The sequence below is a fragment of the Pecten maximus genome, chromosome 11, assembly GCF_902652985.1.
Source record: "Pecten maximus chromosome 11, xPecMax1.1, whole genome shotgun sequence".
NCBI classification, from domain to species: domain Eukaryota; kingdom Metazoa; phylum Mollusca; class Bivalvia; order Pectinida; family Pectinidae; genus Pecten; species Pecten maximus.
Window position 1 is genome coordinate 27,336,001 of NC_047025.1, and position 101,058 is coordinate 27,437,058.

The 101,058-nt window shown below is 35.5% G+C and overlaps 11 protein-coding genes across 15 annotated transcripts; 5 read left to right on the forward strand and 6 right to left on the reverse strand.

The window, feature by feature from the left end:
• Positions 1-796: 796 nt before the first annotated feature.
• LOC117338115 lies at positions 797-16,407 on the forward strand. 3 transcript variants are annotated; one of them, XM_033899318.1, is made up of 13 exons: positions 797-876; positions 4,156-4,470; positions 4,686-4,817; positions 5,423-5,527; positions 5,719-5,826; positions 6,160-6,377; positions 10,347-10,602; positions 11,002-11,082; positions 12,406-12,489; positions 13,348-13,413; positions 13,647-13,689; positions 14,801-14,904; positions 15,232-16,407. In XM_033899318.1, the coding sequence occupies exons 1-12, from the start codon at positions 819-821 to the stop codon at positions 14,874-14,876; spliced, it is 1,542 nt and encodes a 513-aa protein (XP_033755209.1). In that variant the 5' UTR covers positions 797-818; the 3' UTR covers positions 14,877-14,904; positions 15,232-16,407. The 3 variants fall into 3 exon arrangements, with proteins under 3 accessions (XP_033755209.1, XP_033755207.1, XP_033755208.1); XM_033899316.1 differs by having other exon boundaries at positions 13,647-13,685; XM_033899317.1 differs by having other exon boundaries at positions 12,409-12,489; positions 13,647-13,685.
• LOC117338116 (apolipoprotein D-like) lies at positions 16,408-18,359 on the reverse strand. The gene is made up of 4 exons (XM_033899319.1): positions 18,072-18,359; positions 17,393-17,517; positions 16,939-17,030; positions 16,408-16,767 (listed from the first exon to the last, which is right to left on the reverse strand). The coding sequence occupies exons 1-4, from the start codon at positions 18,183-18,185 to the stop codon at positions 16,544-16,546; spliced, it is 555 nt and encodes a 184-aa protein (XP_033755210.1). The 5' UTR covers positions 18,186-18,359; the 3' UTR covers positions 16,408-16,543.
• Positions 18,360-21,203: 2,844 nt separating this feature from the next.
• On the forward strand, positions 21,204-23,935 carry LOC117338376 (apolipoprotein D-like). Its single transcript, XM_033899712.1, has 4 exons — positions 21,204-21,498; positions 22,544-22,668; positions 23,059-23,153; positions 23,467-23,935. Exons 1-4 carry the CDS (start codon positions 21,385-21,387, stop codon positions 23,688-23,690), a joined length of 558 nt encoding a protein of 185 aa, XP_033755603.1. The 5' UTR covers positions 21,204-21,384; the 3' UTR covers positions 23,691-23,935.
• A 3,549-nt stretch (positions 23,936-27,484) lies between these two features.
• LOC117338252 (enoyl-CoA delta isomerase 2, peroxisomal-like) lies at positions 27,485-30,251 on the forward strand. Its single transcript, XM_033899523.1, has 5 exons — positions 27,485-27,654; positions 27,690-27,826; positions 28,515-28,693; positions 28,979-29,114; positions 29,679-30,251. The coding sequence occupies exons 2-5, from the start codon at positions 27,693-27,695 to the stop codon at positions 29,929-29,931; spliced, it is 702 nt and encodes a 233-aa protein (XP_033755414.1). The 5' UTR covers positions 27,485-27,654; positions 27,690-27,692; the 3' UTR covers positions 29,932-30,251.
• Positions 30,252-34,961: 4,710 nt separating this feature from the next.
• On the reverse strand, positions 34,962-44,140 carry LOC117338234 (mucin-19-like). The gene is made up of 8 exons (XM_033899497.1): positions 44,010-44,140; positions 42,841-42,948; positions 41,730-41,941; positions 40,884-41,163; positions 40,003-40,188; positions 39,392-39,601; positions 37,742-37,872; positions 34,962-35,988 (listed from the first exon to the last, which is right to left on the reverse strand). The coding sequence occupies exons 2-8, from the start codon at positions 42,938-42,940 to the stop codon at positions 35,644-35,646; spliced, it is 1,464 nt and encodes a 487-aa protein (XP_033755388.1). The 5' UTR covers positions 42,941-42,948; positions 44,010-44,140; the 3' UTR covers positions 34,962-35,643.
• An 8-nt stretch (positions 44,141-44,148) lies between these two features.
• Positions 44,149-46,720, reverse strand: LOC117338529. The gene is made up of 4 exons (XM_033899886.1): positions 46,613-46,720; positions 45,173-45,493; positions 44,412-44,587; positions 44,149-44,178 (listed from the first exon to the last, which is right to left on the reverse strand). The coding sequence occupies exons 1-4, from the start codon at positions 46,662-46,664 to the stop codon at positions 44,149-44,151; spliced, it is 579 nt and encodes a 192-aa protein (XP_033755777.1). The 5' UTR covers positions 46,665-46,720.
• Positions 46,721-51,679: 4,959 nt separating this feature from the next.
• On the reverse strand, positions 51,680-61,406 carry LOC117337980. The gene is made up of 10 exons (XM_033899140.1): positions 58,936-61,406; positions 58,252-58,364; positions 57,103-57,232; positions 56,814-56,925; positions 56,434-56,667; positions 55,441-55,553; positions 55,142-55,265; positions 54,469-54,610; positions 53,351-53,800; positions 51,680-52,893 (listed from the first exon to the last, which is right to left on the reverse strand). Exons 1-10 carry the CDS (start codon positions 59,097-59,099, stop codon positions 52,733-52,735), a joined length of 1,743 nt encoding a protein of 580 aa, XP_033755031.1. The 5' UTR covers positions 59,100-61,406; the 3' UTR covers positions 51,680-52,732.
• A 179-nt stretch (positions 61,407-61,585) lies between these two features.
• Positions 61,586-65,591, forward strand: LOC117337981 (tyrosinase-like protein 1). The gene is made up of 4 exons (XM_033899142.1): positions 61,586-62,152; positions 62,942-63,326; positions 64,178-64,293; positions 64,694-65,591. The coding sequence occupies exons 1-4, from the start codon at positions 62,139-62,141 to the stop codon at positions 65,541-65,543; spliced, it is 1,365 nt and encodes a 454-aa protein (XP_033755033.1). The 5' UTR covers positions 61,586-62,138; the 3' UTR covers positions 65,544-65,591.
• A 5,371-nt stretch (positions 65,592-70,962) lies between these two features.
• Positions 70,963-77,226, forward strand: LOC117337729. Its single transcript, XM_033898827.1, has 4 exons — positions 70,963-71,762; positions 74,207-74,587; positions 74,996-75,105; positions 75,433-77,226. The coding sequence occupies exons 2-4, from the start codon at positions 74,207-74,209 to the stop codon at positions 77,162-77,164; spliced, it is 2,223 nt and encodes a 740-aa protein (XP_033754718.1). The 5' UTR covers positions 70,963-71,762; the 3' UTR covers positions 77,165-77,226.
• Positions 77,227-80,005: 2,779 nt separating this feature from the next.
• On the reverse strand, positions 80,006-84,353 carry LOC117337730 (bifunctional peptidase and arginyl-hydroxylase JMJD5-like). 2 transcript variants are annotated; one of them, XM_033898828.1, is made up of 2 exons: positions 84,189-84,353; positions 80,006-81,436 (listed from the first exon to the last, which is right to left on the reverse strand). In XM_033898828.1, the coding sequence occupies exon 2, from the start codon at positions 81,425-81,427 to the stop codon at positions 80,021-80,023; it is 1,407 nt and encodes a 468-aa protein (XP_033754719.1). In that variant the 5' UTR covers positions 81,428-81,436; positions 84,189-84,353; the 3' UTR covers positions 80,006-80,020. The 2 variants fall into 2 exon arrangements, with proteins under 2 accessions (XP_033754719.1, XP_033754720.1); XM_033898829.1 differs by lacking the exon at positions 84,189-84,353 and adding an exon at positions 82,779-82,947.
• Positions 84,354-87,086: 2,733 nt separating this feature from the next.
• Positions 87,087-100,678, reverse strand: LOC117338218 (vacuolar protein sorting-associated protein 4B-like). 2 transcript variants are annotated; one of them, XM_033899476.1, is made up of 10 exons: positions 100,587-100,678; positions 98,025-98,116; positions 97,677-97,796; positions 95,001-95,038; positions 92,765-92,883; positions 92,288-92,518; positions 91,421-91,552; positions 91,025-91,112; positions 89,473-89,613; positions 87,087-89,101 (listed from the first exon to the last, which is right to left on the reverse strand). In XM_033899476.1, exons 1-10 carry the CDS (start codon positions 100,619-100,621, stop codon positions 89,003-89,005), a joined length of 1,095 nt encoding a protein of 364 aa, XP_033755367.1. In that variant the 5' UTR covers positions 100,622-100,678; the 3' UTR covers positions 87,087-89,002. The 2 variants fall into 2 exon arrangements, with proteins under 2 accessions (XP_033755367.1, XP_033755368.1); XM_033899477.1 differs by lacking the exons at positions 87,087-89,101; positions 89,473-89,613 and adding an exon at positions 89,644-90,309.
• Positions 100,679-101,058: the final 380 nt, after the last annotated feature.

Below are 101,058 nucleotides of genomic sequence, written 5' to 3' on the forward strand. Positions count from 1 at the left end.
ATAAATCTAATCAACAGTAAATAGTAGTTATGGTACAGGAATAAATCTAACCAACACCAGTAAATAGTAGTTACGGTACAGGAATAAATCTAATCAACACCAGTAAATACTAGTTATGGTACAGGAATAAATCTAATCAACACCAGTAAATTTTAGTTATGGTACAGGAATAAATCTAATCAACACCAGTAAATTTTTAGCTACGTTACAGGAATAAATCTAATCAACACCAGTAAATAGTAGTTACGGTACAGGAATAAATCTAATCAACAGTAAATAGTAGATATGATACAGGAATAAATCTAATCAACAGTAAATAGTAGTTACGGTACAGGAATAAATCTAATCAACACCATTATAGAAGTAGTTATGTTACAGGAATAAATCTAATCAACACCAGTAACTACTAGTTATTGTACAGGAATAAATCTAATCAACACCAGTAAATGAAATAAAGTTGCATACCTAATGATGAGGTGAAAAAACGAAAGAATATTAAAATGCAATTAATTTTTATTCACTCTTTTTAAATATAATAATATATTTTCAAATTTTTGGAGGTTGGTAATAGCGACAAATATGTCACTTTTGATATTATATTAAACATTAACACATTCCCTTAATGTCGGAGATGTAGCACATTAAAGACCAGGTCGTTAGTGATAAAAAAAGTAATATACCATCAAAGATATCCTTTTCCTTATGTTAAAGGCCCTGTAAATACCCCTTATCTTGGTAGATAGCGACACAAAGAGGACACCGGTCGCTTTAGTGGCAAAGTGACATCAGAGGGGATAAGTCGGAAGTGCGGAAACACTATGGACATGAGGATACTTATTTTTATCTTAATTTCTTTTTCACTGGAATATTTGACAGGTAAGAACTAGGTATTCATTTATTTGTCAATATAATTTCTTGAATTAAGCTGTTTAGAAAAGAGAAAAACAAAGCCAGATTTGTTATTTTTGTTATTTTCGCACTCGCCTAACGAGTTACCAAAACAGAAAACGCTGACTTGCTATTTTCCTGCATTGGTAACTGGTCAGTAAACATAGCGTGGGTTAAAGACTTTGAAAATACTTTTTATCTAACATGAACGGTCGTTTTCTAAAAGTTATTTCATTGAATTGAAAATTGCTAAATTGAAAACTTGTTTTATTTTTTAGTAATTATATTCTTAACTTTACTTTTATAACTGAAGTAAATACTTTGAGAAATAGTTTACTCCGATCGAAGTTTTTGATCGTAATCTGATTTTTGCAATGTGTTACATATTTGTTAGTTTAATAGCAGGAAATGTCGGTCTTTTCTAAACCCCAAACATACATATGATATAAGCCGCATAACCATGATGGAGGAATTCCATTACATTTTTCGAATAATGTTTAACTTCCAATAACCTTCTACAAAACATGAAATGGTCGAACCCATACTTCAAAAGGGTAGTAGACTATAATGCTTACGTATATATCATACAAACACATGATGATTTTATAATTAAGACTCATAGTTGAACACTTGAAAAATAAGACAAACATGGCATTACGTCCTTGACCCGACTTCTTTATATAATTCAACCTGTTTCTCTATGTTTACGACTAACAAAAGTTGACGGGAGTATTATGGTATGGCAATGTCCGTCCAACGTAAAGTTTTGTTTGTCAGGAAACCTCTTATACATATTTCAGCTGTTCTCTTTGAAACTTAATATGCTTTATAAACATGACATGTAGTTGTGTTTGTTTTAATGGCATTTTCATTTGGCTGTTTTTACAAAAGTTATCGCTCTTTGTTTATTTCAGGATTTTATTTAATCGGAGATCACCTACAGTTTTCAACCGATCTCTTTGAAACTTATTATGCTTTATTATCATGACACATTATTTTGCTTCCCTGAATAGCATTTTTACAAAAGTTTTTGCCCTTTGATTATTTCATTATTTATTTTTTGGCCGGGAATCTCCTATATTTTAAAATTTTACAACCTTCATATATAGTTTTCTGAGTGGCATTTTGATTGGACAATTTTTACAAAAGTTAATGTCCTTTCATTTTATCTCCTTAGACCTCTTAAACTTTATAGCCTTTGATATAGCATAAAAGTTTTCATCTACATTTTAATCAGACAATTGATTTTACATTTCATTGCTAGAATTTGAATTCACTTGATGCAATAATGAGTTTCTGCTAGAAATGGGATGGGCGTGTATTGTTCTGCCCTATGGGATTCATGTTTGAATTTAGTAAGCGATCTGAAAGGCAATATTAGAAAAAGTCTACAGTGTTTTGAAAATAATAACAAATATTGTGTTAAAAAATGAATTTTAAAGATACTAGTACTAGCCAATACATTTCTTACATTAAAAGAGGTACAATTGTAACCCATTCGTTTGGTATACTCAAAGAATGATTTCAAAATATCAAGTATGATTTACAACAAAAACTCTATATTGTGATATCGAAAACCACCATCATGCACTATTTTAACCATTCGAAGGTATTGTGTTATATGAATGGTGTTATTTTTTTATTATTATTATAGACTTACCGACTGGATCCTGGTATTATGATTCTCTAGTTGAAGAATAATACATGTTCCATATTCGTTTGATGTCCTAATGGCCGTAGAAAGTATTCAAAATGAAAGGAGGAGGGATAAAATTACTATTCAAAGTGTACTACAGACATGGAAATTATTTCAATATTACAAACTATTCGAAAAATCCGTTTAAGTAAATTATTAAAAGGTCTATTATTACTATTATTATCATTTAGCAAACACGCAGTTAATATAAGACGACAAATCCCCTCACTGGCAATCACTTAAAATATGTAAACGTGCGAGTAAATCCCGGGCTTATTAAACATTTACTGTTATAAAGCACATCACTGTATATAATGGAACATGGTGTGTATTAAGATATGATAAATTACCCTTGTTTTCCTTACGACTGCGGAACGCCAGGCGCTATATATCCCAGACGAGGTATGCTTATGTATAATCATTGCATATTCAACACCGAGGTAAACACGAGGCGCCCTTTGATAGAATTATTGACAACCGCGTCAATGCTCTAATATCTACTTAGAAGCTTAGTATTTGATTTTTACTGGACAAATGAATCTTTGGACTTTGAGTTCTATGCGGGTCTTAAAAGTAATTTGTTGGTTGAATTTCGAAACTGTTAGCAGACAGATGTTTAGAATTAGTTGGGGGGGGGGGGGGGGGGGGGGGGGGGGGGGGGGGGACTTTAATTATATCTATAACGTTATTTGTGTATTTGCTCGCAAATTATCCTAAAGAAATGTCATTAAGAACTTTTATACTCGAAGACATTCCGAAACTCTAGGTACGCAGTCTAAATAGTCTGGATAAATTAGAAATAGAGTGTTTTCTGCTGAAAATGCCAAATCCCACGCTGATGACTTCTTTTGATCGCTATATCAGTCCCCGATTTCATCTCCATGTCTAAGTTCAAAGAACCTTAACCTTGTGATTATAAACCTACTTTCCCTTTTATAAACATCTCTTTATATGGCTGATAAAGAATTTTTACTCTTTGTTTTAGTTTCTATTGTTCGAATTTGGTTTATGGGTGTTCCCTCTGTGAATCTGTGTGTATTTTATTCGTTTGTATTCATCTCGTAGCATACTAAGCATTTCCCTTCACGCTTCGTATAGTTACGCTTTGATGTCCTTGTGTTGGTGACGTTTTGGTAATTTTTTCCCTTTTGTTGTTTGTTGTTGGCACTTTGGTAAATTTTTCCTTATTTTTTTTACCTCAATTTTTATTCAGAAAGATGTCTTTTATATCTATCGAGTAAACGCAATTCATCAGGTTTTTAACGCGTTTGAAGTTGCTCGATGCAGTTTCTTCTATCATTTTGCATACACTGATTAGTAAATCCATGTTTGACATTAAGGAAAGGTAATGGTGCCAACCCTTGAAACCTGTAAATAGGAATTCGTTATTGATTTGTTACACATTGTAATGATACATGTTTTTTCTCTGTATTTAACATCTATGCTTACCATCATTGAAATATTCTGATATCAAATATTGTTGTCTCGACAATTGATAGTAAACGATATTCCCTTGCATCAATGATATCTTGTTTCAACATTGTAATAATGCTTACTTATAAACACTACAGAAGCAAGTGGTGATTGTGGAGGATGCTTTAAACCTCCCGATTTCACAAGTCCGTACATCCTAATGGAAGCACAAACCGACCAATCCAAAGAAATTGTAGAACACGGATTAAATGAAGTTCCTATAAAAGTCGACGTGCAGGTGCGTGCTATAAATACAACAGATCCCGTGTTTCCGGGACTTGGCTCCTCCCAGCGGGATGACGACGAGCCGGCTCCATACGGAGGCGTGGTTTATAAGTATAACGACATTTCAGTTGTATTGTATGCCCCAAATCGAAACGACGGTAGCTCTTCCGGAACTATCATTTATACAGGTAAAACATTGTCATTTGCTTCATTTTTTTGCAATGAAATAAAGATGTTTTAATCAAGACTGAAGACAACGTGAAATCGTCTCTCACTAGACTTGGACTTATATATACATATGATTTATAATTGAAATCATTGTCAGTACAAACCTGGACATATTTATATAACACAAATTGTTCATTGCCTTACACCAATGGGTAATATCTAAATTAAAATACAGGAAATGACACATGGAACGGTCCCCACCACCAGACAGAGGATAGGGCAGAAGTAAGAGCCAAAGTGTGGACGAATTGTAGTTTCCCTAAGCCTCAGTTCGATTCTGACTGGTTTCCAATGGCAGTCAATAATGGTAATTCTTTTTACAGAAAAGATTTTCATTTCAATATTAATTTACATTGTAGTTTGATTTCGCTGTTATATCATATTGGTTTGAATCACAATCGTAAAAAAGCGACAGCAATACCAACGACAGATCAATAACTGGGACGGTATAAAGTGAATCTAAAAAAAATCATTATAAATGGTAATGAATTCAGATAGCCATGGTACTTCTAAAGTTACTTAAAGATATTTCATATATCTAAAAACACAATCTAAAATGGTCTTTATCTTCAATTCTTAAATACGAATGAAATAGTTTTATATCCCTGGAATTAGTTAATTTCCTGATAACACTTTATTAGTATACAATGCATTCCCCCCGTCAAAACGTAAAAATTGACGAAGGCTTGATATTAACCAACATATTTTCAGAATATAATGAATTTGGTCTAAAGTTACACATAAAATCATTAACTTCCTGAAACAAGATGTTAGTGTCAATATACCCCCGTTTGTGTGCACATTGACAGTTGGCAATTTGTCAAATAGATCTCATTTATGATCAGATACTCAGACTATATCATTCGGAAATGCTTATTACTTACTAATTATTACCATATTCGGTTGTTTCAGGAAGCCAATCTTTTAAAGAAATCGCACACGGGCTTGGAACTTATCCTGAGTATGTGTCAGTACAGATAAAGGACAAGAACTCTAACTGGTATTCAGATGGCATTGGTATGTTTATACAGTGGTGTTTTTCCAAAAAACCAGTACATATATGATAAAAGAAATGGTACACATTTGTATGTATAAAAGAGGTGAAAATAGAAGCTCTAAGTAAGTTACTTATAATTATATATAGTACAATGGAGTTATTTTAAAATGAAAATAATCAAATGATTTATAAATTATTCTTTAATCAACAGGATCTGCAATGACAGTTCAAAATCTTACCCCACAATCTGCGTGGGGAGGTGTCATCTATGGATTCAACGAAAGTCATGTCAGAATATGGGTTCCAGGATTTGACTCTGGTGAGCACTACTGTTTTATCATTGTCGATCGACTTTTATATACTAGTCGAGTAAATCATGTTGATATTAACGATCTCTTACGAAAGCATTTAAAACTGTATGTTACAAGAGCGCCAAGAATATATTTGCAACGAACTCGTAACTTGTATTTAGATCCATTATTTTGTGGTTAATTGTTCTAATAATTCCTAGCTATGGTGATATGACAGAACGTATTCCACCTTTTCCCTCCACGACTTGAATCCTTTCTGTGACGCAGGGATCCATCATTAGAAAGCTCCAAGCTTTGCTAATCAATTTGATGATACATATGTACATTATTTTAAATTTTAGGAAGCATGTACAGCACTGCTGATGGATGGGGTCGTGGGTCAAAGGAGTTTTGGAATGAGGGATCAGTAAGGGTTAGGGTGTGGAGTCATTTTAAAGCTGATTTGATATACTCCGCAGTGTCTTTATTGGGAAATACTACAAGGAAACGGCATTCCCATCACCTATCCACGCGTAAAGGAGGCTCAATGGACATTGACAATGGAATGATTTACGTAACGGTAAATATCTTGCTTTCATTACCGTTAACTGTTTTTATTTAGTATTTGAAAAAAACAACTTCTGTTATAAAGACAGATGATTATGTTTCATTTCGTTTTGTGTAATTGACGAGTAAGGAGTAAGATATATATTGTTTTAAGATTCTTTAGATGGGATTTTCAGCTCAAAAGACTCGACTTTGTTTAGTATGAAAAGGGTAGGTTCCTAAAACCATTTTTTTGTAAAAGCATACCTGAATATGTCATTTCTTTTACAGTTATGAAATGCAAAAGGTCTATAGGACCCGTAATTTACTTTTTACACTACTGAACTGGGTAGGGAAGTGGTGGTAGAGTGAAGTTACAAAAGTTATGTTTAAACATTCTTAGAGATATTTATGGAAAAATAGACCTTCGGACATACACTTTCTTGATAATAATAAGTTAATATCACATAATACAATATACATAGGACCTGAAAAGGTTAGCGGTAACCTGCCCGACCACGCGAGTTTTCCCTGGGTAATCCGGTTTCCTCCTACATTAAGATCACTCGCACGCTTACATCCGGGCTAACAAGCGTGATTAGTATAAGTTAGTATCTAGCTACCAAAACACCCTAAGAGGACTGGCTGTGCAATTCATTAACTATGTAATTTATTAGCTTTCTCTTTATAACTGTCTACAACAGTAAAAGCTTAATAACATATATGGTTTTAGTACCAGTTTATATTTAATGGAATTTTGTAATTTTCTGGATGCAATTAAATATAATTACCTTCTTGTGACTATATCACTGTTAGTGATTATCTCCCTTCTCACAGTTCATTATATCACAGATCTCTGATTAAATATACAATAGATATATAAATTCTGTTATCTATGTAGCGTAAGCAAACATAATTTTTTATTTACTTATTTTTATTTAATACTTGAAATTTGTTTGGTACAATGTACACATGGAGGAGACCGGTAATACCATCTATACCTATCCTTTGTTTTTGTATTACATGTAACTTCTGTTTTTCTATTGTTTTGAATGAATGTGTGAGTGAATACTTGTTGATTATTTTATTACATACAAATCATCATTTATAGGCCTTACAGAAAGATGCTGTGCTTTTACTTCACTAAAGATTAATGCTACTTTTATGAATCTTAGCAATGCCATTGGACTATTTAGTAAATTATACCTTATATTTATGTATTGGAATGAAGTATGTGGTTCCTCTCGCCGTCTTACTCTTGTATAAATATATTTTTATACCTTCAATACTTTTCAATTATACTTGAGCATCAAAAGAGGGAGTGTAACATCTTTCTGTCAGGTCTAACCTGAAGTTTTTCTGGAAGAAGGCTTATATAGGCTTAGCCTGTTGTCTGATTCTTTTAACAATGCTGTATTTGCATGCATAAATATTTGTATGTATTATATATGTATTGTTAATAAAATATTTTGAAATTAGTATAAGTTGATATAACTTGTTTCGCAATAGTTGTAAAATAGATAAAGTTTATATTATATATATAATAGTTGGAGCAAATTAGTATTAATTAATGTTTTATATGATAATTCAAAAGATATACCTGGTGATAGCCTTCAATGCAACATGGTTAGAAGTAGTCACTTAAATGTTTATGTTCTCCGTTAACGTAAATGATAATATTTTGTAAATGTAATAAGCAAAATTGCCGATATTTTTGTGTGATTAACTAGTTGTATGGTCTCTATTCACTAACCTACCTAACCTACCTAAAATGAAACTGTAATACACGGAAAGGTGACCAAGTAGTATAGGATACTTGCTGTATGACAACACAAACCTACTCTGCGTTTTCCTGCTGGACACTGGCAATACTGATCTGTGATAGGGTCATCCTTGTTGTATGTATTGGATACTATCCAAAGATTGTATTTGTTCTGGGATTTGTGGCGAGAACGTAATTTTGTATTTTTGTCACTTGATTAGGCAGTAAGGATATCTGAAGGTCACCATTATCGGTTAGGTGTATCCCGAGTCTGGCTGATTTGATGAGCGCTATATCTGGCGGTTTCCGTATCAAGCTCTGGAAAAAAATGTTTGTACTTGTCTTCCACTAAGAATTATTCTTCAAGTCCAAAGAGAGCCTAGCTCTTCTTGCTAGTTTATAGTCTTTTGCTGCACGGGCAATAGACGGATTGTGTATAGGACCACGGATAGCATTCAGGCAGGCAGTAGTAACTCCAACAAGCTGTTCTATAACGTATTTCAATAAAACAATAAAAAGATAACTGCTCTTTAACAATTTCCGCAGTTTAAATCCTCCGTAGTAACTTTCTACGTCTCAGCATGCTTTTGTACAATGTCTGTTTGATATTTCTGTGTCATGCTGTTGCTAACCTGACCGCAAGAATGAAGGCATGTGTGATTCAAAATCAGATGACTTGATGAGGTCAGAAACATCACCGATCTCTCTGTCAATAACAATGTTATCACTATTATGTAGCCATACTTTCAGGTTTGCCACAGACTAAAAATAAAAAAAGAATGAAATCTTGGCGTCCTTTCATTGCCATAAAAGAGCCCTATTGTGTCCAGAACATAACCACCTGGAAGCACAAAACTCACCAACTGTAGATAATACCGCGTTTGTTTGCCGCAATAGGAAGACATTTGCATTTCTTGATCTATAGTTTTCCGGACTATATACCGGTAAACATGCCATCCAAGACAACTGAATTCTTTTTTTACGTTCAAGGCTTTTTTGAAAGAGGTTTTGTGAGAATAATTGCATACAATCGTCTTGTTCAATGCTGAAGTAACCATATGGAATGTTAAAAAAAAAACGTCAGACATCCAAATACAATACAGTGCACCGAGTCGTGACCAAGATACGTTTGTTTTAAGTTTAACCCAAAACAAGATTAATGCATTGAATGGTGAACTACATTTTGTATTAGTGATGTTACTGACACATAGCTCATTAACCTTCATTTTGTTAAGTGACTCATGTCTCACAGTCCTCATTGGAGAGAGACTCAAAGTCTAACCTGGGTTTGTCAATCCAACAATCACTGTGCTTGAATCATCTAGCAGATCATTAACGATAGCTTCTGTTTTGTTACGGAGGTACTCCTTGAGATTTTGAGCATACGTATTAGGCAGCAGGATACCATAGTTTGAAGTTCAGTAAGAGAGTCAGACGTGCAGAGGTTCATCCGATTCCACTGTATCTGGATGGTTCGGACAGTTTGAGGCCCCTCTGAGACCTCTGCGATACCAATTGGTCTTCGTTTCCTCTCACAGCGTTTCAAACGTTTGTAATTATAATTATAATGTGATTATTGATGGGTCTATACCTTCTTATGAAAGAAGTGTTCTGTGCCTCTCATGTTTAGCAACCTTTCGGAAGATTATTATTATTTGGAAGCATGTCCTGATCCAACATGCGATGTTTGTGCCATAAAATAATAGTACTGAAGAAACGTTTTTGTATAAATTACATCTACATAACTCGATAAGCCTTTTGTTTACAACTATACCCTAAAGAATATTGCGTTTCAATATTTAGGTTTTCAAAAATTTAGTACCAGCCTTATTATACATACGTGTATATAATGTGAAGTGCAGGCATTGGCATAGGTGCCCTTTGACCTTTATTCATTTGATGATATCATGATATATGAACAAGCACAATCAGGACGGACACTGGGTTTATTGCCAACAAAGATGTTAAATCTTAGTCCCTATTACACAACTATTGATAACGCATTTGACTATTGAATGACAAAATAAAGATAAATAGACTTATTAAGGGTTTTTACTATACTTGTTGCTGTGACGGCTTCCTTTATCTTATGCTTAATGAAATAATCTTTGCAATCAAATATTATTTAACACGGGTCTGTTCCGTGAACAGGGATATATCAACCTGAATGTAAGAGTTTGGTCAGTCAGCACGAGGGTTGCTTATTTATTTTAGTTATATACTTATCTGTTACATTTTCAGGTTAAGGCTGTTGGAGGTAAAAATGCCGGATTTTCCTTCCCGGGAATGGGAGCAGTACAAAATGCTGATCCCAATGAATCTTTTGGTGGGTTAGTGTACGCCTATGGCCCTCGTTCAATAGCTGTATGGCAACACGTACAACATGATCATGGATATCTTGTTTACATCAACCAAAACTGGGGCGGTGGTCTGATGTCTCAGAAATCCAAAAACGGCAGCATGATAGTTCGGTTTTGGGAGCCTTACACTAGTAGATGTACGTATACAAAGCATGAACTTTCAACAATGTATTCTATATTAAAATATTAACGAGGCCATTTCTTGTTTTTACATGGAAGCTTATATTTGATACAAGGAATGAATCGATAACATGTTACCAAATGCAGCTTGTTTTAACTAATGATAATTTGAAAAATAAATTTCAAATTGTAATTACTAATAACACTATTTTATCAAATTGATTGTTTTTTCCCAATTTTATTGTATTCAGTTTGATGCCATTAAGTTTTAATGTGTGTATGATGTTTTTATTCTATTTGTATTATGTTAAAAAAAAAAAACTTTCCGAAACATTTTCATGGATATAAATAACAATATGAACACAATGGGAATTTGTTTTTGTATGAATATATGAGAGAAACATTTCGTGTCATAGGTCCAACCTCTCCAATCAACCATCCAGTTACCGTTCATCTAGACAATGGGAATCCTACGACGTTATCCTCCGTACAGTCAGGTAACGTTTGTCATTTAGTATTTCATCTTCATTTATATCAACAATACAACCGCATTGTATAACAGCACGTTAGGTGTTGGATCCTTGATTTTGATCCCATTATTAATTCATATCCATAAATCAGCATTATAAACTAATTTACATCATTAATTATTCCAATAAGATATTCATTTTTGAGTACATATTTGCTTTATTGGTTGATATATATAAATGGTATCAATTTAACATGAAGAGGAAATTGAAAAACATGTTTGTTGTACTTACTTACTCTTGGCAGACTGTTGGCATTTTGTTTGACTTTAGATTCTAATGCATCAGTGATGAGATTCCATATATAATTCATCAAGACTAAGGCGAAACATGCAACGTTCGGATTTATTGCAGGGGATGTTGATATCGTATTTTTGTGTGTGGAGTTCTGATAATTGTATAATTGATATTGAATACTGATCATTTCCTTCTTACCAAGTAGATTTAATGGTGTATCTGCATACTTATATTCTGCATGTGAATTTGAGAAGATATCAATACTCTTAAGCTACGTTTTATATCATTCTATTTATTTAGTCCAATATTAACTACTCAATTAAATGGAAGATTAAGGAAAAGAACTACATATCTCTTATTTTGTTTTAAAGAAAATAAAACATTTCAATATTGTACTAGTGCTGCTTTACAGAGCTGGTTTTAACAGGCGAAATAAATTAATAATTTTATCAGGTAATAACATTCAGATACATGAAATTATGTGATTGCGCAAAACATTTTACATGAGTTCCCGTAATTCAAAAAATATATATATATAGAAAATTAAATTGAAAAGTAAGATACGATAGATGTAAAGGAATACCCAATATACACACAAGATGTTAATACCATTCAAAACAAATTGGGAATTAAATACTGTATAGATAAATAAAACTAAAAAAGGAATCAAACTGCATCATACATTCTAGGAATCATCAGCTGAGCTAAGGTCCGAATGTGTTGATACCTATAAGGAACTGTAATCTAACAAAGAAATCATGAAATTGTAAAATAGTACAATGATCGCTTTAGTATTAAATTTGCATGTTCCTTTAAGTCTTTAGGTTCATGAAACGTTTCATAAATGGACGACGTAATTCACATTCACAACAGCAAGAACCCAGGACTGAGTGAAAAGCGGATGGTTTCTCTTAATTTTACATGTATGATGCAGTATTCATATGAATAGGTTCCTTTTTTAATTAAGCCTTTATTTTAGCGATTTTAACTATAAATCCTTACTTGTGATGTTTTAAGATTCGTTCAATATTAAGTTTTTGTTATTATTGATTTCAGCAGCAATGACCAACACTGTACACCTACATACGACAGCGGCACCTAACACCGTAAACACAAATACGACAGCGTCACAAACATCGGGTAAGACTAATAGAATCGTTCACCCCCTTGGGGGTGAGACAGGGGAATCTCAACCCGAGGGGAAGATTATTAAGTTGCCAAACACGAGGCTTGCCGAGTGTTTGGCAGCTTAATTATCTTACCCTGAGGGTTGAGATTCCCCTGTCTCACTGCCATGGGGGTGAATGATTATTTTTCTCTTACCCTGTTTAACCTCTTATGTATCTAATATTGACGTTAAAGTAATGCAAGGAAATGTTGACGTGACGAGATTGAATTGTCAACGTGCCGTCATTATACTGTTGCCGTGACGTCATGGTATTGTTGACGTGACGAAATACAATTGTTGACTGCGGATATCCCTGCCCAGGGTAAGAGAATATTTTTCTCTTACCCTGTTTACCCCCTTATGTATCTGATATTTACGTTACATCAATGGAAGGAAATGTTGACGTGACGTGATTGAATTGTCGTCGTGACGTCATTGTATTGTCGACGTGATAAATGCAATTGTTGAGAACGTGAAAAGAGCACGTGTAGCTTGTCTTGAAATAAGAAAATCTCACCCTGGTAAAACTACGGATATCCCTGTCCAGGGATAAGAGAACATGTGATCTCGTATATCATAAAACATACCTGATTGTTCCAGAAACTCGAACAAGTCCTTTATATTACATTTGTTTAAGAACATTTCATGATATATATTTCCTTGTAGATTCTTTCTTGCAATAAACTGCTTTAAAGTGCAGCTCATAGACAGTATGAATGTCACTTTATTATAAGCAAAGGACATGAAAGGCATCAATTTTATATCTTTTATATACGTGAATGGTACTTCTGTGTGGAATTGACCTTCAAAACTCGAATTTGTTTGTCCAGCTATGCAAGCTTCAACACATCAACAATCCACAATCGGAAGTAGTTCAGCGTCATTTCTTTCCCCAGGTAAATATATGATTCTTATCATTGAAATAATACTAAGATAACAGATTAAACATTAATTAGAAAAATAGACAATCAAGATTTTGTCTTCGTCTTTCAATTACCATTTAACACGTTTGTCCACGAGGAGCCTTAAATGAAAAAAAACTACCATTTTAATCATATGATTTTTTTTCGTATATTGAATCCATTTACATTCATCTAATTATCCTATCTGAATAATAATCTCATTTAAGCGGCCACATCAGAAGAATCTCAAGGAATGAGTGGTGCAGGTAGGTAATTATTTCTTATGATACCTGATTGTCTCTTTTGTTTTGTAATAACGATGTTACGAGGGATGATTTATATGTATGGAGCCTCGTATTGAAGGAGGTGCTCAATGAGGTTTTTTTTAAGTCCTATTATTCTCCGACAATATAGGGCCGTGTACCCAAGGACTGGTCTCATTTTGTTACTTTATATCGACGAGGTAGCACTCTAAAATGAACAAGACAAGCGGCTTTTGTAAAATGGACAAAATCGGTTAGGGTTAGGGTTTGGGTGAAAGAATATGTCATTGCCATGACTGCCATTCACGATTTTGGCATTAAATTGATTGAACATCCGCCTTATTCACCTGATCTCGCTCCATCAGACTTTCATCTATTTCCCAAACTGAAAACAGCTATTTCAGGCACCCTAACCCTAACCCTTACATGCAGTGGATGACTTTCCTGAACAGCAGTATGTCCGACAAAATTCAAATCCTTCAATATGAGGCTCACAACTTATCAATCAGCCCTCGTAATTTTTAGATACAAGCACATTTTGTTCAAAGTATATTTTTTTCACTGTCTTAGTGCTGTTTTATCAGGCCCAGTAGCTGTATGAGCCATTTGGCAATAAAATACGATTTAGCTTATAATTTTTTGCATTGGTGATGTGAATATTTTCTGATTTGTCAAAATTTCGTTTTAATAAACTTTAGAGAAACAATTAAAAAATCGAATTTAAATCAAAATTTAAAAGAAGGATAGAATTATAATAATAACAATACATTGTAGTACCTTAGCATCGGGATTATAGCACATTTGGATTACAGACTTATATATTACCACTACGCCAATATTCCTATTCGTATTAAATTCAATCAATTTAACAAAACTATACATCTCGTACGAGAATTGAAGATAAATGATAATCATTCTTCCTAATTTCAGTTCGGATTCTGTCCTAGACTGTTGATAATACGTATTCGTGTTTTATTCTTGTATAAAAATTCATATGAAATACAGTTGTATTTTGTTCCTTATGTAGAACTTGTATACATATTGAATGAATGTTTTGTTTCTGGTAAATTTTCATTTAATCACCTCTGCTGGATAATTACTCAATGTTCTGTTTCTAGTGTTAGGAATCATCATTGGAGCATGTCTGTTAGTAGTATGTGGTGTAGTTACGGGTGTCATATGTGCCTTTTATAAGAAGAAAAAGATGCAAATCGAAGACAAGGTAACAACAATTTATATATTTTGAGCTCCTTAATTCTAAAATGAAAAACAAATTTGATTTCAATTATTCAAACATTTATAAGCGGAATATTTATATTATTAAACTATCGGGTGACGACTTATATTACATCAATCATTTAACCCCTGAATGAAGGAAATAGTATATAACAAATAATGTATAATCATTGACATAATAATCTCGAAAGCAAAATTAGCATAAAATGGCAATCCACTGATTGGTTATTTATTTAAGTTATTTATATTTTAGATCCTGATTATAATGTCATGAATCTAAGATACCTACGAGTGATTTGGTTATTTTTTTCAGAATGTAGTCAATGAATAGTTTATTTCACTGGATATATTGACGGACAAGCCATGTGGTAGACAGGATATCTTCACAGCTTCAGTCGTAATCCATCAGTATGGACACAACCTAGTTGTCATTTTCACCAAGAACACATGAGATATATTGATGATTGCTTAATAACAGTATATCCCGTTTAAAGATGTCGGATGGTAATTATCTCATTGTTGCAAAGATATTTATAAACAATGTGGATTCTTGTTCAAAACTAAAACATTACTATCATAATCTTTTCCTGACAATAAAACAAAAGACAATGCAATCAATTGTATTTTGTAAATTATACTTTTCAATGTTGATATCAATATAAATGTCTAATTTAATTCTGAATCAGTAATGTTTGAATATTTGTATGTTTAATCCTTACACGACAAATGGTAATTCGTATTAAACCATTTAAATGGTTTTAAACTGTTCTTATTTTTTCACTTATTAAAACAGTTTTGAAATGTTTCCCTCCGATAATCGATGACAATTTTCGAGATTATATGGGCGTTATTGAAACCATATACCTACATGCATAATTGATACTTAACTTTTTTTAATGATATGATTAAAGTTACATAAAACGTAATATGAATTAAATTTCAACGAAAATGAGATGAACCACTGATAAAAATACCCATGTTAAGACTACTCGGACATTCGTGTGATCAATACAGGAAATCGGAATTCCGATCTGTTCAATATTTCTGTCAGGAGTTTATCTTATCATATAACGAGTTACCTATGTCTATATAAGGTGACGTAATACAGTACATATACTGAACACTACTAGTGCTGCTTGTTTCACCTAGGTTTTAGTGACTGCATGTGATGAACGCTATTTCTCAATCTATATTAAAATCTTGAATAGGAATTCCCTGACTAATTAATCCAACAAATCATGGATGTGAAAAAAATATTAAAGTCGCAACGTCAAACGCATTTTTGGATGATTAGACGAGGAATAAGACAGAGCTAAGATCGTACTCTCTGTTACTTGTATAAAATGATTTCTATAAATAAACCGGAAGGCGAACTGTAGTTTTCCACAGTCTATACCTATTCATACAATAACATATCTGTGACAACAAATGGCATATTGCTATACTGTACATTAATTAAGCTATTGTTAATCAAATGATGCCGACACAATTGTAGTATTATTTTTTATTCAAAACATATCATTTGACTTACAATACATATTTACAACAAAGTGAAACAACGAAGAGATCAAAGTAAATAAGTTTAAAATGAGAGAGCATCATATTTGTCAAATCTAATTATTTGTTCAGCATCCTGTTTGATCACACTTGATAAAGTGCCCGGTATCGATTCTAAAACCTTTGAAAACATTAAAGAGTTCATCAATTTTGGCTTGTGGTAGCGACCTCTGTCGGGAAAGAATCCAAGCAAATTCAAGATGGCTGATTCCAAGGATGTCAGTACATGAGTAAATAAGTGTATATGAGGTGTAGTCTGTTTTAAGTACCCAGTAATTACCGTACGGCGTGTCTGTAACAGATAAAGAAATATATATAAGAGCGTCTTATTCACAGTGTTATCTATCATGTTTATTTCTGGAAATTTTGATACCATTATATCTCGGCACATATAAAGGTCTTTACTTATGAACTTACATGGAGAAAATTTTAAAAAGAGAAAAAGTGTAATGTGATTACTTACTTGCGGCGAATCTGATTTTAAGCTTAGCAGGTGAATTGAGGTCAGATTGGAAGGCATCACCGAAGGCAATAGAGCGATTTCTTGTCTTAGGACTGTAGGCGAGAAAATATACATTAGCAAATTACTTTGTACAATACCATATTTAGCAAATGTTGACAAAAAAATCAAACTTTATAGATTTTACTTATTGACACTTTCACTAGTATGTATGATAGTATACAACGGTCAGGGTAGGCCTAATTTTCAAGTAACATTAAAGACAAAACATAAAATGAATAACAATGCCATACATATTTGATGAACCAACTGTTACATAAAAGCCAGATATACCAAACAGCGTTCTGGTTAGAAAAGCATTTGTCTGACCATGATCTCATGTATACCTCTGTTAATATTATATATGTATAATTCCCGTTATAAACCACCGCTTCACTCATAAACAGTATATACTCACTCAATACCGACGTTCTTCACCCGGATATGGTTGTCAGGTAAAAGGGTATAGTTTGCGACGATACATTTCTCTCCTGATTCGAAGCTGGCTGGAAATTTGTAAAGTTCATACCAATCGCCGATATACTGCAAAACAAATTGAACGAAACATTTAATTACTTGTAATTGGTTAATATTATAGTACTTTTTCATAACCAAGATTGATATTAATGCCGTGATAATAAATCTATAAGAAGGCAGCTATATATTTTGGTTCATGCAACATAGAAATAAGAAAGGTTTAAACCTTACCTATGATTTTAGTTGAGTATGACTTTAATTATGGTCAAGTAAGTATAATAAAATGGCATTTAAAGAGTCAAGGCATGGTTACTCACAGTATACGCCAAGAGGACATTTGTGATTTTATATTTTTCTTTTAATTAAAATATTAAAGACATATCACAGAGTATATTGATAAGAAAAATAACAAAAAAAAATGAAAAATGACATATTTAGTTAATTCATCTTATTGACCATGGTATTGCATAGATCATAGGGACTGCGTTTCATTTTAATTCCTTCTTTATATACCAACATATGCCCCTTTTTAGGTATGGGTTTAGGATTAAACCAATGGTTTCCAACAAAAGTTATGACTATTTTCTTTAAGCTTTTCTAATATGTGAATTCAAACTTACCTTGTTGAGATCGAAGTTTTCCATTGTATGTGTAGTTGGGCAATGCCCGAAACTGAACGTCTGGGCCGAAGCGAAAACAACAACGGCCGCTAGAATTAAACCTTGTCGAAGCATGGTGGCAGTCGTGATTTGTACGTTTTCAGCTGTAAGATGGATATGCAGGATTTTACTAAAACATGAGTCTTTATATAAGCAATGAACTAGACAAAGCTCACGTGTTGGGGAGTGTGAATTCCTTCAGTCTTATACAAGTCCTACTGTTATGAAATGTTTCTCACTGATAAGAGTCGGTGAAATTCCAGAGTAGCGAGTGTTGACTGTGTAAAGATATTGCCCAGTCACTACTGGTCAAAGGAATACAGCTGACCAGGATATACATCAAATGCAGACAAAAAGGAAACAGGCATATAACAGTATCGTAAAAGAAGAGAAAATATAACTATAATGTATGTACATTTATTGATGACAGGTATTCTATTAATTTTATTCGAAAGTTTGTTTTACAAATTTAATTATTATAAAAGTCCATGTTACAACAACACCTGGCAATATACTTTTTTATATAAAGACACAATATTTCAATTGCCACTTATCAAGGTTTACATCTCCCCATCCAGATTTTTCTTTCGACCGATTTCGAGCTTCCTCTATGGCCTGTTATTTATCAACACTTTTGACCATTAGCATCACTACCGAGTCCTAAAAAGGACGACAGCAGTAATTCCTTTTTGACTCTATTGTATCTTACACTCAATGGGAATTGGATAGTGCTAATATCTAGTGCGTCATTCGTAAAATCCATCTAGAACTATGTAAAGGATATTGCTGATAGTTTTGTTCAAATCCTAGCAAAAAGAAAGACACTCCATGCTTCAACAGTTATCATCGATTCTAATCCCCATGATAAACAATAATTTGGAGAACTATTTTGGTTCTTCAGACGTTAAACAATTAGTTAATATTTGAGTAAATAATTAACATAACTGAACATCATAATTTAAGTTAACTGATTCTCTGTATAATTAACGAAATAAATTCTATAATTTGAACATATATCCTCATTACCGCAAATATCCATGTAAAGTATTCTTGGAAATGATATACAATGGATACTTATGCACATGCAAACGGTAGACAAATACTGTGACTTTGTTGACTACATTATTAATTTAAAGGTACTTTAGAGATGAAACCAAAGCAAATATTTTACATACATAATATATACCTTCTAATAGGTCTGTATCGGACTATAGATTCGGTTTGAATTAAACGGTATATTACTTTCTTCACCTTAAATATCAATCTGACGTAAATAGTTCATAGAACTCTGCAGAATAACTGTTCAGAAGTTTGTTTACGATTCCGATATTACTTTATATGTAAGCCTTCCCCAACTCACGTGTACGGACACGGAGTTAGGGAATCACTGACTCTGGTATGTACAGACGAGTGCTGGCCCTCTCATTCTGTCACAGATAAAGGACAGTTCATCTTCTAGGCTAGAGTTACGAAAGCTCTCGAGATGATTCATCGGGCATAGTAATAACGTATATATGATTTTGCCCTCTTTTTCAAACTATGTGGATTACAAATGTGATTTCAGAAACAATGACGTGTCCATGAACACACAAATGCATTGATCTTTCCGATTAAGTTTTTACAGTGCTTTAATTAAAATAATCCCTGAAATAAGCGGTAGTTCGGTAAAATGTTAATGTCTGTAGATTGTGTGTTCATATCTAATAATGAAATGCATATTATAAATACACTGGACTCCTCCGGGACTACATAATTTGGTCAGATTGTAGAGAGCATGATGTGTCATTACATCTACAATTGATCAATAATAGTTGTGTTATGTATTGAATAATATATACAAGAAAATCTTGAAACCGCGTTTTATTTTATCTATATACAAACAGTGTTTATTTCATATATGATCATTTTCCTGAAGAGCTACGTATTGGTACGGTATAGTATTGGTACGGTATAGTATCGGTACGGTATAGTATCGGTACGGTATAGTAATGGTACGGTATAGTATCGGTACGGTATAGTATCGGTACGGTATAGTAATGGTACGGTATAGTATCGGTACGGTATAGTATCGGTACGGTATAGTATCGGTACGGTATAGTAATGGTACGGTATAGTATTGGTACGGTATAGTATTTACGGTATAGTATCGGTACGGTATAGTATCGGTAAGGTATAGTATCGGTACGGTATAGTATCGGTACGGTATAGTATCGGTAAGGTATAGTATCGGTACGGTATAGTATCGGGGTACGGTATAGTATCGGTACGGTATAGTAATGGTACGGTATAGTATCGGTACGGTATAGTATTGGTACGGTATAGTATTTACGGTATAGTATCGGTACGGTATAGTATCGGTAAGGTATAGTATCGGTACGGTATAGTATCGGTAAGGTATAGTATCGGTACGGTATAGTATCGGGGTACGGTATAGTATCGGGGTACGGTATAGTATCGGTACGGTATAGTATCGGTACGGTATAAACAACCACCGGGAGCCAAGAAAGCCAACGATGCACACAAGATCAAAACGAAGTCGACGCCGGTTTACACACTGTAGATTTACTAGTGTAAAGAAGGAATGGGACCCTGAAATAAGGCCGGATTACAGAATACTTCAGTAGACCGAATTCGGCAGATTCAAAACCACTACAGATACATAAAGAAATATTCTGTACATTACTCGACTAGTTGAGACAAAGATCCAGATTGAACAGAGTCCGGTTTAGACAGTTTTCACTGTATATAAAATGTCGATATAATAGAATAAACAAGATACTACTGATGACGGTAATATCATACATAATTGTTTTTGCTTTGAAAAACTGCCAAAGTATTAAAAATGCATATTACACTGAAAGGCAAAATCCAACCAAATGTCCTCTGTCGGAAGCTATTAAAGCTTAAATATAAGAAAAAAGTTGTGAGATATGTATTGGAGAAATCAATAACGTTAAGGAACAGTCCGTGAGCCCAGTGCAAGCGTACGTAAAGGTAGAAGTAAGATTGGACATTCCTGAGAATATAATCTCGACTTTATCTGACCATGTCCAGTAGTGTTTCTTGTCGACCAACACAATTCAGGAATGTGGACATGGACGCTTGTTGACAGGTCTCGGTTGAAAATGTTTCATAAGCAACTTATATAATCTAAATTTCGAAAACACGCGTGAAAACATGTGAGCACATCCTGGCCAGTGCCTATAAAAGGTGGACAATAATTTGTATAAACTGTGCAGACTTTTCTAGGGCTTGACACAACACTAAATCGACAATGCTCAGACAAGCTTTACTTTTTGCCGTGGCCGTGGCCCTTTCTTCGGCGCAATCTTTCAGCTTTGGTGGATGCCCCTCCGTGACCACCCAGCAAAGCTTTGATCTCAACCAGGTAAGTCATTTTTACGATTCAGCATCACAGAACACCTTAAAAAGCGACGACAGAAATAGAAATAAAGGTTTGTCTCCGTACTGAAGGTATCCTTTATTTTGTTTTTTGTATCTGAGAGGAGTACATACATTTTTCTAATAATTAATACTTTTAATTGTTCCGGATTGTACAATATATCTAAAAATTCCAATTAATTCAATGAACAGTATTCAATTTTACGCAAGCATATCATTTATTTTCAAATTAATCATTGTTTAAGCTACAGTAATACATATCACGTCTCTTTGCGACTAATTAATTCCGAAGTGATTGTTCTTCGTTTCGAAATATGACACAGGTACTTAGAAATCAATCAATATTTTATATAGCATTTTTTCTTGTCCGAACACTGATCTAGAAAATATTGCACATAGTGTATTTCAATCAGGAAACCTATTTTCCTGAACATATTTTCATCACGTTAAACTTTAACATGTTATTGTAATATAACTACATTGTTTCATTCAAGATATACTCTAGAATTGATTTACATCAAGATAAGAAAATAATATATATCTTCCATTTTATTGTTGCATCGAATGTAGACAATTGTCAGTTTGCTAAAGATTAATATGAAAATCTAAATCATAAAATTGTTTAAAGTACTTTTTTAAAATTCACCCTGTTTCTGCTTATCAATAGGTATAACCTATCTTTTAAAAACAATCCACGATCTGTGTGACCTTCTTTATCGATTGTGAGTTAGGATTTGTAGAACCTGCTATCAAACTATTGGCATCATCCTGATATTTCAATGACTTCTAGCAATTTTGGTGTGTGTGTGTGTGTTCGTCACCTAATAACCTCAGTTCTAGCCAACAGTTATAGACCTTTCTTCGTAAAACGCTCAAACATTGATTTCAATGTTATAACGTCCTGCTATCAAAACAACATTGCACTAACAATGACTTTGAGATTACAATGACTGTATGCTTAAATGACCATTTGTTTACCATATTTCTAGTTTAATCGAAACCTGTACTAACTCTGACCGTATTACTTGTAGTACCTTGGGATATGGTATGAGTTGTACCGATTCCCTACCAGCTACGAGTCCGGTCAAAAGTGCATCACTGCTAACTACACCCTACAGGCCAACAACCACGTATACGTACACAATGAGGGATTCGAGTGAGTATACAAGAGCAATGATCCATTTCTTCAGGAATCATATAAGTATATACTTCCGTACATGTTGAAATATATTATTTGCTGTCAACTTTTAGAATCATACTAAAATAAAATTACAAAACAAAAATAGGTGGAAATACACCCATTATAACGGCAAGGGAAGTGGACAGTAAAGACCTTAATTCTTTGTAACCAGATAGCTTTTCCTCTTTTGCCATTTAGCAGACACCCACTCAAACAGAGGACTGCCTTTTGGCATACGTTAATGGGTTAAGAACCGAGCAAAACTTTCATTTGGTCCCATATCCGCCACTTGGCAAAACAAATAAAACAGCAAAATATTTTTTCATCCGATGTATTCATTACAATTAATGTGTACTCCTGTTACAGACCAAAGACAGGCAAACCTTCAATAGCCATCGGTGATGCGTATCAGAATGATGTCCAGAACTCCCCCTCCAAACTGAAGATCAGATTCGCAGCCCGTAAGTAAACTACTGAAGCATCAGCTTCTCGGTTATTCATTTTACATCATAACTGACTTGCGGCTTTTAGTATCTTAAGTTTTTCAGTTTTTGTAATATTTGCATACGAAATAAGTTACTGATGAATGCTGGACTTTTACTGCTTAAGAAGATGTTGAGTGAATCTTTAATGCAATTATCAACGTCCCTGATCGCAATGTGGACACGGTGTTTATAGATAAAGATATCAAGTGAAACGTATATGTTTTTTGTAAAATTTTCCTTTTGACTTGACATGTCATTATTAAAAATTTTAAATACTGTTTATTTCCAGATACACCTTACGGAAACTACTGGGTTCTGAAGACAGACTACACCTCATACACACTGATATACTCCTGTATCGATATTGTCGGAATCAGTCATCTGGAACAGGCGTGGATCATGTCACGTGAAAGATCTCTTCCACAAGATAAGATTGACGAGTTAATGGCCGTCTACAAAAGTTTCAACATTGATACAAACCACTTCGTGAAAGCTGACCAAGATAACTGCTAACCGCAACTTGAATATTCTACTTTCATTTTCCATTGTGATATCGTTAAACGTTTCAACATACATGCAAACCATTTCAAAATTTCAAAGCATTTTTGTGATATATAATGAAATATTGGCGATTGAGCCGTTTAAAGTGTTCATCATAACTGTACATTTGTTATGTTGTTTAAATATTCTGTAAATACCTAAATGCTGTGCTTATATGATTATGTTTTCTTTAATAAAAATGTGATATAAAAATAAAATGATTCTTTGTTACATTTACGTACGTTGAATACAGAACTAATCAGCTTTGTAACATACAGTGATTGGCAAATATTAGTCTTCCATTAAGTCGAATTCAAGCTTTTTTTTATTTTTATCTTTGTCAAATTGACTCCATAGTCGCTTAATACTAATCAATATCTGGAGACTGAACAAGTTACCTGCAGTTCAATTACCTCGGCTACTTCTGACTTTATCGCGGAAAATATTCTCAAAATGTAAAATATATTTTGGTTTTATTCAAACTATGGCTGTGATGTCATCTTTTGTTGTCGTATGATGTTTAGCCGAGACAAATATACTATTATTACCTACAGCTGTGGAATAGTTTCCTTTTCCTGTGGAATAGTTACAAACTATTCAACAATAATTTTAGCAACTGTTCCACAGTTCCAGGTGAAAGCAATATACATGTATATAAGACAACCCGTTAACAGGCAATTGTTTTAATTGAAAACATATATTGAATGGGGAAAATAACACTTGATATATAAGAGAATACACATTTAATAAATCCAGAAAGGGGAGATAATTATATCATCAATACAGCCCTAATTAATCCAGTCATCATCATGGAAGGAAACATTTGATGTCACATCAGAATTTCACAGAAATTTTCAAATCTCCAGCCTGGATATTTATTTCTTTGTCCGAATTCATTACAGAATCCTTAACATTTGTGCAGCTTTCATCCACTTTCTTTGTTTTTTCCCCACCAGACTGCAACAGATAACTGACTTTCTCTAACTGATTTTGACTGGTACGTTTATATCCTCTCAGAGCAGTGGACCTGTGGCGAGTTCTTCACTAATAAATTGCTCATCTATACCTGCTTTAAACGATCATGTCGCAGCAGTTGCTCTTAGACTATGATTGGTGTAAAAGTCCTTGGAAACCTTCTTCTTTACGCATCCTACTCGCTGTATTGCTGTATGGGACTGGATAAGTTAGCATATAAAAAAAATCAAATTACTTGTAGTAGTATTTACCTTAGGTTCAGGTACTTTTCATAGATCCTTACTGGACATCTGTCTGGATGTTCTGGGTTTTCACAAGCACATATCTGATTGGGTGTCAGTTTACGATGATTGAGACCACAGGGATTTGTTTTAGATACATCCTGTGTGTACTGAATGTATCTTCGGCCATTTCCTTGAAGAAGTCTCAGCTTATCCGGCTCTTAGGGCAAAGCTAAGTCCTAAAGTATAGAGCAGGGTGTCTGATAGTTTTTGTGGTGTGTCTGTACCCAGACTTTCAAGGGACCACAACTTAGTATTTTCTTCTATCTTAATTACAGAGCTTGGCGTTTCTGTATTCCAATGCCCTGTCTGGCTAAAATTTTCATCTTAGCATCCAGCAGTCTTCGTAACCCTTGAAAGTTTTTTCCACCAAAAAAGAATTACATTTTACGTTCGATATATCCGAAAAAATATCACTTTTGAGGTCAAAATTTGTGCTAGTTTTTGTTAAAGTGATGAGAATGTCATTATCACTAGTACCTCAGTCCCTTATTTGTTTAACAGTGAAAGCTTAACTAAATAAATGTTTCAATAGTAGCACCATAGTACCTGTGAAACATTCACAAATTTCATGCAAAGTATGATGCATGTTTTTTAGTGAAGTAAAACAGTGAATATCAGAGTGTAACAGGTAAAGGTTAACCTGGAACAGTGGAATATTTAAACAATAAACCTGTGTAATAGTCAAGTCTAATGACGCCATGTTTTAAGTATGAGAAACACCTCAAACTGTGGAATAGTCAAGATAATGGATAGTTCAAGGCCCCACAGTTTGAGGTGTTTCTCTAATACATAAAGTTATCTAAATTCAAGAGAACCGGTAGAATAGGTACACCATATAGTATTGAGGATGTCAGTTACGCTACTGATTATAATAAAAAAAAAGTTCAATACACGTGTTTAACATGACATTGCATGCTACATAACGAGTAATATGTATTGATACCGCGCGATGATGCACAAGCTGCAGCAACAAATGTCATGTTTGGTAGTTATGATCGTTGACATGAATTTAATCACATATGTTACCTGACACACTACTGACTTAAATCCACATTCTACAGTAAACCTAGCCCGAGTTTCCTCTGGCCCTGACACCATGTCTAGACATGGTGTCCCGAGTTTCCTCTGGCCCTGACACCATGTCTAGACATGGTGTCGGGGCCAGAGGAAACTCGGGCTACAGTAAAGCCTGTGTCTTACTGTATTTACCACTTCCACACCACGTGCAATCGGAAAAGCAATGTTATTATTAAATATCAAGACCAACCTTTTGTCGTCAGTTGTTTCCTAGCATTATCATTAGATCGGTAATGTGTTCGTTTTCTTTATTTTGTGTTGTCTAAAAAGTTGCCCCGAGTGTAAGAAAGACCCTTGTCATGCCACTTCCGCGTTTATTGACAGTACTTTGTCATCATTTTACACGGGATTATCACTTCTTTCCACCTCCTCCTCTATATTTAGACGTTTACCGAGGAATGTGTGTGTTTTAAACAAGTCGTGCCACTCTGAAGCAGAATGGCATTTTAATTTTTGATCAAAATAGATGAACATAATCACATTAATTTTAATAAAATCTTAACTTTCGCGCATTTATTTGGGAGTAGAATATATTATGCGTCTAAACTGGCAAAGTGTATTCATGTCTATTCGGGACATTTCATGTGAAAATTTCCTGGTCAAATTTACCTTAAAGAGCAAAATAGTAAATTCATTTAATGTGTAAATTGACCTGAATTTGACATTAAAAAAATCTTGTGAAATTCCTGTCCATTTCATGTCAAATTCAGGTCACTTTCAGGTCAATTTCTTGACATCAATTTGAAATGATTTTCCCCGTGTGCAATTCAGAAAGAATTCAGGTCAATTTCAGGTTAATTTCAGAACAATTTTTTTAGGTCATGCTATTTTGCATGCATATGACGCTACATGTTAGTATAAACATTTATGAACATTTTTGAACATTTTGAACAGTATATTATTTAAAAGCTAGGTAAAATAAAACGAAAGCAATCAATTCAATCAAGGTCAACAATACCGACATTTTTATTTAAAAAAATAACTATGTGATTAAGTATATGGTCTTTGGGTCAAAGTTACATTCAGAATTTCTAAATGAATTTATTCAGAATCGGCGTTTTCAAGGATAACAATATACTAGTAGTTCATAGCAGTACATATCATTGTCCCGGTCACATTGATTATTACTATAATCATAATTACAAGTATAAATGTATTTAAAATGATATGTAGCTTGTATTGATTTACTTTTTTTTTGCAGTGCATTAAAAAATGTCCTGAGCGGCATAAAAGCTGCGATTTTATACGTCCGTCAAATTTGGCTCAAAGTACGATGATATGGACTCGTCCGTCCGTCGGGCGTAAACTTTTGTTTGTCAATCACTTGTATTCCTCAAACTGAATGATTAAACATTGACTTTGTACAGGTATAGAAAGGTGGGGTTATAGAACATGTCATATGTCATATAACCACTGTTTTGCTTAAAAAAATATATGCAGAAGCACTGGACACAAATTCTGTTAACTTATATACATTTCGTGTACAGAGCTGCGTTGATAAATACGGACTGGTGCCGACTTACATTTTATATACAGTTGTCACATGATACGATCAAAGTCTGTTACTAAATTTAGACACCGGCGGTAGACTTTCGCTGATTGATTTAGGTAAGCAGATACAACACATGCTATTTTATCTATGATGTCGTCGGAAAAAGTTTCCGTTGAATTCACAGATGATGGATTTGCAATCCTAACTATGAGGAACGGAGAGAATCGCTTAAATGCCGAGTTTGTACAGCTTCTCAACGATAGCCTGGATAAAGTTCTCAGGTGAGTGGCTTGTGGACAAAGGGAGGTAACTCTAAGATCTTATTCAGCTTGGCTTCGTAAGGTCATTTAAAGACGACGAAATGAAAATAAAAGAATGCAACCCAGATTTTTTCCCCATTTAATTGTTATTATAATAATTTCATGCTGTTTTAATTTAGTGTTTTATGAATGTTTTAAAGTACCGTTTTGAAACAGGAATGATGAAAAAACATCTCGCCCATGCTGAGCGATCTCGCTCTCAAGGCAAACTTCCATCACTTCTGTTCCCACTCGAGATGGAAGTTAATTCGAAGGTCTCCGCTTGCTTTTATTCCAAGTACAGCTGCGCATGCTCAGAGAGCAAACCAACATACAAGTGTACAGATGCAGCAATTATGAATTAGCTTTTATAAGGATAAATACAGGCTGAAGGGAAATTCCCACCAGCCTGAGCTAATAATGTGACCTATTCCCCCACTTTTACACTACTCCCTCCTTCACAAAGTATTCGCCCCGAAGACAGCCACAACTTAGGTTCCTAGGCTCCATGGAAGCCTTTCAGTCACGGAAGTCGTGATATTGGTAACAAGTCCTTGAATATCGAATCAATCGGGACATGTAAACACCGTAAAGTTTATTTGTTATGCTTTCACCGCTGGTTACGTTATAATTCTGTGGGAAATAAGATAGATTCTATTCAACTTTCCAGAAATAAGAACTGCAAGGCTTTGATAACAACCGGTGAAGGTAAATTCTACAGCAATGGCGTAGATTTAAAATGGGCAATGAAACAGTCAAAAGAAGTGAATTTGAAGTTCCGGACCGATGTCCAGGGTTTATTCTGGCGAATCCTTCACTTTCCACTTCCGACAGTTGCCGTCATAAACGGTATGTATGACGCCAACAGTTACCGGAGCCTCTATGAACCAAAGCTTAATAGTACGAAATTATTCTGATTCATGAATATCAGATATTTGATATCCAACATGTATCCTGTTAACAAATTTCCAGTTTAGAGAATTCATAAAATTTCTGATCAGAATACACAAATTCTATATTCTTCTTTTATTTTGATATTTTGCTGTCATTGGACAACCGTTCTGAGCAAAGGTGAGACTATTTTGATTCTTGATCGGAATGTTGATGTCTTTTGGTCATAAATCATCTTTTCAGGACACGCTTTTGCTGGCGGTGCCTTTGTTGCGATTGCGCATGACTACCTTGTGATGAATTCACAACGAGGCTGGTTTTCTATGAACGAGGTTAGAGTTGGAATGCGAATTCCACCTACTTCCTGCGAGGTGCTCAAGTATGTTTTTATATTCAATCATTTATAAATAATGTATTTTCGATATGGATCAGTTGAGGTAACTTTTATGTCTGACACATGCAAGGAACAAAACAATTATTCAATTATGTTATTTGAATTTAAATTGGACAGACCTAGTGATCGTTACTTAAAATTGAATTCAAAGCCTAGGGTTCCTGTAACAATTGCAATGATTATTGTGTACATGATACCAAACATCACACTCTGAGATGTATTTTTATATTACTATTCTCTTTGCAAAATTTTGTATTAAGGACACGTGCTCCATTTCTCATTATCAGGCTTGGATATATGAAAAGTTATCTCACTTCAAAAATTGGCCTGTCCATTGATTTTGCTGTATCTTATTGATATAAGGTTGTTACACATTCTGTTTAAATTACTACATTTTGAAGGAAGGGGAAAGAAAATATGGAATACATAGATTTCTCACATTAAAGAACAATGGAAATATGTACATGTGGTTCGTAAAATCCGGTACATGTATATAAATCTATGACCACTTTTAATTTATTTCAATTTAATTGTTTTCATCTATAACAGGGCGAAAATGAAGAACAAAAAAGCATTACGAGAGGCAGTCGTGTTTGCTCGATCAATTCCAGCCACAGAAGCCAAGAGCCTGGGGCTAATAGACGAGGTGGGGGAGTTATCTTCCCTTATGGATGCTGCTAAGCGACTGGCACTTGGAGCGTTAGGCCATACAGGTATCGACCGTGATATGCTCCAGATAATGAAGAAAGATTTATACCCCAGAACTGTGATGGACGATGACAGCATGAAATCAAAGTTATGATGTTTAACAGTATTTGGAATTGCGTAATTATAACGAATGTGTATATATGAATGTTGAGAGACAACAATCCAGAAAGTCGCTTTCAGATGACTATGTCGGAGAGTGACGTGTTGAACTGGAGAATATAGATAAGAACTTGGCTTCTTCCGTTAGGTGGAGTACACTTATGAGTTAAATGGTGCTGTTTACTTTCGTCCAATATTAATCAGGTCTATAACAAGTTCAAGAGAATATTCACATTTCATTAATTTCATAAAGCTTGTTTGTCACTTTTCATCTTAATATATAATGATAAAACAATAAAATAGAAAGTATTTTTATATTGTTTGAAGATTATTTTCTTCTGAAAAAATATGTTTTATATATCTAAAACGTAAGGTTCAGTGCAGTTTAAACTTGATATCTTTCCTCTATACAGAACAGCGCATTAAGATATACAAAGAAAAGAGATATAAACGTGTCTTCTTAACTGAGTATACATGACAGCACAGTAAGAAAGGTTAATATTTTATGAAGTAAGTTCATACATGAAAAAACGGACGGAGGGAGGGTATTATATTGACAGTACAAGGTAGAGAAAGAGAAAAATGGGAGACTAAGGGAAGGGCATGTTCTACCAACTAGGGGCGCCGATAGACTACAGATAACAATAGAAGGAAAAGCATTGTCGGATACTTAAGCATTGTACTGCTTTAATTTGGCAGTTATGGGCTGATGAGCCCATAACACCAACTGAAAGCAGTGCAATGGTTATATTTATCATCGCGGTTTAAAAAAAACAACAACACTATAATTAATAGAATTCAAGTTTCCCCGCCATTCTCGACTGTGAGCCTGTGTAACTGCTCTCCTATGCTGTTCCGCATAAAAAATAGAGCGTAAGATAATAGAAAACCAGAAATGAACAATCAATGTCCATAAAGTTTTTCAGAAAGAAAATGTCTATAAAGCGTCGAACAATGCATCTTAGATCTGAGCCTGAGATAATGCGGCCGGCGCTCTAACCGACTGAGATATCGACTTTTTTTAGAGTAGCGATCAATTATAAATTTAATTGTCTGCAATATTTTTAGCGAAGTTTCAATACATATATTTTCTATTTGGACAGCCCAGTCTCCGATTGTTTCTGTTTACTCAGATTTTAAATTGACCACTTATGGTTATGAATTGAGAGATCGACTATTATATAAAGAATGGCATCGTCGACAGAACCTTTTATTGATGCATCAAATATATCGACGATGTCATTGATAAAAACAAGAAAATAAGGGGGCCTAAATGTATCCTTGGGATACACTTGCTTTAAGGGGCATCTAAACAGCAAATCCAGCCAAAACAGTTGATATTTTACAAGGCTATACATCCCTACTAGGGTGTTATCTAATAGAAATAACTTGATAAAATTTTGATATGTATCATGTCAAACTGTGGGCCTTGCTGTTGACATTCAATTTGTTCAGTAGTTCGTAAATTTCAACAAAACATGAGAAAAATGCATGTTTCAGGGGGACATAATTAACTCATTTGTATCTCATTTATTGTGCAAAACAGTCATGTCGTTTTGCTCACAAGGGTCTAAAGCACAAAATAGGAGCATTGGTTTGACTAGATTGGACTTTATGATATGTATTAACACTGATTTTATTTAGACCTTGAAATGCAAATGGCGGTTGTGAATAAGATCAGACAATTATGGCATATAAGAAGGTATTTCAAACGTCAAAAATGCTCATATTAGATACTATAGAGAACTCTAGACATGGCAGGAAGACTGTTTTTAGGAAAAAATGTTCATCCGTTGAGTTTGGGGTAAAAGATATATATTTCTGAAAAAGGCCCAAAACTCACCAGTTTGAAAATTTGTCTTAAAATGGTCATTCTTACTATAATCAGATGTCTTAAATGTATTATATAGGAGCATTTTTAATGGCTGAAATGCCTCCCTTTATGCCATATATGTGTAATATCATCCACAGCCGCCATTTGCATTTCAAGGTCAAAACTAAATATGTGTTTATACCTACATAAAGTCAAATCCGGTCAAACAAATGCTCCTACCCTGTGCTATAGACACCTGTGAGCATGACATCTGGGCTATTTTTCAGGTTTGGTTATTTTTGTGGCTTAGAATTATTCCATGCTACAACTTACCACAAAGTAACTCTATGGAAGAAATTGTTAGCATCTACATCAAATTATTTGTGATTTTAAGACACTACATGTCCAAACAAACATTTTGGTATATTACATGACTATTTTTGTGCAATTTTTAAGCTATTTATTCGTGTTTGAAATTCAACATTATTCTGCTATATAGATGACCCTTAACGTACATATGCCAAGTCAGAAGATTTGCAATTTAAAGAGACTTGCTAATTTTCAAGATAACTTTTGAACCAGGATGAACAGTTCCCCGCTAATACCGAAACTGGATAATTTAATTAGAATATTTCTTAACCAGAATCTAGACATTAGCGTGAGGACAGAAGCGAATGGTCAAGAAAGTAGTTATGCACACATCGATACTATTCCCGAAGACGAGTACTTTAAGAAAAAATGTGCCTTTTTTCAAATATGAATAAATTTGTTTGTTCAGGACTGTATTCTCTAATTTCAGCATTGAGACAATTTGCCATCTAATAATCGGGTATAGTGCTCACTAACTAGCACCTTTTATAATTCCAGTACTTCAGGGGACTTAACAAAAGTAATACCTTAAACAAACAAAGGTAAAACCGTTAACAAACAAAGGTAAAACCGTTAACAAACAAAGGTAAAATAATAAACAATCCATTGTAAAACCATAAACAAAGGTAAAACCATAAACAATCAAAGGTAAAACCATAAACAAACAAAGGTAAAACCATAAACAAACAAAGGTAAAACTATAAACAATCAAAGGTAAAAACATAAAAAATCAAAGGTAAAACCATAAAAAAAACAAAGGTAAATCCATAAACAATAAAGGTTAAACCGTAAACAAACAAAGGTAAAACTCTGAGAAAAAAAGGTAAAACCCTAAATAAACAAAGATAAAACCCTAAACAAACAAAGGTAAAACCATAAACAAACAAAGGTAAAACCGTTAACAAACAAAGGTAAAATAATAAACAATCCATTGTAAATTCATAAATTAAGGTAAAACCATAAACAATCAAAGGTAAAACCATAAACAAACAAAGGTAAAACCATAAACAAACAAAGGTAAAACCATAAACAAACAAAGGTAAAACTATAAACAATCAAAGGTAAAAACATAAAAAATCAAAGGTAAAACAATAAAAAAAATCAAAGGTAAAACCATAAACAATCAACGGTAAAACCATAAAAAATCAAAGGTAAAACCATAAACAAACAAAGGTAAAACCATAAACAATCAAAGATAAAACCCTAAACAAACAAAGGTAAAACTCTAAGAAAAACAAAGGTAAAACCCTAAACAAACAAAGGTAAAACCATAAACAATCAAAGGTAAAACAATAAAAAAAATCAAAGGTGAAACCCTAAACAAATAAAGGTAAAACCCTAAATAAACAAAGGTAAAACCCTAAACAAACAAAGGTAAAACTATAAACAATCAAAGGTAAAACCATTAAAAATCAAAGGTAAAACCATAAACAAACAAAGGTAAAACCATAAACAAACAAGGGTAAAACCATAAACAAACAACGGTAAAACTCTAAGAAAACAAAGGTAAAACTCTAAGAAAACAAAGGTAAAACCATAAACAATCAAAGGTAAAACCATAAAAAATTAAAGGTAAACCTAAACAAACAAAGGTAAAACTAAACAATCAAAGGTAAAACCCTAAACAAACAAAGGTTAAAACCTTAAACAAACAAAGGTAAAACCATAAACAAACAAAGGTAAAACCATAAACAATCAAAGGTAAAACCATAAACAAACAAAGGTAAAACCATAAACAAAGGTTAAACCATAAACAAACAAAGGTAAAACCATAAACAATCAAAGGTAAAACCATAAAAAATCAAAGGTAAAACCATAAAAAATCAAAGGTAAATCCCTAAACAAACAAAGGTAAAACCATAAACAAACAAAGGTAAAACCATAAACAAACAAAGGTTAAACTCTCAGAAAACAAAGGTAAAACCATAAAAAAATTGAAGGTAAAACAATAAACAAACAAAGGTAAATCCCTAAACAAACAAAGGTAAAACCGTAAACAAACAAAGGTAAAACAATAAACAAACAAAGGTAAAACAATAAACAAACAAAGGTAAAACCATAAAAAATCAAAGGTAAATCCCTAAACAAACAAAGGTAAAACCGTAAACATACAAAGGTAAAACTCTAAGAAAACAAAGGTAAAACCCTAAACAAACAAAGGTAAAACCATAAACGATCAAAGGTAAAACCTTTAACAAACAAAGGTAACATCATGAACAATCAAAGGTAAAACCCTAAACAAACAAAGGTAAAACCATAAACAAACAAAGGTCAAACCTTTAACAAACAAAGGTAAAACCCTAAGAAAACGAAGGTAAAACCATAAAAAAATCAAAGGTAAAACCATAAACAACAAAAACAACATTTATCGGATACATTTGTAAAACTTGCCAGTACTATTGGCTGTCTTTATCTTTAATATTACCAGAAATGGATTTTTTCGCTGTGGATCAAAGTTGGAATTGCCGGTTTTCCACTGAATGACATACATTTACACTGTGAGAATAACAAGGTCAACAACGAGATCTGCAAACCCACACATTTCGTTATCGTCTGCTTGTAAACATGGCGATCCAGAGAGTGGAATCACGATACGTATCGGTGAAATTATACTCAACCTCTCTGACATAAATATCATACATAACAGTAACGATACGGAGCGGAGCGCACAGAAAACAAAAACTGAACCTTTCAGATAAAGCAGTGTTTTATCTTTAAATGCAAAAATCACGTGCCTCTGTTCTGTCTATCTGCACCTTGATGCATACGAAAGGTATGATGAAGTCCTACATGTTGAAAATTACATCGCTGTATGCTTCAGTTTACAAAAGATAAACTAGTCGTGATTTTGTCCCGTTTTTATTCCAGTAACATACATTAATGGTTGTAGAATAGATAGAATGCATCGTTACTGACTTGTACAATGCAAGATTTGTTTTTGGCCTCATTATATGGAAAAGACAAAGCATTTGATACTGAATAGTAGTCCATTCGGAAACTGTGAATTAATTAGTTCATGCATAATTGATTCAAGCGACAGTATTTACAGTTGCACACAATAATCTGGTATATAGACTGATTACGTGATTACCAATTTCAAATTCTGTGAGATAACATTCGTAGGTGTTCAATATATAATGTCTAGGTGACCGCGTATCAGGTGGACGCCATAGACACCATCAACATTCAGTTCGATATCTCGACAGGGCGCGAGTAAAGTTGTCTTGCTTTGTCGTTTTTATTTTATGATTTCTATAGCTGATCACATACACACACTCGGATTCACATTCCAAGATATATACACCGCGATCCAGGTGCCCATATCATCAACATGAACTAGATGATCTGTCACTTTGAAGAATCTGCGGCACTAACTGTAATTGTAAATTAACGTAGTTATTAGTGCCTATTACAATGATTTATCAGGTCTGTTCATTTGAACAATTAAAGGTTTGATTGTCCTAACATACTCTAATCGGGAGTGTTGTAGTTCTATAAAAACTGACCATTGTTCCCACTAAATGTCTATTCCGGACGCGCAGTCTGTGGCCGATCTGTTGCTGCTGGTGGAGTTCCGTTATCTGCAGGAGGACTTCCGTTATCTATTGGAGGACTTCCGTTATCTATTGGAGGACTTCCGTTATCTATTGGAGGACTTCCGTTATCTATTGGAGGACTTCCGTTATCTATTGGAGGACTTCCGTTATCTATTGGAGGACTTCCGTTATCTATTGGAGAAGTTTCGTTTTCTATTGGAGGAGATACCTCATCTGGTTGATGATGTCCGTCGTTGTTTGGAGGAGTTCCGTCATTTGATGGAGGTTTTCCGTTGTCGTCTACGACTTTTTGACTTCCAAATGCATCGTTTTCCTGTTCAAATACATTTAATCGTTAAAATAGGTGTAATTTACATTTGTATGTACACAATAATATTGATTTTATTCATTAATTCCATGAATTTTGTCATTTACTTCATTGACTAGATAGGTTTCCCTGAAAGGAAAGGCGCGCCCCAGCCCAGAAATGATTTGGTGTCCGATATTCTGATTGATTTCGTTTTGAATGTGTCGCGATTTACTTTTTAATCTGTTTATACTTTTTTGAGACCCGATCTTGTCTTGACTTTGTGCACTGATTGTGTTTTTAATTGTCTCTGAGACCCGAGCTTATCTTGTTTTTGTCCTGATTTTGTTTTGACTTTGAGACCTAATCTTGTCTTGATTTTGTGTCTTGATTGGGTTTTAAATTGACTCTAAGACCGGAGCTTATATTGTTTTTGTCTTGATTTTGTTTTGACTCTGTGTCTTGATTGTGTTTTGACCTTGAGACATAATCTTGTGATTACGTTGTGTCCTGGTTTTGACACAACATACCAAGACCAATATCAAATCTTTTTCGTGTATAACAGATCGGTTGGACGCCGAACGTGCAAAATACATGTTTTAATGCTTATAAAGGAGTCGCTATTCAATATAATAAAAAATGTAAATATCAGAAAAATATGTATTATAGCTAGTGTATATGTACTATATTTTGTATTTGTTTCATTGTATGTAAAGAGGAGGCGTTTCATAAGTACAAATAGCTTGTGCACGATCCCTACGTCTCTTTCTTTGAAAATAGAATAGTTTGAACTAAACACAGCTAGAGGTATGACTAGTTAAATACAACAGTTTTCATAAGAAATAGGATATAGAATTGTCATGTATCAATCAAGAAAGTATTCGTGAATACTGGCTGAATGTCTTACCTCAAGCTCTGTGTCTAACTTTGGAATACGGATTGAATGTTTTACCTCTGGGTCTACCTTTGGAATACTGACGAAATGTCTTACCTCTACCTCTTTGTCTACCTTTGGAATACTGACTGAATGTCTTACCTCTGGGTCTACCTTTGGAATACTGACTGAATGTTTTACCTCTAGCTCTGGGTCTACCTTTGGAATACTGACTGAATGTCTTACCTCTGGGTCTACCTTTGGAATACTGACTAAATGTTTTACCTCTAGGTCTGGGTCTACCTTTGGAATACTGACTAAATGTTTTACCTCCAGGTCTGGGTCTACCTTTGAAATACTGACTAAATGTTTTACCTCTGGGTCTACCTTTGGAATACTGACTAGATGTCTTACCTCTGGGTCTACCTTTGGAATACTGACTAGATGTCTTACCTCTGGGTCTACCTTTGGAATACTGAATGAATATTTTACCTCTAGCTCTGGGTCTACCTTTGGAATACTGACTGTATGTCTTACCTCTTTGTCTACCTTTGGAATACTGACTGAATGCTTTACCTCTGTGTCTAACTTTGGAATACTGACTGAATGTTTTACCTCTAGGTCTGGGTCTACCTTTGGAATACTGACTGTATGTCTTACCTCTGGGTCTACCTTTGGAATACTGACTGTATGTCTTACCTCTGGGTCTACCTTTGGAATACTGACTGAATGCTTTACCTCTAGCTCTGGGTCTACCTTTGGAATACTGACTGAATGTCGTACCTCTGGGTCTACCTTTGGAATACTCACTGAATGTCTTACCTCTGGGTCTGGGCCTACCTTTGGAATACTGACTGAATGTCTTACCTCTTTGTCTACCTTTGGAATACTGACTGAATGTCTTACCTCTAGCTCTGGGTCTACCTTTCGCTTCTTTTTCGCCTTCTTCTTTAGTAAGCCAAATATCAATCCACCTAGACAGCCGGCTGCGGATAGGATACTGGCAGTGGCAACCAATCCAGTAGCTACTGGTGACACTGAAAACAGCGGACATTTACCCTTAATTGAATGAAGTCTAAGAAATATATACATGTATATATACAGTGTTTATAATACTGTCATAAGTACTTCAAACCATAGCAGCGATAACAATATACCGAATTGGGCATAGAAGTAACGTAATGAAAAATACAGTTTGTCAAAAATAGGGTAAGAGAAACGTCTAAGTCTTACGTCTAAGCCTAACGTCTAAGTCAAACGTCTAAGCCTAACGTCTAAGTCAAACGTCTAAGTCAAACGTCTAAGTCAAACATCTAAGTCAAACGTCTAAGTCAAACGTCTAAGCCTAACGTCTAAGTCAAACGTCTAAGTCAAACGTCTAAGTCAAACATCTAAGCCTAACGTCAAAATCAAACGTCTAAGTCAAACGTCTAAGCCTAACGTTTAAGCCTAACGTCTAATCCTAACGTCTCAGCCAAATATCTAAGCCTTAAGCCTAACGTCTAAGCCTAACGTCTCAGCCAAACTTCTAAGCCTAACTTCTAAGCCTAACGTCTAAGTCAAACGTCTCAACCTAACGTCTAAGCCTAACATCTAAGAGTCTAAGCCTAACGTCTAATCCTAACGTCTCAGCCTAACGTCTAAGCCTAACATCTAAGAGTCTAAGCCTAACGTCTAATCCTAACGTCTAATCCTAACGTCTCAGCCTAACGTCTAAGCCTAACATCTAAGAGTCTAAGCCTAACGTCTAATCCTAACGTCTAATCCTAACGTCTCAGCCTAACGTCTAAGCCTAACGTCTAATCCTAACGTCTAAGCCTAACATCTAAGAGTCTAAGCCTAACGTCTAATCCTAACGTCTCAGCCAAATATCTAAGCCTTAAGCCTAACGCATAAGCCTAACGTCTAAGTCAAACGTCTCAGCCTAACGTCTAAGTCAAACGTCTAAGCCTAACGTCTAAGCCTAACGTCTCAGCCTAACGTCTAAGTCAAACGTCTCAGCCAGACGTTTAAGTTAAACGTCTCAGCCAAATGTCTAAGCATTGAGGGTAAGCTACCGATAAGTCACAGTTATGCCATTGTCGAGCCTGGCCACTAATCTTTTATCGTCATTATATTCTAAATACAATCCTGATAATGACCGATGCCTGCCCTATTCTTGTTGTCTGACATGTACATGTCATATCTTATCTTTCCAAAACCAAAAGTCTTTCTCGTTGGTCCAATCATAAGTCAGTATTTTAAATAATCTGTTTTCAATTCTCTTTTTCATTTTCCTGATTTCCATTAAGAATTACCACAATTTTGTCTCCTTCCATCTCTGAAGAGTCCTAGGACAAAACGCTATATGGTCCAGTTCTATAATATATACACTATTGATAGTATAGACTCTATTCACTGTTGTCTTTTGTATCGCCAGTATAAGAGATCGGGACATATGTCGTGCAAATGCGTCAGTGAAATGGCACTTTTAAATCAGGCCCTTAATTGGCCTAATTCAAGACGGTGCCGTTTTTAGATTCAACGTTGACCAATTCTGTGAAATGTCAGACTTACGGCCTTCGTCGCCCTGTTCCTCCTGGTTGCCAGCTGTCAGAGAATTTTTTGTAGTTGCTGAAGCCGGACCTCCGGTTCGACCTGTTACTCTACTCCCAGAAGTTGTCCTTGTTCCCGTGGATCTAGTTGTCTTTCCATTACTTCCGGCAGAAGGGCCACCTGTACTAGCTCCGGCGAAGGTCGTTACAGTGCTTGCCTGTCTGGTACCACCTGTTGATGTTTTATGTAAGACAAGTAAGTATGCACAAAATTTACGAGGGAAAAACTACTGAATACTGTAAAGTTCAAATAGGCCTGGTACTGCATGAACATAATGTACATAAAACGTAATATCTATAATTATTATTAGTATGATTATGCAGGTGTTCCGTCCCTTTAGGACTGGTCAGCGATGACACCAAAATGGGTCGGAACAGATAGTAAGGGGAAGCATTTCGGTTCTAGTTTCGTTCTTTGTTTTGATTTTTAAAATTGAATTAAATTTCATTAATTTAATATTTAGTTTTTTCATTTTTGTTTTTGTTTTGTTTGTTTGTTTGATCTTTTAATTAACTACATTCCTATCTAGAGTATTGTCATAACACAAAGTATTACAAACTTGGAACTTCTACCTGTTGATGCCACTGTGACTGTTGTCAATATTGATGAAGTAGAAGTTAACAAGGGTACCGAAGTCACTGGTCGGGATGACGTAGTCGAACCACCTGTCGGGCCTGATGTGTGAGAGCCAGAACTCTTAGTTATAGTACCGGTAAAAGGTGATGTGCTGGCCTTGGCTGGAGTGGTGGGTGGGGGACCTGTTATAATATACCAGAACACATTTTCACATTATCGACTTTGTAGTGCAGTGAATGATGTAATAAAAGAAATTTTCATATTGAAGAAAAAAAACACTCTCAATATTGACATCCTGCATTAGTTGGAGTTCATTTTAGACATTTATTCTGTCGACTTTCCTTCTTTGAGAACATGTAACAACATTTCTTTGACGTAGGTTTACACTACAGATATTATATTGGACAATGAACAGTGAAAGATGTAATGAAATATGTTGAAATTAGATAAAATATCCAATATTTAGTCTGACATCCTTACTTTGAGGATATTGCCCTATATTACAATACATATATTGGCGGGAAACAGAAATACAATCATATTCATTGATGATTTTCTGAGGGACTCCACCTGAAAATCTTGTTAATATTTTCATCGATTTTGAGTTTGAATTACGGTTTTGATAACGCTTGTATATTGTTTCCTTATTCATTTCCTTATTTTTAAACAAAGGAGACTGAATGTGTAGCTCAAATATAACATTATGAATAATTTTAAGGATGCATAATATTTTAAGCAAAGGTGGTAAACAATCATCACAATACATAATATCAAATGTATCACTACAAAAGTAAAACAAATACACCAATCATGTTCCTAAAGTATGCAGTACTGATCATTTTTGTCAAATGTATAAATGACTTCAGGAGATACACACATTTTCCAGTGTAGGAGTTCCAAAACTGAACTTCAATTAATCCAAACTTGGAGTCTTGGGAGTGAGCACCACCTCCCCAATATGGAGATACGTAGATAAGTGTCCCTTTACTGTACAATGACGTATTTCCGCCGCCAGGAATGATGGGATGCCAGACCCGGATTCCGTTTGATGAGTAGGAATACACCACTCCTCCAAACTTGTCATGAGGATCTGTGTTCTGAACGGCACCCAGGGCAGGAAAGAAAAATCCTTTGTTGTCGCCGCTCAGGGCTTTGACCTGCACAAATCAATATTCCAAGTTCTGGTGTATTCGATTTTAGCGCATCATAAAATTTTGACAAATGGCGTAAATATGAACTGGCACACTCGTTATTAGATGCTATGAAAATAATATAGATGTTGTACAGTATAGTTAGCGCTATGCCTCCGCCGCGAAAAATGCGAAAATAAGGCTACCGCTGAAATATGCTTATTTACAGTTAGTGATCATTTAAAAAAAAAACTATTGGATTGCTCTGTTTTTAATTCGATATTATCTTTACAATATGGGTCGCGTTGTTACCAAAAGTTTTGAAAGAGAAACATTTCAATTCAATTTCATTTCAGTTTTATTCCGAAAGTCTTACAACATATAGGACTATAGTATATATACATGAAAGGACACACCCTCGTTCCATCGCTACAATATCATTTTTGATACAGGAAACTTACAGAACAATATCAATTTTCTACAGAGATTATGAAACCATTATTTCTGTATTGATGTAATTACACTTAATTTGTAGCAATTCTTCGCATTTTAATTTATATCCCCGAAAAGAAGATCTACATTAACATTTTTACCATTACAGACACCAGTCCGGTATCTATGTTCAGTCTCCCACCAACACTCCCCAGTTGAGAGGAATGCATTCCAGGACTTTGTCCAATGGTTGCGTTAGATTTATAAACAGAATCTCCAGGCATATGTCCCCACACTCTGACCTTGACCAAGCCCTCTGACCAAGTCTCTTGTGATCCTATGCCCCAACCATCCGCCACACTAAATATTTTTCCTGAAACAAGAAAAAAATCATAACAGACATGTCACTTTTATTGCGAGAGTTTATGTGCCAGAAAGTTTATGCTTGGTGACGTAAATGAAAGTGATAAGAAGAAAAAATTAGCTATAATCGTTTTGTTTTCATAACAATTTGTGCTTTATACATTGAAAAAAAATAGCAATAGCAAAACCACATCATCAGGTTTAGTTATTAACACTTATTACATAATACACAATATACATTAAACGTGTACAGTGCATTTAAAAATAAATTGATGCATGAAAGAAATAGTTTAAATGTTTGATTCGGAATGATTAAAATAAAAACAGAATACAACGAGAAATGCATGAACTGTGAACAGAATTTGAGAATTATCAAAGTCTATTTATTTCTATTTATACAGTGTACAGATACAGATACAAATAGTTTATTAAAGTTTTACCTTTCGTAAATACATTAAAACATTGCTATACATGCATATGAATAATCACATAAAATTTAATCACGAAAGTCACTCTAAAAGAGTTATGAGAGACTACAGATATTTGTTTTAAATGTAACATCAATAAAAACTTTACATCGGGTTAAAATAAGATCAGTCTCCAGAAAAGAAAATAATTCATTGGTAGTACATTAGATTTCTTCGGCGATTTAAAATATCACACAGGGTTAGGCACAGAACTAAACACAGTGTCTGTCTGAAAAACCTATTGCAGCTTCTGAACGTTACTAAGCTGATTAGAATAAGCGTCAATATTTTCCGCTTTAATAAAAAGAGTTTCGCGTATATCCTCGTAAATGGGACATGTACCTCATCCCCGTGTCCTCGTTTATTTGGGTCAGCCCCAGCGAGGATATTAAAACAAGAGCAGCTAGCCAATGACATGAATCTTGTAGATGTAAATGTTTACCTGTGTCGAATCCAGGTACCCATATCCGTACGTATGTGTCATTGAACCCGTAGACAACCCCACCCCAGGATGTCTCTTTCTTGAGATTATTGGGTGTCATTCCTGATGCTGAACAGAATAAAATGGAAAACATAATTTAACAGCAACAGCATACAGGCAATCCCAACCGGTAGATGACCGGAACTTAATAAGATACTAAAGATTAAAACATATCTTTTGTGTTATGGAGCGAACGGATTGGGCAAAAGTTATTTCAAAATACACAGTAATAAAGGTCCTCTACTACCAATTAAGAAATAGCATAATCTGATCGCAATGAATACCATTTCCATACAATAAAATATAATAGTACAGTTGATACAAGGTGGTTTATGAAAATTTAAGATCACATAACTAAACATTTTGCACATTTATAAAAATTGTAAAGTTTAGACATTTTCTTGATTGAGCAATGTATTGATCGCTATTTTCTGTTTTCCTTGATATTTCCCCCTCTCTCTTAACCTCTGTTGTAAGGTCATAATGTGTATGAAACGACATATCATTGCAATCCAATAATTTTTGTAGCAATAACTGGTATATTTTACAAAATTGCGTTATAATGTGTTCCAAAACTGCGAAAGTATATTTAGCATCATATACATCATATCTAAATATATATTTATATATACATAATGCATAACGAAAACAAAATAATTTTTTTTTAAAAACGCGCTAAACGTAAGAAATGTTCTTTGCCAACTGCGGCCAAACTATCGTATACGCAGTCAGAGGTACAATCCTAAATTATATACGTCATATTTAAATATTTATATATACATAATGCATAGCGAAAAAAAATAAAAAAAATAAATAGAAATAGAAGTTTATATAAGTGTGAATTATGAAACTCAAGGTAGGTAAGTATGTTTTTTTTTCCAGAAATTATACCGAGTTTACGCGGATGTTATACTTCAAGAGAAAGACAGGAATATCTTACCATTTTGAAGGTACGTCTGGGGTTGTGGAACATTAGAGTACTTATAATCATATACTCAAATCCACACAAGATCTGAATACAATTGTAAGTGATAGTATTTCTATCACTACCCTTATTTTGATTTAAGCTTCCTAATATTATTGATAATAATACGACAATACTTCGATCAATAATACATCACCAAACATACCTATTCCATCTGCGTACCAGTCGGTATCATTGTTCCACACTTGTACCGTTACATACTCGGGAACGTAACCTAAATTGTGACGTACTTCTTGGAAAGAGTCAGTACCTAAAAGTGAAAATGTAAACAGTGCATATTCAAATCATTTGTAATCAGCAAAATGTTTTTTCAGCTTTCACAAACAATGACAAAAAACAAAAATAAAAAACAACCTTTTGTTTCAATTTTCAATGAACGAATAGAATTGTAAATTATTCTACATCGTACATAAAAGTAATGTAAACAGCATGGTCCGTTACGTAATATCCGTGAAAACATTTCATTTTTCGTTACCGCGAATACTTGAGCCATCGAAAACCTTTACAGTATAAATATGAGAAAAGCACACAAACAAACAAAAAAAACCATCCAAGTTGACAGTAGATAACGCCAATATATATACTTGCCATTTTTTACTTTCATGTGGATCCAGTTTGACTCGTAATCCGGAGTGGGGAAATTACAGGAGGTCCACACCCTGACTCGTGTCTCAGCTTCCTCCTCCTTCTGTACCTTAGGCCCAAACCAAGTATTGTTATAGCCTGTCAATGGGAGTACAATAACATATACATATCATATCTATGTATATGCTGCACGGTAATTACATTCATTGTGGAATTTATTTTCGGGGTTTGTGTATTTTAGCATACCCCACGGTGATTTTGTTCTGTGTAATATTCATTTTCGTGATTTGTATACCCTTTTATGCTACCGACACAATATTTTATCACAGTGTATAGTGTTCATAATCTTTGTAAATATTTATTTTATAGGTTTAGGTTTCCTGTAATATATTTCTCGATCATCCATATTTTAAACTAACTCTTTTACAGAAGGTCTGAATTTTCAACAAAATAATCCATAGATAAAGCGTGTAGAGTAAAATCAAAACAAAGGTAAGATTTACCGTCATATTTTACCATAATATAGGGGAATGTCATCGTGCACAAATTCTCATTAAGTTGATTGTATTTTGCGTGTGATAATTTTATTTACTGACCTTTGCAGTATTTGTCATATATGTAATACATTTTTTTTTTTTTTTTTTTTTTTTTTTGTAATACATCAACTGTCAGTTAACCTGGTCACGTGGCAGCGAAATCTATAACAAGCCTTTATTATCTTACCTGTAAATATTACCGTACCATCACCAGAATTATCGTGCCTATTGGGAACATACAGTTTGACTGACGTTTCATTATACTTGTAAACAACGCCTCCATACACTCCTGATTTGTCATCATCACGTTGAGAGGATCCAAGTCCGGGGAATACGAAGTTTGTGTCACTACCGCTGATTGGCCTAACTTGGATATCAACCTTGATGGGAACTTGTGTGATGTTGAGTTGTATGATGGCCTCTGAGTGGACAGATTGTGCTTTAAGTTTGACGTAACTGCTGACGTAATTTGGCGGTTGGAGACACGTCCCACATTTTATAGTTGCGTCTGATGATCAAAACGAAAACAGTATGGCATCATAGCGACAACACATGTAAACATCTATCGGTATCATAGCAACAATACATGTACATATATATCGGTAACATAGCAACAGAAAATGTATACATCTATCGGTATCATAGCAACGACACATGCACACATATCTCAGCATCATAGCCACACAAAATCGGTATCATAGCAACGACATATGTACGCGTCTATCGGTATCATAGCGACAATACATGTACACATCTATCGGTATCATCTTAGCAACACATGTACACATCTATCGGTATCATCTTAGCAACACATGTACACATCTATCGGTATCATAGCAACGACATATGTACGCGTCTATCGGTATCATAGCGACAATACATGTACACATCTATCGGTATCATCTTAGCAACACATGTACACATCTATCGGTATCATCTTAGCAATACATGTACACATCTATCGGTAGCATAGCAACGACACATGTACACATCTATCGGTATTATAGCAACAACTCGTGTACACATCTTTTGGTATCATAGCAACAACACATTGACACATCTATTGGTATCATAGCAACAAGATATGTACACAACCATTAGTATCAAAACAACAACGCATGTACACATCTATTAGTATCATATCGACAACACATGTACACATCTATCGGTATCATAGCAACAACACATGTCGCATCTATCAGTATCATAGCAACAGTAAATATACACGTTAACCATCATATCAACAATGAATACTACAGAAAATATACATGTTAAGACAGCCATGATGTATGTAAAATGTATTTTAAGTTAGGAGAAGGCTAACTAAGTTGTAAGAACTTGTGCCTAATCCTTTTTTTTGTCATTTTAAGGCAATGCAATATATCTAAACCAATACTACATAATCTTGATATACTATACATATTTATTTCATTTTAGATAAGTTTCAGTGTTGTCTTACTGTCTTTTCAGTCCTCTACTTACGGCCTTTGGCGTATAGGGCAACACACATTATTACGTAATTAAAAGTGTCAAAATTAAAGAAATGGCATAGAGATGTTGCTGATCGAAAATTAGAGAAAAAAAAAGTGCAGTTATTAATATTAGATAAATAATGGTAGTTGTTTACCTGTATGATAAATAGAGGCTATAAAGACACTGTAGAAGGCCACTTTGTCCATAATCCGAGAGCTCCTGTTGGAACAATCTGTTTCCTTGAGTTGACTAGCTTTATATCTCCTATATTGATAAACTTTCGTCCATCTACTCACCTTATGTGATAAACCCCGTCCAAATTGTCACTGTGTCTCTGTAATCTACTTCTGACTCGAGTACTGGCGATTGGTGATAACATTGTCATCAGAAATGTCATTCTACTTTAACCCCGTTTTTATTGGAAGTCGTGAGCCATCTACTGTATAGTAGTTATATGTGATATTTAATATTGCTGATTTATCTAGGAGATTACTGGCCTGATTTATTGAAAATATTTCATCTCATTTTCAATTTTTTAACACATGTTAAACTCACTCAGTCTATAAAACATGGTAATATCATAATACATTGCCTACTGGAAGTTTAGACATAATGCTGAGGATTAAGTTAGTCCGACGGCATGCATAGTTTTTGTATGACATGTAGTTTCGCAAAAGAAATGGGGATATGAATCAAAAAGAGGAAGCAAACGACAAACACCTGACTTTTAGTTCAAAACCTCCCCAGTACCTTACTAGAACTACAATCGTGAAAATGATATTAAGTAATCGTAAAAATAAAGATTATGTCAGAAAACATGCATTATGGCGTTTCAGTAATATCCCATTGCCTTAATTCACATTAGAATGTATCAATTTCAAAGCCGTTACACTCAATCAATTTATTTTCACACGATTTCGTTTAATTATCCATACATGTACGTGAGTTTAAGTTAACACCCCAGAGTTAAGAGGAAACCCTCTGAAATAACATCATCAATGTGTGTTTCAGCATTGAATGTCGAGATAACTACTGTAGTTTAAAACCTACCAAAATAGAAACTAAACAGGAAGGATGTATCCTTACAGAGAGTCCTACATGTCATTGGAACGTAAATTACATTAATTAATTCGACGTTCATACTATAGCAGTTTGTTTAAAGGGTATTTAAGGCGAGCATTATTTATAACTTAGTTACATTTTTGTTTTTTATATGATTAGCATTTAGCCTAATTAACCCAGCTGTACAACTGGGACTTGTCACTACGCTCGTAAGTAGTCCTCTCTTTACTTACAGTCATCGTAAGGACTGTCTGTCTAACTAATTGTATATGGAGTCTCACTATGAAATTCTCATGAAAACTTTTGATAGGAAACAAAATATCCCAATTCATTTTAAAGATATATGTTTTTGCAAAGTCGCGACGGCAAAATCGAGAAAGTAATTTCGTGTGTTCGCCATCGCGTATACGACATAAACGTCTGGCTAAAGGAGCCTCTGTCAGTCGGCATGGGAAATATACGGTAGGGAAATAGTCGATTCCGAGAGTAAGTAGTAATATTATGATTGAAATGATCGTGCTTTTATTTTATTTTTTAAATCAAATCCTTTCCTGAATAGATGACCCACGTTAATGATAGAGATCCCTTTATAGAAGGTCACCTGGTACGTTATGATGGTAGAGAGCAAGAGTATGATATCGATATCTCTGAGGTGGCCATTTTCCTGCCATATATTTTCCCGCCTGCTATGCTTGCGCGAGTGTAGGACAAAAGCCCCCCCGGACATTAGCCCCCCCGGACATTAGCCCCTAGGACAAAAGCCCCTCCGGACGAAAGCCCCCCCGGACATTAGCCCCCCCGGACAAAAGCCCCTTCATTATAAATTTAGCTGGTATACTTTATATAAATCTGTACTTTTGAAAAACAAAAACTGTATATATACTGCTGTTTTTATCTCTGAAATTTGTAATATACTGCAAATATTGATAATCAAAGAAATGCCTACAAAACATGTTGCTCTGTGTTGTAATTTTAATTTTAGGAATGATTAAAATCAAAGAAACAATATAAAAACAATTTATACCTGTGCAAACATAGAAATTTCACTGTTGATACACATGAAGCCATTAATGATATATTTCCTTCGAGGAGAATACAACATCAATGAAAAACCTACCAAACACCTGTGTAACAGCTTATTGTTTATGTAACAGTAAAATCAATGAAAAACCTACCAAACACCTGTGTAACAGCTTATTGTTTATGTAACAGTTCAAGTAGTTGTTTACATTGCAGAAGCCACTGGTGACTGAAGTCACTTACATATATATGTAGCACTTAATATAACCACTGCTAAAACATATATTGTAATTTAAAAAAAAAATGAATAAATAAAAACATAAAAAAATAAAAAAAATAAATATAATTTTTTTTATGAAGGGGCTTTTGTCCACTTTTTGATTAGTGTGAAGGGGCTAATGTCCGGGGGGGCTTTTGTCCTAGGGGCTAATGTCCGGGGGGGCTAATGTCCGGGGGGGCTTTTGTCCGTACCTCGCTTGCGCATGGTCCTTAGTTCGAAAAGGCAAAATCGCTAAATAATTTCGAGATTTTGTTGTCGGGTTTTCGCGATTTCGACCTTAAGTTGAAATAGCGAGATTGCGAGATGGTCCTAACCAGTCACCATATCTTTAAAATGAATTTTATAAAAATATTTCATTCAAAGTCGATTTTTTGCTGTGTATATAATTTTACATCTAAAAATAAATTTAATAGTGCAAAAAGCATTGATTAATTGAGAAATTGTCATTCGTTGATATTTTAGCCATAGTAAATCACAAATTTTTCGTCAGTTTTTATTTTCACAGGGGTGGCGTACATAGATTTGGCGAGTATCTACGTTCACGTAAGATCAATACCATGTGTTAGGAGATTAACAGTTTACAAACGGATGACCTGTCTATTTGACCGATTTCTCTACTTCGTGTGGCCTTATAGAAGATAGGTTACATTACTATAGCATTGCTTTAATATGAATTTAGAATTTGAGGGAAAATGAAAATTAATTGTTCACCAAATAGATTAATCTGAATACTAAATGTTAAATCATTTTTCTTTCTTCATGAAAAAAACCCCATTTACATTATATTAATATGAATTTAATTTGTTTCGTGATCAACAAGTTGTGTTCCTGACCTGGTTGGACGTCGCCCATCATGAAGTGCCCGCTGGGTTTAAAGCCGTAGTTCGTGTCACCAGAAACACCTAAACCGCTAACAAATACTACATATCGTATAGCAAATCTATAGGCTTGTGTAACTAGTGTGCATTCCTTGGTCATCTCGGTGCCCATAGTTATGGTGCTATTGTCTTGTTTATAAATCAAATGAACTCCTATCATTATTCCAAGTAATGAATTGCTTGAAAAGGAACTTAACTGTGTGGGGGGACCGACAGGTACACGTATCATCTGTCGAATTCAGAGCGACATGAAAACTTACCCGATGTCAAGTTAAATAACGTGTATGGAGTACTTGTTATTGATCTTATAACCACATTTTATTTGATACCTGTCCATATATGGTGTACCCAAAGTATATAAATCTTGATTATCAATTTCAGAATAAAAAAACCCATCCTTGATATTCTATCCTTCTACATAACGAGAATGATTTGGTATACTTTCTTATAATTAACCTGTTTCAATAGAATTTTATAAATGTAGGATGTGTTTAACTGAGTGGTTGTTTTGCTTTTTCTGGCTGGCTCAGATGTATCTGCACAATCTCAATGTCAACCCGATATTATTGTCTTCTAGAAGCCCATGTGATGAAGAATCTAAAACTTATGACAATTTGTTCACAGGTTATGGAAATAAACAAATTTCTTTCGTAAGGTCGATTTTAGATATTGTAAATTTTCAGGTCTCGAGCATATCACTGACGAGTCCTAGAAGGCCAAACAGCTGTGTGATGTCCCTCACATCACTGTCGAATCCTAGAGGGTCAAAAAGCTGTGTGATGTCCCTAACATCATGACGAGTCCTAGAGGGTCAAACAGCTGTGTGATGTCCCTCACATCACTGTCGAATCCTAGAGGGTCAAACAGCTGTGTGATGTCCCTAACATCATGACGAGTCCTAGAGGGTCAAAAAGCTGTATGGTGTCCCTGTCATCACTGGCGAGACCTAGGACAAACAGCTGTATGATGTACTTATCTTCACTGACGAGTTATAAAATGACTTTACATAAGAGCCCAAACAGATGTATGATGTCCCTAACATTACTGACGACTCCTAGAAGGCACAACAGCTGTACGATATCCTTAACATCACTGTCGAATCCTAGAGGGTCAAACAGCTGTGTGATGTCCCTAACATCATGACGAGTCCTAGAGGGTCAAAAAGCTGTATGGTGTCCCTGTCATCACTGGCGAGACCTAGGACAAACAGCTGTATGGTGCCCCTGTCATCACTGGCGAGACCTAGGACAAACAGCTGTTTGTGTCCCTGTCATCACTGGCGAGACCTAGGACAAACAGCTGTATGGTGCCCCTGTCATCACTGGCGAGACCTAGGACAAACAGCTGTTTGTGCCCCAAGCATCACCAAGAGACCTTGGACAAACAGCTGTATGGTGCCCCAAGCATCACCAAGAGACCTAGGACAAACAGCTGTATGGTGCCCCTGTCATCACTGGCGAGACCTAGGACAAACAGCTGTTTGTGCCCCAAGCATCACCAAGAGACCTAGGACAAACAGCTGTTTGTGCCCCAAGCATCACCAAGAGTCCTAGGACAAAAGAGCTCTATGATGTTCTTGTCATCACTGACGAGTCGTAAAAGGACTTAACAACTGTATGATGCAGTTTGATTCATTATTCGGCATCTACTGTATTCCTACATCAAAAATATTTTTTGATGAGTAACGAAAAAGGAAAACTTAAATTTCGATCTTTTCCTGAAGTTTAAAATTTCATTACAGGGGCATCAGATTTTACTCAGTACATGCACCTCCTAAGGTTTAATCTAAGGCTGTGATACTTCTTACTGTTTAAGCGTATTTGTGTCTTTGATTTCATTGTAGACAAGACAATGGTATGAATAGCACATTTAGCTATGCATTTAGCAATACAATATATAACGAAATATGAATTACACTGCATCATAGTTAAAAATATTAAGTTTTTTTTTTTATTACTAAATCATAAGTTGACAAATATAAAAGAGTTAACTAACGATTTTATTGTTAAAACATGTGTAAATAAATTCATCATGACATGATCAAATCTAAATACAAAATATCAATGAGACAGTGAATATTATAATTGACTACAAATTGAGATAGAACTTTTTCTATAAAACTTACCCAAAACAAAAACAAACAAAAAATTGTTTGATTATTTTCAATATACCTGTAAATGCTTTAAAAAAACCCCACATATTTAACCTTATCACAGAAAAAAGGCATTTCTAAAAACGATAGGCATTATGCTTATTAGTGACTTGTACCACAAGAGCCCATCTATAATGCATAAATGTGTATATGTCAAATGTATATCAAATACAAGTATATCACAGAAATCTTGGTTAAAAAATAAAAGTGCAAAAGTCAGAACAATACTGAAAACGTTTTGAATATCTATCAGCAAATTAATCCAAATGTTTCCTGTGACAAAATATTCCTAAGACCGTACATTGTTGTTTCAACATTGGATTGCTTTACAATCATGTCTTTGGAATGCCTTGTCCCACAGAACATTTCATGGAGATTTAATAAGAAAAAATGATATATGTATACATGGCACTTTTTTTCTTCAGAAATAGAAGGAATATGATTTTTTTGATATTCTGAAACTCATTTTTGAACATTTCTCCAAGATTTCTGTTGCTGACCAAACAAGTTTTAAAAACAACTGGCTTCAAAGTAAAAAAAATCGTTCTTGGAACAATGCATCTCATTTCATCTGTCACATCCCCGATTTGTTTCTCAGCTATTATCAACAAACAAGATGGTTAATTGTACAAATTGAAATCCTGATTTCCTCCAAGTCGTGCCAAATTTCACCTTAGATTCAATACTTTTATATTCATGATTTTTGTACTTGCTCTTTCATTTTTTTGCTCTAAGATGCAAATGTTGCCCACAGAAATAAATGACTACTAATTACAGAGTTTTTGAGAATCTTTTTTTCCTGTTGAAGATTTCCAAACTGCCATATTCAGCACACAGGAAATGTGAAGCCAGAGTTTGCTCTAATGATATAAAGTTACATATTTAAAATAAATCCTTCAGAATATTCTTTGCTGTAGGTTTCCATGTTTTCATCTGTCTGATGCTGAAATATCCATATTTGATACTCCCGTAGCTATGTTTGCGGGTGTGGCCATAGGCAATGCCTTCCTCATTTGCCTTATGGGTCTGTACCAGTTTTTGCCCTGCAAATGATTATTGAAAGTAAACATCAAAGACATTAAACATAGGAAAAATACAATAAATTACCATCAATTAAAGTGTATTGTGTTCTAAAGCTGTATTAACTTTGTTTTTGTTTTTTTCCAGTTTGAAGTAATAAAACCCTTGTTACTATGTTTCTGTCAATTACTATAAGTATGCATTTTGCAAGTAGTGTCCAACATAAACTTTATTTACAAAAGTTCTTGGTATCTTGAATCAGGATTTTGTTTACTCAACATATATGCTGGTAGCTTCCTCAGGTCTTCCCATTGCAATTCAAAATAAAATGCACCATGCCCATGGAAAGCATTTTTATTAAATATAATTCTTTCCCATCTCACCCACAAATAATGAACAGAAATACATGTGAATGAGCAAAATAAAGTGCAAGCAGAACCATTCATTCTACACATTCAGTTTACCGATGTTGAAAGTTACCTTTTTTAAAGCGGAGGTAGTCATTATCTGAAGAAGAGTGTGCCACAAGAGCTTTCAGTGGTCGAGACTGTTCCAGGGGTACACCATGGTTTGTGTATTGACCTGCGTCTATCTGGGGTCTGTCCTGTTCCATCATGTTCACAGACACTTGCTCTTCAGCATTATTCACCCATCCTTGCCGAGTTACACAGGGTGGTGGTGCATCACCTTCATCTGAATCTTGGGGTGGTCTAGGGAGTTTCCGTTTCCGTTTTCCCTCATGCTCAACAGGTTCTGGTGAAGTTTTTCTGTTTAGTTCCTGCACAGTAGTAATTTCATCCTGTTTTACAGCTTTCCTTATTTTCTTGGTCTGTCTTGGCTTTCCCACCTCTTGTTTGGAATTTTGGTTGCCAATGTTTCCTCCTACAGTTCTTGCAGGTTTCTTGGCATCCTCATCGGAACAGTTGTCATCTGTTGTTAAACAGGATAAGAGAAAGAATAAAATCACCATAAGAAACTACCCTTAGAATTTAGTTACTTCAATAGACATATTACAGGTTTATGTATAGAGTATCACTGCTTGTTAAGCATTTATTTAATTTTGTTTTATCTTAACTTGTTTAGAAATAAGAATACTAAAATCCAATGACACTGACTCAATAATTAATTGAAATGCAAACAATTATTTACATATATAATTGTTTTCATGTGATATATTTATATACTGTATTATTACATGGTCCACAACTAAAAAACATCACACCATCTTGGATCTACCCTAACATGCAGAAGAGAACATACATGTTGTCTAAATTGAACAGATCCAACACAAGACATCCAAGCAATTGTCATTGGAAAAAGAGAGGACAGCAAGCCTTAACAGCTATCTGATCATAAATGTTTATAGAGGGAGAATGATGACTTTGATATTCACACCTCTTTCAGCAAAATTAAATGAAGAATCTGTCAATTAGGGTTAAGATTTGGTCAGTAGTGGGTAAATTATACAGTTTTGTACAGTCATCAAAAAGCATTGAAAGTCACATTTGAACTAACTTCTCCTATTGGGAACTCTCATCTTTGTGCCTAGAGGTCAGATGGCCTAAAAAAGGCTTCTTATTTTTTTTACCAATAGTTACCATTTGAATCATAGGATGAGGAAGGTGTTGAGCAATTCTCTGTATCCTGTACATCTACAGTTTCTTGAGATTCCAAAATGGGCTTGTAAACTGGTTCTGGAGCTAAAGTTGTCTCTGAAAATCCCAAATTTTTAAGCTGCTCCTGAAAACCATAGAAAATATTCATGTGCAATGTTGCCAAGAGATCATTAAACAGACATACCTTAATTTTAACCTTACAGTATACAAATATATATAAATCCTGAGATTTCAACCCAAAGCTCTCTCTGGGTATGTTACTTGTCAAGCCTCTCTGACAGGGGCTTTAAACATTCCTATGACCCAGAATGAAAAATTAACCCCAGGGTCTTTCCCCTATATCACTAATTAATTTCATAGGAACATACATGTATCATTATCAATCCCCTTTGCCTCTCCATCCCAATATTTAACAGATCCTTTAAATCATAGGATCAGCTGCTAACCTCCAACCTTTCTATTCCAATAAATATCAAGAATCATACATCTTAATATCTCACTTTGTTTTGTGTGTTTTTTCTTTTTTAATTTGACATACATCAATTATGGTGGAAAGGAATTATCACAAAAAATCCTTAAAAATTAACTTTTTTAAAATGTTACACTTGGGTAAATATTGGTTAACATTACATGTATATGGTTTCTGTGAACTTACTGCAATGTCTGGAAATTTGTAGACAATGACATTATCTTTGCTCTTCAGTGACACCTTCTGGACCTCAATGAATGTTGGAGATAGGGAAGACATCAGGTCATATGTTGACTGTTCTTTTTCATTTCTAAACCAAAACATTAAAAACCAATTAAAAATTTAAAACACATGAATAATTGAATTTTTAGTGCAGACTGTAATTATATAGATGAATATGAGCTGTTGTAAGGTTGTAAACTTATAAAATAAGCATGTATTAAGATTGAAAAGTGTGCAGTGGGAAAATGAAAATGAAATCATACCTATTAATCTCCTGTTGGTTCAAGATTCCAACAAATTTGGTCATAGCAGCATTGCTAACTTTTACTCGTTCCTCGTCAAAGCTCTCTATTTCAGCTGCTATCTTTGTCATACCCTGTCATTAAATATACAAAAAACTATAATAAAAGTGTTTACAGCTTTACATTCTCTCTATTAAACAAGAAAATACCATGATATACTCCTTAACAAGTTTCTCATCATTCACTAATATATGTTAGTGTGAATGGGAAGGGACAATATGTTGATGTGATCATATCGGTGAGGAATAGGGGATGGACAAATAAAGTGCTAGTGAGGTCAGTGGGTCATATCAGAAAGGGTAAAAAATTGATGTCAGTGGGTTCAGATGAGAAAGGGGTGATAAACTGATGTCAGTGGGGTCAGATGAGAAAGGGATAATATGATGTCAATTGGATTAGATGATAAAGGGATGCTAAATTTATGTCAGATGAAAAGGCACCAGTATATAGATGTCAGATGAGAAGGGGACAATGTAAATATCAGATTTGGGAAGGGGCTAGTGTATTAATGTCAGATGAGAAGAGAACAGTATATTAATGTCAGATGAGAAGGGGACAGTGTAGATGTCAGATGAAAAGGGGGTCAGTATATTCATGTCAGATGGGAATGGACTGGTGTATTCCTGTCAGATGAGAAGGGGCCTGCTTTATTGATATCTGATGAAAGCTGTCTTTAAGTAACCTTAGCTGTTGACAAGACATTAAACAATAATAAACCAAAATCTGATGAGAATTAAGGTTCTAATATATTGGTGTCTGTGGGTAATCATATACAGGGACCTTCATTGTACTGTTAAATCCTCCTCATATCATACAATATCAGTGAGGATGTTAAGAGGTCTATGTTATTTCATTGAAAATGACAGTGATATATTGAAGCCAAAAGACATTTAAGTGATAGAAGTGATCATATTCTTTAACCATGGCATTAATATATTAAGGATAGAATTTTACCTTTTGAAGGCTTTTTCTACTTTCAGCTTCTTCTATAATAAGTGCCTGGCATTGTTGGAAGGATTTGTTAAGACGATTGATCAAGTCCTTTTCCAGCTCTCTGAGAGTTCTCTGCTCTTTGATGTCACGAGCTGATACTTCTACATCCATACTTATAGTAATCTGCAGTGTGGCTTGAACATTTCTCAGCTTCTTCTGGCAAGTTTCCAGCTGTCCACGTATCTTTGTCAGTGTCTATTTTATAAATAGAACAAATTCTTACCACGTTTATTCACAATCTTTGTTATAATCAATATTATATTCAATAACAAACAAATCTGAAGTAACCACATTTGTTAATTGTAAAAAACAGTAATGGAAATACATTTTTTTTAACTTACCTTTTTCTCCTTTTTTAGAAGTGTGAGTTTACTGGCATGGTCATCACGAAAGTTGGAATACTGCTTCTTCAATTCTTCTGGCTTGGTTTTGGTTGTGGGGGCATCCAACCACCTTAAAAAAAAGAGATACTAGAGAGTACAAAAACCTCATCCAAATAAGGAAAATTCAAACCGACACACTGTACTAAAAAATATTGTCAATGCTCCCAGTTCCTTTGACACTGAAAAAACCAAGTTAAATTTTTCATCAGACCATTTATGACAAGAAAGAAATTTCCCTTAATCTTACCTTTTCATCATTTCATATGGTCCGTCAACTTCACGTAATTTGGTAACCATGTTCTGTTGGAGCAGGACAGAGCTTTTCATGTAAGCCTGGTACTTCTCCGTGAAATTCTCAAACATGGGGTAATTTGATGCTGCGAATAATACAAAACTATGCTCAGAGTGGAACTTAATTTCAATAGTTTTATTTAATACTGTTTTCTCCTTATTTTGCTGAAATTTTAGAAGCTGAATCTCTAATCTTATGTCACTGTTTCTTCAGGACATTACAATCACATCAGACCTGAAAAAATATACATGCATTTCTCATAGCCCTACAGATCCTTGGCTATAGTTTTGTGCCTACCCTAAAGCACTTTGGTCATTTTCAAGGAAGAACTTAAAGTCAAAGTCAAGAATCCTGGTCTATATAACCTTTAAAAAGAAATCCTCACCTTCCCATGGTATTTTTTTTCCTGCCATAATACACATGACATCTATTATTTGTTTAGGCATTGATCAGAGTTTTTTTAGGAAAAAATCTTCAAGTTCACTTCACTGAGACTTAAACAGAAAATTAAATTATAAATTATTTTAAGTGAGACCCTCAAAAAAAGAGTTATCTAAAATACGTATATGTAAAATATTTGAACATAGACTGCATAAATAACAGTTTATAAAAAAAATCACTTGGTGTGTGTAGGATATATCTTTAAGGGAAGCAACTCTGTATGATTTGAAGGATAGTGAGGCTTTTGGATTTTAGACTACAGCTATAGCGCAGTTAGTGACTAATGGCTAGTATATTTTGATATCAAAATATTTCCATTCCTTGGATAGTGGCGAATGCTTGGTTGTTTATTCAAAAGTTTCAAAATATTGAGAAAATGTTGATATAAATTAATGCTATTCTTAAACTGTTACTTTATATCAGACTTTAATAAGTGTATGTAAAATAACTCTTCATGTACAAGGAAATAACATTATTTGGTATTGTCAATATAACTCGAAATCATAAGTTGAAATAAAATGAAACATTAATAAAAGAGAAAGATTTTGTTTCAAGTATGACTTTGATTGAAAATATGTGAAAAAGTCACGACTTCAAGAGTTAAAGAGGGCCTAGATCTATCACTTTTTTTTTTAAAACTTTTGCAATACACAAAGTACTTACCACTTTCATTCAATGATTTCAAAGTAGCATTATTTTGCTTTTCCATAAGTTGCAGTTGGGATGATTCACATCCCAGTCGGTCTTTGACAATGTGCTTAATCTGCACCGCTATGCTGAAATAGTTAAACAATAAATATCCTAGTTATTGAATTTATCAATCCGTTTCCTAATGAGTCATACGTTTTATATTCATGGCCTTCTATTACTTCACGAAGCTATTTGAGAAGTTCGCTTCTCAGAAGTAATAACAATTTTCTGACACAATTTTCTGAGTGGTCAGAGTTTTGCAAATAAAGTAAGAAATCCTAAGTTGAACTCTTTATAAAGGAACCATAGGCCTGGTTAGTCTGGTAGGCCTAATGCTACTGAAATACTGTTGAAAAAATGATGAATTTATCATCTTGTTCAATGATAAGTTTAAATGGGCTAAATTAAAAAAAAAATATATCAATCCACTGAAACGCGATTAAAATATACCACAATGTAGATATGCTTACATAGATCGATCAATCGATAAGGTGTTCAAGACGATGGTGTACACAAATGAAGCAAGTTTTGTAGATAGATAACGTTACTGTACGTAGGATTGATATCTACATTTAGAATCTAAGCTGATTAAGATATTTCTTGTGTCATAGTGAATATCACCTTCAAAAAGTAAACTTAAAGTAACATATTACGTACTCGCGTCCCTTGACGATACTGTCAATTGTTTCTTTTTTCAAAATACGCATTTTACAGTTCATTTTCTTGGGAAGACTTTCAGTCGTCGGCTCCATGGTTGATTCACAAATGGAATATGGCGCCTTAGCAACCCTCCAAAAGTCACGTGGCAATTGCTGCGACATCTATTAACGATATCCACGTAAAAGGGGAGGTAACTCTAAATGACGTCGGGCCTTTGAGACCATGCTACTAAATGGAACTTTTATTTTTGTAAAATGTATATTGTATATACAATACATCAGCTAGAAAGAAATGTGTTTAATTAATTTCTTTAATTATTTCGCGTGCGCATATATACATTTTCGATTTTAAGTATGTAAAACTGGTGGACAACGCCTAGGGTCAATAATCATCTCAAATTTTGTTTTGTTCCCCCACAAAACATTAAGTAATTAAATAACACGGTAATATATTATCTATACAAAATGGAGGCAATCCTAAGTTCAAATATTATCACGACAACATCTAACCATACATATGTGACATTTATCTAATATAGAGATCTATATTTCCTTTCCAATTAATTACATATATTTGTGTGTGGGAATTTAAAAGAAAAAAGTGATACCTATAAATACAGATATCTTTACTAAAAATATAGCCCCGTTTGAGTTTTCCCCCATTTAAACTAAGATATTTTGTATTTTACAAACCGATATTTGTGTTTCTGACATTGTTACAGATCACTGTAAATGAAAAATGAATGCTTTTAATTAAGATACAGATATCTGAAGGGCATGCCATGGACATAATCAGCCACTTTGCGCATGCATTGAATTTTGTTCGCTGTTAAAATGTAGCATAGCATGCAAAATACAAGCAGGAATGTACCTAGAGATGTAATATGTTAGTATGCAAGTATAGTGTACATATTTTCAATGTTTTTGTATATATATATATACATGACATGTATATGTAAATCAAATGTTTCAGACATATCTAGTTTTTGTTTGTAGTTATCTGAATCTGGTAAAATTGCCATGCAGAATACAGGCGATTGGATCTTGATCAAATCTGGCATCCACATCAAGTCTTATATAAGGTCTAACAGAAATTATCTCAACTGGTGCTCACATTACCTGTAGTATAAGAGTCTACGTAGAACATCCACAGCCTAGGTGAGTGCGGACATGTACTTAAGTGACATTTTCGTGCTGCACAGCATGCTTAGGGTGATTGGATTTTGACCAAATTTAGTATGGGGCATTAAGTCATCTAAGAAATTATCTCAATTCGGTGCTCAAATGACCCATAGCATAAAAGTCTCAGTAGATTCAATTGAATTTTGATCAACTAGTGACTTTATTTGAGTCAAAGAAAATGTTTTTACATTGTGCATATGAACATCTTACTAAATAGACGTCATACACCTATTGAACCATTGTAAAGCCATGTGTACCTTAAGATGCACCATAAAAATGTCAATACTAGATATATCTTATTATGCGTGTATATAGGTATTTTATATGCTTATAATGGACGCAGCTCGCGCGCGTCCTTCCTCTAACTGACCACTGAATGACATTTTATGTTAATCAATGTTACGGCGATCACGCAACATGCACGATACTTAAATCCTCATCCAATAGAAAGCGATGAGCTAATAAAACAGTGATAACAAAAATTACAAAACAACAATAAAAAGGGGGAGTTTTTAGATAGTATATAACAACACATGGAAACGTGGAGGAGGGAGATAAAACGAACATATTATTTCGAGTTTATGCTTAAAAGTGACATTGCTTATTTTGTGATCCTGGTACCTATACAGTGTTCATTAGGTCAGGAAAATTGCCATCTGACAATACTTTCGTGACCACCTCGACGGAATCGAAATTTGAGTACGTTTGAAGACAGTGACCTGATGGTTTTCGCCTGTGATAAGTGTAATTTGTGCACATTGTTGCACCAGGACCTGGTAATTTTCACCTGTGACAGTGTGGTTTATGTATGTTATTTCACAGGGACCTGTGGATCTTCACTTTTTATGGTGATCTGTGTAACTTTTGTAAGTTGTCACACAGGGACCTGAACATTCTCGCATTTGATCAGCGCAGTTTGTGTAAGAGGGATCTTGCAATATACAACTGGTAAGTGCAGTTCAGGTACATTGTAGCACAGGGTTCTGAGGAGTCTTGCTTGTGATAAGTATATTTTGTATAAAATGTATCACAGAGACACGAGAACTAAAACCTTTTGATTCTGCCCTGTGAAGAATTCCGTTTGTGTAGTTCATCTATAAAGTTTGATAAAGTTTTACTTTCGTATGACCTCTTTCGATTGTTCATGGTTGCCACACAGGGACATGAGAAGCTTCGCCTGGACATGAAATGTCTGTGCTGTGTTGTAACCAGGCAAATTAGAGTTTCTACACTTTTCGCATAATTAGTCATGGCAACCAGACTAAAATCTCTATTTCCATGAGATTTCATATAATTATATCATAATCTATCAACTTGGCTTTGTTTATGACACACAAATACGATACTCTAATTGTATTAATTAATTTTTATGAAATAGTTTGTCATTAAGATGTAATGCTTACGATGTAATTTATTTCATCGATAGCATAGTTAAAGTTAAAATGAATCCGAGAACAAAACATTTCAAGGGAGACAAAAAAAATAAGATCATATTAATGTGACAACACAGATACACGTAGAAAGCTGACTTAGCTCATTATCGTTAGAGAGAAAAAATCGCATTATATCGCAAATGTATATCGTCATAACTCGAACCTGTCGTTACAAAGTTAAACTTTCATGTGACAACGCGAAACCAACATGTTTTAATGCGACATTTTCGAGGTATAACGTATATACGTTGACCATCTGCAATGGCGAACCTACTTCAAACGCTCAAAGTGCTAAGTGACCGCAGTGACCATCTTATAGGTTATATGTTAACGATGTACTGGTCTTTTTTTTTCTCTCTTTTGCTTCAGCCATACAGACATACCTTCCTCGTCCATTAACATAATGGTCATCCATTACGATTGAACAAGGCATGTAGTCAGTTGTTTTCCCCGCACACAATAAAAAATATCAAACACATAGAAACAAAACTACTGTACGGTTCCTAATAGATAGGTCGAGTTCCGGCCGTCGTTAAGCAGTGTCCATTCGACCGGACAAAAGGCTGAAGCAGCGGTCAGAAGGAGCATGAGGACTGGAAGGTAAGCCGCTGTTCTAAAAATCAAATAATTTTGATAACATTCCTTTTAAAATTGAATCTTTAAATTTAATGAAAAAATGCACCAGAAAAAGTTGGGCATAAAAATATTGTTTTTTTTCTTCCATATTTGATCTAAATTTTAGTACCTTAGTCTAATTGCTAAATGCATTAACCTTTATGACTACTTTAACAAAACATTGGCTTTCAACACGAAGAAGGCTTAAAATCCATTATCTAAGCCCTTTGGTTGCCTATTACATCTGACTTAAACTCAATATGACGTCGTCAGTTGTTTGCAAATGTATACAACTCAGCAGTGGGAGGCATTTTAGATCAATTTAGAAATAGATAGACTACAGCAAAATTAATGCCGAAGGACCATTAACAGTAGTTCTGACTTGCGATTTTAAAAATTACGTTTTGTGATTCGTTTTGTCATTCGGTATAATTTAAATTTATAATTAATATACAAAGTAGTCAGAATCATTCAGACTAAGTATAATTTTGCTTAGATATAGCTAAGCAAACTAGCATTTAAAAATTGGAACAGTAAAATCATAAGAGAAATAAATAAATGTAAACAGTGTTATTTCTAAAGTAGTTAAGTACAAAAAAGCAACATTTTTCATTAAGATATATCTAGAATCTATTTCCTTGTTAATTACATTTATATTTATAAAAAATATTACACCATAATTTAACACATTTAAGTGATGTTTAGGCTGGTGTTCGTTGTTGTTTCTTATATTATTGTGGTTGTTGTTTTAATTTTGATTTATATTTGTATCAGTATGCAGTGGCTTCTGGTTATCACCGTGGCAGTGTGTGCATGTACAGCTATTGTCAAGGCAACTGTGAATACGCATTCATCGACTCTGTATGACAAATGCTTATACAACCAATCAGTTGTCAGTTTAGATTTACCGCCGCTTGCACTTCGACGTGAATGCATAGAACTGTTTTCATTGGACATTACAAATAATTTGTCAACGTACAACATAACATCAGATGAATCTTTATACATCGAGTCATTACTACGGAAAGTCATATCAGACATATCGCCTGGACATCGTGGAAAGCGCCAAATAAATCGATGGAACAGACGAGAAGTGCGAACTTTGTCACCAAGAGAATGGCGAAGGTTCACAACACGTCTAAATGTTCTAAAACGTCAGGTTTGTTTCTACCTTTGATACATATATATTAATGTAGTAATACTTTGGCAAAGTGAATCTCGACTACGTGTAAGTTACATGTACTTTATACACAGTGAAATAGGGGTTTGCAGAATGGTACAATATTTAAAATATTGGGCCGGCGACTTCTCTGTGTTCATATCAGTACGATAGCTGCTGTTTGGTTTCTGCATTATCGTAAATTCACTTTGCATGGCCGACGAACATCTTGTTTAATAGCCCGAGTTTCCTCTGGCCCTGACACCATGTCTGGTGTAGGGCCACCAGACATGGTGTCAGGGCAAGAGGAAACTCGGGCTACTTGTTTAATTAAACAAGAATGATATTGCCCATGAAAACTGTATCGACAGAAGAGACCAAAGCTGCGTTTATCAGGTGTCAGTTCTCTGACCTTCCAAGGGGAAGGGGAGAGGGAGCAGGTATGGTAGTTAATATTCATAACTGTTTTCTTTCATCTGTAGCATGCTTAGTTGAGGGAAAGAATGTACGTATTTCAATGCCGTAGACAACAGACCCATTAATCTCCCCGAACAACACGAAGAAGACTTCAAAATCCATTCTCTAATCCCCCTTTTTTTTGCTAATTGCATTTGAATTAAAATTAGTCTAATGTTGCCAGTTGTACATGCATAAACAAATATAAGGCTACTATGACTACTTCAACAATACGCTGGCTTTCAACACGAATACGGCTTCAAACTTCATTCTCACTTATTCACCGAAATTGTTGCTGTCGGTTGTATGATTTGTTCTCCGTTTTGTTTCTCGTTACAACATGTATATACTTTTCCTTGTTTGTTATAATCCAAGTTTCGACATTCTGGTTACAGAGACTTGGCAATAGTAACCGGTATGATGCCATAGCGAACGTCCACAGAGGAGCCGTGCTGAACTCAGCACACGGCGGGCCTAATTTCCTCGGCTGGCACAGGGTCTACCTTCTAATGTAAGTCCAGCCATCTAATGAACTGTGATGCGGTTTGTTAGCGAGAAGGGTTTTATAGCAATGGAGTGTAAAGTGGTGGGTATTAGGACCAATCGTAGAAGTAAATAGGCCATCGACAGCTTAATTGATAGGTATTCGTACACGTTCCTCTTTTGATATTAGGTATGTATAATGAGGTTTACCTATCCGACCACGTGGGTTTTCTTTGGATATTATGGTTGGCTTTAAATAATCTACCACAACAAGAGCGATCAGTTGATATAACTCGTTGCACACATATTGGGATACAATAAAGTTTATTTTTTGTCACTGTGTCGTCATTTCCCCCCTTGACGTTGTTACTCGTCATGAACTCTATATGAACAGCGTTGTCCATTACTAAGCAGGTTTCCGTTTTCAGACTCGAAGCGGCTACTCAATATCCGACGCCATATTGGGACTCCTCACTGGATTTCCACATGTCCGATCCGACTCAGTCTGTGCTATGGTCTGGCGAATTCTTTGGAACAGGATTTGGAACAGTAGACGATGGACCATTTGCAAGTTGGATCACGCCGAGCGGAATTTCGTTAGTCCGAAATATAGGCAACGCCGGGAGTCTGATATCACAAGATGGCGTCCGTAACGTGCTCAGTCGCACGCGCCATCGAGAGATCGTCGAGCCAAGTCCTAACCCATTGTTTAGTTTGGAGGCGTACCACAACGGACCACACGTATGGGTAGACGGCCAGTTGTCGTCACCCATGACGGCCGCACAAGACCCGATCTTCTTTCTGCATCATGCGTTTATCGATTACATATGGGAGTTGTTCCGGACTCGCCAAAGAAGGATCGGGATTATGTCGGCCTTCGATTACCCAAGAGTTCAGAACCCGCTTCACCGGCCGGGACGGATAATGGATGGATGGCCGTTTATCCGAGGACTAAGGAACATCGATGGCTTCAATGAACGCTTTGCTAGAATGACGTCATACTCTCGTTCACCAACTTGTGCAAGATGTTATAATCCAACATGGCCGTTTCCGGTTTTACAGTGTGACGTTGGGAATCGACGATGTATTTCTGCACCAGTTCCGCCCCAGGATACGGTAGCATTTGCTAGCGCCATGAATAGAGGGAACCAAGTAGCCCGAGCTAGGTCGAGCGTGGAAAGAATAGGCCCCTTGCCAATAGGAGGGAAGTTTGAGTCAGTGTTTACCGACGCCAGGGTTAGGGGTGATACTCTACCATACGGTCCTGTGAATAACTAACTCTATGTATATTGTACTTGTTCGCATTAAAAAATATCATAAAAAGTGTGAAGCTGATTTGTCGTAATCATAAGAGGGGTGTAAGGCTTTAAGGATGTATGAGGTTTAAAGGTGGGAAGGGGGCGTCGGGCTAATGCAACTTCAGCTGAAGATTCGATGTTCGTGGTTCGATACCTACTCGGGGCAGTTTGTGTTTCTTAAGAAGCTGAGATCACGGACTGCCTTGTGCTGTTGTGGTTATGTCTTTGGGCAATTTGACTTCCAGCATGTTGTTCAATGATGTTAACACACGTTCCCAAAAGGAGTAAAATAACCATCTAGTAGCAAGCAATACATCTTTGCACCGTGGAATGCATTCGCTTCAAGAATAACTCAATACAGTAGGGTTATCATTAGGGCCATCATTAGGTCATCGGTAGGGCATAACAGAAGGGCATATCAATACGGTCATTAGTAAGCTTAACAAAAGGGGCAACCTTATGGCACACTGGCGTGGTTATCTGTACGGGATAACAGAAGGGCATAACAATAGAATTATCAGGCCTGGCGGTACGGTCGTTAGTAGGCAATAATGGTACGGCCACCAGTAGGCTATAACGGTACGGTCACCAGTAGGCCGTAACGGTGTGGTCATGAGTAGGTCGTTACGTTACGGTCACCAGTAGGCCATAATGGTGCGGTCACCAGTAGTAGGCCATGCCGGTACGGTCATCAGTAGGCCATGCCGGTACGGTCATCAGTAGGCATTGACGGTACGGTCACCAGTAGGCTATAACGGTACGGTCATCAGTAGGCCATGCCGGTACGGTCACCAGTAGGCTATAATGGTACGGCCACCAGTAGGCTATAACGGTACGGTCAACAGTAGGCCATGACGGTACGGTCACCAGTAGGCCATAACGGTACGGTCACCAGTAGGCCATAATGGTACGGTCACCAGTAGGCCATAACGATACGGTCACCAGTAGGCCATAACGATACGGTCATCATTAGGCTATAACGATACGGTCATCATTAGGCTATAACGGTACGGTCATCAGTAGGCCATGCCGGTACGGTCATCAGTAGGCCTTGACGGACCGGTCATCAGTAGGTCTTGACGGTATGGTCATCAGTAGGCCATAAGGGCAGGGTTATCAATATGATAAAACAGTCGGGTTATCGGTAGGCTATAACGGTACGGTCATCAGTAGGCTATAACGGTACGGTCACCAGTAGGCTATAACTGTGCGGTCATCAGTAGGCCATGACGGTACGGTCACCAGTAGGCCATAATGGTACGGTCACCAGTAGGCTATAACGGTGCGGTCATCAGTAGGCCGTAACGGTACGGTCATCAGTAGGCCGTAACGGTGTGGTCATGAGTAGGTCGTAACGTTACGGTCGGTAGTAGGGCTTAACAATAAGGGCATGGGTACATGTATGGCACAATAGCATGCTAATAAGTACGGGATAATAGCGGGCATAAGGGTATGGTTATAAGTAGGACATAACAGTAAGGTTACCAGTAGGCTATAACGGTAGGGTTATCAATAGGGCTTATCAGTAATATCACCATTGGATAACGGTAGGGTTATCAGTAGTGTTGTCATTGGATAACGATAGGGTTACCAATAGGGCTTATAAGTAGTGTTACCATTGGATAACGGTAGGGTTATCAATAGGGCTTATCAGTAATATCACCATTGGATAACGGTAGGGTTATCAGTAGTGTTGTCATTGGATAACGGTAGGGTTATCAATAGGGCTTATCAGTAATATCACCATTGGATAACGGTAGGGTTATCAGTAGTGTTGTCATTAGATAACGGTAGGGTTATCAATAGGGCTTATAAGTAGTGTTGTCATTAGATAACGGTAGGGTTATCAATAGGGCTTATCAGTATAGTGTTGTCATTAGATAACGGTAGGGTTATCAATAGGGCTTATAAGTAGTGTTACCATTGGATAACGGTAGGGTTATCAAAAGGGCTTATCAGTAATGTTACCATTGGATAACGGTAGGGTTATAAGTAGTGTTGTCATTAGATAACGGTAGGGTTATCAATAGGGCTTATCAGTATAGTGTTGTCATTGGATAACGGTAGGGTTATCAATAGGGCTTATAAGTAGTGTTACCATTGGATAACGGTAGGGTTATCAAAAGGGCTTATCAGTAATGTTACCATTGGATAACGGTAGGGTTATAAGTAGTGTTGCCATTGGATAACGGTAGGGTTATCAATAGGGGTTATCAGTAGTGTTGTCATTGGATAACGGTAGGGTTATCAATAGGGCTTATCAGTAGTGTTACCATTGGATATAACTGTAGGGTTATCCATAGGGCTTATCAGTAGTGTTGCCATTGGATAACGGTAGGGTTATCGATAGGGCTTATTAGTATAGTGTTGCCATTGGATAACGGTAGGGTTATCAATAGGGCTTATTAGTATAGTGTTGCCATTGGATAACGGTAGGGTTATCAATAGCGCTTATCAGTAGTGTTACCATTGGATAACGGTAGGGTTATCAATAGGGCTTATCAGTAGTGTTACCATTGGATAACGGTATATCAGTAGTGGATACAGTAGGGTTATCAGTAGTGGATAACAGTTGGGATATCAGTACGGGTCGTAGTAGGGTTATCAGTAGAGGATAACAGTAGGGTTATCAGTAGAGGATAACAGTAGAATTATCAGTAGTGGATAACAGTAGGGTCCTCAATAGAGGATAACAGTTGGATAATCAATAGAGGATAACAGTAGGGTTATCAGTAGTGGATAACAGTAGGGTTATCAGTAGTGGATAACAGTAGGGTTATCAGTAGAGGATAACAGTTGGATTATCAGTAGTGGATAACAGTTGGATTATCAGTAGTGGATAACAGTAGGGTTATCAGTAGTGGATAACAGTAGGGTTATCAGTAGTGGATAACAGTTGGATTATCAGTAGTGGATAACAGTAGGGTTATCAGTAGTGGATAACAGTTGGATTATCAGTAGTGGATAACAGTAGGGGTATCAGTAGTGGATAACAGTAGGGGTATCAGTAGTGGATAACAGTAGGGGTATCAGTAGTGGATAACAGTTGGATTATCAGTAGTGGATAACAGTAGGGTCATCAGTAGTGGATAACAGTAGGGTCATCAGTAGAGGATAACAGTAGGGTTATCAGTAGAGGATGACAGTAGGGTTATCAGTAGTGGATAACAGTTGGATTATCAATAGAAGATAACATTAGGGGTATCAGTAGTGGATAACAGTAGGGGTATCAGTAGAGGATGACAGTAGGGGTATCAGTAGAGGATGACAGTATGGGTATCAGTAGAGGATGACAGTAGGGGTATCAGTAGAGGATGACAGTAGGGGTATCAGTAGAGGATAACAGTATGGGTATCAGTAGAGGATGACAGTAGGGGTATCAGTAGAGGATGACAGTAGGGGTATCAGTAGTGGATAACAGTATGGGTATCAGTAGTGGATAACAGTAGGGTTATCAGTAGTGGATAACAGTAGGGGTATCAGTAGTGGATAACAGTAGGGGTATCAGTAGTGGATAACAGTAGGGGTATCAGTAGTGGATAACAGTAGGGGTATCAGTAGGGTTATACCCGAGTGCTATACATATAGACTTAGCAGTGATTGACCTCAACAAACAGCTACATGACTATATATGGGTAGGGTGGAAGACTACTCGGTCAGTCTGAAGCTCGTTTAGACAGACACTCATGGTGTCTTTTTAACAAGCGAGAGTATTGGTCAATTTTCTTCATACATATACACGTGTGTAGTTGTTTAGATGTGGTCGTCATCTTAATTACATTTAATTATGCAGTTCATCTGTTTAAAAATACACAACTGTAATATATGTATTTCTAATTAAATTGTTGGACACCGGTTTCATCTTTACTCACACGTAGAAGGAAATATATTTGATAAGTAATCATATTTTGCCTATACATCATGTAAATGATGATAATAAATCGCCTGACACTGCCAGTATGACATTTACTTACATGTGTGCCCTACGTCGATACATATGGTTCAAAGCCCTGTGGTTACCGCGGTACTGACAGAAATTTTAAAAAATCTGAAATGCTCGTTATATTGATGGATGAGTCGACAAGATGACGTCATCATTTTTTAAAATGTTTCAACCGATCTAACCAATCGACTAAGTTTTTATTTGATTCCGTGTCTACTATATTTAGTATCGATTGTCACCGTTACTTAGTATGGTTTCCTGAAAAGATTATCAGTATTATTATGTACATGACAACACAGGTGTCTGCATCTAGTTAGTATTTATTGGGGGGAAAAAATATAGACCCTTACTCATATCAGATATATGACAATACATACATGTTTCTGTTCATATAGTAGGAGTAGGGTCTAATGTTTTATTCCTATAAATGCCTGTGGAGCCACTAATACACTTTTAGTATTTTGCCTTCATTTTAGTGGTCCTCAAGTGCGAAAATTTGCGTAAGTAGCACCATATCACATTCATTAAGAAATGATTAATTTTCGATTGTTTGTACGCAAAATGCGGCTTTCTGATTGGTTGAGATTTTGTTCATACCTCTATATTTACCATTGTATGGCACTGCCACTATATAACCCTACCAATTCAGTTGCGAGTTCACCAGCTTATGAACTGCCAACTGAAATTTGAATTTGAAAATTTCAAAAAAAAAATCGCACGACAAATAAAAAATCGCAGATGGTAAATATAAGTATTGAACGGCTTTCAGTTGGCATTCATAGTCAATATGAATGCCAACTGAAAGCCGTTCAATGCTTAAATGAAAAAAAAATCCGAAAATGGCGCGAAAAATTGTACAGAAACATGTTTTAATTTTGAAATTCAATTTCAAAAATTAATTATAAGCGTTGATGTCAATTATTTTTTTAGTTTCATAGGGGTATGAAAAAAATTGGTTTGCAAACTTTTGTAAAAATCCGCTACAAAACGCGAAAATATATACACTGTACATGTATTAAGCTCGCCTTCATCTCGGTTAACATACCTCTCCTGGGTTATTGTAAACGGAAACCCACCTCAACAAAAATTCATAATTACAAGGTTAAGAAAGAAAGACAAAGAGGGTCCAACGCTACGATTTTTTTTAGAATACCCATCTCTATAACTATATCCTCGGTTATAGACAAACAAATTGTGTGACTGTTTTAAAATGTTTTAAACTATCATTTGCATCGAAATGACATAATATGTTTTCTTTGGCAATTTTCGTAATGCTTGCTGTAAAATAATTTGTCAACTGAAAAAACAACAAAAAATCGAACAGTTATTGTTTTCAATGCAAGGGAAGCTCCATGTTTGATATTGAAATCCTTTGTTTATTTTTTTTATAAACATTCATTAGCATAAGATCAATAAAAGTATTTAAAATAAACTGCAGCCTACGCCTTCCTCCCTAATCTATAAACTAAGTCCATTAATTATATTTGTAAGCTGCGAAAGTAAAATATTCAAATCCAATTTCTGATGTGTATAAACAAAGACATTAATATATTTATATCATCTACAGTTGGCCATTTTGAACCCCACGACAATATATATACATATATATAAATATACACTGCACACACACATATATTTTTGTAGAGTCTTAATTACCAATTAATAAAAATAACATGAATCAAAATGTTACCTTCATGCTTCATATTAAAAAAGGACTAAATAAAAACAGTGTAGGCTATAAGGGGACATAAGGTTAGGTAACGCGTCCGTTTTTGGTTCATTTCAAAGTTGACAATTTATTTTCTAATTTCCTCAATAACGACATATATGCACTGTTGGCTGGTATGTGCTGCTCTTTGACCTTTGAACCAATTTGACCTTGTCTACTAAATATTTAAATCATAAACTAAATATGACTTTGTGTGTCTACTTTGGGAAAGGTCTCTCCTGAATACTGATCGTCACTGACCTTTTAAGATCTTGGGAATTATATATTATGTCGTATTCAGAAGTTTTTACGTCAGTTTTCAAATGGTGGTGGTATGATACAATGTGAAATACACTAAGGTCTAAAATATTGAGTAAGGTGACAAACTGCGCATGTCAGAATGACATTACATGTATTTGAGGAGTAACAATTGTTTTTTGCTAGAGTCAATTGCGAGTGATTGATATAGAAAACACAGCAAACCATCAATTCCCGGCGAGGTTATGAGTGAGGCGTCCTAACTGAGATCCCGCTGATTAAAAGCCAAGGTATGTATGAAGGAATGTTCTTACAATGAAAAATGACAGGCATTGTTAAGACTTTGTAACTTTCTGTCATGTTAATATTTGAGAAATGTTACCTACAATGCAAATCAACGAGGAATTATACTTAGTATACTGAGAATACACGCTATCAAATCTCAATACGAACATCATTGTATTACTGTTGGTGCTTCCACATTGTGACATTGTCAAAAAATCATCGAAGATTTTGAAGTTAGGAAACAGGACAAGATATCGTTAACAGAACTTCTTTTAAGTCATCTAAAAAAACTGAAATAGACTTAAAATAAATCTTTTTCTGATTTAAGAATTTTACATTAATATATTTATATTTTCAATACTTTTGTTAGAATTTTGTGGGTTGCCTAATATTCATCAATTAATAAACTCAGACTTAAACTAAAACAAATATTCTGAAACTTGTTTTAGATACAATAGACCTTCGATACTGAAGATATAACTAATCTTGACCCTCGTTAATCCAGCTACGAACTTCATTAATCCAGACCCTCAATAAAGTTATCATTATTAATCAGGACTCTCGTTAATCCAGCTACGAACCTCATTTATCCAAATCTTCAATAAAGTTATCATTATTAATCAGGGCCCTCGTTAATCCAGTTACGAACCTCATTAATCCAGATATTCAATAATGTTATCATTAATAAGGACTCTCGTTAATCCAGCTACCTCTATAATTCGGACTTTCGTTAAGCCACTGCCAATTATATTACTGGTGTTGTGTCCTCCGCCATCTTGTCATTCAATTTGCAATATGTATACATATACATGTATATGAATATTTTGTTATCCTATATGCTGTGTTTCATTCGGAAATAAATTGAAGTGAATTTTTATAAGTGGACTTAAATCTATTACTCAATGCAAAAACTTGTTCATAAAATCCGGACCCTTGTTAATCCAGTCACCAATAATCACGACCCTTGTTTAAGTTATTGGGATTTTTTTTACTGTCCATATATTACAAGACATTGCATCGACATTTTTAGAGTCATGTAACAGAATATGGTGTTTTCTAACTTTACATTCTCTCTATCATTCTTTCTATTCATTCACTAATTTATTCATTCTTTTATTAATCGTTCTATACCGGTGTCTTTTTATTTATTCATTCATTCCCTCAAACACGCCCTGGTCTATTTATTGTTTTGAACGTATTTTATTGTTTGTATTTTAATAACTTGTAAAAGCCCTCTCCACAAATATATATTACAAAGATTGTGATAGCGACACAGTATACTTATATTGATTATAAAGAAAGAAAAGCAAATAAGAATGACGGTAAGAGCATACATGTTCGATTTTAATTAATTAAATCTCGTTTCTTCACTTATACTTTCATAATGATAATTACTTCTATAGACATTTATCTTTGTTCTTCAGTTAATTTTATAACTAGTGTATTAATCTGATACCATCACCACACAAAATATACACACTAATTTACAATTACATCTCCGGCGTTATTTTAAAATTTCTATGGACTAAGAATAAGTCTATAAAAGCAAATCATGATACGTATAACGCTTTGTACATAGATAATTAAAACATGAGCTATAATTACAGAAAGGTCGCCTCTCATTATCTAATGTTTTAATTAAAGTCACCAGAGATTAAATATTCTGATAACACGCTAATTAACTTATCATTAAATCATCAAGTTAATTACATCAAAGATATATCTTATGTCGTGAATGGATTGTTTATCACTGGCCGTGATTGAAAGAAACGAAATGCCATGACCTCATCATCACTTGGCGTGAAACACAATAGGTCAAGTATATAAATATACTGTGATGATATTCACGAGAGCGTTGAATATCAATTACAATAATGCGTCGTTTTTTTTACTCATACCTCATCCTATCAACGTATGCGTTATGTTTGTTTTCGCTGATTTGATTTAAATAAACATGTATTGTCAATCAACAATGAACAACTAATCTATGCCTTCTCACAATATACATCTTTAGGGAGTTAAAATTTTGGATGAGAGTATAATTTTTTACTTACAAAAATACGATATTCTAAAAAGGAGCGAAAGACATTTCCACGCGGGCTACCGCAAAAACATGCTGCATGGTTTACAAGATTTGTCCTAAAATTCCTAATTTTGGGAACTACATTGGCGTCAAGGCCTAGGCATGCAGATTATCTCACTTATAATCAGTGACCCCATGAAATATATTTTCTAAAGACAAATAGAATACTCTACATAGCTTATGGAAATATTCAATAGTATTTCATTAAAGAGTATCTTTATGACATTGCGTGTAGACTAGTCGATTTATGTTAATAATCATATATTCATTTTCACTTAACACGTGTATGTAAATTATCAAGTTGATACTAAGACATATTCTTAATTATGTTGTCATGAAATTAAGCGTGTATTCGGTCGTTTTCAGATGCAGTGGTTTGCCGTATCGTTCTTTGGCCTAGCCGCCATGATCCACATTATATCCGCCAGATTCCGCGCCATCTATCCACCAGAAGAAATCTTACAATGCTTTGAAGAAAAGCGTTTCCATAGCAATGCCACCGATCCACGTTGGGACTGTAGCCACAGTTGGTGTGTACAAAAGTTCCGATGGCACATGGCTAAAAGATTGTGGCATAACATTTCTAGTGAAACTAATCAGTGGGTAGAAGAGCTTCTGCGCATGACGGAAGGAGAAAGGCGGAAGCGACAGGTTGAACCATTGAGAGTTCGACAGGAGTACCGTCGTCTGACGGACACACAACGACGGAATTACCATAGAGCAATACAAATGCTGAAAGCAGATTCGGTAAGTAATCTTCTCCAACACAAACACCAAATCTTTTAAATTTCATTTTTACATTTTCATTCGTCGTTGCGGCTTCAGTTGTATGTCACCAGTATGAAACACACACAGAGAAATACTCCCTTTGATCATTTGAGGATAACATAAACTTGTACAAGAGAATAATTTGCGAAATAAAGTTCCCATCGGTATTCGACATCAATTATTTTAATGTTAACACTCCCCCACATTCTGTTGCTGGCTGTGATATCAGGTCAACACTTTTTTCTGCTTTACATCAAAGTAAGATTTCCTTATGCTTAAAGGTTTAAAATGAGCGTTGCCTAAGAAACACAATCTGACACAGAGTTAAAAACCATCGACGAGTTAATTTTCCCCAAGTTCTATACATGTACATGTGTTTCTTTTCAGTCTATACAACCAAATCGGTATGACGCATTAGCCAATCTTCATCAGAAACTCGGAGACGATATCCATCATGGCGCTGCCTTTCTAGGTTGGCACAGGGTCATGCTTATCATGTAAGTAGGAAATAGAAGACTTTACTTGTACAGGTTAAATTTTGCTTGGTGTACTGTATGTTTAGTTGTTATCAATATTCTGTTTACGGTTGTTATATAACATATAACAACAAAACAAGCTAAGTTATCAAACCGTTTATAAATGCCGGATAAAGAACTATTTTGTTGTATTCACGTGTACCATTTTGTTTGATCTGAGTCAATGAAAAGCAGTTTATCCATCTTTTTGTGTCAAATCTTACATATTTTTTAATACATGTACATGTATGTCGTATTTTTTTTAACTTTATCGGCCATATTTTTAATTTTCATTTTTTTACTCACCAGATACGAGAATGCCCTTCGCCAGAAAGTTCCCTCTGTGATTTTGCCGTACTGGGATTCACGGATGGATGAACGTCTTACCAATCCGAGCCTTTCTGTGATGTGGACAGGGGAATTCATCGGTAACGGCTTTGGGAGAGTCGTTAACGGACCATTTGCTTACTGGCAAACCCCTTCGGGTCCTCTAGTCCGAAACTTGGGTCAGGAGGGCCAACTGCTGTCGAACAGACAGACACAAGCTATACTATCGCGAGTCAGAATGTCAGACATTACAGAGCCGCATGCGCAGCCTCCATTTGACTTTGAAATCCGACACGGTGAGGTTCATAAGTGGATTGGCGGTATAATGGCGCCAGCCGAACATTCCGCGTTTGATCCAGTATTTTTCCTGCATCACGCCTTTGTGGATTATTTGTGGGAACTATTTCGTGTGAACCAGCGTAGAGCCGGGGTAAATCCTACCACAGACTATCCCCGGAGATTTGGTCCGGCGTCACAGTCCCCGACATCTAAAATGGGTTTCGGAAAACTCAACATGATTCACGGTCTGAGTGATATATACACGTCACAGATTTACACGTACGAGAACTCTCCCACATGCACATACCGGCAGACAACTTGTGGAACTAAGTACCTCCGGTGTGAGGTACGATTCGGGTCGCCTAACTGCGTAAGTGTCACTGCAGCCGAGTCTCAAGCCTTTGGCAACGGAAGTCCGTCCAGAATGGGCACAGCTAGAGCAAGACCAACTTCCCGTTCCGGCAACAACCAACGTCCGAGACCGATGTCCCGCAACGGAAGTGCGTCACGAACACGAGGAGGGACAAGGAACACAAACTTAGCTCAGTCGCGTGGACGGCAATTACCTCCTGTTGGAGCCCAATCACGAGGGAGACAAATGCCCCCTGGTGGACCCCAGTCACGTGGTAGGCCCAACATGTGGTCACAACAAACCCCGATAGCACCACAGCCACAACAAAATTCAAATAGACAAATGCCGCCATTTCCGCCAAATTTCTTCGGTACCAGAGCAAAAAGGAGTTTAGGAAAAGGAAACGGGGCCGATGAACAGTTACAAACTTTTAGAAGTATGGGCGAAATATGTCCGGTCAAAGAGCCACCGCATGCCATACAAAACCTATTTGAAATGAACGGAATAACAGACACAAGAGTTTGGGTTTATGTTCCCGTTCAGATTGTGTTAAAGCGAAATCCCCAACTTCAAAAGTTTAACGTTTTTCCAATTCATAGCTCAAAAATGGTTGACACTGTAGACTTATATGATCCTACACAATATTCTAGTTTAAAGGATCAATTTATACCTAAACCCGAGCGCGGAGACCAACAGTGTAAAGAAGACAGACATGATTCTGTTTTCATGAAAATGATGGTCCACAGCAATGGTCTGAACTACCACGGTACCTATCGAGAATTTGCACTACTTAACGCGATGCAACCGTTTTCTTCCTCGATTGCTTATATAGCGGTAAAAAGTCCAGAAAAACATTTGACGGAAGTACTTTTCACCACATACGATGAGTGCGGAAGGGTATGTCAACCATATTGTCGAAAATCAGGACGATTTGTTCCTTGTTCTGGAGCAATGCAAATAACTTCATATCCTCCTAAAATGTACGGAACAGACTATGGGGACGCCGTCCGGTTAGTTTGGGACTTTTCAGGGGGTTTACCAATTTTGAATCATGACAGAATTGCTGTGAGATTTTTATGTTAAATAATTTATTTCCTTTCTGTTTTTTGTCTCGTCTCTTTGTTATTACAATGTCACTGAACAAATTGTGTTGTATTGTTTATTTCTTAATATAAGTATAGACTTTGATTCTTAGAAGTCTATAACACTGCCAGCCGAAAATACATGATTTAGGTCACCGTATTCAAACCATTAAAAAAACACCCTTTTCAACATTTTGAATGTTGTTTTCTTAATTTCTGAAAAATCTTAAATATGTTTATTAATTACAGCAGTTGATATCAGTTATTCCATCTGCAGGTTTCTCATCAACAGTTACACATATTCAGACAGTTTTACACATTGTCCAAGATTCTTTTTGGCAACTTCCACGTAAATTCACAGTTAATAGATAACCATTTAGTTGCATATTAGTTATATTGATTATATTTTTTATTTTTTATTTTAACATAATGATTAAAATAAAATTTATTTTTTTATTTATATACGAAAAAATATATACAGTTGTATACAGTATATGTACATATACAAAAAAGAGAGATACTTTAAAAACATTCATGTGAATGTCCGTTAACTTCAGAACTTATATGAAATGATTATGACAATGCAAATATACGTCACCAAACGACCAGTATGTAACAAAAAATGGCCATAACAATATGATTAATACGGGATACAAGCAAACTTTGTCACGTGTCACGAATCAAGTCCTAACATCTACCAGCTGCGAAGCTGTTACATTCGACTACGCGCCTACTTAAGGCTATATGCTACAATTTTCGATTCTATCACATAAGTAGGGCTAAATACATGTATTTGTGTATTTTATGTTTATTCGTGCCTACCTTAGATCATATTGTTACAAGTGTACCTTATTCGATTATGTCCCTATTTAAGGCTATATGCCACCTTATTCGATTATTTCTCTACTTAGGATATATGCTACCTTATTCGAATATTTCGCTACTTAATTATGACTTTATATTACCTTATTCGATTTTTTTCTCTATTTAAGGCTATATCCCACCTTATCCGATTACTTATCTACTTAGGATATATGCTACCTTATTAGATAGTGTCCCTATTTAAGGCTACATGCCACCTTATCCGAATGTTCCGCTACTTCATTAAGACTTTATGCTAGCTTATCCGAGTATGTCCCTATTTAAGGCTATATGTGCCACCTTATACGATAATGTCTATTTAAGCCTATATGCCACCCTTTTCAATGACTTCTCTACTTGAGGGTATATGCTACCTTATTCGAATATTTCCTAATTAAAACTGCATGCTTTCTTATTCGATTATGTCCTTTATCAAGGCTATTTATGCCACTTTATTCGATTATATCCCGATTTAAGGCTGAGTGCTACCTTATTCGACTGTGTTCCTAATTAAAGTTATACGCTACAATATTGGTCAATGCGTCTGTTTAAGATGTTATATTGCTTCCTTATTAAATTAATTGAACGAAATTAAAGCTTTCTATTACATGTACATTTGTACGCTAAGAAACCTTACGTGATATGCGTAGATATGTTGCCACTTTTTAAAAGTAAATCATACCAGAATGAGAAATGCGTTAAATCTAAGAAATTTGCAAGAATCACAAATAATTACAATAAATAATAGCATCACTTATTTTAGAGGGAGTTTATACTGATTTATTGTGAAGGTTATTTATTTAAAGTAAGCTAGTATGTAGAGATGTCCGTGTTAACTTTTCTTTGTGACCTAGCCTTGCTCAAGTTCACATGCATGTGGACAGCAAATCCACAATGACTTGGAATTTCTAACCCACCCTCCATAATTTTATACATACGTATATTACAGGTATATGGCTCGTAAGTAGGGAAATAAGACCAGTAGGTTGGGGATTTATATTAAGCATTGCCGGGCTTGTTTTCTCTCTCAACTGAGGACACGTGGCATAGTGACAAGCAACATCATTGACCTATTGTTACTTAGATAGAAACACGACACAGGGACTGGGCAGATAGATCGGTTAGCTTAACAGAGGTCAGGAGGTCACCAGAACAAGGATATGGTCTCCTTCATTATGACCACAACAGAAAAGGAAGTGACTGGTAGGAACAAAAGCACTGTACGGAGACCAGACTATCAATGTACACGTTTTTGTTAACATATACAATATGTGTTAGCTGTCGTGTTCTAGCTAACGGAAATTATTGAGACTGACATTCCCGATTTGTAACGATGGATATGATTGGATAAGACTTATAACGTCTCCCCTTAACCTACAGTATATATGTAACGAAATATGAGCTCTGCTCGTTATGCACCGTGTATCAAGGTGAAAATCTCCGGTAGTTATAGTGAGTCAATGAAGTAGTCGATAATTGTACCGATTCTACTCACAGGGACTTAAATTCTTAACTTCACGATTCGTTTAGTACGATACAGATATACGGACCGTGAAGTTGAAAATTCGTGCCAAGTCCCTGTGATTCACTCTTCCATATTATCGTTTGAACAAGAAATATCTTTTAAAAAGATACACGGCATAGTTTTAATGCTGGTGGTTATAATGTAAAACTGCTGGTGAAATAAATTAACGAACTAATGCGTATTAGCACGGTCCATGGATAACAAAATGATATCAGTTTGAATCATTTTTGGTAATAATAAGACTGCATTTGAATCAGGAATATAGATACATCTGCTTATTAAGCTTGCATTCAATCTTAACTTTGTTTCGTTTTTAACTGCATATCTGCATTTTGCATTTACCGCTACATTGACCAATCACAAACTTCATCTTGACCAGTAACGCCACCTGTCGCGTCATATCCGGGGCCAAAAGAATATCATACGGCTATACGAAAAAGAAACTACTATGCAACGTTCGATACAATAGATTTACTTCCACCAGAAACTGACAGAAAAACTAACTGACAGAGATTTCACAAAATGCCAGCACTTCCGTGGGATGAAGAGCATTTCTCCTTCGTTCAGAACACAATCCTGGTAGGTGGCGTTCTTAAAGCGCGGGAAAGTCACGTAATCAGGATTTTCCACATCAACCCGACTAGTGTTGTCCATGAAACCATCATGTGGGTATAAATAAGGAGTCATGGCCTCAGAATACAGTCGAATGTACTTACGACCAACAACCTGAGCAAGGAAGTTCTCTTTTGGGTCGTGGTGAAGAGGAGATATCGTTCCCTTTGGTCCGAACCAAGCATTGATATCAACATCCTCAACGTCCTCATCGCTTGTATTAGAATACTCACTTCCGGTTCCGCCCAGGAGACAATAATCGGGTATCACAATGTCGTCCTGTAGTTCTGGTATTTGATTAAAAAGTTGATGTTGAGCTAAATATCCGATGGGTTCGTCCTGTTTCAACCTTGAACCTTTGTCAGTCTTCACATTTGACGTTTCTATTGTGAGAAATTGGTCTATGAATTCACTAACTGTCATTAATTTCTGGGTCCATTTGTCATCTGTATACTTCGAGCCTATTTCTATCGGAACCGTTCTATAGCCGGCTATTTTCCGGAGGTAATTAAGAGACCATCTCCTATTGTTCATAGCCGGCCAATGGCTCATTGCATTTGTTATAATCACCGGTTGCTTTGTATACAAATACTCTTTTCGAAAGAGCTCCATGGAAGGGCAGCTAACTCGCTTAATTCCGTTCTTCGTATCTATTTCAATGTTAGGTTCCATCTTTTGTCTCTTTGGACTTTCATTGCCTTCAGAGTAATGATAATCAGATTCAAACAATCGACTTGATTCAGAATCACTTTCATTTGTCAAATACTTACCGGTTTGAAATGACCAATCCAAAGATGACCCTTCCGAAATCATATTTGCACCCAACCAATCATGAACATGTAGCGACATCTTAGAAAGAATGTTCCCAAAAATAGGTGCCCCCATTAAAAGACCCATATCAAAAGTTTTAATACAGCTTGCCAGATTGTCCTTGTGTTCGTCACTTCCGGTATAGTCTATACAACTGGTTGCTATGGCTACCTGACTCACGCCCTTCAGCAGTGATATGAGCGAGTATGTGTGTCGCCAGCAAAGATGGACGTCCTTCCAGTGCCCAGTGTTTAGTTTCTCCCATGTTATGTCCAGTAAAGGGTCACACAACTTGATACAAAGCTCGTACTCTTTACCGAGGAACGTATCAATCATGCGACACAGAAGATTGACGATAGATGGCGCCATTTCGTTCGGGGTCGTCACACAACCGATGAGAGTTGTACTCGATTCCGGGACGTCTTCCATTACCTTTCTAACAATGCTCGTCGCCATTTTGAATACCTGTAAAAGGAAGTGAAAAGTTGAATGCATTTCTTAACATTTTATTTAATCCTGTAGGCAAATCGCACTTTCTTAATCCAAGAAAAAGAAGCAGAACATAACAGGTATATTTAACATTTACTATTTACAACCAAATGTGTGTCTAGGATAGTATTTGTATTTCAGAATAAATGTATTCATGTCACCTTCTTACAATACGAAAAATCTTCTTGTCAAGTCTCCTTTTTTTTTTACTTTCAACCAATCAGAACATCGTCTGTTTGGATGACCGGATAACAACCTACCCGCAAAAGCTATAATAAACAGCCCGAAATGTTATACATTGTACTTGGTTCCGTACTTGTTTTAATGTTTCGACAGGTTGATCCTGATGGGATGATGACGTTTTAGGATTTAACAATATACGACGGTCATATATGTACCATGTGTCGAACTAAGGACATGTATCCAAGTCCGTGGTCGAACTGAGAACCTATTGATGTTATTCAATAGACCGGATCATATACAACTACAAGCAGCTATCTTCCGTCAAAATGAGAAAATTGAGCATGCATGTACACCATCATTCGTTGAAATATTTAATCGGACACCAAATACATCAGGATTGGAGCAGTATATAAAGACCAGTCCGAGATTCGAACCAGACTCCTCCGAGCCCCAAACCCCTCAACTTTAGTATAATATCTAACCTCGGTTTCACCAACATTCCTTACTTAAAATTTTACATATGAACAAAATTGAGGGGAAAATCTTAGTTAGGGAACATTCCTTAAATTCTGTAATGCTTCCTTATGGAAACTTTTCAGTTCATGAATTTCCTTAAGTTAAGAAATATTGATGAAACTGGCCCAGGATTGTGGAACACCAGAGGAATCTTTGATGCGCAGTTTTATAAAGATATAACTTGGCTAATTAATCTATGAAGTATATAAATGGAGATTTGTATAAGTAAAACCTGAGGCAATTTTAGACTAGTTAAACTTCAAAAGGGAAAGATCAAAAGTTTTAACGACGTAAAATCTTTTATTGGAAAGGTCAGACATCTTCCTAATGACAATGACTAGACTTATCAGCATTCTAACGTATTGGTATTCATGTATGGATGTGCCTTGTCTCAAAATACATGTACATTGATAGCATGTTGTCACGGACATGAAATATTTTGAAACAATTATGAATAATCACGTTAATTAGTAATTACATCACGACATCTCAACAGCCATACATGCACCAATTGCCACGGCCCATTGTCGAATTATTACATCAGTTTTCAATGAATAACTGCCTTACCATGGCCAATAGACGAGTCGCTACAATAGTTATCATTGGATAACAGCCTTACCGCGGCCCATAGTTGTTACATCAGTTATCACCATCGTCATCATCATGCATAACCAGAGTACGTGGGTTTTCCCCGGATACTCCGGTTTCCTCCCACATTAAGTCCCCCTCGCGTGCTTTCGTCTGGGCCAACAAGCGTGACTACAGATTAACAATAGTTGATGTAACTTGTTTCGCAATTGTTGTAAAATAATGAAGTTTACATTTACAATTGCCTTATCAAGGTCTTATGGATGAGTTGGATGTAAGCAAAAACACAGGGAACTGAGAATTTGCTAGTCTATGAGTATTTGGACCTTCCCTAAAATGTGCTAAACGCAGGCTAAGGACGTACAAATTTGTGTGTTAACGTAATAATAGTCATATTCTGTTCTAGAAGCCACGCTGAGTCGATCATTGACAGCACTACTTTTAACATGTAATTGTATTGGATAAGATGATACATTAAAATCTGCACAATAAAGTACTCAACTTTAACCAGTCTTGTATGTATGCATCTCATTTACGTCTCTGGGAAATACATGTATTATGACAGATATATCAAGTTACCTGAAGGGTTCCAATGAAAATTATATGCGCTGGTGACGATAAAGGGAAAGGTGGACCCTCACCAATGTAAACATACTAAACAAGCCTCCACTGTAAAATAAGACATCCCGAACTGGAGAAGGGAGTCGTACATTATTTGGTACCACAGGGAACCTGACAATTTGTTTCAGTCTATGTGTATTTGGATATTCCATGTTATGTATAGCAGGTTCAGAGTTGTTTTGTTTTTTGTTATTTTTTTTACATATATTATTCTTTTTTCCCACTCTCTCTCTCTCTCTCTTTTAGAAGGGGGGGGGGGGGGGGGGGGGCTATTAAAATTTTAAATTCATAATGGCCTCTCTGCTTATTACGTTTTCATGCGCTCTAAAAGCCTGAAACTGTGCATGAAATGGAAAGTTCTCAGGTCCTTGTGTATGGCATTATTTATACGATTGACGTACTAGCAGTAGGGATGTGTAAACAACCAAAAGGAAAATAACAAAACTGAAAGCTGCAACACATTAGATCGCGACTATAGACAGATATAGGTACGACAGGGTTCTATTTTATGCCAATGAAAAATGAATGTTTAAAGGATGTACGTGCTGAGCAAGAGGTGATGCCTACCACAAGGATACAGATAAAATAATGGGTTGTTCTAAACTTTATAAACTGAAACAGCCAAGCTAACAGTCATTTTACGTACATGCTCAGGTCCCTGTAGCCTTTTGGGTTCAGTGGAAACACGTGTCGCCATGTAAACGTGACATATGGATTCATTCATGCGTTTATGCATACACGTGGACAGCATTAAATGTATCTGAGTACTATGGTGATTATGACACCGTGATTGTTCCACTTAAAACAGTTAAAACCTTACCTGTGCGTTCCTTCCCTTTTCCTTCCTCGATTTCCTGTTCAGGGGAGGCAACTCGTATTGTAAAGTTGATCTACTTATTAAGGCAGCACTACACAAAATCACAGAGGATTAGCTTCGCGATACCCAATCCCTAGCGGTCTGACTCTGAGGTTACTTTTTCATTCTCTGGGATACGAACGTGTCAAGACCCTTTGAAATATACCTTATTTCTAACCGAGGGACGTCTAGGCATATTTATGGTGAAGTTTAACAAGAGGTCCGGGTCTGAAAGGCCGACATAGATAGTAAGGATTAATGATGAAATAGTGTGTTGACCTCGTGTAACATTTCAGTTGTGAATTGTAACTGAAGTCATCTGACATAATATCAGGACTGTGGATCTTGAGAAGAAAAGCGAACGTTTTAAAATATTTGAATATTTTGACATTGTAAAAAGGTCAAGGTTATTCATATTGGGACATTTTATTGTACACCCCCCCAAACATCAGATAGCTCCTGACCAAAAACCAGTACCTATCTGCTTAGAGAAGAAGTTATAAGCTGACTGATGGACGACAGATCATTCACCATAATATACGCTCATTGGAATTTCGTACCTTATGAGCTAAACTATGGAGTATTTTTGTTAATCAAAGAATCACTGAAGTATATACACTGTACTTCCATCTTGAAAATGAAAAAAAGTCACACCAATAGCAGACTCCGGAGTTCTATGCATTCCACACCCGGATGGTATTCAGGAAGACCGATGATACTAGTTTTTATATACTATTTTTTATCTTAAACCTCCCGCAACAACACAGGGACTTGAAACAAATTTCCATGTTGGTAACGTCAGACGATGGATGTCATGTCACCATATCGGTAAAGGAACGAAACACAATAAATCATACCTCAGAGTCTGGGAAGATGCACGGAACTCATAAGACACGACACCATACCAAATCACTTAGCAAGAATGTGCAGTATTACGATTCAAATAAGTTAGAGAGGAATTAATGGAAAGTTGGGGTATTTGTATAACATTGTAAAATGTTGTGTTACGTATAATGGCTCGTAATTTCTTTTTTTCAATTCAGAAAACGGGTTGTTTCAAGGGGAAATTTTATCTCCATTATTGTTCTCATTATAAAATGACTGCTAAATACTATTTTAATTGACAACTAATCGATAGAAATTCAAACTTTAAATCTGTTCCTGCTGATGTACGCAGATGACATGGTGATTTTTTTTTCAGAAACACCAGAGGGCTCAGAAGACATTCAACTTCTTTAGAAGTATACAACGAAATGGTGGGATATAACAGTCAATACGAATAAAACAAAAGTGCTTGCATTTCTGAATATTGATATTTTCAGGAACATTGAAAATTGGACATGTAACGGATGTCATTTGGAAATCGCAGATGAATTCAATTTATCTAGGTATGTTGCCTAATCGAAAAAAAAAAAAAATAAAAATAAAAACCAAATAACAAAAGCATCAGACCTAGTGAGACTAATAGAATCTAACATGGGTGTGTTCCGTGGACAGGGATATCTCAACGCGAGTGTAAGAGTTTGGCCAGTCAGCACGAGGCTTGCCGAGTGCAAGCCAGCCAAACTCTTACACGAGGGTTGAGTATTTTTCTCACATACTTGCATCCAAACATAAGTTTTTATGAAAGTTTTTCATCGCGCCATCTTCGATGCTCCTTTGAATGTGCGTCAAATTTTATGACGTCATCATTTACGACTTGGTTACTCAATGTAAAATGATGACGTTACGTTGTGAGCAGCGTCATATAGATGATTGATGTTTTCTGAAAGAGATTCAAAGTAAAAATTGGTCTCGGTAATCCTGAAGCACGAACCACCGGTGTCCTATCAAGAAATCCTTGAGCAAACTTTGTACCTTTACTATGATACCATAACATGGACTGGAGGGGACTGAACTGAGGTTCACTTTTTGTCAGTTGCGAGTTGCAAAATACGAGTTGCGAGTTACAAAGTGCTAGTTGTGAGTTGCAAAATGCGAGTTACAAAGTGCGAGTTGCGAGTTACATTTTGCAACTCACAACTCGCATTTTGTAACTCCCACTTTGTAACTCGCAACTCGCAACTCATATTATGGTCCTGCTAGTTTAAACTTTACACATGTAATGACATCAATTCTTTTGTAAACTGTTGCATGGATTTTATTAAATAAACATAGAAATTAAACAGATATATTTACTAATAATAAAAAAACCTTTTTTTACCAAAAAGTAAAACTTGTTTCACAACGCTAATCTTCCATTATGCATAAATGTAGAGTCATCTGTAAGTAAAATGGGTTAGTTAATGGTACATGTATCAAAGTAAAAATGCATATAAATTCATTATCACAGTTATTAGCATTACAGATCTGTAAAAGAGGTCAAATGGGCCTGCATTGCCCACCTGTTATTCACTCATTTGATGATTCTCTCCCCTTCAATTAATCAAAAGAACTGTATTCTAGGTCTTTCATTAAGAACTCATCATTTTAGTGTTTTAACAACCCGTGACATTGAATACGGTTTAAGGTCATTTTTTCAAACTTTATGGACTCGTTCCCATGAACCTAAAACCCTAATATCATCATTCTATGCCTTTTGGTTTGTTAGAAAAAGTTGTTTGAATGCTTTTTCATGTTTGACCACTGTCACCTTGAATATGGGTTAAGAAATTTTCTTTCCCCAAACGTTGTCAGACTTTATCCCAGGATCCTGCCAGCCACAAATCATGATAGGCCTTTTTCTGAAAAAGCCATTTAAAGGGAAAATGTGACTACAGTTGTCAATGGATGCAGCACCATGGCATAAGCTCACTTGGCCCTGGGGACAACGTGCGCTAGAAATGGTTCCACTTACTTAACATTTTTAACTACATGTATGTATATGATATGGTCACATATTTTAATCACAATAAAATTATCACAGAAGAAAAGATATAAATTTGTACAACTCCAATTCTTAACCAATATGGTCAGTTAAAAAAACCAATATGTACTGTTACAGAAACCAATAAATTGAACACATGGTAATGTAGCGTAAATAGTGCAATCCAAAATACATATTAAGAAGTTTCAATAACAAAGGTAACAAGCAAGGTTGTAGAATTTATATCCCCCGCATTCCTGACATATTACACCATTGCAAGACTTTTCTTCTCATCTGCCATTACCAAACCCTATCATGAATTTGGTTGAGCCTTTAATACATTGAATCCTGTTCCTACTGTAATTTTAAAGACTTTCAGGGAAAAAAATATTTGGGAGAGTTATTTTATACTCTGTTACTAAGCTTGATGATAATCAGATACTTGCGAGCCCTTAAGGCATTTCATCTTGTTATCAAATTTGAGGAAAATCTGTGAACATTTGTTGAAGGTACACTATGGAAACTATGCATGACTTTCAGTGAAAGCAGGGAATAAGAACTAAATTAATCCTTAAGATGCTTTCAATCAAATTTTGTTTTTAATTTGGTAGAGATCAGGCTGGAAGTCTTAGATCAACAGGTGAATTATTCCAGATTTGGCTCCCTTCCTCTAAAGGATATTGCACAACAGACACACAAGATGTGAGCACCTTTCAATACAAACTATGGGTTACATACTTGTATAAAGTTTTTGGAAGCAGATCCTGTACAGGTGTCGTTACATGTAGAAAATTTTCAAACTGATTACCAAGGTATTTAGGTAAAAGATCATTAATACATTTGTACAGTATGACACCTCTATTGAATCTCAAAAAGGCATAGATAGGCAAACATCCTAATAAAGGCAAGAGACCCTGTGGGCTTGTATCTACCCCTTCATTCCAATTTGAGAGTAAGCTTTAACATTCATTTGAATAAAACATTGTAGCCCTTCATCCAACCATGCTACTGGCTCCATGTCAAGGCCTTGCACTTTTTGGTTATGAGAAGCCATTTTAAAATTTTAACATACATAGCTTTGAAAGTACATTTGTTTTCAAGGTCGCTCCTTTGAACAAACTTAATACCCATTTATCCTATCATGCCACCATTCTCACTCCTATCAGCTGTCAAACTATCGAAATACCATCACTGACAAAGTGTAATGAAGGGAGGTAACTCTGATATCAGAATGTAATGCCACCGACCCTATGCCTCTTGGTTAATGAGAAGTCGTTTAATATATGATCACTCTGTATGATATAAATTTTTGTCACAGACATTATTTATTTAACATTGTCCAAATAAGTTGCCAGAGGATCCAGATGCCCACCTCACTAAAATTTTCACACCTCCTTCTGTTACATAATCAATTCAGTGCCAAGGCATCTTCAAGTTTGAAAGGCAAGACATGTTCATGATTAGCAATATTATGCACTGGAGGTAAAATGATATATCATGATATTGGGGGAGAATATTTTCAAACACAGATATACCCACTTCCCTCATCAATAAAATAATCTGTCCAGGGGTTCATGCGATATCTTGTACGGAGCTTTTTATTTTGAAATGGTAAAGTGCAGCCTTTGGCATTAACCTTGACAGAAGACCACCAAAATCTAATCCCTTGCAAAGAAATCTGTCCAGGGTTTCAATATATGTATTGTACACAAGTTTATAATGGACAGATGCCTGTACGCATGGACACAGAAAAATGGGTTATTATATATCCTCTTTACTAATTAATGGGGGGTATAATATGGTGAGTCTGTCTCGTTTTGCATGGAAGGATCTTCGAAGGAGGAAACATGAAATAATATGTCAGGAGTTTCCCTCCAATAACATAAAGATGGCACTGTTAATGTTCACAACAAAAACAATGGACGAAGCATCGTCATCCTGGGCCAAAATTATCTGAAAATTCTTGTTGAAGCATCAAATTCTCTGCGCTGACAGTTGGTTTTGAGGTACTCAATGACATAAAGATGTCACTCTGGAAAAATGAATTCAGAAAAAATAAATGATCTAAATGAACTACTATCTGTATCGACAGAAAAAAAGGACAGATAGAAGAGATCAAATTACAAAAATGATATGAATTTGTTTATCATTAATTCAGAAAATCAACACTAGTACAGATATGTACACTATACCGGTAAGTAATAATAGTAGTCAAATTAGGTCACCTAACAGAAAATCACAATCAAATACAAACAACAATAGCTATTGACTCCAACAGTTTAAATACAAATTATATATTTATAAATATTTCCATTAAATGTCTATATATTCATAAATCTATCCAATCAAGGACATAGTATGACAAATCAGATGTTGTAAATTGTTCTAAAACATCATACTTACCAAACTAACAATAGGTTCAAGTAGTTTTTCTCCGGGAACATCCATCCAGCTCATTTCCACGGCACCAGCAGCACCCGGAGAGCAAGGTGTCAGCAAATCATCGACTATCACATTAGGGTCACCTCTGGAGGGACCTCGTGCCTAGGGAACACAATGAACAGAGAATAACATTAGGGTCACTTCTGGAGGGACCTCGTACCTAGGGAACAAAATGAACAGAGAATAACATTAGGGTCACTTCTGGATAGACCTCGTACCTAGGGAACACAATGAACAGAGAATAACATAAGGGTCACCTCTGGAGGGACCTCGTACCTAGGGAACACAATGAACAGAGAATAACATTAGGGTCACTTCTGGAGGGACCTCGTACCTAGGGAACTCAATGAACAGAGAATAACATTAGGGTCACTTCTGGATAGACCTCGTACCTAGGGAACTCAATGAACAGAGAATAACATTAGGGTCACTTCTGGAGGGACCTCGTACCTAGGGAACACAATGAACAGAGAATAACATTAGGGTCACTTCTGGAGGGACCTCGTACCTAGGGAACAAAATGAACAGAGAATAACATTAGGGTCACTTCTGGAGGGACCTCGTACCTAGGGAACAAAATGAACAGAGAATAACATTAGGGTCACTTCTGGATAGACCTCGTACCTAGGGAACACAATGAACAGATGATAACATTAGGGACACTTCTGGAGGGACCTCGTACCTAGGGAACACAATGAACAGAGAATAACATAAGGGTCACCTCTGGAGGGACCTCGTACCTAGGGAACACAATGAACAGAGAATAACATTAGGGACACTTCTGGAGGGACCTCGTACCTATAATGCACATCAATTGAAATCATGTTGGGAAAGTCAGGCAGCAACTTTACTGAATTCAATTTCTATTTAGAACATGGTATTGCTGAACAATATTAATCTACCAATCGTTTCAATGTCCAGCGACAGTTTTGCCATTTTCAGGAATGGTGAAATTGACATCTGACCTTCAATCTTTAGATTTGAAAAACAATTGCAAGCATTTACAATAAGCAGTGTGTGGTGAAAGTTTGAGTTTAAATGGTCCCTTTGACTTGTGTAGTTGTGCAAATATGATGATCCTGATGGATCCTATTAAAAGTAACAGTGATCTTCACCTTAAACCTTTCAACACAAAAAGCAATCCAAAGCTAGCCATGTCATTGAGAAAGCACTGTGTGAAGTTTGAGTTTATTCGGTGCAAAGAGACAATTGAAGTTCCTTGACAGAAACCAATTCTCTATCTATATATAGTAACAAAGATCTTGGCATGGAACCTTTTTGAACCAGAAAGACATTCCAAGCAAGAACTTCAAATAAGCAGTGTGGGAGGTTTGAGTTTGATCTGTATACTTGAACATGTGTGCAGATATGTTGATCTTGACCTAATTTTCTATTAGTTGTAACAGTGACCTTAAAACATTGTTTCTTTCGTATAAGTTATAATGTGAGAAGCATAAATTTTCTAGGCATGTCATCCATGCCATCCCGCCTTGCTGTAAACTTAAACACTTACTGTCTTGAAGTGTGTGGCTGTCTGTACTTTTCTTACAGGCTGCATCAGAGCATCTCGTACAACAATACTTATATCTGCTCCCGAATACCTATACAGAAAATGTTATAGTGAGTCATAAAACTAACTGGTTTTGTTTTTTTGTTTTTTTTTGTTTATAGGAGTTAAACATCCTCCCAACAAACAGCCAGGGTCATATGGTCAAATGTTGCAATGGGAGCAGAAGATCTAATTTGATTTCTTCAATGTCTCTTCTATGATCAACATTTAGTAGGATACAGTGGGCCTTATGCTTGGGCTCTCCAATGTCCCCTGAACAGAAGACAGCAGGCATAATTCTGTATGACTTAGAAGTATTAACTGTATGACCTTGAAATATTGATGTATGACTTGACCTACCCTTCTGAGCCTTCGCCGAGTTGTTTAAATTCATGTTCCTGTATGCTGTGAGGTGTTGAACTTAAGTGAAGTTTAAACATTGCTGTTCTTGCTTGAATGTCTGGCAAGGTGATGTGAATTCTCTTCTCAAATCTGTTGGAAATAAATATTTTGACAATTATAAATGTTTAGGAGTTGCCATAAAAATAAAAGAGGAGTGAAAATATGTTATTGCTACAGCTAAAGATCAGCATTCAAACCCTTGACCTGAGAGCTTTAGCACAAGCTACTGGTGATCCATCCTCAGTCTAGTTCAATTACAAACCCTGGACCGGAGACCTTTAGGACAAGCTACTGGTAATGCATCCTTTTCAGTCTAGTTCAATTACAAACCCCGGACCTGAGACCTTTAGCCTTTAGGACAAGCTACTGGTAATACATCCTGTTCAGTCTAGTTCCATTCCACAAAGCAAATCAATAGTAGTCATAATAGCAATATCAATTTTAATTTGATTAAGATGTAAAAACAATTTTGACTTGATCATGATGTAAAACAGTATCACTGTGCATTCTTTCATTACAAACAGAAATGCTATTTCTTTTTATTAAGGAAAATGTGTGAAATCATATTTCAATTAACTCCTTCAACTTGTGAAACAATTTTTTTAGCAACAGCTTATACTGTTTTGGATATTTTTTTGTTGCATTCAAAATAATATTTCAGACAATTCCTATAATTCTAAGATCCATTTCATTAAAATCCATGTAATTGACAGTGGTATGACTTTTTATTTAATTTCAATAATCCTGACCAGTGTACAGTAATATATCATATGCTTTAACATTCAAGAAGAATCATACAAATAAATCTAACTTGAATTGAATTACCTTTTCCTTAGGACTGGATGAAGAACCCAAGGTGTATTGGTGGCACCAAGCACTATAACCCTTGTATTGGCATTACCAAGCCCACATTGCATCTGAAGCAAGAACTCAGCCTTCATTCGTTTGGATGCTGACTCATCCTCCCCACGCGGTGAGCAGAGGGCATCCACTTCATCAATGAATATAATACTAAATCTTTGTTCCTTTGCTTGTTGAAACAGAGTTTTCACAAACCTGTAAAATAGTAAACCATACATATACCAGCTATTTACTTGTACTTGAGCCACAGAAGTGCTTCATTTACTACAGTAAACCCCACTTACTCGAACCAGCATTACTTGAATACCCTATTCCTTGAACGGTTTGCTTGGTCCCAAACACGTCCTCATTTATTCTTTGTATCCTGTAGTCAGGAAGAGTCAAATAGACAATTAAGAGAATTATTATGTAGAACAGTGAGTCCTATAATCAAACACATACTTGTCACTTTCTCCAGGCCATTTGGACACCAAATCAGCAGCTGATACGGAGAAAAATGTTGAATTGTCAGCCTCAGTAGCCACAGCCTTTGCCAAGTAGGACTTTCCTGTACCAGGGGGCTAAACAGAAAGTAGAAACCATGATAAGATTACAATCAATAACAGCAGCAGGTCCAATGGAGTCTGGCGTATTTTTTAACCAAAACTAAGAGCTCAGTATTGTACTATTTAAATGTATGCACAGGACTGCTTTTAGGTAAGAATCTCAAACTCAAAGATAATCTATGTTTGTCAAAATCATAGATCCCGGTCTGGGCCTTGGATGATATACAACCATTTACCTTTTCTTCTGCTCGGCTCAAATTCCAATATCATCACCTAAACAGACTGTAGTTTAATTGTCAATGTGTCCATTATATCCAACTATATGTAATGTTTGGCAATTGCTCAAACTTTTCCAGATATACATAGCTAAATCCCAGAAGCTCTTATAAAATCAAACAAGCATACTGGGTATTGCTAAAGCAATACATGTCCCCTCCCAGCCCTGCTAAATATAGTAACTGTGACCTGACCCAAAACCCCTGAAACTCTAACTTGAACTGCAACTACTCATACTGAAGTTACATACCAACTTTCACCAATATACCTTGAAGCATGGCTGACAGAGAGACAGAAAGACAAATGGGGAGGAATTTAAACCTATAGTCCCCCTGGTGTCACTAATAAGATAAAAAACAAGAGGCCCATGGGGCCTGTATCGCTCACCTGGTTGGATTAGACCAAATGTCAAAATAATGTTCATGTTCAATTCTTTTTAAAGAAATAACAAAGTCCAGACTATCTAAGGGTCTGAAAGACCTCAAGAATTGTTTTTAGAACATCCATTCATAACATTATGACTAGTAGCGATTTAAAGGAATTACCTCTATTTCGCGATTTAAAGGAATAATCTTTATTTCCCCTATTGGGCTCCGCCCCTTTGACCCCCAAGGGGCCAGAGTCACCATTTATGCAAAATCTGTTCCCCTTCCCCCAAGGATGTTTCTGACTAAATTGGGTTCAAATCCATTCATAACTTTTATGACTAGTAGCGATTTAAAGGAATTACCTCTATTTCCCCTATTGGGCCCCGCCCATTTGGTTCCTCAGGGGTCAGAGTCACTATTTATGCAAAATCTGTTCCCCTTCCCCCAAGGATGTTTCTGACCAAATTGGGTTCAAATCCATTCATTACTTTATGACTAGTAGCGATTTGAAGGAATTACCTTATTTCCCTATTGGGCCCCGCCCCTTTGGCCCCTTGGGGGTCAGAGTCACCATTTATGCAAAATCTGTTCCCCTTCCCCCAAGGATGTTTCTGACTAAATTGGGTTCAAATCCATTCATAACTTTATGACAAGTAGCGATTTAAAGAAATTCCCTCAATTTCCCCTATTGGGCCCCGCCCCTTAGGCCCCTTGGGGGTCAGAGTCACCATTTATGCAAAATCTTATCCCCGTCTGCCAAGGATGATTCTGACCAAATTTGGTCAAAATCCAATAAGAACTTTTTGACTAGTAGCGATTTGACGGACAGACGACGGACGCTGCGCCATGACATAAGCTCACCGGACCTTCGGTCCAGGTGAGCTAAAAAACCAAGTGTACTCCAAGGCGGAACAATATAAGCCCATCCCAATCCAAAGAGAAATACATTATTGTGTCCAAATTACATACAAACACAGAAATCAAACATTTATTGTGTAATCAAAATGTCACCAAGAGAGTACAATCATATTCAATATTCATAGCAAACTGTACAAAGTTTGGGGAAGATGACTAATAACTGCGGGAGAGGATCTACAAACAAGAACAATGAATTTTGTAAAATTAGCTGAATCAAAATGCTGCTTAGGAAAACTCAACATAATGATTATAAAGCTTTATAAGTTTCAAAGCACCCGGTAATCGGCTGAAAAATTTAAGCAGTCTCTTAACAAACAAAAGTTTATGTAGTTGACCAAATTTAAACTACATGTATAATACTTCCGTCAAATTTTGACAGGTGCATAAAAATTCAGTAGATCTTTTATGTGATGAAATCAATAACCAAAAAAACTTCTTAAAGTAAATATATATTTGATTGAAGTTAAATCATTCAAATAAGTTCCTTTAATTCTTACTATGTTGTTCTATACAACATTTTAACTTTTCAAACTTCTATCTTAAAACACAGAGAGACAAGCCAAAACTTACCCCAAATAACAAAATTCCTCTGAAAGGAAGGCGACGCCCTGTAGTGACAAAATTAATGGGTTTTTTTATACAAAATAAAACTGATATTGTGGTTAAAGTAAATCTTTCAATCAACAGTCCTACTTTGGGAATGAATTTATTATTTTTTTTCCTAATTGGAAATAACTTGACCAGTGTCACCAGTATCAAAGATAGGTATAGATATAATGAAGAAACCATTTTCCTTTGGATTGGTTGTTTAGAAAAGAAAAGAAAAAACATGTAATATATCTTTTACTAGATATACTTTCTTTCTGACATGCTTCGTCGGATACCCATGGTCTATTGCATTATAGTTTATACTATGCTTTTAATGTGGCATAGTGTAATGCAATCAATCATGAGTATCTGATGATGGCTGACATAGAATATAAATAAAACAATAAGTTAGTTAAGGGACATGGTTGCATAAAGGGAGGTAACTTTATATTGCCGGTACATGCATGTACTTACCTCGTCTATCAAAACACCACAGCAAAATAAAAAACACCCAGAACTGTCGCCAGGATGGCTGACTAATACCCCCGCAATCCGCATGAGTCTAGTATATTTTACTGAGGAAATATCATTTCATACAAAATGTTTTTGATTTAATAGCTTACTATTTTCCCTTCCAAATAATTTTGGCATGCAATAGTAAAGAATGATGTGCATTGAAAGCAGAAATCATATTGTGCCAAAAAAGAATGGACAACAAGCATTTTTATATATTTTCTCTTATTCACAATTATAATATATATATGTATGTATATCACATATTTTAGGAGATTTTTTTTAAAACTATCAGAGATTGTGAGGTTGAATGCCTGCATGATTACAGTTTTTCTATAACCTTAGTGGTGAAGATAAAGCATTATGGAAACAATATGTCAGATTTAGATGGCTATTGAAAATCATCAGTAGCTTTAGATTTTGTTTACAGAATACACAAAATACATAATATAGAAAAAGCATTATTATGTATAAATCTTAGAGTTAGATTTTATCTTTATAACATTTTAACATTATTATCAATGTTAATGTATATCTTTTGTATGTATGTCTCTCTTTGCTTTTCTGAAACAACAATAAGTTACCAGTAGTTATAAAGGGAGGTAATCCGCATGAGTCAATGGACAACTGGAACTGTTATTTAGAGGCTAACTAAGATAACCTATGCATGCCCCTATTTCTGAAATTCAGAAAGGCTTTAAGCTGTAATATGTGTTGTTCATGATCATAATAAAGAGAACTTATTCATAAGTTTTGTTAAAATCAGTCCACAGGCTTTGGTAGAGTTGTCTGGACAATGAAAACCTGTTTACAGTGACCAGTTACCATGGCAACAAAAATTTGGAACTTAAACAGCTGCATGCACATCTACAAATGGTCCTCTTAATTTGTGTGAAGTGTCATTGGAATCGGCCAACCGGATTAGGAGGAGTTGTCCGGACAAGATGTGTCTACAGACAGACAGACAGACAACCCGATTCCAGTATACCCCCCCCACTAACTTCGTTGCGGGGGTATACAAAAAAAAGAATGTGTAGGAAAGAGCATCATCAACAAATCTTTCTCCTGTAATACCCATTATATTTAACTATAAAATAAGAACACATGTTCATTGATGTGAAACAAAGACAAAGAACCATGATAAATCATTGTTTCTAACATTTTGAAGTAGTTTATATGAAGGATTATGATTGGTGTGAAAAATTTAAAATTTAAAATTTAAAAAGAAGTCTCCGATAGAATAATAAAAAAAATCAAGTCCCTCTCTCACCTCTTTTTAGAAAATTGGCCTGAGAACCAAGTAAATAAAATTATTTAGCTGGTTGGTAAATTACACAATATTTGTCTATTGTTAAACCAATGGGTTTGTAAACTACACAGTTTCTATAGTTTTACCATATTTCGTGAGGTAACAACAGATACATGTCCATATTTTACATATGTTGTACTTGTACATGTATATTATGAATATAAAGATAAGGTCAGTAAAAGGGAAAAGGTAAAATATAAACTTAACAAATTAGCTGGTTGGTAAATTACACAATTTTTATCTATTGCTAAACCAACGGTTTTGTAAACTACAAAATGTACACAGTTTCTGTTTAAAGTGTTACCATGTTTCGTGAGGTAACAACAGATACATGCATGTCCTTTCTTCTTTACATGTGTAATGTAATGTACATTCATATTAGGAATATAATAATAATTTAAATAATCTACTTAAAAATTGTCATTGAATATTAAGTTGTAATGTGAATAATAATATATCCAATTACATATGCGATGTATAGATGTATGTGATTATATATATGTGGAAAAAATTTGAATAAAAAAAAAAAAATTATTTAGCCTAAATGTATAACTGTATATATATTTAGTGTATTGACCGACGAGGCATGTACCAGTGTCCACATGATATTTTATAAGCATGGTAAGGGAAATTATGTCATAAATGTATCTTATGTAAGTTATAATACATTATTCACTGTCAATAGAATAGGTATTGATATAATAAATCTGGATTTATATTATTCTGTTAATAAAGGAAGTACATTTATTTTCATGTATTTCAGTGAAATATTCATCAGAAAACACAGGGTTTTTTATACCAATAAACATACTCGGATAATTGTTAAAGATTTTCACCTGTAAAGAGATGAGGATACTGGAATGGTAAAATGACTGCCTCCTTTAATGAATCCTTAGCCTGATGAAGCCCAGCCACATCATCCCATTTCACATAGGGTTTCTCCCTCAATATTGCTCCTGAAAATAATTCCACCAACAAAATTTAAATACTAAGTACGGTAATTCTAAGAAGCATTTGCTAGCACTTTTCAAACTAGATCTGATGCTTGTAGTAGATTCCAATTCATATTTTTAAAGTTACTGTGTCGTATTTTCTAATATATTTAATACGGTCTACCCATGCAAAAGATTTATGAAAGTACTACTGTTTACACAAATAACTGGATAACTGTAGTTCTATATTACCTGAGACATGGTCGATGAACATTTTGTTCTCTGGATCATTATCATCATCATCATCAGAGTTACAATCACCACCATTTGCTTTCTTGTTGCTCCTGTTAAGTACATTTAAGTTAATCCAGTTCAATTTTTATCAGACATATTTTACCTATCAAATGCTGTTATATTTTCTAAATTCTATATACTAATATACTATATGGGACTAAATGGGTGTTTTGGGGTAAATAGATATCTCATTTATCCATATATGTAAGATAGGTGTTATGTCATGCCTAATTTTATTGTGTTTGTACCAAAATCTTAGCGACACCAAACGGTGTCGGATAATTCCACGTTTCATATAGTAATGGGCTCTGGCCCTATACCAGACATGGTGTCAGGGCCAGAGGAAACTCAGTCTACACATGCTGGTTCATACACAATGATTTCATTTTAAATATATATCAAATCAATGACATCAAATGCTTTTCAGTTGAATTTTAGAGGACTGCGGAGAGAGAGAGTTTGTGGAACAATGCAGGGTTGGTTTGGTTTAGTCAACAGAACATGACAGCAAAGGTCAAGATAACCACGCAGGGATGTTTAATTCTTATTATCATATTTGTCCCTGGTCTATCACGGATACGAAATGTACATAGAAATGTAAAAGTAGAGAGTATATATAAGGTCGCCTTACTAGCTCAGACTAGTGTAGCAAGTAATTTAGTGTAAAAAGTAGAGATCAGTATAAGGTCACCTCACTAGCTCAAACTAGGGGGGATTTCCCTTTAGCCTAGAGGTATAGACTGGGTCCAAGGTGTCTCTAGAATATCAAAATTATAAATAAAATTGAGCTTCATGATTTTGGTCCCTAGCATATGTCTGATCCTAAGTTTCAAACTAGGGGCAGATAATCTAGTATTAGAATAAAGCTTGGCAATTCTTAACAAAAAAAAAACTTAGGGTCTGGTGGCCAGTCTACTAGAGGTAGTATGTTTGCCTTGAGAGCGAAAGGTCACTATACATGTAGTTTGAGGCCCGGCGCAGGCAGGGTATGTTCATTACTCCCTCCTATTATAGAAACAAGTTTAAGCATAGTCAGCTTAATATGTGATGGACTATATATTATCCCCGAACATATATAAAGTGGTAAAGGTTATCATATATATGATACGTTAAAGGTTACTGAGAGGTACTACGGGTATAAACGTCTATCAACTTCTGAGAGCGAAATATTCATACATTTGACAGTGGCGTAGGAAGTCGTCAAAAATTGGGGGGGGGGGGGGCAATATTTTTTTTAACCTTATATTTTACGCACTAAACAAATCGTATGCCATCTCCGCAAAATTAGCCAATAATTAACATTTCAACATCCCCATGATAATTTATGTAGTACAAAACAAGTTATTTACACAAATACACAAATAAGGATATATTATTTATAGTAAAACATGAATCACCAGGCCCGGATTCAGGATTTTCGAAAGGGGGGGGGGGGGGGGTCCAGTAAATAATGTGAGCGCCAAAGGCGCGAGACGTTTTGTTTTTGTTTTTTTTGGCGTGGGATCTGGGGGCCCCCCAGCGGGGGTTCCAGGGGGGCCAAGCCCCCCGGCGGAAAATGAATATAGCACATTTGCAATAATTCGGGATCAGGCGCGGATCCAGGATTTTCGAAAAGGGGGGGGCGGGGTCCAGTAATTTAGTTATAATGCGAGGGCCATAGGCGCGAGCCAAATTTTTCTCTCCATTTTCAAGGCAAAAAAAAAATGTCCTCCTCCGAAAAAAGGGAAAATTTACCTAGAATAGGTATTCACTTTAAAAACTTTTCGAATCTGATAGAATGTGTATCTAAAGCGAACCCTATATGCTGCTAGTGCCGTTTCATGTTATAAGGTGTTTCCCATTCGTACCTGTCGGTAATTAGTATCACACTATTCACGTTAAAACCACGCATTCTTATCCATGTTGTGTTTCTGTCTTGTTTTCATTATGAAATCAATCAACTTATCATCAACTTATCAAATCAGTATGTGATGAAGTTAAGCAAAATTTCGTATTAAAATATAAATATTGACTTACCAGGCTAGTGCAGACGACCGAAACACAGGTCTGAGGATTGATATATTATATACTAGTATAAAAGTCGAAATGTTCCGGATGTAGTCTACAAGATTAAGTTTTTATCGTTGCCTTCAAGAAAACATTTTCGGTTCGAAAATTACCTGCAGATTTTTATCGAAATAAATATAACTAAAAAATTCTTTACTTTTTTTCCTTTTATTTAGATTTTGGATGTCAAAAAGTGGGGGGGGGGGCAAAAAGATGTATGTTTGCCCTCCCCCCACTGTAAAAAGTGGGGGGGGGGGAGTGCCCAAGGGGGGGAATACATCCCCCCCCCCCCCCCCCCCCCCCCCGGTCGCAATAAAACTGAATAACCCCGCGGACACTCGAGTTTGCACGGATCTTTCGTCCAAAGACAACGCATGCGTAGTTGTAATAACATTATGTAGTGTAGACTTATATCTATATTTTTGTATTAACTTAAGTAAAGGTGCCTATATAATTGTGGTAGTATATCGTTACCGTGCGTGATGGTGTTCCGTGTTGGAGGCTGCCATTGTTGTCAGTGTTACTAATCACAGCCCGGTAGCTAGTGTCTACCTCGGTATAGTCCGGCACCGCCCGAACCGCTAGGTACCACCTGGGGAACGCTTATAATATTGAATGAACATCTCAACACATAACACCCTTCATACGAAATATGGTGACTGAATTTACTGCTACAACCAACCCTAGTGGCCACCTTCATTGTGGTGGTAGCTGATGTGGGGTCTAAAACAACATCGTACACCATGGCCACTATGTAGGGGCTGAAACAATATTTCTAGTTATTTCTATACATTGTAAATAAAATGTCAACTGCTTGTTATATTTTAACTGATGTCCTTACTGCCAGCTTTAATTCCACTGTTTACTGTCTAATGCTTACAGTTTACTTCATAACTGTCTAATGCTTACAGCCTACTTCATAACTGTCTAATGCTTACAGCATACT

What these genes read in the sequence shown, in the direction of transcription:
- LOC117338252 (XM_033899523.1), top strand. Translation starts at nt 27,693, where the DNA reads ATGATGTCGTCGGAAAAAGTTTCCGTTGAATTCACAGATGATGGATTT. An exon ending in AGCCTGGATAAAGTTCTCAG is followed by an intron (nt 27,827 to 28,514) that starts GTGAGTGGCTTG and finishes TCAACTTTCCAG; the next exon opens with AAATAAGAACTGCAAGGCTT. An exon ending in ACTTCCTGCGAGGTGCTCAA is followed by an intron (nt 29,115 to 29,678) that starts GTATGTTTTTAT and finishes CATCTATAACAG; the next exon opens with GGCGAAAATGAAGAACAAAA.
- LOC117338115 (XM_033899316.1), top strand. Translation starts at nt 819, where the DNA reads ATGGACATGAGGATACTTATTTTTATCTTAATTTCTTTTTCACTGGAA. An exon ending in GTTATCCTCCGTACAGTCAG is followed by an intron (nt 11,083 to 12,405) that starts GTAACGTTTGTC and finishes TATTGATTTCAG; the next exon opens with CAGCAATGACCAACACTGTA. An exon ending in TCAAGGAATGAGTGGTGCAG is followed by an intron (nt 13,686 to 14,800) that starts GTAGGTAATTAT and finishes TTCTGTTTCTAG; the next exon opens with TGTTAGGAATCATCATTGGA.
- LOC117337729 (XM_033898827.1), top strand. Translation starts at nt 74,207, where the DNA reads ATGCAGTGGTTTGCCGTATCGTTCTTTGGCCTAGCCGCCATGATCCAC. An exon ending in AAATGCTGAAAGCAGATTCG is followed by an intron (nt 74,588 to 74,995) that starts GTAAGTAATCTT and finishes GTTTCTTTTCAG; the next exon opens with TCTATACAACCAAATCGGTA. An exon ending in CACAGGGTCATGCTTATCAT is followed by an intron (nt 75,106 to 75,432) that starts GTAAGTAGGAAA and finishes TTTACTCACCAG; the next exon opens with ATACGAGAATGCCCTTCGCC.
- LOC117338376 (XM_033899712.1), top strand. Translation starts at nt 21,385, where the DNA reads ATGCTCAGACAAGCTTTACTTTTTGCCGTGGCCGTGGCCCTTTCTTCG. An exon ending in GTACACAATGAGGGATTCGA is followed by an intron (nt 22,669 to 23,058) that starts GTGAGTATACAA and finishes CTCCTGTTACAG; the next exon opens with ACCAAAGACAGGCAAACCTT. An exon ending in GAAGATCAGATTCGCAGCCC is followed by an intron (nt 23,154 to 23,466) that starts GTAAGTAAACTA and finishes GTTTATTTCCAG; the next exon opens with ATACACCTTACGGAAACTAC.
- LOC117338234 (XM_033899497.1), bottom strand. Translation starts at nt 42,940, where the DNA reads ATGACACCCAATAATCTCAAGAAAGAGACATCCTGGGGTGGGGTTGTC. An exon ending in GGTACCTGGATTCGACACAG is followed by an intron (nt 41,942 to 42,840) that starts GTAAACATTTAC and finishes TTCTTGTTTCAG; the next exon opens with GAAAAATATTTAGTGTGGCG. An exon ending in GAACTCCTACACTGGAAAAT is followed by an intron (nt 40,189 to 40,883) that starts GTGTGTATCTCC and finishes ATATTATAACAG; the next exon opens with GTCCCCCACCCACCACTCCA.
- LOC117338218 (XM_033899476.1), bottom strand. Translation starts at nt 100,621, where the DNA reads ATGGCAGCCTCCAACACGGAACACCATCACGCACG. An exon ending in GTTCATCGACCATGTCTCAG is followed by an intron (nt 97,797 to 98,024) that starts GTAATATAGAAC and finishes AATTATTTTCAG; the next exon opens with GAGCAATATTGAGGGAGAAA. An exon ending in CTCGGCGAAGGCTCAGAAGG is followed by an intron (nt 91,113 to 91,420) that starts GTAGGTCAAGTC and finishes TTTTCTGTATAG; the next exon opens with GTATTCGGGAGCAGATATAA.
- LOC117338116 (XM_033899319.1), bottom strand. Translation starts at nt 18,185, where the DNA reads ATGCTTCGACAAGGTTTAATTCTAGCGGCCGTTGTTGTTTTCGCTTCG. An exon ending in GTGAAGAACGTCGGTATTGA is followed by an intron (nt 17,031 to 17,392) that starts GTGAGTATATAC and finishes TCTCGCCTACAG; the next exon opens with TCCTAAGACAAGAAATCGCT. An exon ending in TAAAATCAGATTCGCCGCAA is followed by an intron (nt 16,768 to 16,938) that starts GTAAGTAATCAC and finishes TATCTGTTACAG; the next exon opens with ACACGCCGTACGGTAATTAC.
- LOC117337981 (XM_033899142.1), top strand. An exon ending in TAAATGTTCTAAAACGTCAG is followed by an intron (nt 63,327 to 64,177) that starts GTTTGTTTCTAC and finishes TTCTGGTTACAG; the next exon opens with AGACTTGGCAATAGTAACCG. An exon ending in CACAGGGTCTACCTTCTAAT is followed by an intron (nt 64,294 to 64,693) that starts GTAAGTCCAGCC and finishes TTCCGTTTTCAG; the next exon opens with ACTCGAAGCGGCTACTCAAT.
- LOC117338529 (XM_033899886.1), bottom strand. Translation starts at nt 46,664, where the DNA reads ATGGACAAAGTGGCCTTCTACAGTGTCTTTATAGCCTCTATTTATCAT. An exon ending in AGCCTCTATTTATCATACAG is followed by an intron (nt 45,494 to 46,612) that starts GTAAACAACTAC and finishes TTTGATCATCAG; the next exon opens with ACGCAACTATAAAATGTGGG. An exon ending in TGGTACGGTAATATTTACAG is followed by an intron (nt 44,588 to 45,172) that starts GTAAGATAATAA and finishes TCCCATTGACAG; the next exon opens with GCTATAACAATACTTGGTTT.
- LOC117337980 (XM_033899140.1), bottom strand. Translation starts at nt 59,099, where the DNA reads ATGTCGCAGCAATTGCCACGTGACTTTTGGAGGGTTGCTAAGGCGCCA. An exon ending in CCATATGAAATGATGAAAAG is followed by an intron (nt 56,926 to 57,102) that starts GTAAGATTAAGG and finishes CTTTTTTTTAAG; the next exon opens with GTGGTTGGATGCCCCCACAA. An exon ending in CTACCTCCGCTTTAAAAAAG is followed by an intron (nt 52,894 to 53,350) that starts GTAACTTTCAAC and finishes AATCATTTGCAG; the next exon opens with GGCAAAAACTGGTACAGACC.
- LOC117337730 (XM_033898828.1), bottom strand. Translation starts at nt 81,427, where the DNA reads ATGGCGACGAGCATTGTTAGAAAGGTAATGGAAGACGTCCCGGAATCG.